This window comes from Diabrotica virgifera, chromosome 7 (genome assembly GCF_917563875.1).
Source record: "Diabrotica virgifera virgifera chromosome 7, PGI_DIABVI_V3a".
Taxonomy (NCBI): Eukaryota; Metazoa; Arthropoda; class Insecta; order Coleoptera; family Chrysomelidae; genus Diabrotica; species Diabrotica virgifera.
Window position 1 is genome coordinate 70195751 of NC_065449.1, and position 144179 is coordinate 70339929.

General features: G+C 33.7%; 1 protein-coding gene across 1 annotated transcript; it reads right to left on the minus strand.

The window, feature by feature from the left end:
• Window positions 1–7261: 7261 nt before the first annotated feature.
• On the minus strand, window positions 7262–103660 carry LOC114325591 (protein rtoA-like). Its single transcript, XM_028273689.2, has 3 exons — window positions 102272–103660; window positions 57888–57984; window positions 7262–7659 (listed from the first exon to the last, which is right to left on the minus strand). Exons 1-3 carry the CDS (start codon window positions 103588–103590, stop codon window positions 7621–7623), a joined length of 1455 nt encoding a protein of 484 aa, XP_028129490.2. The 5' UTR covers window positions 103591–103660; the 3' UTR covers window positions 7262–7620.
• Window positions 103661–144179: the final 40519 nt, after the last annotated feature.

The window sequence follows — 144179 nt, forward strand, 5'->3', positions numbered from 1 at the left end:
TAGCTTCTGTAATTTTTTATTTATAACGCTAAAGTCACCCTTCTCACACACATTGGCGCACTGTAAACTAGCGTTGGAAGAAGTGCACGGTTGAGTTTTTTTAGGTATTTCTTTAACCAATGGATCAAAAGAAATTTTACAAATTGGACATGAAAGAAGATAAAATAAGTTATCTTATGGTTGTAATAAAAAGAAATAAAATGTATGGACATAAGTACGGTGTGGGCGGAAAGTGAGCCTTACATGAATTTTGTTTAAAAATGATTTAAAACTGTTTAACTAATACAATTTTACTTAAAAAAACTCTCAAATTTGCACAACATACCTCTTAATCATCTTACTAAACGATGTTTCATTCAAAAAAATCTCAAAAATTTAATTCACATAATACGCTGTCTCAAAAAATGTAATTTTTGAAAACTTCGTAGTTTTACAGAATTCTCACAACTTTAAGATGGTATTACTCAAGTTTGAATAAATCTGATACAATTTTTTTGGTATTTTTTTAAAGCTTAGGATGTAATCTTTAAAAAATACTAAATTATTTTAGTTTAAAAATGAAATAAACAATTTCTTTTTGAGAAAACTAAGAAAGATAACAAAAATGTAATACAAAAACCGAAAATTACCAGCTGAAAAAATATATATACAGAGTAATCAAAACTTTTTTCTGTAAAACTTACCTAAGATACATTTAATAATAACCTTCAACAATAATAAATATTCAACAAAAATTTTTTTTAGCTCTTATACAGTATATCTGCGTAACTTGGAACCTATTGATAACTTTTTTAATATCAGTTTTATGAAAAAAGTTATTATTTATAAAATAGATGCAACCATCAAATATCAAATTTTGTTAAATTTGTACTAGGTATGTCAAAAAATATGTATTTCACTCAAGAGTAAAGTACCTTTATATTTCACAATATCGAAAATTTTTATAAAGAAGAGTTGTTTGTAATTAAAAACTATGTTCCAATATGTAATTATATCCTTCTAATCGAAAATTCGTTTTTTTTTAATATTGTTTCAAATTAATTATACCCAACATCATTAAATTTAATATTCACTTATTATTTATGATAACCATCGTTTTTAATTCTGAACAACTTTCCATAATAAGAATTTTCAGTATTATGAAAAATATAGGTATTTTACTCCTAACTGAAATTTTTATTTATTGACATATCTTGTACAAAATTGGTAAAAATTGATATTTTATGATTGCATTTAAAGTTTTAGAATATGCAGAGCTTTTTACTAAGAATAAATTTTTTATTTATGATCCCATTGCAACAATTTTTTGAATATTGAAGAGATAGATTTTGAATAATTTGTTCTTTCTTTCTAATACATTTTAATTTTTAATATTATTGTAAAAATTATTTGTTTGTCTTTTTTTTAAGAATGAAATTCCATATTTGTTTGATTGGATTCTACTTGTTTTTCTACATTTTACAATTTAAATTATCAAAACTTGATTCAGGTTCAGCAACCTCTCAAAAATATCCACATATATGTAAACAAACACGTTTTATAAAAAAAATTTGGATTTTAAAACTACTTTTTAAGGATTTTTAGGAAAAAATCCGCCATTTTGAATCCGCCATTTTGAATTTGCAAATTGTAATGTCAGATTCGGGTTCAGCATAATCAAAACTAAAATAAAAATATTTTTTATCAAAATAAAATGTTGAATTCACCCATATTCTTAACATTATTTATACAAAAAAAATTGTTATTGTTTAAACAATTAATAAACAAGTAGCGGCGAAATTTGTGAGTAGAACTTTTTACTTTAACATATTTATAAACTAACAAAAAAAGTTTTAGAAAAATATAACCTTGTTTGATTTTTTCCGAAACATTGTATCTTTTCGTTCTAATTGCACTCCCCTATTAAGCTATAAACAAATTCAGCTTGCCATCAATAAACTTTTTTTTGGTACGCGGGATCCAGGACTATAGGGGATTGGTTTAAAACTATAGAACTAATTTATTAAATAATGTCAAAACAGTTTGAAACGTTATCAATTCGTGTATCGTTTATCGAGACTTTGTTTCTATGAATACAAGCTATGAATACAATAATTATTTTCTTATCAACAATTACTTAAAAATACCCGTAATACTTAATATGCGCTCTTTACAAATGTAGCTATAATTTGTTATATTATAGTTTATTTAGAATTTCATTAAGGCCATGTATACATAATTCGCAAATATTTTACGGCTATCCCTACTTTTTCTGTCGTTACACGGCAAATTACGTGTAGTAAAATTCACACTGGTATGGATATGTAAACATTACTAGAATGTCATTCTACTTGAAAATGTCATCATTAACTTAAAGAGATGGCTTTTGAATGTTCATGGATAAATGTTATTTGTATAATTGCAAATTATTAATTCATTTAATAAATGTGATAATTTTTTCACTAACTATGTATTCAGTGATTGTAATAATTTATATTTATGTACAACATAAACTAATACTCAATCGAGAAAAGAGGAAAAGTGATTTTTTAATAATATATTGTTACTATGGAACGCTTACAATTTTGAACATCTTTAACAACAAAATACTTGGATCACAGAATATATTATCCTGATGTATTCTCTGCTTGGATCTTCCACAAATAATAGACAATAAATAACTTTTTATTAAGTTCACGTCTTAAATCAATTATTTATCAAATACACAATATATCAATATTATTTCTGTGGCTTGGTTCTAAAAGGGCCAATGTCAATATTTTACTTTTTTGTGCAGCTGTATTTAAAATTTAATATTGACCAAACAAAACGCAAAAAATTGACATTGGCCATTTTAACACCAAGCCACAGTATCTCATTTGGTGCTAAAATGGCCAATGTCAATTTTTTTCGTTTTATTTTGTCAATATTAAATTTTAAATAAAGCTGTACAAAAAAGTAAAATATTGACATTGGCCCTTTTAGAACCAAGCCACAGATTTAATCAACAACTCAAAATATTTCCGATGCCATGTCAAATATTGTGACTGACAATATGCTGACAATATTCTATTGGACTGAGTGCGTTGTAAGGCAAAGATAGATTTGGAAAATATTACCACGGACATGGTGTCCATTTTTTTCGAATCCTGAAAAAACTAATAAATACTTTTAAAAAATTTAAACGCAGAATGAAAGACTAAATTATTACCGACGGCCGAAAGTCCCTTAGAATAAATAAAAAGTTTATTTTGAATGAGATATTTGAAATTAATAAAAATCACACTAAATTTTCTCTTAGTTTTTCACTTCTGTAACTTATTAAAATAAACATTATAGAAGTTCTCAGGGACTTTTGACCCTCGATAATATTGCAATCTTTCATTCTGCATTTGAATTTTTCAAAAATACTTATTGGTTTTCTCAGGATTCGAAAAAAATGAATCCCCATTTAAATAGCATTGTAGCCGAAAATACGTACCCATCCTCTTAAGTTCAGTTAATTAAAGCAGGATATCCCCCTCCTGTGGCTCAAGGGATCTACCAACCAAAAGAGCCTACCTTTGGATCCAAGGGTTATGAGTTCGAATCTCAGCTGAATAGGATATTTTTCATTTATTAAGTACCAATTAATAAATGAAAATAAAAGTTTCTATTCTTGTGGGAAAGGTACTCACCGGAGGGACCGCATACGTTAGGATACAATTAGCGTCTCTTTGTAAAGACAATGAACTCAATCTTACTAAGTAACACGATATTTACTCAACATGCACACTACACATCCGATTGCGAAATCACTGTACGTTGTCAATGCCCATTAGTTTTTGAGGCATTACGCTAGATAGAAAAGCTGAATATAAAGCAAATATGTTTTTAATCGGTATGACACCCCTCTAAAAGAAAGTGCTTAATGTACTCTGTATAATTTTGAGGCACCTTTAAAGTGACACATTGATCTTTTGATACTATAGCGAAAATCGTCATTTACCCTACGGTTTTTATTTGCTTCTCTTTCCGAATAGATACCAGATAAATTGTCAACAGTTTGGATACGGTTTGGTTAATGAAAACGGAGTATGGTATGGAGATCCAAATACAACCATGAACTCTATAAAATTTTCAAAGAGACACCAATCTGAGAATTCGCCTAAACTTCATAGCCTTGATATTAATATGCAAGACCAAAAGTGACACAGAGAGACAGGGACACACACACAGAGAGACAGAGATAGAGAGAGAGAGAGAGAGAGAGAGAGAGAGAGAGAGAGAGGGGAGAGAGAGAGAGAGAGAGAGAGAGAGAGAGAGAGAGAGAGAGAGAGAGAGAGAGACAGAGAGAGAGACAGAGAGAGAGACAGAGAGAGAGACAGAGAGAGAGACAGAGAGAGAGAGAGAGAGAGAGAGAGAGAGACACAGAGAGAGAGAGAGAGACAGAGAGAGAGAGAGAGACAGAGAAAGAGAGACACAGAGAGAGAGACACAGAGAGAGAGAGAGACACAGAGAGAGAGAGAGACACAGAGAGAGACACAGAGAGAGACAGAGAGAGAGAGAGACACAGAGAGAGAGAGACACAGAGAGAGAGAGACACAGAGAGAGAGACACAGAGAGAGAGACACAGAGAGAGAGAAGAGAGAGAGGAGAGAGAGAGGAGGAGAGAGAGAGAGAGAGAGAGAGACAGAGATCGAGATGGAGGGAGAGAGAGAATCCCATACAATACTTTCAGAGTGATATAAATGAATTAACATATCCGTTAATTATCTTATTCACACGACCGCCATGTTTTTTCAACTTATTTAACTGTAACTAATCTTTCCAATTGACAAATCGTATAGAATAGCGTATAGACCGAGCGGTTACCGATAAAACGAAAACACTTTTCTTAACATTTCTTTACGACTTTTGTTGGCAAATTAAGGTAATTTTATAAACTTTTGTCACCAACATGCGTTGACAACACAACAGTTGGTAATTTTTTGTCGTAGATACTTAGCTTAACGTTAACAGAGATGAGAGAAAAGAACCTGCAGGCGGATTGATAAAACGACGGAAATTGGATCATCGGAGAACACTTTAAAGCAATATAATAATTATTATGATGACTAAATTATGTATTTATTCAAAACATAGTTTATGAAAACCGCGTATTCAAATGAAGGACTAACATCTCGCAAATTTATTTACAAAGTAGTTTAGTAATTCAATTTTGTTATAATTAGTACTAGTTGTCTGTAGACTGTATTTATCTTTGACGGGAACTGTTTGGGATCTCGAGAGGATATAATAATATTTGTACACATCGTAGCACCAATTATATAGCATGTTTGCTCTGAGGACTGGATAGCTTAAAGGTAGGTTGTTGAATTGAACGTATAGTTCATTGGTTATAAAAAATTTTATCGATTATTTAAAAAGCCCATAGTAGTAGAAGAATAAAATACTATAGCTTAATAAAACAGAAGTCGTGATCCAATTTTAATTCGTTCCACATTTGCAGTTTCGATGTACCTAAAGCCGGCCACTCACGATACTGCAGCGTTGTTCAATTTTGTCGAATTTGACTAATTAGCAAAAATTTTGATCTTGTGTGACCGTTCATCCAACAAAATTGTACAATTTTACCGCAGACGGACTGGCTTGTCTGCTGCAGTACTGCAGAATTGATATCATCGACGATTTTGTCGAACGACACCGCAGTACCGTGAGTGGCAGGCTTTAGGATGAAACAATCTTTTCATTCATTCGAATTTTTATCTACATCTAATTATCTAGCTCTAACCTAAATCATACTATGTAATTGTTATCTACTACGGCAGTTTGATCTTCTACGGCAGTTTTATCTTCTACGGCAGTACGGAAGTTTTTTCTTAGTATCGCCCTCCACTGGAAAAATTTTCAATATGGTAATCATTATTTTTATGTTCTATTAGGTGAGCCAGTAAAGCAGTAAAAAGCCCAAAACCTAGCAATTTTTTGGTAGTTAGATTGCTGAATTCGATTAGTAAGAGGGCTAGGAAATTGTGTAAACTGAAGTGTTGATGTCGAAATGAAAATTGCATTATTTAACAAGTAAAATGCATTTTCCAAAGTGCATTTCGAAGTGGTGAAAAATAACAAATTTGTTATTCGGAAATAATTGACAGAAATGAGTTCAGTATTAAAACTCCTGGGTTATTGGGGCCGCTAAATATGAATATGACGCTGACGATGGTTTCCGAGGCACCTGGTACCGAGTATGGGCCTTGTCTGGAGTTTTATGAAAATTCGATACAAAATCAGTAAAAACTCATTACCCCGACATTTTTGGGATCGCTGAACACGAATATCATGTCGGCGATGGTCACCAAGGCACCTGGTGTCCAGGAGGGGACTCGTATCTTGGAGTTTTACGGAAATTCATTACAAAATCAGTTCGTCCTGGGCACTAAGCACCTCGAAGACCATCGCTGACATGATATTCGTATTCAGCGATCCCAAAACCATCAAGTAATGAGTTTGCGCTGATTTTGTATCGCATTTCCATAAAACTGCATGTGAGGCACCTCGAGACCAGGTGCCTCGTAACTCGTAGAGTATCGCCGTCATGATATTCGTGTTAAGCGACCCCAAAAACCCCGGAGTTGTAATATATCGTCGTCAACTCATTTCCGTCAATTATTTTCCTATTACAAATTTATTATATTCCATCACTTCGAAATGCAATTTGGAAAATGTTCTTACTAATAGAATGCAATAAGGTTCATTGTGATCCATCCAACTGCAAAAAATTGATAGGTTTATTTCTTTATTGCCTCGTCTATATGCAAGTAAGTATCAAACTAAACACTTGAAAATGCCTACTTTTCAAACTACTGTCTCAAAAAGTAGTGATATTTTTTGATGATTTTTTATGGCGAGAATTTAGGTGTATCTACGCTTTCAAAAACTTGGTACAAAAGAAGTATTTCTAAGATGTTTGACATCATTGGTAGTAGGCTTATATAGAATTGGTAGCAGTTGGAAGAGTGTTGTGTAGGCTGTTCTCCGGTTTCGCAATTATGATGTTAGTGCGTATTTGCCTAGAATGGGTAAGTGGACACAATCTTAGCTTATTCTTATTTCTTATAAACGTTAATAATCTAACGTTTCTCGGAGCACATGCTCTAATACTTCGTCAGCATTTGAATTTGTTTTGTGTTGGGCTTTACAAAATTCTGTCACTGTGCATGGTTTCAGTGGTATGGATAATTAACAAAGGGTATCCAGAAATTTTGTGTACTTCTTCGTATTGTAACAATAAAACGAGCGGTTCGTATTTATATATGACTTTATTTATATAACTGTACAGACGAATTTATCTTATAGACTAACTACTCCTAAAAATTCACATCCTTATATATTGAATACAAAAATACCAGCCATGTTCTTGAACGTTCCAGAAAAACGGAACCCCCATCCCTAGTAACACGTAGCCTTGACCAGCGATCTTCCTCGAGAAATCCTTTCCTCGCTTGTTCGCTGAGTCATTCTTTCAGATGTCTCCGTACGTGACTGGCTGTCGAAACGGAACCTGTTATTTGCGGTCGGTAATTCGTCACGGTATATTCATCTACTGGCTTACAGTATCTAGGAATGTGTTGATAAGATTTAGTCTATGACCTTCCTGGACTAAAGCGACAGTGTTCGTGTATGCGTTCTACGTTTATTCTGGAAGAAATTATATTAAGTATAATGCACTAAAGTCAGTTTAACGAACAAGAGATTAATACAAACATGAATATGATAAGAAGGGAGAGACTAAAAAAATGAAAGATGAAGACAAATGGTAACTTAAGGATTTATCGGAAAGAGTTGAAATATCACAGGATACTAAAGAAAAGATAAAAGCATATAAAATAAAGGTATATCTCAAAAACCGAATATCAAGTAGTAATGTAATGAATACATCAAATAGACAACATCTTTAGCATGCTTTACTTGTACACTTGTACATTTGTCAGAACTGAGAACAAATTTTGAAATAACAAAGGAAATAGCTTCAGAACAACATTGAGAACAATATTTCTATGTTTAGTGTTTACTTTTCAAAGTTACTAAGAGACACGAATTGAATCAAAACGAAATCGTCTATTTTTATTGTTTTCTAAGTTCGTTGTACATACTGTTTAAACATGCAGTTATTATAGAAAGTTAATTGGCAATATTTCAAAAAATATAAAATGCCTGAAGATTTTTTGTATAAAATATTACTCAAAAGATGTTAAAAAATATTAAATTACAGTTTCCCGTACTGGCTGAATGGTTCGTAATCTTGTTTTTATTTGAATAATTAAGGCATGCAAATACAATGTCTTAAATTAAACTCATTTAACTAACTAACACTTCATTAAGAAAAATGGCAATTATCTTGGTAGACTGAAAAATGTTGAAAAATAAAAAGAAAGTGGGTGTTCTGTTTTATAGTACAGTTCTGATAAAATTTTGAGAGTCGACGTTTATACACGATAAAATAATAAGCAGATATCACTTTTAAAATTTTAGGTTTTAAGCTTTTGAGTTTCAAAATATAAAAATGCTTAAACATAAGTAAATCTATATAATATAAACTTGGGTGCATAGAAATCAGCCCACTGAAAAATTTGGTCATTTTTGATGTCTCGAATTTGTTAAACCTGTTGTCCGATTTAAGTGATTTATTTAAAATGTTATAGCCTTATTCTTTAACAATACATTTCAACAATACATTATAATTGATTATAACAATAATTTCTTTTCTCAAAGTTCACATCACTCTCTAGCATTTATAAAATACTGAAATTAAAACCCAACTATAGTTTCATGTTTTCTCAGCATTCTGTTTTTTGATTCATTCGCTTATGTTGGACCATAAAAAAGTTAGGTAATTTAACAACTAGCCATGTTTTTCATCAATACAGGGTGTTTTTAAATAAGTATGGCAAACTTTAAGGGGTAATTCTGCATAACAAAATAATGACAGTTTGCTCTATCGTATGACCGCAAATGTTTCGTTTCCGAGATAGGGGGTGTTGAAATTTCTCTTACAAACTGATGATTTGTTTATTGCTTTAAAACCGGTTGAGATATGCAAATTAAATTTGGTGGGTTTTAAGAGGTAGTTATTGCACATTTTTTTAAATAAAATTAAGGATTTTATGACCGATCATATTAATATACCAAATAATAGACCAGAATACACAAGTAGCTCCAATGAAGTAACAAAGAAATAAATAGAAGCCTCAATGTATCAGAAGAGGAAACAAGGACAGCGTGATTCAGAATGAAAATGGCCGATCACCTGGTCCTGGAAACATCCCTGTCGAACTTCTGAAGGCGGGAGGCCCCTGTCTGATAAACAGATTTACACAGATTATGAATTGCTGCTGCAACCAAATACAAAAAAATTTTGTTGCTGCTGTAAATACCATCTGAGTGGAAGAAGGCTCATTTAGTATAAATTTTTAAAAAGGGTAACTAATTGAAAACCCAACTGTTATCGAGGCTTAAGTGTAAACAGTAATATGTGCTGCCTGTTTAGCAAAATAATAAGCAATAAAATTAGACAGAACATAGGTCATGAATAGTGTTGCCAGGTCCGATTTGTTTTTAATCGGAACATAAGCAAAAACAAATCGGGATTTAGGGTTGTAGATCGGGACAAATAAACAACAATAGCCCAGTAAATGACCGTTTTGGAGTGTAATTTTTTCATAGTCAACTCCGAATTGCATGAAAATCTGGTTTTAGATTCTACTTACTGTCTACTTCAAAGTTGAACTTGTACCGTTGGTTGCTTTTACTTGGGGGGGTGACAGTTACAGTTACTCCTTCTCGGGGGTAAAAAACGCGCGTTTAAAGTAAGTCCCAAAATGGATCAACTGACTAGCTCTAAAAAACTTTTATTCGATATAATTTTTAAACTTAATCAATACTTTTCGAGTATTTTTATCGAAAAAAATATTCTTAGCAAAAAATCTTTTAAAAAAACAAAAAAATGTACCTATGTTCAGAAAGTCTATGAAACCAGTAAAATCAAAGTTGTAGCTCATCAAAAATACGTTCTTATTCGTCAAATTCCAAATCGAATTTTTCAACTTGAGGTAACCAAAAAATTAAGCAATTTTCGGGCAAAACGTATTAAAATTTTTTAAAGTGTTTAAAAAATCTTTAATTTTGTTTTATACAAAAGTCTCGAGCATTAAAACTAAGCGAGTTACGCTCAAAATAAAGTTTGGCCCTTTTTTGGTAAAAAAGATCGTGAAACTCTCCCCATATTTAGCACCGTAAATAAAATTAATCGTTACCGCTTGACCATTTACTTTATATGTGTATTGTTTATACGATCTGTAAGGTTTACATGTTGGAAGTGCCTAGTTTTGAAAAAAATTGGTTTTATAGTAAAAAACATTTTCCTAAAATATTGGAAACTGCCCTTTTTTCAAAATAACTTAACAAGTATTAGGGATACTAAAAATCTCAAGGAGTAAAAAGTAGGTAGGTTTTGATTTTATAAATATGATAGATTCATTTTGCTTTTCTCTAAGACAAAATTGGTTACAATATTGCTTTTTCATATTTTGTATACACTCGTGATTAGTGACTCGTTCAGGCCCTTTCAGTCATGTAAAAAAAAACATAAGTAAAGTAAATGGATTGTAAAGCGGTAACGATTAATTTCATTTGGGGTGCTAAGTAGGCGGAGATTTTCACGATTTTCCTACCAAAAAAAGGAGTCAACTTCATTTTGGGCATAACTAGCTTAGTTTTGACGCTAGAAACATTTTTAAAATATAAAATAAAGCTTTATTAAAAAAGTTTTAATTGGTTTTTCCCGAAAAGTGCTTCATTTCTTGGTTATTTCACGTTGAAATATTTGATTTGGAATTTGACGAATCATAACGTATTTTTCATGAGCTACAACTTTGCTTTTGCTGGGTCTATAGACTTTACGAGTTCACAATTTTTTTCATTTTTTTATATTATGCTACATTTTTGCTAAGAATATTTTTCTCGATCAAATACTTTTTGACTTATTTGTGAAAATCCCCTGAACACGTGTTTTTTTTTTGTCGAAAAATAAACATTTTCAATCGTAAATAACTCAAAAAGTATTAATCAAGTTAAAATTCTATAGAACTAAAATTGCTTAGAATTAGTCAATTTATTCATCTCCGAACTTATTTTAAACGCGCGGTTTTTCACCCCCCAACTAGGGGTGACTGTCACCGCCTGAGCAAAAGCAACCAACGGCACAAGCCGTCCAAACTTTCATGCAATTTGGAGTTGATCCTAAAAATTACACGGTATCGCCGTATTTTCCGTTCATTTATTGGACTACAAGGTGATTCTATAATTTGTATTTTAATCCTAAATAATAATAATAATCAGACGAAATTACAAAAAAAAAATCGTATATTAAGTAAATTATTTATTTTTTATTAAAATTATATTTTTCATTCGATTTTGCCGTTTTTAGGAGTGCCTTGTTTTTATAACATAGTTATAAAATCCACAGCAAGTCCACCTGAAATTGGTTTTCGTGGGTGAAAATCGGGACATTTAGTGTCCCGATCAGGTACAAATCGGTACGCGTCCCCAGACCCCTGATAATCGGGACGTCCCGCGCAAATCGGGACACCTGGTAACGCTAGTCATGAAATAGGAGAAGATCAGAGTGGATTCACACCAGACAGATCTTGTACATATAACCTTTTTGTTTTGCAACAACTAGCAGAAGAGTTTGTATCTGTAGGAAAAGAATTACACTTTTGTTAACTTAGAAAAGCATATGACACGGTTCCTAGAACAAAACTGTGGGAAGCCTTGAAAGACCTGAATATTGACAACCACCTTTTGCAGATTATCATAGAAATGTTCCGGAATAATACAGTACAGGTTAGAAAGGGAGAGATATTGTCGCACTCTATTAATGTCACAAAAGGCGTTAGACAGGGTAGTATGTCTCCTCTTTTGTTTAATTTGTATGTTGAGGCAGCCCTTAGAAGCTGGAAGAAGAGATGTGGCGGAATGGGTGTTCCAGTTAATGACAACACCCTTTTCTTTCTTTTCACTACAAATAAGCATGAGTTTTGCATCCAAAACTCTAAACTAGCCAAGACGGTGTCTAGCTACGCTTCTTTGCAATTCGATACTATGAAACTAATACGCTAAAGTACCGCATCCAAACTCTAAACTAACAAATGCGACGACTCGACTAGCCGGTTATTAAACTGATACTGATTACTTAAAATTATAATTATTGCAATGCCTAGCCAAGCCCAAGGGATTAGCGGGGGACACTTCGAAATTTCTATAAGTAAGTAGTAACCACACCTTCTGAATATTTGCTAACAGGGATTTTCTAGATACAAGTTTTCATTGGTTAAAAAACAACTTTTGAATGCTTTTTACCCGGGATTTCTTGGGAATTTGCTTGGGAAAGTTAATCGGTAGGTTTTATGTGTAGAGTATTGCAGGTAGAAAAATATATGCACTGTATAAACACTCCGTTTACATAAAAAGTATTTGTTTCTTTAAATAACCCTTTTTATTTTTATAATTTAGGCTTGATAAAAACAACTAATTTAAAATAAAAATGTATACCATTTTTATTCAGTTGCAATGCGAGGCCAAAAATGTCTTAATTTTCACTTAGATTGGAGAGCGCAACCAGCACTCTTATCGACGATTTCACGTGTTGGGTGTTGAAATTATCTGTCAATAATTGTTCGATATGGAAGTTACCGGTAAACAAAAATATTGTATATATTAGTTTTTATTGTTGTGAGGACAGAAATAAAATCAAATTTATAATTATAGTGACTTTTTAAATAGTTTTGACAAGCCGCAGGTACGTAATTCTAAATGTTTCAGTTGTATTCCAATAAAAAATTATCTTCATACCTATCTATTTGGAAAATGTAAAAAAATAATGTAGTTACCTATTAGTAGGCAATGCTTTAATTTACATAATCTGATTACGAACAAACTTTCTACAAATCTTCATCTAATATATCGTTTTCTTACTCTATATTTTGTTGTATTTTAATTCGACAAAAATCAAACTAATAATTTGATTCATATAAATAAACAAAATGTCAAAAACTTTATGGTGTAAACGTTTAGGTTGTGTATATTCCCACACGACGTATACGCGAATGTAGTGTAGTGGGAAATCGCTTCAACTCTCGTACGGCGCGGTAGACGTGAAGTGGGTTCAAGCCCCAAGCAAGTTGTTGTTTTTTTATTTTTTTTATAGATTTTATGATTTTAAGTATATTATTATATAATTTTTTTCAGAAAATACGTATTTAATTAAAGTTTTTGGCAACAATTATTGTTCAGAAATCATTTGTGGCATTTTTCAATGTGTTTGTGTGTGTTTTATTCTTTTATTTTTTTAATTTTTGGTATTGTTTTAATAAAAATTTTCGGAAAGTAGTAGAGAAACTGTTTAAAGTATATTGATTTCGTTGAAATCATATAATAGAAGTATAACTTCTTACGTGTGTACAAAGTACACACATTCTTTTTTTTTATAGTAGTATTACTCCGTGGAGTAACTAGGTGCATTTTCCGTTGGAACTTTACCAAGCTGCGACGGGGGTTGTGAATTGCATAGTGTAGAATTCCTTCCCTTTTGTCTTCACTGCAGCATCCATTTGGCTTGCAAATTGTAGAAGCCTTGGAGGTGTCACCAGGGAAATGTACCAAAGGGTTTTCAATTTAAAAATCTTTTAGTAATATTTTTAATATTTTTCAATATTATTAATGTTGCTATTAGGATTGAAAAACTTTATCTAACTATGTAATTTAATTTTGGCAAGACTTTTTGCATAAAAGTAAGCTTCTAATTTATTGTCCTTGTATACTACATTTTCATCGAGAGGATTTAGCACCCTTCGGTATTCGAGAGATGGTGCGTTAATAAAGTGAGATCCCAACATAGCAAAAACAATGGAGCAATCAAGCAGTGAGTATATTTTAAAACCGTCATTAGTCACAATTACTAGACAAAACATTTAAATGTCACGAACCTCTTTTCACAAACGAACCACTTGCCACTTGCCGAGGCGACAGAAATTAACAAATATTGAGAATGCGGCTGAAGGCCCAGGAAATATCAAATTTTGCTAATTTGTTTCTTCGCTTTTATACAGAAAAAACAGACTTATAGACGGAATTTTCATGTAATGAATGTATTTTTGATTAAAATGGGTTTTATAAAGAACGAATCGTAAGTTCTTGTACGCTAAAACTTACTATAGTGGGTTCGTTATAAATAATGGAAAACCTTTATCGGAATGAGATAAAGCAAGATTGGAAAGGAAACAAAGTAATTAAAATAACAGAGAGAACAACTAACAAACTATTTCAACTAAAATTATTAAAGTACAGCAATTGGAAGACCTGAGGAGAATGAATAATAATTAATTAATTAAATATAAGAAAGCAATTTTAGTAGTAGTCCAGGGCGCATCTGTTTTGAGATGGACGTTGAGAGGTGACTCAATTTTTTTTGCAGAAATTGATTGAAAATAAATCAAATAATAATATTTGAGTTATCCTCCCACACAAAAAGGTCCGGAACATTGTTTAAATAATCAAAATGTCAAAATATAAAGGAAAAATTCTATTTTTTTCTTCGTTTTTTGATTATAACTTTAAAGGTATTTATTTCCGAGAAAAGTTGTATTGGCATAAAAGTTGCATAATTAAACTTCCTACAATATAGAATTGGTTAACAATTTTAATAATAGTCACCCTTGTTGCAAAATAGCAATAATTGCAAAAAAAGCATAAAAAAAACAAGTATTTGCATTTACGTTTTTCAACCATTTATGCTACACTTAGGACCTTCATATTTTACCCAGAAAAATTTTATGATATAGTAAAACAATACTGTATTTCATTAAGATCGGTTCAATAGATTTTGCAAAATAAATTTTGCAATCCAGCTTTCGCAAAAAAAATTCATTTTTTCAAAATGTTGCAGAACTGAAAATAAAGCAGACAGTAAGTTGAAATTTTTTTTGCATATAAAAGAGTACTGTGCCTTTCATTTTCAATTTGCTAAATTAAAATCGATTTACTACCACGGCGTCAGGAATTTTTTTAAATAAACATTAATTTTTGGTGCTACGCGCAGGACAGCGGTGTTCGATTCACACAAGTTGATTTCCACCAAAATTTCTTTCAATCCTTATCTAATATATTATTTTCTTACTCTATATTTTGTTGTATTTTAATATTTTAATTCCACAAAAATCAAAGTAATTTTATTATTGTTTGTGAAATATTGTTTAAACAGTTGCATATGTTTAAAAATAATAAAGTTTTATTCTCTAAGTTAAAATATATGAACAAAGAAATTTCTTGCTAAAAAAAGTGTTATTTCAAAGGACAGAGTAGGTATGTGTTTTTATTTTGCAATAAACAAATTTATTCATTTATATCGAAATGTACTAAAAATTAAAATGTATCAATCATTATCAAAGGTCATTATAATGCCCAATCATAGCAAACTATCAGCTGTCCTGCGCGCAGCACCAATAATTAATGTTTATTTAAAAAAATTCCTGACACCGTGGTAGTTAACCGATTTTAATTTTGAAAATTGAAAATGAAAGGTACGGTATTCTTCTATATGCAAAAAGAAATCAACTTCCTGTCTGCTTTATTTTCAGACCTGTAACATTTGGAAAAAATGATTTTTGCGAACGCTGGATTGCAAAATTTATTTTGCAAAATCTATTGACCCGATCTTAATGAAATTCACAGCGTTATTTTACTATACCCAAAAGTTTTTCTGTGTAAAATATGAAGGTCCTAAGTGTAGCATAAATGGTTGAAAAACGTTAACTGCGAATACTTGGTTTTTATGGTTTTTTCGCAATTATTGCTATATTGCAACAAGGGTGACTATTTTTAAAAATTTTAACCAATTCTATATTGAAGGAAATTTAATTACACAACTTTTATGTCAGTACAACTTTCCTTGAAAATAAATACTTTTAAAGTTATAATCAAAAAACGAAGAGAAATATCGAATTTTTTTTCTTCATTTTTTGACATTTTGATTATTTAAACAATGTTCCGGACCCTTTTGAGTGGGAGGATAACGCAAATATTATTATATGAGTTATTTTCAAGCAATTTCTGCAAAAAAATTTGAGTCACCTCTCAACGTCCAAATGTACTAATATTTTTACAGATGCGCCCTGGTCTATAGATGTAGTGTAGATTATATGTATTAAACAACGAATGTGCTAATACGACTAAACACTCCAAATTAAGCTACAAATAACTAATAAGGATCTCTTTCACTCTTTCAGCAATTCTCAAGTAGTTCTAGACCACTAATTTTTTAGTCTGCGATATTAATTATAGTAGTCTACAAAAATACCTGTGCGGTGTTTGTATTACTGCGATATTTCCTGATTGAAATTAGTAAAGAACAAATACTTAAATCTAACGGCTTACCCTATGGCTTACTCTTATTTTATGTATCAACTAATGCACTACAACTAACATGCAATAACATCACATCACTATGTTCTGTTTTTTTGTACTAAACTGTTACACATTTACACTAACTCAAATGGTTTTGTCTTGATGAGACTTCTCGTTAGTTCAGTATTGTCAATGAGCTGGATTACCTCGACATTCACATGACTATGCAGCCTCTGCTTATAACTTGCTGCTGTTCTCTTGATTACTTCGGTCACAGTTTCAATATCCAGGTCCTGGTGGAGGATGGTGTAACGGATATACCAAGGAGTATCAACAATATTTCTCAGTAGAAACATACTTTGTTTTGAAATCCCTGGATACTATGTAGATTACTAGTTTTGGTAAGGTCCTAGAATCGGCATCCATATCCCCATACTGGTCTCAGTACTTATTTGTAAATGGATAATTTATTGTGAATAAATACTGTTGAATTTCTTCCAATCAGCCAATACAATTTCTTATATCTAATAATCTAATATCAAGTTCCCCTCTTTTCTTTTTGACATGGACTTTCCAGCGCAGCCTCGCGTCTAGGGTGATGCCCAAGTATTTAAGTATTTTACTGATGTTGCATAAGGAACTTGGGTATCATTTATTCTAAATGGGAAATTTTATTATATTTCTTATTTGTAAATACAAAATTATACAGTTTCAAATTCTGAAGATTCTCTTGTTGTAGTCAAGTGCCATGTTTTCGATATTTTCCTAAAAGATTATGAGTCTATTGGATGTTAAAACTCAAAAAGTTTTCTTCGTTTATTTTATCAGATTTTTTAAGTAGTGCCATAACAACTTTAAGCCGATGGCACATATGTGACCATATTAAAGGTTTGACTAGGTATCGTAACAGTATCTATTTTTTCCAGCACATATTTTGATTTGTTATGACATAGGTATATTAGAAAGCTTAGGAAGTATGGGATCTCAAACATCCCTGTGGGTATATTGAGATTCGAGGAAGAAGAAGTTTGATACGACATAAAATGGCATTGTAGGGTGTTGATGATATAATTATGACTAGAGGTTTTCTTGACTTAAATCATTAGACACAGAATATAAAAATACCAGAAATATGCACTGATTATTAATGCAAAGAGATCTTGTTGTTAAAACGTCTGGCCATATTTAAAAATCTATTAACATCTAAAAAGTGTCAAAGCTAATATTAAACCAAACTATGTTCCAAGACAGTTATGAATGGTAATAAGCGTTGTGTGATGAACAAGGAAAGCGATTATACATTCAATATTAAAAGAAATCAAAATGAATATTAAGCAAGCAACCAAATACACTTGAAAAGAGATATTTTTTGGGTATTAATTTTCAGTATAAAAGCCTTACTTGGTGCCGACTTATGCAAAATTATCTAAAATTGTTTGTAAACGGATTTAATGATTGATCACTAAAAAAAAAGAATGTGTGTGTACTTTGTACGCACGTAAGAAGTTATACTTCTATTATAATATAATCTAACTTCATATTATGATTTCAACGAAATCAATATACCTAACTACTTTAAACAGTTTTTTTGTATTGTATTTAAATATTAAACTTATTTTAGAAAGAACAAAAAGAATATAATAAATAAAAAAAAATATGACTGTCAGGATTCGAACAGGGGACCTCTCGATCCCTAGGCGAATGCTCCACCGATCAGCTACCACCGCTTTTGTATTCAGTCGATCATTTCTCGGACACAATTACAATCACGGTGACAGATACATTAATTGAAAATAAACATTTTCAATAATACTTATAAGGAGGAAGACAAATCCACAGACATAAAAATTATAATAAATATATTTACTAAAAACACTAATAATATATTCTTTTCACGCACACCTTATTTGGGCTACGCTACATAACTTAAAAATGTAGCGACTAATACCATACTGTCGGTATTACTGTGCGCATGCGCCAGGGAATGTAAAAATTCACCCTCGTGTCTAAAAAGAAGTATAACTTCAAAAACTGTTTTTGTAGATTTTCTATTACCTTCAGTTTAACTCATTAATTAGCAATACTAAATTGAATTTAACACCCTTTATAGTTTACTTATGCTTCCAACAATAAATCAATAGAATAACGATGATACCGCAAAAATTAACGTTTCCTGCGAATGTTCCTGCACGTAGCTAGGGTCACGATTTGGGGTTCCTGCGTTGCTAAGGACCTACCCCATCTTCTGATGCGTTGCGCTTTGCGATGATGCCGATTGCGATGAGAATGGAATTTTCCCGACATTATTGCAGTTGGTATTTTTCCTTTGGTAGGGTCTTGTATTGATTTATTTGTATTGAAAGGGGTCCCATAACATAGGGATTGAACTAACGTTCAGATACTTCCTTAACCTTCAGATTTCTTCTCTTAACATTAAAACGAATTGAAATCACTGAAAACATTTCAAATGACTGAAAACATAACAGATCTAAATACCTTTCTGTTGTTTTCTGTTCACTTTGCCCAGTTTTGAGAGATGATTATATTAACTGAGTGATAGTAGGTGATGACACTATCGAGTGATTACACTGAGTCACTGAGTTTAGTTTTCTGAAGCTGTAGGAGTATTTTTTTGAGTAGAGAGAGAGAGAGAGCAGAAAGTTGTAATAACTTAAAGTTGTAAACTAACTGTTTCTTTTCCAATTTTCGACATCACGTGGATTACTGCCATACCCATCATGAAAGATGGACTTGTCTATGACTGTTGACAAACGGACACAAACGGTCTGAACAAAGTTGACTTTCAGATGTAGACTTATCGATACTAGGGCAGTCCGATAGGTACTTAGCCTTCTAAAGAAAAACGAAAATTTTGGAAAAATGGTGATTTACTTGTGAGCGTAGTATCCTTTTAGCTCGATACAATTGATCCAGCTATGCTTCGCCTTCTTTAACCAGTCTGAAAATTACTTTTTTGCTCTTTTTGCCCTTTTCCAGGAAGTCAGTACATCAGTAGATCACACCTTATGAATTCCATAGTATGGTGGCCATCACCTTTCCGGAAGATTGGATAATCTTCGCCATCTTCGGAGCACTGTCGGGGTGTCGTCCACTGTATCGACTCTGTTCCTTACTGTCTTTTGTGTATCAATGGAGCCAATGTTTCGTCGACGGTTATGAAACAACGTCGTAGAAACTCCTTTAGATTACGCTTAAAGTCTCAATTGTCCAGAATACCTAGACTGCTTCCTGCATCGTAGTTTATATTTACCGCAGTTTTAGATGTAACCTCAGGAAAAAAGAATAGGAAAAAATAATTCTAGACAATGGCCTATGGCTCAATAAACTGTGTACGTTTACGAACACGGACAGCGTAAAAGCATGCACGTCTTGAACTTATTTTTATTAACGCTATCGGTAGAGAGATAGATTTTCCACTATTATAGTCGGTTATTTTGTTATTTAGTCCATGAAATTTTTCAATTAATACATATTACAAAATTACTATCAATTTATGTAAGGGTTATATATTTTAGGAAGGTTTTTTCTTACTGTTTTGGTTATCTTTTGTCTTTCAATTTGTTCTTTCTTTTGATTTTTATTATAGATTTGTAGCTCTTATATAGCTTTACCGATATTTTAGCAGTTTTCTAGTAAATAACTTTACAACTGCAAAACTTGGCATCAGCGCCCGAGTCTCCCTATCAAGATTATGCGTATTGCGTAGCATCTACATCCCCCCAATGCAATACTTTATCTCCGTGTTGTGTAATCACGAGCCGGGGATATAAAATAAGGGTAGGAATAACTGCAGTAAATTTTACTGGGAGAGGTTGTGAAAAAAACTGCTCAAATGCAGCTGAAGCTTTGGGGATAGGGTCGTGGAATATTCCACGCTAAAAAGTACAGTCAAGTCTCATTTAAATTTTTATTAGGGTATATAATATATTATTTCAAACAGCCCTAAAGACTATTTTATAGTATTTGTTCTGAAAGTTTATGTTTATAAAGAATTTATCGACGAGTTAATAGTTAATCCTTAAAATGTTTAATAGAAAAGAATTCGCCGTAAAAGGAAATCAAGAGACGTATTATATTTCAGTTTGTTCAAAAAGCGCCATAAACACCCTGACTAGTTTTACTTTCCCACAAATATCTTATAGGATTAAGCTCGGGTGAGCAAGCAGACCACACCAAACAAGGGATAGAATAGAATAGAATAGAAATATGCTTTATTATCACTGAAAATTCCACACCTGTAATTTTGAACCAATCAAAATACGTTATTTTGACAGATCACCATGGCAACGGAGGTATTTTATCGGAAATTTTTTGCTCGTGGGGTACCCAACAGCGAATTATAGTGGAAATTTTTTGACGTTTACAATAACAGAACATTTTTGACAGACTGGTTTTTATTTGTTTACATAATTTAGTTTTGATTCATTTTCTATCACTTGTAGTTACTCAAAACTTATGTACAATTGAAGAATATACTATTTTCTATCTTGAAATGGTATTCCCATGCAACTACAATGAGTAGAAATTACGAATTTGAAAGCCTAAATAATTGCTGACAAAGCTATGGCGCGCTATTAATCTGTTCATGCAGCTTTGGATTTTCAAATGCAAATTTGGTGTGGAATTTTCTTACCGAATACCACGCGAAGTCAAATTAATATCCGGAAATTTTTTTTTGATCATGAATATTTTTAGAAAATTTCCTTCGTCTGCGACTCGGGAAATTTTCAAAATATTCATGATCTCAAAAAAATTTCCGGAAATAATTTGACCTCTAGTGGTATTACTAGTGAAAATTTTTACAATTTTATGGACAAAGCTTACATACAGTCAAAAGAAAAATAATATTAACAACAAATAAGAAATAACAACTACAATTTACTAAAATTAGATAAATCGTCAACATACAGTAAATATGATATAAAACCAAAGACAAAAACAATTAATTGCAAAATTTATATAAATTGCAAATTGAACATACTTACAACAAATAAAATATAACATTAGGAATTGACAGTTTAAGCTACTGCGTATGAAACCCAATTTTCTTAGTTATGCATTAAGAAATTCTTCTATTAAATAATATGGTCTTTTAGATAGATAGGCTTTTGTCATTTTACGGAACTTTGGGAAAGATGTTGCAGATTTAAGTTGTAAAGGGAGATGGTTGTAAAGTTTTTTTGCGGAATATAATATAGATTTCTTTACTAACTCAGTGGATGGGATAGGTAAATAAATATCAAAGATTGAATTTCTGGTGGAGTAAATATGATTGGGCCTTGCCGGAAAGACATGAAGGTGTTTACGAATTAAACAATCCGTTTCTAGCATATATAAAGATGGAAGTGTTCAAATTCCGTGATTTCTGAAGTAACTTCTGCAATGTGTAGATCTTCTGAGGCCAAACAGATATCTTATTGCTCTTTTTTGCAATTTAAAAATAACATCAAATTGAGCAGCTGTACTAGAACCCCAAAAAGAAAGACCATATCGAAGATGAGACTCGAACAACGAAAAATATGTTATTTTAGAAGATGCTAAATTGAGTTCCCTTGAGACAGATCTTATTGCATAGCAAGCTGAGGCGAGTTTCTTACTTAACGAATCGATATGAAGGGACCATTTGAGGTTGCTGTCTAAAAAAATACCAAGAAATTTTACAGAATCAACGGTACTGATCTGGCTGTTATTAAGAGGCAAAGGTTGAAGAGCTCCTTTATAGGATAATGCTACTGTTTTATCTATATTAAAAGAAAGTAAATTAGAGTCAGACCAGGTCTTTATCGTCAGCAGATCCGAAGTTATAGTTGCATGAAGAGATGCAATAGTTGAGTTGCTCCAAGTGACACTGGTATCATCAGCAAAAAGAAAAATTAAAAAAAAAGATAAGGAACAGAAGAGGACCCAATACTGAACCTTGCGGTACACCACATACAATGTTTTTGAGACTAGAGTCAGTATTATTAATTTGCTCTAACTAGTTGTTTCCTATTATTCAAGTAGGATTGGAACCAATTCAAAGAAATACCTCTAATTCCACAGAAATTTAGTTTTTTATTTAATCAAGATGTCGTGATTTACACAATCAAAAGCTTTGGCATAGTCACAGAAAACAGTGGCAGTATAAAGATTATTGTTTAGTGCTTGATAAACTTCATGTAGTACAGAAAACATGGCATCCGTGGTACATTTATTAGTTAAAAAACCGAACTGATACGGATACCTTCTACTTCAATGATGTCTGTAGTCACTCTAATGGTATATGTAGAGGTCCATTATCATGCAATAAAATTAAAATAAAATTAAAGGAGTTTTTTTAAGGATCACAATTCCTCTCCAGAACATTACACTTCCCCTTGTATATTATTTGTGAACAGATCTGAGAGTTTTCGTTCTTGCTTGTCTTCCTCGACCTCTAAGTACACGATTTCATGGGCCATCTGATTTTACACAAATCCTGACTTTTTTTGAAAATAGCACATTTTGTCAATTCCCAATGTTCCAGTTTTGGTGGTGAAGAAACCAATTTAGGCGATCAATATTGTGCTGCCTAGATAACTCGGGAACCCATAACTACCTCCTGCTGTATACTTCTTGGTACGAACTCTTCTTCTTATCTTTTCAACTGAAACAGTTACTCCTGTAGCTTCCAAAAGCTGCCTTTGGAGCTGCAGGTGAGAAATGGCTGGGTGTCTTCCAGCTGATTGGACAATTAAACGAGCTTGGAGAGCCGTTATTACTTTTGGCGACTTTCCCTTGCTTTATTTTTGAGCTTTCCTAGTTCCTGTTACCTAGCATAGGTTTTGGTCAGAACGCCCTGTATTACGCCTAGCTCTACAGCTATGTCCCTCTGAGAACATTACTTTCTCCACAAGAGCAATAATCTTTCCTCGTTGTAAGTTCTATAACCCCACATCAGGCATAGTTTTATTAAAAAAGTTAGTTTATTTATTTTCATTCAATTTGCAACTCAAGCAAACAACCTATACCGTACCGAGCTGTACTATCCGATTTTCTTATATATTTGTTTATTTTCAATAAAAACCTTTATTCTTCGCAACAATAACAAGTTTTTTCAAAAGAAATAAATATTACTTTGAAATACATGGTGATTCCATATAAGTTTGAGTGTGTGTATATCTATTTCTGAACGAACTGAAATAAACCAAGCATCCTAGTAGCGAATCACAACAAAATAACTCGATATACAGGGTGTCCCGGAAAATAGTGCGTTCCTTGAAGGTATAGGTAGAAGGCACCATGTAGAACAAAAAACTCTTATAACATTTTTTTCTAAATGCAACCGTTTGACCAAAAAATTAAAATGTATTTTGGTATGTAAATTTAAATCTGACAACTATGTGCGGTACGCAAATTTAAGCATAGACAGTCCCATGTAAATAGATAGAAGATACTAAGATACATAGTAAACAGATAGTTTTAAAGAATCCTGTTTAGTGTTTAGTGTCAATGCGAAAATGTTTTCGAATAGTGAGTGTATTACCTATTATGTTATTACCTATGAATGGTGTTTGTGAAAGGTTACTTGAAACATCTATTCGGTATAATAATTATTTTCAAGTAAGTACAACTTAGTTATTTCAGTTCACAAGTAAACAAATTACTGAGACATTATCTGGTGTATTTAAGTTCCACTGTAAACTATTAAAACTATGTAATTCAGTTAAAGCCCTCAGCAGTACTCAGCATTCAACCCATTTAAACCTTACTAAATACATAATACTAGTTTAGTTAAAAGACGTGTTTTTATGTTAAAAGATGTGTAATTCGTTTAAAATTATGCAATAGGTATTTCAATACATTTCAAAAGAAAATAATTTTAGTAAACAAATCGTAAATACATAAGTATTACCTACTATTAGGTTGGATTATTTTAAATACTGTTAATCACAATCACAAACGAGTTTTTATTATGTTATTATTCCGTAGTGCGTTCGATGTTGCCAGTTTATTAAAATTTCCAAACATTAAAATACAGGTATATGGAAAACAATGTTAACTTTTTTTTGGAAACGGCTAACTTTAGAAAAAAATGGTATATGACTTTTTTGTTCCAAATTGTGTATTCTCTCCATACCTTAAAGGAACGCACTATTTTCCGGGACACCCTGTATAGGTGCCGTAGCGACATCTGCCTAAAACAATTCGAAGTTTTATTTCCGCAGAAATAAAACGTTTAATGAGACCAAGTTTCTGGTTACGCCTTCGTGGTTTCTATTACTTGCAAACCAAACGAATGCTGAATTGAAGAAGGCACGGGGAAGTCTATAATTTGCACCTAACTTCCTGGCTATTCATCGTGGCAAAATTCCAACGAAAAAATTCCAACGAAAACTTGTTGGATATACGTATGTCTACAAATTATGGAAATGAAAATTCTGACAGCGCATTTTCACAAAAAAGAAATAACGAGAGTCTGAATCTTGTCCAATGAAAGATAAGACAACTCTTAACCAAATTTTCTGTCATTAGGTATTAAATTATTAACCCTTAAACGCCCAAGGGTGGGTAAAAAATGTCCACCTAATGTGTATTCCCTTATAACATATTTATTACGTGTTTAAAAATTTTTAAAAAATTATTTATTGTTAAAAAGACAGCCCTTTATCGAATGTTAATTTGGTTCAACCGATATTCTTGAAAATAAAAGTAATATCTTGTGTTAAGTATGTGTTGGCATAAAAAGTACACCCTTGGTAATACTTGTTAATAAAGGTTTCTATATAACTTCTCGTTGGTAGGAACATAATCCATATAATAATCGACGTACAATTACATAATCGACATAGTTATCCGCCAATGAGGAGGTTGAAAGGAAGAACGTGGAGGAAATCGAAAAATCTGAATTACTGACTTTTACTGGTATGTTAATTTTGAAGTACATTGTAATTTTGTTGTAAGGTTTGTAAATTGTTTAAATTAATATTTTAGAAGATACTGTGTTTATTAAGCATAAGATTCTTAAGTTTAATCCATTTCCAACAACTCTCAATAAATATATTAGCTATTTTCGAGGTGGACATTTTTTACCCACCCTTGGGCGTACATGGAACCTAAAAAAGGTTGGGCGTTTAAGGGTTAATTAGTAACAGATGTTCTTATTAAAAAGTATTAAACAATCCTGAACTCATTTCTCAAGTCTAAAAGTTCGACGTAATTTAATAATAAAAAGAAACGCGGAGAATACTCGTATTCGCTAAACAAGACAAGGTTCATGAATTCATGAATATATTTGTAGTTGCATAATCTTATTAATGGTGTACGTATCCTTCTTGGCTGCATTAGCAATTTAATGCACTTTTTAACATAACGTCGTAATGATCTAAGTTAACTATACAAATTAGAGACTGTCGATGACAGTTATGAGTCTATGTTCTTATTGACTATTTAAATGTTACATTTATGATTAAAATAGTGTCATAATATGAAAGTCCTGCCGAGAATTTTGTGGATAAATATAAAATTCAATAGGTTAAAATAAATCCCTTTAATAATTGTTTATGCAATATTAACTAAAATGATCATAAAAAGACATAAAAAGTGCGCTGATATCTATACAGGGGGCATAAGGCAGCTGGCATATTTGCAAAAAAAAAACTTAAATAACATTTTTCGATCGAGATAATAATGCATCGCAGGATCTTCATTGATGATGTTATCCATTGTTTGATATCTTCGACGTTTTCGATCATATGCGCAAAAACTCCGTTCTTAAACATGCCCCAAATTGGGAAAACCATAGGAGTAATCTATGGAGATCTTGGATGCTATAGTTCGTTCCAACTCTACCGGTTCATCCAGGAACATTCTGGTTTAGCAAAGCGCAGACCAAAATGCGAAAGGGCGTCTTCCTGCTGCAAAATGATGTTTCTTCCTTCAAATCTGCCATCTTTATCCAAAGTTACAGGCAATTCTTGTAAAATCTCCTTCGAAGTCTGGTCTTCGTTCACAGTGTATACTTTGGTGTATATTTGGTCCCTACTTTGCTTAGTTCCCCAAAGGCGCTGCAGCTCACCTCGTGTGAGACCTCGTCTCACGCAGCATCCGTTTCCAAGCTTCCCTTTTTTTGGCTGCTCTCCTCCAGTAATCCAACCTCAATATATCTCTAGCGTTGGTTCACACTTCCTCTATGCACCTCTTCTAGGCCAACGACCCGTCATAGTTCTAAGCGTTCTACTAGTGTTCAGTACAAGTGTTCAGTTATTATCCATTGAAATGTACAATCCATAGTCTTCAAATATCAGTAGTTTACCATGAATGCACCACAGAGCAAATATTTTTATTATGATCGTAAAATCATTGACACCATTTTCAACTCGTGTACCTATTTTATTATATTTAAAGTATAAACGATAATGTATAACTATAAAATATATAGTATTTTAGTAGTAAAAATAATTGCTTTACGGTGATGTATGAATAAAATAGAATTATTTGTTATTCATGCGTTTTTATGGCTGACCTTACACCTAACGGTATTTACGATATTTGTTTGCAAAATAAAATAATTATTTATAAATAACAAAATGATATTTATAAATATATTTATTAAGTAAAAATAAACGCGAAAGTATTTATCATGTTAATGTAATTAAGAGCTAATAACAAATTTACAGTTACTCATTATATTTATAAGTCACTCATTATTTTTTTCCATCTTAAACGATGCATGAAGAAAAATTATATAAATACCTTAGATGAGAGTTTGTTTTTGTTTTAATCCTTTTTTTCAAGTCTCCAATGTTTGCTGTAATTTATTTTTAGTATTTCTTATTGTATACCACGTGGTATTATATTAGATGCCAAGAAATGCTTTATTGTAACTATAAAAAAATGTACGTCTATTATACGTCCCCATTATAGTACAATGCTAATGGGCATAGTTGTTAGGGTTAGTTGTTAGTTGGGATAATAGTAAATGATTAAAAAAAAGTAATTTTAACAAAGTAATTTTGAAACTTCTGATTGCATCACATTTTTTAGTTAAATTTAATAATATATTTTATCTCCAACCGTCAGTAAAGTCATTCATTATTGTACTCATTTGGCCTCATTTGCGACAGTTAAGTAACACTTTATTGTACTGAAAGAAGAATTTTACTTTACTTGCCGCGATTAATCAAATTAACCGAGATTGAATGTAAGTGGTCGATGGCAGTAATCGAATGGCGAGTAGTTGAGTGAACTTAAAATTTATTTACTTTAATTATTAAAAATATTGTGCACAATTGGCGATATTATGTGTGTCAAAAAGGAAAACTCTGTAGTATTTTGTAATTATATTCATATAAAATAAATTAAAACTTTACCGATTTAGTAATTATTCAATATTGATAACTATCGATTAAAAATCGAAAGCGGCCACCTTGCAAAAGTTATGTGTCATCACTGTCATGAAATTATTATGGCGTCTAAAATTTAAAAAGTTTTTCAATTGTTAATTGTAAGTAAGTGTTAAAACCAATATCAAATTGTTGGCGATAAAATTTTGTATGCACCATGTCAGTAAAGACTCTTTATCGAACTCGTCTGTTATTCGCCTCGCTCGCTACACTCGCTCTGCTCATAATATCAGAGTCGTTCGATAAAGAGTAACTTTACTGACTTGGTACATAAATACCTAACTATTATTTGAACGCTCTTTGTTTTGTTTGTGTTTTAATTGCAGTAATGTGCCCCATTTGTTATCATAAATGAAGCGCATGTATTTTATTTTATTATTGGTCTGTTTATTTAAACTTACGTTTTTAAGATTATCAATATGTTTCAATTATGTTTACAATTGCCCATAGATGCCAAAATACCTATACTAACACTAAAATATAGCTTTTTCAAATGCATTTATTTTTCCGGTTAACGAAGCTACTATTTTTCTTCCTCCAGATTTAGTTGTTGGCTTTGGAAGTATTGTTTCGATATTACATATAGTCCAGTCCGGTTAGACGAATAACAGGCCTAACCTTGCATTAGGAGCTGCCCCAAATTTTATTTTTCTAATCTTTACAGAGGGTCAATATTAGTATAAATTTAAAATCTCGACTGAATTCCACTATTGCGTTAGCCGCCATCTTGATTTTAAACGAGAACTGTTTTTGCTCAATATCTCCGCCATTTTCAATTATTTGACAAAAAGTGTAGAAACTGAAATTGTTGAAAATGCGATTTTATATAATCTTATTTATTATAATTTTTTCCGTACGGTCGATATTTTCCGAGTTATGAGGGGAAAATAGTGAGAGTTGGAGCATAATTATTGAATTATTGGATTATCTCGTTTATTATTAGTTTTACAACAAATATGTACCTATACAAAAATGAAGAGAATTAAATTCTACATAATTTTAGTCTCTTTTACTTTTTTTCTAAAATTAATATTTAAGGTAGTACGTATGCGGTAATGGCGCGAGCGTAAGACCGGATTGATTTTATAGCAATTGTTTTTGTTCAATATCTACGCCATTTTCAACTAAAATTGTTCAAAATATAATTTCCTACAATTTCTGTTTAACAATTTTTTTCATGCGGTTGATATTTTCCGAGTTACATGAGAAAATAGTAAAAAGTGGTTCAATTCAACAATTATTGAATTGAATTTTGTTTCCGAGCTGCCCCAAGTTTTATAATTCTATCTTTTAGGGGAGATCAATAGTAGTGTAAATTTAAAATCTCGACTGAATTCCGCGGTTGCATTAGCCGCCATATTGATTTTAAATGAGAACTGTTGTTGGGAACAATTTGATGTTAATTTGTCAACATTGCTTGCATACGACTAAAGACTGCAATTAATATTAAACATATTACGAAATCACCCCATAGTGTTTTTAATACCAACTTTGACCAAGAATACTATGTAATTTAATACAAGAAGAATACAAAAAACAATGTTATTTTTAACCGAAATTTTTGTTATCCGAAACTGCCTTCCCCCAATTATTTCGGTTAACGGAGGTTTTACTGTACATGGATTTTCTTCTTCCTCAGTTTTTCCCTTTTCAGGGGTTGCACGGTGCCTTACTCTTCTTCGCCACTTATTTCTGTCCATCATGTCTTCAATACTTAAAGCGTTCTCTCCCAAGTCCTCTTCTACACAGTCCTTCCATATACTCCTCTTTTCCTCTACCTCTCCTTTTATCTTCTAACAGCTCTACCCTTCGTCTCACATATTTTTCATTTTTACGTTTAACGTGACCAAACCATTGCAGCCTTTCTCCGTGAATCCTTTTTGAGACTGTAGTCTTTTTACCTAATCAAGTCGTTCGTGATCCTGTTCCATCTAGTCTTACCCAGAATCCACTGTAAAATTTTCTTCTCCGGGTATATGGAGCTAACTCCATCCTTTTTCCTGACTCTTTTTTATAGGTCACATTTCACCGCCGTCCACCAACGCGGATCTCACCGCACTCGTGTATATCTTTACTTTTTGGCCCTTCGCCGATGTTTAGATTACATCGCTGGTCTACCGCCAGTTAGACCAGCGAGTCTGTAACCCGTGGACTATTTCTCAACATAGTCTTCCATTTTCCGTAATGTGTGAGCCAAGGTGTTTAAATGCTCCTATTTATCCTAGTTTTTCTCCAAGCAGTTATGTGTCCATAACTATTTCTGTTCCTCCTAACCACATACACTCCGTTTTCGACCTGATAACCTTAAGTCTTCCGTCTTCAATAGCCCTTCTCCAACCCTTCAACATCTCCAAAATTTCTTTGCACTCTACAAATACTATATCTCAGCAAAGATCATTGACCACAAGTGGCCTCCTCCCTTATCTTATCTGTCAGTACGGGTCTCGGTGAATTCGTAACTATTTTAATCCCACATCCTAATTACAGGCCAACTGGCAACTCTGGCCCTCAGGTAATTTTTCGATAACCCATTAACTACCGGTGAATTTGTAACCTTCATTTTCTAAGTAGTTCTTAACGATGTTGATGATCTAATACCGGTATTCCAGATATGTTCCTGTATAAACTACCCTCTTTGAAGGTAGTGTTAAAAGGTGTTCATCATTTATGTATTGTCTCTTGGAAGTGTTATTAGAGAAAATCCAAATAAATTTTGGTAAAATGCCTGAAATTCTTGTAACAGATTTCGTAATGAGTGAACGCGGGTGTAAGTTATTGGTGATAAACAGTGGCGTACTGAGCAGGGGCCCGCTCTAACACGCTTTTTGCTTTTTTTATTTCTAATTTGATGGGAAAATTGTGAACTACACAAGTACACACTAGGAAATGTAACTGTTTAATAAATTTTAATTTTTGTGTAGGTACCTATAAATAAAAACGAAGAATGACTATTCATAAAAAAAATTGAAAACAATATAGACAATATGTAGTGGTAAGGATAATAAGGATAAATATAGACACTAATTTCCTTTTAAGCAAATCTCGTCGTTTGATAAAAGACCAACCCCACCGTTATCCAAGGTTTTTTTTTGATATTTTTTTATTTAACCATTTTATCTTTCTAGAGGTTTGTATGTAATTATTTAACTTATTTATAAATATAATATCATAATATGCAATCTGAGAATCTACTTTGCTGATATAAATTTCATTCCAGTGTTCAATTTTTAAAAGCTGTTTTAGTTTTCCGATATTAAGGTTTTTAATTATGACTGGAGATTTAGATGTAGAAAATTTTTGAGTTTCATTATTTATAAAAACGACTGGCGTAAATTGATCAGTCATGTCAGTATGAAAAACGATAGAATTAATATTAAGTTACTGTTTTGATATTCCATTGTTTTTTAAAAAAGTTTACAACATTAAAAGTAAGTAAGTTAGGATCAAAATAATTTTGGTGTCTTTTGTTTTTGGTTGGTAAAAAAATCGTGAAAATCACCCTCTAATTAGCATCCGAAATGAAATTAATCGTTACCGCTTCACAAATAACTACTTTACTTATGTATTGTTTATGTAAGATTCGTTGGTTCATGAATGGGCTTAAACGAATCACTAATCACGAGTGTATGCAAATTTTGAACAGCCATATCTTATATAAACAATTTTTGTCTTCAGGAAACCAAAAAGTCCAAAATATTCACAATAATAAAACCAATATTTTTTTACTAGTTGCGATTTTTGGTATCACCAATAATTTTTAAATTATTCTTGTAGAATAAGTAAATTGTTTAAGAAAAAAGTTTTTTCAAAATTTTAATTTAAACCTATTTTTTTTTCAAAAATGAGCACTTTGAACCGATAAAACTTACAGATCATGTAAACAATACATAAGTCAAGTAACTTGTGAAGCGGTAACGATTAATTTCATTTGGGATGCTAATTAGGGGTGATTTTTACGATTGTTTTACCAAAAAAGGGACCAACTTTATTTTGAGCGTTACACTTAATATTGATGCTAGAAACTAAAAAAAAAAAATACAAAAATAAAGGTTTTTTAAAAACTTTAAAAAAGCTGTGATGAGTTTTTCACTAATGCGCTTCATTTTTTGATTATTTCACGTTGAAATATTATTCGAATTGGAATTTGACGAATAACGACCTACTTTTCATTTCCTACCACTCTGCTTCTCCTGGGTCTACAGACTTCGCATATACACCATTTTTTTCACTTTTTTATAGGCTATATTGTTATTAAGAATATTGATTTTAAAACCCGTCTCAAAAGGTGTATTTTTTTGGTGAAAAATGAACATATTTACTCACAAATAACTCAAAAAGTATTGACTTAGTGAAAAAAACTTTATAGAACTAAAGTTGCTTAGAATTAGTCAGTTTGTCCAATTCCAAAAATCTTGAACGTATGTTTTTCACCTCCGAGAAGGGGTGAAACACCCCCAGGGCAAAAGCACACATCGGCACAATATGTATGATTTATTGTATATATGTACGATGAAAAATATGATTTATTTTATGATATATTATGATTTATATTTAATGTTTATTAAAAACTTTTGATATATAATGCGTATTTTTATTGGGGGCGGGTCCGCATCCCAACTAGAACTAGGGCCCGCTGATCTATCAGTACGCTACTGGTGGTAAATAATTTTAAATTTTACTTAAAGAAAATGCTAAAAAGTGAAAAACATTTATGGTACTGTTCTGCATCTGACTACCCGAGGTATAAGATGTACGCAATGGTTTCGAATTCACCTGTAGAAAGTTTTGAGTTGACAGGGTCAGGAAAATGTTTGTCATTAAAAGTTGCGAGTTTGCGCGTGTCCTTCAGTACATCCATAACTAGATTAAGCAGGAAGGGACCCAGTGAAGAACCTTAATACAAATTAACCGTCACTGGAAAATTTTCGGTCAATCTGACACAAATCCTTACTTTGGTGAATGCTCCCTCATACATCTGATAACTTTATGGAATATACTAACGAAAACGAGAGAATTATCACATGGATTTATACCTACAATAGTCCAGAGAAATAAAATTTTTCTCGTGACACATCCCCTTCCAGGCCGAAACCAAATTTTTTGAGTAGTATGGACATTGGACATCTATATTAATAACCTATACGCTGTGAGCTCGTACGTAGAGGGGATATTTAAAAATTCGCGAGCGCCATTAGTGACAAGTCTGTAAACTTTTACTGAAAATTTGACATAAATGTCAAACTGATTAATTTAAAATGAAAAACATTAATTATAAAAAATATTAGTTGGTCAAAGCTGTGGTATATATTTTTACCTTAAATATACTTACGTTTTAAATACTGAATTTAAGTTTTTTTAATGTTCCGTAATATGTAATTATAAATTAATCTATTAATCTTAGCGCCATCTACACGATAATTGTGAAAGTATCCGAAGTAAGAAATTAATATTTCATCAATAGAACGTCAAAATGGTTAGCAAAATCTTAAAAAAAATCGATTACAATTTAATTACTTTTTTGCCTTGTAAATATTAAGCGATAACAATTAAACAATAAATTTAAAAATTACCGGTGAAAGTTGCATTAGTAATCCGCTAGGAGCGACACCAGCGAAGCTCAGAGCGTATGTATGTTTCCTGCAGCCGATTTTAATGATATACATAGTTATAAACAAATGAAGATCAAAAAACGGCAATTTTTGGCTTTTTTCGTCTATTCCTAAAAAGTAAAGACATCTAAACAAAGTTGAGAATAAGAAACTCATCAATCATAGAAAAAGCTTCAATATGGCGTTCGCTGAATATGTCTATCCTTATTTGTTGCTTAGAAAATTGAAAAATAAGTCATAAATTTTGAGATTTTATAAATGTTCATAACTTATGTAAAAATTAAGTTAGAACCTTTTTATTACACGGAATACTGAGATTTCTTGTGCTTAAATTATATTTTAAATTTCAAAGCAATTGGTCAAATAGTTTAAAAGCTATTTAATTTGTTTATCCCAAATTAATTTTTTTTGTAACACTATAAGTCAGAAAATTATGAGGTTACAGTAACACTTCGGAAAGTTTATGAAAGAAGAATATTTATACTATTAACTTAATTAAAAAAAAAATGACAAAAAGTAATTTTAAACAGTGTAAAATTATTTTGCAAAAACATGTCGATTTTTTGCTTACTTATAAACAATTAGAATAACTTTTTAACCGTTACCCGTAGCATATATTTAGAAAGACCGAATTTTTATACAGATTTAGAAAGAAAAACAATTGTCCTAGGACAATTAGGGACGAAGTTAGCCACCCCCCCCCTTTTTAATTTAGATGTTCTTGCAAAAGAATTTTGCAATATTTAGAATTATTTTTTGTCATTTGTTTTAATTAAATTAATAGTGAAAATCTTCTTTTTTCATAAACTATCCAAAGTATTACTGTAACTTCCTCATTTTCTGACTTACAGTGTTAAAAAAAATTAATTTGGGATAAACTATTTGTTTAACTATTAAACTATTTGAACAATTGCTTTAAAATTTAGGGTATGATTTAATCAGCAGAAGTGTGAGCATTCCGTGTAATAAGAAGGTTCTAAGTTAATTTTTCACATAAGTTATGAATATTTATAAAAACTGAAAATTTATGAATTATTTTGCAATTTTCTAAGCAACCAATAAGGATAGACATATTCAGCGAACGCCATATGGAAGTTTTTTATACGATTTATGAGTTTCTTACTCTCAAATTTGTTTAAAATGCTTCTTGGTAATAGACGAATAAAGCGAAAATTTACCATTTTTTGATCTTGACAAAAAATCCCCGGACAAATAATCCCGGACAAAAAATCCCCACAAATTATCCCCGGACAAAAAATCCCCACAAATTATCCCCGGACAAAAATACCCGGACAAAAAATCCCCGGACAAAAAATCCCCGGACAAAAAATCCCGGACAAATAATCCCCACAAATTTTTTTGGACAAAATATCCCCACAAAAAATCCCGGACACAAAATCCCCAAAAAATATTTGCTGCCGAATAGTTCTCCAAAAATTTTCCCGAAATTTTACCAAATTTCGAATTCCAATTCCATGCTGAATACTTCAAATTTTGCATGACAAAGGAGTGTGAGTTTTTTTAAAAATCGTGGAAGATATTATGGGTAATGAACTAAGACCCCGTTTTTATGACAGGCGCTTAACGCGGGTTTTGATAACGCGCCAATACAACTACATGGGTGATTCGCCAAAATAGACGGCAATCTAGAGGTAGAGAAATTTAATGTAAAACATGGTTTAGAATTAGTTCATTTTCAAATATTTTTTATAAAATGAGCTATTCAACTTACCCATTATACCAGCAGAGATCATTTTTAAATATTTTTCAAAAACAGAAATGTGACTTCGGAGTTGACTAAGTGTCCACGGTGTTGACGTAATTCTCTGTTAATTGAAATTTATGATCGTAGCAATTAAATAAAAATTGGTATGTAATAAAACTATACAAAACACTTCCATTTTAATATGAACTACTAACTACTACAGAAAAACATGAAAAATAGGTGAAATATTAATTGCGTCGGAGTTGATTTAGACCGGCCTTCGTGTTGACAAAACTTTCCAATATGTAGCCGTGTCTTCTCCGTTAAACTTCAAAAATCTAATCTGCTTTTGAACACAGTCTTGGCATTTCTTTTTTATACATTCTTTTCTCTTTTCTGCCCAACATAATGATTTGTTATCCGCTTCCACACATGAGCTCCATGTTTTCACATAATGTGCCTACATAGACAGTTGTCTTTTTATCAACATTAGAGAAGACTACCCAAAATGGTATAATCTTACAGAAATAAGCATAGTTGCATAAAATATTACTTTCTTTCATAAAATCTTATTTTAACGATTTTGGGGTTTTTCGCCTTCATTTTTCCGTCGCACTCCAGTGTATACGAGCCATTTTTTATAAAAAGATGATAATATTACCAAACCGACCGAAACATCTTGAGAGCATACCCAGTAACCCTTTTCCTATACCAGACTAAATTTAAATTGTATTTTTTTAGTTTAAGAATGACCAGTCACACACTTTCAACAACTCCGAGGTACGTTCGTCAACTCCGAGGCACGACTGAGCTTCGGAGTTGATGGCTTCGGTGTTGATGATTTCATACATTTTTATTTCTACTTTCTACAAATATTAAAAATAATTCTGCTTTATTCATGTGGTGTCAAAAAAACTTTGTAGGGTATACTTAAAAGAAAAACATATTAAAAAAATTAGAAAAATTAAGTTTTTACGAAGGCTTCGGTGTTAACTGTATAAAAACATACGCTTAGCCTAAGACACCTTGAAAAATTTTCTATCGCTTAACGATATCATGTTCGTCCACTTTCTTCCACAATTTGGGTTCGACTGAAGCGTTCCTCTCTTGTCAAGCTACCTGCCACATACAGTATAGTGCAGTTTGGCCTAAATTTTCATATATTTTCATGAAGCCTCGGTGTTGATGCACAAAGTTGGTTACAGTTTTTAGTAGTAGATTTTTATGGTTTAATTTTAAAAATGAAAGTTATTAATTTGACAGTTTTAAATTACATTGGGTTTTTAATTAATTATTGATAAAATAATCGGCACTTTTGTAACTTTTCATTGTGTAATAATATAAAACAGATCAAAAAACAAGGTGAGTTACAGCCTCGGAGTTGATATTTTGACATTAAAATTGCATAAAATGCTTGTAAAAATACTTTTTTTTAATTAATGTTAAGTGGCGTACATTCATCTATTGTATAACTTAACTTTGGCAACATAATTTTAAACGCAGTATGTAAAGGACTTAAGAAAAAAGCGAGTTACACAATATGCCGCTTATTTTGGCGAACCACCCACATACATTTTACTTGAGACCGTTTACATACAAAGGCGCGTTTTAATGACCTAAAACGCGCGTTAGCATGTGAACGGTCTTAAGTAAAATGTATGTAGTTCTAATCGGGCGTTATCAAAATGCGCGTTATCAAGCGCCTGTCAAGAGAACGGTGCCTTAGCTCATTCCTCATATCTTCCACGATTTTTGAAAAGCTCACACTCTTTTGCCATGTAAATTTTGAAGTTTTAAGCATGGAATTGGAATCCAAAATTTGTAAAATTTCGGGAAAACTTTTAGAGAACTATTCGACAGCAAATATTTCTTGGGGATTTTTTGTCCGGGATTTTTTGTGGGGATATTTTGTCCAAAAATATTTGTGGGGATTATTTGTCCGGGATTTTTATGGGGATTTTTTGTCCGGGGATTATTTGTCCGGGAATTTTTTGTCCGGGGATTTTTTGTCCAGGGATAATTTGTGGGAATTTTTTGTCCGGGATTATTTGTCCGGGGATTATTTGTCCAGACCCCAACTATGTATATCATCAAAATCGGCTGCAGGAAACATATATGTTATTATATAGATGTCCATACTACTCAAAAAATTTGGTTTCGGCCTGGAGGGGGTTGTGTCACCAACAGGATTATTTTTCCCTTATTTCTCTGAACTACAATACCGTAAAGAAAAGGAAGATAATGTATAAAACTTCTGCATTAGGTACAATGTTCTATATCTAAACTAAATGAATGTATACGGCAGGCCGCACATCAAAGAAACATGAAACGTAAATTACGTTTCATGGAAATAAACCACTGCTAAACAAATATACGTCCGGCCATTTATGAGACTCTCCGAAAATAAAAATGTGTCATGAGCATGAATCACACTCGTTTCATTGATAGGCGGACTTTGAGATTTGTTTAGCAGTGTTTTCTTTTCATGAAACATGTTTTTCGTTTTATGTTTCATGTTTTTCGTTTCATGTTTCTTTGGTGTGCGGCTTGCGTAAGAATTGTTTTCCGTGCAAATGTAAACATGAATTATATAAAGAAAATATAATCAGAGAACCCCAGAGGTGAAAGTCTCGGCGTGAACGTCGGCAAAAAATCTAATTTTGCCGCATCTGGACATAAATTCATTTATTTTTCCCTACGTTGGCATTTCCAGTCGTACAGTTCATGTTTGGAATTAATAATAACGTGAAAATATTGCAAATTAATATTAACTAAACGTACTAATTCCGTAAATGAGATTTAAAAACTTGCCGCTGGCTCGTGTTGTCAGGCTAGTTTTTTTACTGTTGCAGGAGAGAGCAACTGTAATCTAAATATTTTGAGATATCAGGGTTCGACTAAATTTACATTTAGTTTGGAATCGATTAAAAAGTAAGATTTTTTTATAGCTTTATACACTAAGCATCAAAATTAACTCACCACCTTAAAAATGGGACATTTTTATTGTCTCGTATTTCCTAAACCTATTATTCGATTTGAGTGATTTGTTTAGTATATTATAGCTTTATTCTTCAGGAATATCGACGTAATAATATTACTGCTAAACAGGTAAGTGTCACTGTATACCGGGTGTAACAATGATAGTGTGTTTTTTCCTCAAAGTTTGGAACACCCTGTGGAATATTCTAGCCTAGCGTATATAAAATATTGAAATTAAAACTAAACTGTAGCCTTAGGCTTTCTTAAAATTTTGCTTTGGGGCCGTTCAAGTATTACGTAACGCAGGTTGGGGGGAGAGGGTCAAAAATCTTCAAAAATTGCGTTACGCAATAGTTAAACGCCCATTAGAGTGCGTTACGTAGGGGGGGAGGGGGTCAAAAATCTTCAAAAATCGCGTTGCGTAATACTTGAACGCTCCCTTTTTGATTCATTTGCTTATGTGTGATAATAAAAAAGTTAGGTACTTTAACAACTAGCCATGTTATTCATCAATACAGGGTGTTTCTAAATAAGTGCGACAAACTTTAAAGGGTAATGAAAAAATAATGACCGTTTGCTTTATAAACATATGTCCACAAATATTTCGTTTCCGAAATACGGGATGTTGAATTTTTTCTTACAAACTGACGATTTATTTATTGCTCTAAAACCGGTTGAGATATGTAAATGAAATTTGATAGACTTTAAGAGGTAGTTATTGCGCCTTTTTTGACATAGAAGTAAGAATTTTGTATTCACCATTGGCGTGCATACGGGTATAAACATTTTAGATACATCCCGTATGCACGCCAATGGTGAATATAAAATTCTTAATTGTATGTCAAAAAATGCGCAATAACTACCACTTAAAATCTACCCAATTTCTTTCGCATATCTCAGACGGTTTTAGAGCAATAAATAAATCGTCAGTTTGTAAGAAAAAATTCAACATCCCGTATCTCGGAAACGCAGCCTTTGTGGGCATATGTTTATAAAGCAAACGTTCATTATTTTTTCATGCAGAATTACCCGTGAAAGTTTGTCGCACTTATTTATAAACAGCCTGTATTTGTGAATAACACGGCTAGTTGTTAAAGTACCTAACTTTTTTATTATCCTACATAAGCGAATGAATCAAAAAGCAAAATGTTAAGAAAGCCTAAGGCTACAGTTGAGTTTTAATTTCAATATTTTATATCGTCGGCTTACTGCCAAAACCAACCAACTCCATTTTAAAAGTTTTGGGAAATCTACCTTTTAAACTTTAATTTGAAATTGAAAATCGACTGAATTTTAAAAAATTATTTAATAACTGAAAAATATTTTTGTCATACTTTTCAATTATTAAATCATTATTTAAATTCAGACGATTGTTCATTTCAAATTAAAGTTTAAAGGTAGGTTTCTCAAAAATTTTAAAAATGGAGTTGGTTGGTTTTGGCAGTAAGCCGACGATATACGCTAGAATATTCTACAGGGTGTTCCAAACTTTGAGGAAAAGACACACTATCATTGTTACACCCGGTATACAATGACACTTACCTGTTTAAGGGCCAATTTCTCATATCGAGTTCAACTCCAGTTTAACCTGAACTTCTAGTAAACGTCAGTTTAAAGTCAAAATCGTCTTTCTCAATTCCCGTTCAACCGATGGCAGTTTAAACTTGAACGATGCTTGAACGGTGGAATTCGGCCGTTCAAAGATTTCAGAACTCAGTTCAGATGATTTCATGGACTACGCATGCGTTGTATTAACACGAAACGCTGTCATAATATAAATATATCCTATTTTATTATATTAAGCCTAACGATAAACGATAACATTATTTGTGTTTTTATAATATTTATTTATAATTATTAAAATGACTATTTGACTATAAATACTTAAATTTAACTTTATTCAAAAACAGCATAAAAAAGGTAGTTCAAAATGGCGACAGTTTTTTACCTTTTGCCATCTATTGGCATTTCTCGAAAGCTGTAGAACGAGCACTGACATGAACGCGCAATGAGAAATGCATTCCAAACAGAACCGGAGATCACCCGTGAACCCGGTTCAACTGAACCATAGATTAACGCAGGTATGAGAAATCGACCCTAATAGCAATAATATTATTACATCAATATTCTTGAAGAATAAAGCTATAATACACTAAAAAAATCACTAAAATCGGACAACAGGTTTAGGAAATACGAGAGATAAAAAATGTCCCATTTTTAAGATGGTGCGTTAATTTTGATGCTTAATGTATTTTATTTTAATTTTTGTTTCATACTACAAGATTTCTTCTTCGTCTTTGTTGTTCATCATGATCTTTATAATTAGATAAAAAATAGAATGGGACATGAAAGATAATATGTGTAAGACAACTCCATAGTGTAATCTGGAAAAAAAACATCAAAGAAAAAAGGTACAGAAAGAGACACCCTGCAGTATATAGAAGAGAGAAGACTAAAATGGTAAGGCTACCTACACAGAGCAAGAAGTACATGGATTTCCAAGGTTACAAAATGGAGCCCAAGAGGAACAAAAAGGAGAGGAGGACCGAGAAGACCATGGAAAAATAAGGTCGACGAAAACACGTCATAGAAAGAATTGGAAGACGGAGACTGGGAAGATCGTAAAAAATGAAAGTCTTGGCTGACGGAAGGAAAACGGCACTAGATCTATTGGCACAAGGCTTTTACCGAAGAAATACATGCACACAACTTTTATTACAGCACAAAATATTGAAAACCGACTTGATTAGAGTTGCGTTTTCAGTTACTAGCAATCAGAGTATACATATTGATCTTTTGTACCTAGTCGCCTGAGGTGTGAAGTTTTAAGACACATTCGTTGAACCGTTTACTTATGAATTTGTACCTAATCCGAATACTGAGGAGCTAGGGATAGTGAAGCATAGAATATATCTTATACCTAGAACTTCACTATATACAAAGCTTCAAGACTGGTTTCAGACCCTGGATCTCCGGAGCTATATGTAACTTTGGTGACCTTGTACCTATTTACCCCTTAAGAAATAGGTTTTTCCATTGAATCAAAAATATGAGTAAGACTAGCCACTAAGTACCAAATTTCAAGACTAGGGCTATTGGTTAATGAATATTGCACTAATTGTACAATTTATATTCTTTGTAGCTCTACAGCCCGTCGTGAGCGTTGGTTTCATTGAAAGACCTTCCAGCAGAGTTTCCTATTTTAAGCCAGTCTTCACCATGTTTTTGTTCATAGAACCTGTAGATCTGCCTCCAACTTGTCTAGGAAGCGATTTGTTAGTCGACCGCGGTATCTACTCACAAGTTTATCAATAGTCGATTCGAGGATTATGCCCTTAACATGAAAAAAGGCAATGGCGAAGACTATAAAGAAAGTCAATGTGGAATACTACAGCAAAACTGGCACAAGAAAAATATTTTACGGAGTACAGCATAAAAATCGACCCTTTCACAGATATATCTTTCAAAGATTGGCCAGAGATACCAAGCGGAGCCAGCTTCAAAGTGTTCAAGAAAAAAAAACTCAGTTCAAAAGCATTGTCCACCGAAGAACTATTAAAAATCATCCAAAGCTACGACGAGGAAACCCCGATGAAGCACAAAAAAAGTTTTTTCACCTTTTCTCATTTGAACTTGTTTGGAGAGGCAATGATGTCATAAACTGCAAGATTCACTTTTTCCAGAAGGAATTTGATGTTATGGGAGAATTTACGGGTCAAATTGAACACAACAGCATTTTTTCCAAAACAAATCAGGGCGGTTCGAAAAGTTTGGCAAGCAGCAAATGGCTGGTAAGAAATTCATCAACCAAAAATGTATGCCCAGTTAGATTATTTTTGAAATTAATGGAAAAAAGGGGACCAAAGATGTTATCAGACAGACTCTTTACTTACCGTTCACCCCAACTGGAAGGATGGATCTTGGTTTAAAAACTGTCCGCTTGGAATCAACACCGTATCTAAGTGGACAAAAATGCCAGCTGAAAAAATTGGAATAGGCGCAAAAAAAACATAAAATAACAAGCCATTCTCAACGATCTCCAGCTGTGTCAGCCTTGTTCAAGCAAAGTGTTTCTGAACAGGAGTTAATTAAATTAACGGGTCACACAAATGCAAGCTTTCTAAAACCATATCTTCAGCTGGATTCCAGTAACCAACAGAAGTTGATCGAAAATCTCAGAACAACAAATGAAGCTAGACCTTCTAGTTCCCAAATGCTACAGGTCAATAATACACAAAATCATACTTTGGTAGAAAAGAATGGGCAAACTACTATAGCTTATAATAATTGTACATTTAATATTGTTAACAAAAGATTATATTTCGTTGATATGGTGCATTAATTGTCTCGTGAAATAGTCTTGACGAATATCATTTACCGGCAAAATTTTGTTCTGGCTTTATTCAAATTTTTTGCCTTTTGGCAATTTTCACTTATGAAATTTTGACAAAATCACTCTCAGACTGACGTCTCGTGATTTAACTGTCAAAATTTAATTCTAAACTTTCATACCAGTCGAAAATATTGCCGGCAAAATTTTCTCTCTTGATAATATACGAAAAAATATCCTACAACTTTTTGACCTAAGAATTTCTCGTCATTCTCTCGTAATTCCACGCAGTTCATTGCGTATTCCAGTGATGTTGCTCTCGTGATCTCAAATCCAGTTGTAGCAGTCGTAACTGTTCTCATGTTTGTGAAGTCGTAACTTGTCCAGTCTCGTTATGTCTATTTTCGTTTCTTATAAGGCGGGACCGTGCCCAACACTACGACTCTGAAGAAATTACAGCTGGCAGGAAAACTTACAGTTAAACGGCACTCGCCGTTAATAATTTGTACAGTTTCATGCTTGCTGCCTTTTTTTAATTGTTTTGCGAGAAATAGTCAATGGATTAAAAGAAACTTTTCTCGCTACATAATCGTCTGCTACACGCGGCTATGTAATCTTACTTATCCGAGACAATTATTTGCTTCAATTTACCTCTTATACAATAGTGTATAATTGTACTTCGTATATTATGTCGTCTTATTTCTTTTGAATTTTTTCCCCATTTGGAATTTTAATAATTTACTATCTTTTATAAGAATTACTTAAGGGCGTTGGCGTAAAATTTCGCGCCAATGTGCTTTAAATGCATTCATTTTTTTCAAATCCTGAGAAAATTAATAAGTATTTTAAAAAAATTTAAACGCAGTATGAAAGATTACGTTATTATCGAGGGCCGAAAGTCCCTTAGAATAATCAAAAAAAGTTTCTTTTGAATGATATATTTTAAATTAAAAATTCCACTAAATTATCTTTTTTTTCACCCCTGTAACTTATTAAAATAAACATTATAGAAGTTTTCAGGGACTTTCTGTCCTCGGTATGCAATCTTTCATTATGCGTTTAAAAGGGTTTTAAGTAAAAAAGTTTATACTTGGGAATAAAACTGTCAAGCTACGGAAAAGTGGAAGAAGAAGTACAAAAACAAGTGAACATGGCGAACAGAGTAGCAGGATGTCTCAACAACACAATCTGGAGAAACAAATACATACCTCACAATCACAATGGAAACGAAAACCAGGATATATAAATCGACAATAAGACCGACAATGACGTACACACCGGAAACAAGAGCAGATACGACGAAAACATAAAGACTGCTGGAAACAGCAGAAATAAAGGTCTTACGAAAAATAACAAACCAAACTCTAAGAGACAGGGTAAGAAGTGAGGAAATACGAGCGAGATGTGGTATAGAAGAAATAAACATGTGGACCAAAAGAAGAAAAATAGAATGGAATCAACACACAGAAGGAATGACAGAAAATAGAATAGTACGAATAGCAAGAGATAAATCGCCAAATGGAAGAAGATCATTGGGACGAACGAGGAAAAGATGGTCAAACAATGTCAATTGAGGCTAAAAACCAAAGTAAAACAGGCATTGAGCCTAGTTATAAAGAAGGAAGAAGAAGAAGAAGAAGAAGAAGAAGAAGAAGAAGAAGAAGAAGAAGAAGAAGAAGAAGAAGAAGAAGAAGAAGAAGAAGCAGAAGAAGAAGAAGGAAAACAAAATTTATACTGTATTCATATAGTGGTATTAGTCAATTTTATCCGCTAGTTAATACAAGAGTTATTAAAATGTATACCAATAAAAAGAATTTCGAAAAATTTTTATTGGATGTTAGTTGTACAAAATTAGTAAGTAAAGAAAACATTGCTACAGCTACTTCATTTAACGAACACCTAGTTATCTAGTTATTTTAATTAGTCATTGGTACTATACATATAGTCTGAGCCACATTTATAAATTACAGGGAAATTCCCAGTGAATGGTTGTACTGTATACGTGTATACCATAGTTAAAAACTTACAAAGAAGTAAAAACTTGGGTTTGTATATTGGTATTATACCATTAACCAAGTTTTTTACTTCTATACTACGTAAGTTCTGTATTTACATTTATATTTTGGACATATACAGATTTCCCTTGCTTTTCTTGACGTCAGTCCACAAAAAACACAACATTTTCTTTCTTTAACTATCAGAAAAATGACATTATCGATATCTCACGACACAAAAATCTGAACAAATATTAAGGAGCAACATCTCTAACAATGCAGTCTTCTGAGACATAACATCCCCGAACACTTTATTGATTTAACAAGGGTCTAAGGGCACAAATTCGTAGTTATATCCCTAGGATAAGGTACAAAGGGGACTTTCGTAACTGAATTCTGAATGTACCGCACAGTAGAGCAAGTGGATACTCAAAGCAAAAAAGTCTTGCAGGGTGATTTGTTACCTCGAATGAATCATTTAATTATTTCATCACCAATGTTTATATTAGTTAGGATTAAATTATTAATTATTTTGGTAATAAAAATGGAATAGAGAAAGTAAATTGTTATAATTCGATAGCTTTGATGATTACATAAATATCCACAACGATCAGTTTTCATGAACTTTATTATAATCTAGAATCTTTTGATGTACATATTCGGTATTCATTATCTGTTTAATTGAAGTAAAAAATGAAGCAATGAAGCAATTGTAAAAAGAAGCAATTGTGAACAGGAAAAAAGTCAGAAATATCGTCATGAAGCTAAGCAAGAACTGAAAACTGCCCTTCGGGCAAGAATGGGCGGCGTAGCAAGGAGTAGGTTTAAGCAACTATCGAAATAAGGCTTCGTCTCCAAAGACGCTAGACAGTAGGCGCTAAAGCTTATGAGAAATCCACAAATATAGATATGATATAATATAGGGTATTTGGGATACACAGTTCGGTTTTAGATGCGGTTTTGGAACTCGAGAGCCCCTATTTGCAATACAAGTCTTGATTCCAAAATGCCTGGATCAACAGAAAGATGTTTACGCCTGTTTTATCGACTATGAGAAAGCATTTGATACTATCAAACATGACAAACTCATAGAACTATTACATCTTTCAGGACTTGACACTAAGGACATCCAGATTATAAAAAATCTATATTGGAATCAAACAGCCCACATAAAGAATGGACATATGGTGAGTGAAAACATAACCATTTCTAGAGGGGTTAGACAGGGCTGTATTCTTTCGCCACTGCTTTTCAACGTGTACACGGAACAAATATTTCTAGAGGCACTAGAAGAGTACAATGAGGGCATCAAGATTAATGGCGTACCAATAAGTAATTTTCGATATGCAGATGATACTGTTATACTAGCCGATAACATCGAAGATTTACAGATGATGCTAAATAGAGTAAATACAACTGGCAACCAATTTGGACTGAAGATCAATAGAAAGAAAAGTAAATTTATGGTGATCAGTAAAAAGAACATTCAACATATCGACCTGAATATTGAAGCCGAACGTATTGAAAGAGTACACCGATTTAAATATCTGGGATATACAGTAAATGATAAGTGGGACCCAGACGTAGAGATTAGGATCCGAATTGAAATAGCAAGATCCAAATTCATAAAAATGAGAAAGCTCTTAAGCAACCGCAACCTAAGCGTTAACCTCCGATGGCGCGCCACAAAATGCTATGTACTCTCTACGCTACTTTACGGAGTAGAAGGGTGGACGTTAAAAGCAGCAACTATAAAGAAGTTAGCGGCTCTAGAAATGTGGCTGTATCGACGCATACTGAGAATTCCTTGGACAGACAGAGTGACCAACACAGAGGTATTGAGACGAATGGGTAAAGAGTTGGAATTGTTAACAACTGTTAAAAGGAGGAAAGCGTCATACCTGGGCCATGTGTTCCGTAATGATAAGTACAGTCTGCTACAGCTTATCGTCGAAGGCAAGATTGAAGGTAGAAGAGGTTTGGGCAGGAAGAAGAAATCCTGGCTGAGAAACTTGAGAGAATGGTTTCAAATACCAGAAGCTGCGAACATAATACATGCGGCACAAAACAGAGAAACCTATCGTTTGATGGTCGCCAACCTTCGGTAGAAGACGGCACATAAAGAAGAAGAATATGGGATACACAAAAGATCTTTCGCAGGTCACTGTCTACAATCACCGGGGTTCGTTTATGATATTTTGAGGATGCGTACGTATAGTGCTATAAAAGCTTCGATGTTCTTGTAGATAGCAACGGTAACTCAAAAATTCTTGAGAGGTCCTTGATATTAGTCTAGCTATTGATACAATGTTGGTCTTTCCTTATGTGAATGATCTCCAATATAGACATTTTGTTGTAATAGTTATGTTCTCTTTCTGAAACCTGTACATTTTCAAAGTCAAAAGCATGGTTATTTTCTATAGAATGTTTGGCTAAGGCTGTAGTGTTTAATTTATTGTTATGTACCTATATATTTGTGTGTAACAACCCTTCCACGTAAATATTGGTGTGTTTGCCCAATATATGTTGAATTGCAGGCAGTTTTTACAATTTACTTTATAAACAATATCCCACTGCTGATCATTAGTAACATTGGGTTTAAATTTTGAAAAATATTTTCCGGATGTTTTAGATTTCGACGATTTCTGTCCAACATTAATGTCATATTTTGTCAATCTTTTTGACATTTGTTTGGAGAATCCATTAATGCATGGTAGGGATATGTAGTGTTTGTCTGAGTTGGTGACATTACTATTATTATTATTGTTAGGTATAGTTTGGGTTTGTTTGAGATTGGTAATGGTAGAGGATCCCAAGCAGGGATTTTTGCAGTTAATCGAGCGCGTCAGAAAATCACATGGCCAGAAACCTTGCACCCTGTAAATGTACCCCTACCATATATGGACTCTTAATACACGAGAACTCGTTAAGGGGGGTCCAAAAAAATATATATCCTTCTTCTTCTTCTTCTTAAGGTGCCGAGACCGCTTGTCGATCGTTGGCTCTCATGTTGCCCAGCATATTAACAATCACTGTCTTATTTACAGCCGCACGAAATAGTTCAGTGCTAGTTTTCCGAAACCATTGGCGTAGGTTTTTAAGCCAAGAAGTTGTACGGCGGCCCACACTTCTTTTTCCCATTATTTTACCTTGCATGACAAGGTGAAGTGTGTCATATTTTTCTGGGTGACGCATTATATGACCAAAGTATTCCAATTTACGCCTTTTAACCGTGTTCACTACTTCGCAACTTTTATTCAAACGTTGCAAAACACTTTCGTTTGTGACTCTTTCTACCCAACTGATCTTCAGAATACGGCGGTAGACCCACATCTCAAATGCTTATAGGTCTTTTAAAAGCGATTCTGTCAGGGTCCATGCTTCAACCCCGTAAAGTAGTACTGGGAATATATAACACCGAACCATTCTTATGCGAAGTTCCAAATTTAGATCATGGCTGCACAGTAATATATCCTTAAAAAACTCGAATTCGTCAGACTAAGGCAAAGTAACTTAAGTAATGGGCGTCACAAAGTTTTACAAAAAAAAAGCGAATATTTCGCGAAATGAACATCCGACCGAAAAACTGAAAAATACGTGTTCAATATTTTTCAAAAAACTATCGAATGCTAGCAAACACGACCTCCCACGGAGAGGGGTGGGGGGTAACTTTAATAATTTAAATAGGAACCTTGCGATATTTCGCGAAATGAACATCAGATCGAAAAACTGAAAAATACGTGTTCAATATTTTTCAAAAATCTAAATAAAAAAAATGACACCAAACACGGGGGCGCCCCAAGGAGGTGGGGTGGGGGTGACTTTAAAATCTTAGATAGTGGCCCCCATTTTTTATTTCATATTTGGATTCCTTACGTTAAAATAACTAACTTTTATTCGAGACATTTTTTCGAATTATGGATAGATTTTTTATTGCATATTTCGATTCCTTACGCAAAAATAAATAACTTTTATTCGAGACATTTTTTCGAATTATGGATAGATGGCGCTATAATCGGAAAAAGCAAGTTTTTGAAAAAGAAAATTGAATCAAACAATGGAAAGTCCCCACCTAAATGGGAAACTTAACAAGTTTTTTTGGTTTTAGGACCTAATCTCGAGTAACTGCAAATTTAGCATCCTTGCCTCCCCTACTATAATATCAGTCCATATTGTTTGAGATGGTCTTGTCTGTCTCTACTTCTTTTGCTTGCCCTTGGTGGTGACTTAAAATATACTGCCTCGGATTCTCCTGCATACTCATACGCACAACGGCTGTTTTTGACATATGTTGGCTCTTATATCATTTGAGTGTGTTGTTATATTACATACTATATACATCCAGGATGATATGGCAAAAGAGACTGAATAATAGGGCCGCTACTAACTGCCAATGTTAGTTTATCGTTCATGTATTAGGACATTAGGGTTATATTCTTTTCATGGTGGTCCTACTGATCATCGTCCCTTCTTCTTCTTCGTGTGTCGTCTTCTAAGGAAGGTTAGCGATCACTTTTTTAAACGCTTCTATGTCTTTTGCAACGTGAAATATCTGTTTAACACTGAGGTTAGTCCAATCTCTGATATTCCTCAGCCATGATTTCTTCTTTCTTCCCAAGCCTTTTTTCCCTCTGTTTGCATGATGACATGTCGAGAGTATTTATCGTTACGAAGTATGTGGCCCAGGTACGATGTTTTTCTTATTTTAATTGTGTTCATGAAGTTGTGAGACGTTTGAAACAAATGTTGGGCTGCGACAGGGAGATGCGCTGGCGTGTCTCCTCTTCAACATAGCTCTGGAAAAGGCGGTCAGAGATGCACGAATAGACAACAGAGGAAATATTTTTAATCATCCCAAATTTTGGCATATGCAGAGGACGTGGACCTAGTTGCCCGCACAACACGCAAACTAGAAGAAATGTATACCACCTTCTCAAATTTCTCAAAAAATATGAGCCTGAAAGTAAACGAGGAGAAAACTAAGATGTTGGCATCAACACCCTACAATCGAGCCAGAAACATCGGTCACCAATTCACTGTTGATAACTCTACCTTTGAAGTGGTGGACAAATTCACATACTTAGGCTCCCTGATCACCAAGGAGAACGACATGACGGAAGAAATCAAGCGAAGGATAATCCTAGCGAACAAATGCTATTTTGGACTGAGTAGACATATGAGAAGCAGAAACTTAGGCCAAAAAACAAAAATAACCATATACAAAACCCTTATAATACAACCAGTGTTGACATATGGATCGGAGACATGGACCATCTCCAAGGCAGATGAAAACCTTCTGCTTATATTTAAACGAAGGATCCTGAGAGGAATATTCGGTGGCATCTGTGAAAATGGTATTTGGAGGAGGAGGTACAACTACGAGGTATACCACAGATATAAACATATATTTGGTGGTAAAGACGTAGTATCTTTTATAAGAATAGGAAGACTAAGATGGGCAGGACATCTAGCAAGATCACAGCATAACAACTCTCCTAGAAGAATACTTATGTCACAACCTGTGGGAAATAGAAATAGGGGTAGGCCAAAACTTAGATGGAAGGATGGTGTAGATGAGGATGGGAGAAAAATAGGCGCAGCAAACTGGCAACGGTTGGCAATGGATAGGACTGACTGGCGTAATAGACTTGGGAAGGTCGAGGCTCTTTCATAGGGATGTAGCACCATTGATGATGATGTTGATGCATTGTGTTCATACTCATCATCGTCCCACTTGCAAACATTTTTCGCCATTCTTGTCTTCTCTTTTTAATAATGTTTTAGTTTTCATATTTTTTCTATTTTTATTTGTTGAGGCTAAGAATAATCACAACTGATCAACTTTCGCAAATGTACCTACTCAACATTTTATTATTTCAGCTGAGAAAATATCGCCGTGTTGCTACAAAAGTGTTGTATAATAAACCAATCCGAGCAGTTAATAACGCACTTTTGCTGCTCTTGTATCTGACAACTTAAGTTGTTCGACATCATTGAGAACAATGAGCCATTTAAAACAATTTCGATCCTTATGTATCATTCAGTTTTGTAATACCGCCATTCGCCGTCTTTCTTAAGCTGCGACAAATAAAAAAGAAATATCATGACCGTGACCTAACTAAGTTTGGCTCGACCGGTTTTTTTTTGTACAGTAAAAGGGTGTGGTTCCAACTATCGATGCATTTATAGCAAGGGCGGATCCAGGGAGGGGGCCATGGGCCCTCCCGAGACTTTAAAAAAATTTAAATTTAAATATTTGCAGTTTAAATGTTCTTAGTTTCAAACACATATTTATGTATAAAACAGGGGATAAATGTGTTTTCTGGACTAGAATTGAACAAAAGCAGTAACGGAAGCTTCCAGAATGGCATAGGACATTTTATAAACCAAATGTTGATAATTTTACAAAGTGCCAATTGTTGAAACGACCTTGGCAGTATCAAAATAGTATCAATTTCCATATTCTGTACACAAAAAGAATAAAAAAGAAATGAAGCGTTACTTGGATCACCAGCACTTAGAACAAAGGAGTTTGTGGATACTTTCGCGCAGTCAAAAGGGATTGTTTTACAAGTATTGCGTTTTATTTCTGTAATGAAAAATATGGTCACAATAAAGGGATCACAGCCTTGTCCCGAAACCTTTAACATCTTTCGAGAAACTCATGGGCAAAGACGGAGCCATAAAAACCCATGAAAAAACATCATACCATAAGGAGTGCGTTCAGGTTGGCCTGGATTTTCTACAAAGTTATCGCAACCCGCAAAAGTCAGTCATTAACCAGATAGACTCTCAGAGGTCTAAACAGATACGAGTACAAGAAAATAGAGAAAGACTACGACCAAGAGTAGAGTCTACAGTGTTCTTAAATCGACAAAATATTCCTCTAAGAGGTCATCGTGATGATGGGCTTCTGCTTCTGGACGAAGATGCTGGACCTAGCAATGAAGGGAAGTGTTAAGGTTTAAAATCGCATCAGGAGAAAAGACTCTTAAGCAACACCTATCCACAGCATCTTCTCGAGCAAGATACATTAGTAGCACCAGTCAAATCAATTGATAACATGTTGTGGTGAAGAAATAATTAAACAAATAATGAATCAGGTTCAAAGTGTAAATTATTATTGTCATATTTGACGAAACGACCGACGCCGACGTATCCCACCTGAAACAGCTTTCTCTAAATTTGAGATACATACAGAATAATAACATTCGTGAAGACTTTGTGAAGTTCATTGACGCTTATGAGAACATAGAAATAATTAGTGAAAATTAAGAAAGAAGGGAAGAACAAGGTCTTACAGGAGAAGCATTGGGGAAAATAGTAATTAACTTGTTGGTAGAACTGCACTTGGATCCGAAGAAATGTGTAGGAATCGGTACTGACTTTAATAATACTTTAATAACGATAAGTTTTGAATGTATTTATGGCACTAAATAGTGTGTGAAAAGTGCCTTAAAACTCACCATTGTAACCCTAATTTTTAAAAATTGACCCCAGACCCCCGGTACCAAAGCTGGTATTTTACACGAATTTTTAAAAATGTAGTTTAACTGGTGACTAGTCGTGATAAGTGAAGGGGCAGCTGGGAGCCGACAAATGCACGAGTTCAAAAACTAAAAAAAGCAACTTAAAACTACTATCATTTTCTATATCTCCGGATGCACTGAATATATTTTGATCGCTCTTTTTTTAATTCATATGTAATTTTTCTGTACATTACAAATGTGTAATTTGTCTAGACAATTATTAATTAATAAACAGTCTAATTTGTTTAAACAATTTTTGAAAAAATAATTTTTCCCAAAAATCCATGATTTTAATCATACTATCCCTATTAGTCATAGAAATTTAAGGTATACTTTAATAAATAAATTATCTTCATTAAATAAGTATCTAATAAAAATAATTTATTTATTAAAGTGAACTTTAACTTTTTCTGTGATCATTAATGATACTATGATTAAAAAAATAGATTTTTGTAAAAAAATATTTTTTCAAGAATTGTTTAAACAAATTAGTAATTAATAAATTCATAAACACATTGCATATTTGTAATGTGCGTAAAAATTACATACCAATTAAAAAAAGAAAGATCAAAATCCATTGAGTTGATCCGGATATACAGCAAATTATATTCGTTTGAAATTGCTTTTTCGGTATTTTAACTAGCTGGATTTTTGTAGGTTCCCCCTAGTAATCGTTTGCACTACATTTTTGAAAAATCGTAGAGGGTGCTGTGAAGGTATAATGTTTGTGAAAATTTGTTAAGAAAAAATACAAATCCCCTTCTTTAAAATGGCATTAATGAGATTATTTAATTATTATAAAAAAATTAGCAGTGAATTAAAAAAACATATGGCTAACTTTGTCCCAAATTAGCCCAGGCTAAATTTTTTAATTTGAAAATTCGTGTTAAAATACTATCTTTTCGAATATACAAAAAGATTGTTTCTACGGACAACATTTTTAAGGTTATTCTAAATGTTTATAAACTACAAAATTTTAAAAATTTGGCATTAGGATTTTTGACTATGTTAATCATTTTTTTTGTCTTTTTTTAATACATATTAATACTATCACTCTTCTACTTTCATTTGGCATACTCAGAATTGCTCTATCTTCATTATTTTCTGTCTTATCTTATTGCAAAATAAAGGTCTCTGGGATAAACAAATAGAATAACTCTTAAACTAATTAATGGATCAGTCTTAAATTTCGAGAGTTTGTTAAGTACCCCAATATACAACTTTGGGTGAAACACTAAAGTTCTAAGGTAGTTTTAGTAAAAGTTATTAACAAATAACGATTTTCACTTATTTTGCAGTTTGCGTAGCAACAAATTAACTTTTTAACTTTAAAAAATCGGCATTTTGAAGGTTTTTCAATGTTCTAAAAAACTGAATTTTGTAATTTTATGTCACCTATTTAGTTTTTGAATGGAGTGCAAAAAATCGAAAAAATCTCGATTTTTGCACTAAATTGTTAATAATTAAAAAACGGACGCGAACTCTAGGCAGGAAACAGGTAGGTTTTCTTCCTATAGGTCTACAATAACTAAAAAAGTAGTCAGCTACCTGGATATTTGAGTGTCCTGAGAAAATCCTTATTACCCTGGACTATTATTGCTGTACATTATTTTGCAATTTGGTATGAAACAAATCAATTGTGTTTATAGCATTTTTTATAAAAAGCTATGTTCTTTAATTTGTAGAGTCTTATAAATTGTACAGATTATAATCGTAGTATTATATATTATACAGTGATGAGCGTGCTAATAACCGGCAAAATAGCACAAAAGATGGAAAACGTATTAAGTTGTGAGATAAAATGAAATGAAACTAATCGAGCTTGGAAATTTAGCGTCTGTAACCTTTTTATTTACATTACATTGATTGTTTCCCAGCTTTACACGTATCAGAGGAATATGTCAACGAAAACTGTCACTGTGACAGTGGTATTTGCTAAACTTGTCAGATACGTCTAAAGGTGGGAAACAATCAATATAATGTAAATTAATACGTTAATATCGCTAAATTTCCCAGCTCAACTAGTTCTATTTCTTTTTATCTCAAAACTTAATACGTTTTCCATCTTTTATGCTATTTTGCCGGTTATAAGCGCGCTCATCACTGTATATTATATTAATATATTTTATATGCTTATTTTCATGAGCGTTTTTCAGTGCGTCACATATGATAGAAGAAAAGGTAAGTCCGTGATAATACACATTTATAACATTTATTCTAACATGACATTTTAGTTAAATCTGACAGTTGTCACATTTTATTTGCAATTTGGCATAAAAACAAATCAATTGAGTTTATTGCATTTATAAAATCGTATTTTCTTTGATTTGTAGATATCGTAGATATTCGATTAGATATATTATATAATTAGTAAATAATGTTTTTTTCGATTATAGCGCCATCTATTGACAACTAGAATAAATGTTATAAATGTCACCGACGAAATATAATCAGCGACGTGCGTTTTTTTCTGTCACATGCAATTTAATGCGTTAGAAAGAAATCGAAAACTGTGACGCACTGAAAGATCCTCATGAGAAAAAGCATATATTATATTAATACAGAGCAGTATTAAGAAAGAAATATGTTTTTTTGATATTTTACAAAAGTTGTAACAATTGTGTTTTTAGTTTATTGTAATTATTATTATTCACGCATTTATCAAAACGTTAATTATTATATTTCTCAATAACTTCTCTCAGACTATTGATTTACTATAGGTTATATTGGCTGTAATAACTTTTATTAATTATTAACGTGTCATCAGTATATCGTAATCCCATTTAGATTGTAAAAACAACTATTCATTTTCGATTCAAACGTTGGCAAAAAAAGTAACACCATAGTCCATAATATTTGCTATTTTAAATATCGTTCGTATACGCTCTGAGCTTCGCTGGTGTCGCTCCTAGCGGACTACTAATTCAACTTTCACCGGTAATTTTTAAATTGTAATCGATTTTTTTAAGATTTTGCTAATCATTTTGACGTTTTATTGATAAAATATGAATTTCTTACTTCGGATACTTTCACAATAATCGTGTAGATGGCGCTAAGATTAATAGATTAATTTATAATTACATATTACGGAACATTAAAAAAAACTTAAATTCAGTATTTAAAACGTAAGTATATTTAAGGTAAAAATATATACCACAGCTTTGACCAACTAATTTTTTTAATAATTTATATTTTTAATTTTAATTTTAAATTAATCACTTTGACATTTATGTCAAATTTCCGGTAAAGGTTACAGACTTGTCACTACTGGCGCTCGCGAATTTATAAATATCCCCTCTACGTACGAGCTCACAGCGTATAACTACATGGGTATTTATTTCTACTAATTATATGTACTAATTAGTTAATTAATTATAATATGTAATAACAATGAACTTGATAGTTATTTTTTATTTCGTGAAAAACGATTATATTACAAAACTATCAATTTGCTTATTATACCAAATAACCTCAAACGCAATTAACTACATTTCACAAACCCATAACGTATACGAGTATAAATAATATATTCACAGGAATAATTATTAGTTTTAAGGTTGTTAATTAATTCACTATTTGATTATAATAGTTTTATTGTTACAGTGATTTATTTGTTTTGCTCCTATTACGTTATTTTTATTAGTACGGAATAGTGATAAACGACATGATAAAAGGAGGCTGTTCATTTGTAGTCGGTTGCACAACTCTGAATTTATTAATTCGTTTCTATATGTTAATATGTTAATTAAGTTGACTTTAAATCATTTAAAACAGTAAATCTATATGTACATAAACTATTCTGTTTGTAATTTATTGAAATAAAAGGCAAATATCAAGCACCTCTTTTATTAACTCTTGCCCAAGTAGGTATACTTTCGCTCCTAGAGCATCATCAGGGGCGTTCCTCCGTTCCTTCATATCTGAGATCCAAATGTAGTACTCGCATTAAATGCGAATAAATTTTATTTGTTTAATCTGTTTTGACCTTTGTCCAGTGTGTGTTAAATGTTATTTGCTAAATTTGCCATTACTTCCACCAATCAAATGTTACATTCTAATAGGATATCTTCCTGATTTAATTAATGAAACGCCCCTGATGATACTCTAAGAGCGAAACTATACTTGGGTAATATTTAATAAACTAGGTGCTCGATATCTCCTTTTATTTCAATAAATTTCATATATATTCAAGCATTCAACCTTCTTCTATCATATATTCTGTATGAGCTAGAGATTTAAAAATTAAATTAAACACACCACATCAGTGGATAAGCCTCAAAAGGCATCTTGAATAATAAATGATCTTGAGAATCCACTAGGAAGAATTTCCTGTAGCTGGCTGTATACCATTAATTACAAGTAAAATTTAATAAAAAATTTTGGTCTTGGTAAAAGGTATATTATTTTAAAAAGCCCTATAGGGCTACAAACATCGAACAGAACGTTTTCGCTCTAAAAAGAGCATCATCAGTGTTGCCTAAAATAAGTATAACCATATTAATTATCAAAATGTTGAACTTAAAGTGATGACCAAGGTAGAATCAAAGTTTGGTTATACTTACAAGAACATGGTGAGCCAACCAAAAAATACGAAGGTCAAAGCCTTTCAAAAATGGACTAAAAGTCACATCAAAATGCTAACATAGCAAATTCCAAAGGATGGATATAATCCCTAAGGATATGGCCCTAGGATAACATATGACTCCCACACGTTGTAAGTGGGTCAAAGGTAACAAATGACTATAATGACCTAATTTGTTACCTTTGACCCACTTACAACGTGTGGGAGTCATATGTTATCCTAGGGCCATATCCTTAGGGATTATATCCATCCTTTGGAATTTGCTATGTTAGCATTTTGATGTGACTTTTAGTCCATTTTTGAAAGGCTTTGACCTTCGTATTTTTTGGTTGGCTCACCATGTTCTTGTAAGTATAACCAAACTTTGATTCTACCTTGGTCATCACTTTAAGTTCAACATTTTGATAATTAATATGGTTATACTTATTTTAGGCAACACTGATGATGCTCTTTTTAGAGCGAAAACGTTCTGTTCGATGTTTGTAGCCCTATAGGGCTTTTTAAAATAATATACCTTTTACCAAGACCAAAATTTTTTATTAGATCTTGAGAAAGTACCAAACTTAAAACTGTCAAAATTTACTTTAGTAGGAGAGTAAGTTACAAGGGATCATTTTATGTATGGACAAAGCATTGACGTCTGACAGTCTCATGCAGAAAAATACTTTTCTAGTTCAGAAGTTCAGATATGTAATATAAAATGACGAAGTTTTGTTTTTATTGTTAAAATTTTGGTTTGTATTTCTTATAGTATATTTCGACTTTCTTTCATGTTTCTTCATTTCAAACATGAAGCAGTTTGATATACTCCAAAATAAAGACGAAGCAGCAATTAAAATAGACAAAAGCCATAAAGCTGCTGCCATACTCGTGAGCAGCTTGGTTTTCTCAGTTTTACTTTATATTGCAGAATGCTGTTGTTTAACAGATGGTTACTTAGAAAGGCTGGTGGTTTGAAGAATGAATGTCAATACGAAGGCAAGTAACGGAACAAATAATATACTATTTAAGGCACCTTTTTCGAAGATATGTTTTGGAAAAGCTTCAGAAGGGTCAAACAGGAAAAGGGTCAGAAGTAAAATATGTACAGGTAGAACCTGACAAGATATACGGACCACATTGTCTTAGAATGCGACAGACAGGATGGAGAGAAATGAGGGAACATCGGAAATACTAACTCAACAAGTCATTATATCACTTTCAATGGTCAGGAATCTTTGCGAGTCGCATCTGATGAAGACAAAAGCACGAAATACGTATATGAGGATGGCAAGTTGTATGGGATATTAACGTTTCACTTCGTGTAAAACAAATATTATGGAAAACTCGTAATATTATGTAGAAATAACTTACCTTTATTTGATAGGAGTTCAGCTTATTCTTTGGAAGAGCGTTAAATGAACTGAAATCAAGTCTTCTTGTAAAAATACCATTGGCGCCTCCTCCAACACTGCAACAAAAATAATAAGTATTAAATAAGTTTTTTAATAGGTATATATGATTAATTAGTAAGAAGTAGTAATATCAAATACATATTATAGGAGTACCGAAAAAGTTAATGAGCTGTAAACACGTAGTGTCTCGGCGCTTGATATTTTGTCTATTACCAGTGAAACTACCAGTTTTTAATTATTGTTAAAGTGATCAAACTAACTTTAAACTGTAAGTTTTATACTACATACATTATTTAATCGTATATTTGCGTATTTAAACCAGTTTTGTTAGTTTATATTCCTGTATACTACACCAGTTATTGTAAACAGACACAGGTTTATGGATTATAAACAATTTACCAGTTTTGTTTTTTGCGGGAAACGAAAGTAATTAGTTTCGGTAGTACCGTAAATAAATTATCAATATGTCATCAGATGTTACTGTACAGGATGTCCCAGCGAATAAATCTTATTCTACCGCAGCTTCACAGCAAAATTTCTTCCCAGGAAAAGAAAACGCAATACTTTTTAGCGCTATTAATAATACACCACTGCAAGATTATCTTATTTCTTTAGGTAATTTAATAAATCCCAAAAATATCTTATTCTCGTCTCGCCTATCTAATAATCGAATATGCATGTATTTAAGTAGCAAGCAAGCTGTTGAGGATTTTATGACAAACTATGGTTCTATACAGGTAAATGGAGAAACAGTCAGGGCCAGAAGGCTCATAACGCCTGCAGAAAGAATAGTGCTATCAAATGTTTGTCCAAGTATCCCACACGAAGTAATCATCCAAGAATTAAAACATCTCGGCCTAAACTTAGTTTCTCCAAAGTAATCATCCAAGAATTAAAACATCTCGGCCTAAACTTAGTTTCTCCAATCACTTTCCTAAAGATCAGTGCCTCTCTTCCAGAATATAGCCATATAAAAAGTTTTAGAAGGCAAGTGTTTATTAGTCCGCATAACATGACGATCCCAGATTCAATTCTTCTGAATTATGATAATACTAATTATAGAATATTCATTTCGCAGGATAGTATGACATGCTATATATGTAAACAAATAAATCACATTGCTAGTAACTGTCCAAGCAATAAAAATTCTTCTTCTCAGCCTTCAGGACCCTTAACTCCCCCTACTGTTCAATCTTCTGACTCTCCTACCAATGCTGGTAATCAAGTAGACCAAACTTCTAATAATGATCAAAATAAAAATACCGAAATATTTCCACAAGTATCCATACCAAACACCTCTAACTCTACATCAGTGGAAATTATACAGCCCGTTTCTGAAGCAACCCAAGATTTAAAGACTAACGAAAATACTCCACTGGAATCTTCTGCTACAGCCGAAAATATAGAGATAATTTCACAGACTTCACTAGCGATCACGAAAGAATCACCCTGTCCCTCCACCAAACGAACCATAGAGGAAACATTATCTCCACCTGTTGAAAATGTCGTTGATAATCAAACATTTCTTCTTCCTGCTCAGCCTCATAAAACAAAAACTCAAAAGAATAAAAAACCTAAACGCTCATTACCTATCCCCGAATCACTTGAATCATATCTAAGTAAACAATCAACACCGTCCATTTTAAGCTATGACCAATTAATGATGCTTATTGAAAATATTCAAGGCAGCCAATCTCCTATTGAAATTGTTAAAGAATTCACATCTGATTTCCTTGGTCTCGTAAATTTGCTTACCGTCTCTTATCAATATATTCCAGACAGAGCCACAAAATATCGTTTTACAAGGCTAAAAACCCTACTGCTACGTTTTCTCGGTGAAGAAGCTACTACTGAGAGTGAACTCTCTTCAACTGAAACATAACATTCAACTCAATTTTACAGTGGAATGTTGATGGGCTTTTCCATCGCTTACCAATGCTCAATATCATTCAATCAGAACACTGTCCCGAAATTATATGTCTACAGGAAACTAATCCTGTATCTTCTAACCCATATTCGCAAATACATTTTACATGCTTTCGTAAAGACCGAACTAACACAGCTCGCGCAAGTGAGGGAGTTGCAATTTTAGTACCACTTATTTCGACTTTCCCGCAGTCGTTGGAGTTTCACTTATCTCAACAAAATGGTAGAATAGTCAACTTCATTTGGACTCCTTGGAAATGAAGATGCAGACTCAAGTGCGCGTAGTGCAGCGACTGGTGCGGATTCAGAAACGGTATTACAATATGCCCCTAAAGACTTGAAAGTGTTGTTAAAACAATATGTGTTAAATGACTGGCTCGATGAATGGCAAAACTCAAATTTAACACTTAGACCAATTAAAGACACAGTAAAAAGAGTCAAAACAGTTTATAAAAGTTGTTATGGGCAAGCAGTTTTCAACCGCCTACGACTAAGCCATACCAGGCTTACTTACTCATATTTGTTCTCAAGATCTGAACCACCTATTTGTGAATCGTGTAACGTGTAACACACAAGTAACTGTCAAACATTGAATGCCAAAAATATACACAAGAACGTATTGATTTTAATATCGTATCAAATATGTCTGTTCTGGGTGCCAATAATAAAGAACCAAAAATTTAATTGACTTTTTAAAAACAGTTGGTGTATTCAATAAAATATAACAAGTTTTTGTAGATAATGCATGTAACCTTACCATTGTACTATACTTATATTGTACCACATTTTTGTTTAACCTATGTATTGTTCCGTCGCTAATAACCATTAGGTGGATGCGACTTTTTCTTAATAAAAAAAAAAAATACATATTATACGGCTAGTAGTCATCGTCATCAATATTGCTTCAAAGATATTCAAATATTTAGATAATATCACTAAAATGAGATTTTTTAATCAAATATTTAAAATCAATGTAAAAAATTATGTAGAAATCTCTTCCGCTGATGTACTTGTTATTTTTCCCTTCTATTGGAGGATAAAATAAATTTTGAGAAAACTAAACTTATAAAAATCTCGTAATGAGCGGAAATATAACTATTGAAAATTTTTGGTATTGAGCAGAGTCTTTAGCACTGACGCAAAAATCCGCGAATAAACTCAGAGTTACACAACAAGCCATAGAACGTGCCATGCTGAACGTGAGCCTTCCAGACCACATAACAAACCAACAAATCAGGCAAAGATCAGGGGCTCAAACGTTAACGAAAAAATCACGACGCTTAAGTGGAACTGGGCAGGCCACTTAGCTAGAAGACATGATGGAGGCACATAAATTATATGGAGGCACATAACAATTGAGGCACATAAACTATAAAAGAAGCCGAGGACGGCCACCAACTAGATGGACCGACGACATAAAAAGAGTAGCGGAAAACTTACTACATGCAGTTCAGTGTAGAGAAAACTGGAAAGAACTTAGGGAGGCCTATGACCAGCAGTGGAGACGATTGGCTGATTGTTGATGATGATGATGATGATGATCGGAGGATAGGACAGATCACCGTCTGTCTGGACCCTAAGTAAAAAATTTAAAAAAAACCGTTTTTTTTGTTAAAAAAAAGTCAACAAAAAAGTAAAATTATCTACAAATATATAAAAATATGTAACATTATATAAAAATTGGGTATCTAGTAACAATATTATTTTTCCATCTTAATAACCTTGTTTTTCCTAATGGTAAGGGAGCCCAAGCGGGGTTTTTTGCAGTTACTCGAGCGCATCAGATTATCACATGGGGAGAAGCCTTGTGCCCTGTAGATGGAAATGAACATCTATCTTATTTTGGATGTTAATACACGGGATTTCGTTAAAGGGGGTCCGAAAAAAAATTTATCCTTATAAAACTAGAAATCGTCAGATTAAGATAAGGTAAGTCAAATATATGGAAAAGAGTGTTTATTTAAAAAATCTGACGATTTGAGCGGGGCGTAAGGAAATGGCTGAGTCACAAATTTTCACATAAAAAAGCGAATATTTCGCGAAATGCACATCAGATCGAAACACTAAAAAATACGTGTTGCAATATTTTTCAAGAATCTATCGAATGATGCCAAACACGACCCCCCATGGAGAGGGATGGGGGTAAATTTAAAATTTTAAATACGAACCCTGCGATATTTCGCGACATGAACATGAGATCGAAAAACTGCAAAATACACGTATTCAATATTTTTCAAAAATCTATCGAATGGCCCCAAACACAACCCCCACGGAGGTGGAGTGGAGGGTTACTTTAAAATTTTAAATAAGAGACCCCAATTTTTATTGTAGATTTGGATCCTTTACGTAAAAATAAGCAACTTTTATTCGAGACATTTTTTCGAATTATGGATAGATGGCGCTATAACCGGAAAAAACAATGGTTGGAAATGGAAAATTAAATTAAAAAATGGAAAGTCTCCACTAAAATGAAAAATTTAACTTTTTTTTATTTTAGGACCTAGTTTTCACAACCCAATAGGTCCCCATAACGCTCGAGTAACTGCAAATTTAGCATACTTTTCTCCCCTACTATAACACTTTCCAGTGATCCATCCATAAAGGTGTTGAACCAGTAGAAATAAAACCAATATAAATACATATGTTAGTTTTTCTTTATTTTTTTTTTTGTAATTTGTTATTAATTGTTTTACACCAAGTACCCATTGATAAAATTCTTCGCTAATATGTATAAAAAGATCAACGATTCCAATCTTTAATATCGGGTCCCAAACTGGTTCAGGAAATGTTGTCAGTATTTAACACTGTTTAATGATCTGGCTTATCAATAAGTACATCGAGATGACATTCAAGAAAAAAACTGGTCCTTATAAATAATAAAAAAAATTCAATTCTAAATATTCCTGAAGTGTAATTGCATACCTGAACCGGTTTTCAAAACGATCATTTAAGAAATTAACAAAACTTCCATATAAACATGTGCATGGACGTTGTAAGTTATAAGTTAGAACCAGTGGCGCCCATAATAAATCTTTTCTAATAAGCTTTTGAATAAAAGTATCGCGGTTAGTTTAAAAAAAAAACTATTAGCGCAGTGAAAACGTTAAACCACAAATTTTAGTTTCCTCTCTTCTCCTTGAATTGAATTGGTCAGGGGTATGCATTTATTTGACGCAGTGAGAGGGTTAACCTCAAATTTTAAAATTTTCTCTCTTCGCCTTTGCAGTCAATGGCTAATAGGGAATGTCATATTGGTATGTAAAACCATAAAATAGGGGCGAATAAGGTATAACCACATAGATATCTGCGGATAAACTGAGAACATGGCATAGGGCGACCTAGGGCTACAACATCTACACCATACGCAATCAGCAAATCACCAGATATCCACACATGTCCCTCTTGGGGATCGGCGTTCTCCAATCCCAAGATGTAATACAATCGTGTCTATGGAATGCGTGACACAGAAGGAAAGGTTTTGCTTACGCCCCAGAGAACTCCCGAATTCTGGAGGATTATAGGATTGGCACTATATGGACACACTGACGTACTTGACAACATTTCGTCCTTGTTCGTGTACACAAAAAAAATGTGACGAGAACGAGCAGAGAGACGACCATACTCACGGAGCTCTCTCTGTCATAAATTACTGTTGATATGGGAGGATTCGATATCGCCTTGATACAACAGTTCTAGGTGTAGAATCGCCAGATTTGTATACGTGGAGTATATCTTCGATAGTTTTAGTATTGCATAAACAGAAAAGAGTCTTGTAGATTCTTGTCTTATGAAGATCATTATCATAGAATCTACACTCCTAGCGGAGTGATTGCCGGAATTAGTCCGCATTAACACCCATCTTCTTAAGGCCCGCAATTATATGGATCTCCCATATTGTTTTCGGTCTTTCTCGTGGTATTCCTAAAACTGTTCTCCATTTGGTGCAGAAGATACTCTAGGAAAAGACTGTGGTTGAATTTTATTCGGATTATGAAGGAGAGATGCACTTTGTTCTAATTAAAGTTGATATGATTTATGGTTTTTAGTAAGAATGGATTCTATAATCAATTTTAGTAGGAATGGATTTTAGTAAGAAAAGTAATGATTTTTTTATATCTTCGGAATCCCTTTATTATACTTTGATGTCTATTTTTCCCTCCCTTCTAATATATCTGAGAACAGAAAATAAAGCTGCAAATTTGTGTAACTTTTAACATGCTGCGTGTCTTTTTGACCATTTAATTGACCATTTCGCTTCCACTTACTATCAGTAGTATTTAACCCACAGTAAAGTACATAACTATTATCCTAATGTCTTTTAGATAATTTTGCAATATTAAAAATAATTAAATTTGATAAATGATCCAGTGGATAGTTACCAATAGTTTGTAATATCACTGTCTGAAGAGTCTGATACCATTACAATGTTATCACATGATTTATCTCACACAAACTTAGTGCTTTATATATGTACAGAAAAATCGGCGATTCGATTTTGCTCAGCATATTTGTTGCTTGAAACAAAGAATGTATGTAAAACTAACACTGGTTCAAAAGTTCCATTAAAACAAATATATTATGTCTTATAAGAAGAATTTCTATAATACTACCACTTTATCTCTGGTTTGTAATTTATATGTACATTTTACAGGTTGTTTAAATTTAAATGTACGAAATTTGCCGCATTGGAATGATCAACTCTCTTACATCAATAAATACCAACATTCAATAAATCTAGCCATATAATCCTCATTGACCATATATGGTCGGATATGGTAATTGTTTTAAAGTGATTCTCTTGTAAACTGTAAATCCTGATGTTTCTACCGCAACTTTTCTTAAGTATTTATGCAATTGCAATTAATCTTTAAAATATTTATCTTAAAAGCAACATTTACAGCCAACTAAAATACTGTAGTTGAGAAAGATGGAAACCTATTATAAAATTACAGTGCAGTACGTTAAAAATACTCATCATGTATTAGAGATTCTTTAATCTTAGCCAATCAGAAATGAAAAGTATATACGAGTTCAAAATGTAATGTATGCAATGTTGTTCCCAATGTTGTTGAGTAAAACAGTAAATATATTTTTTTGGAATTAAAATTACAAAATGTTCTTTAGAAGTTATTTACAATCATAAAGTCAGATCCAGCGCCCACGCACGGTTAAACTGGTTTAAAACTACGGTCTGAAACCGATTGCACTCGCACTATTTTGTTATCTAGGTAGCGGAAAAGCACGGTTGCATCAGCACCAGCAGTTGGAACAGCACAAGCTGAAACTGGTTTCTAACTAGTTTTTTGTTGCTCAAAATAACTAGAGTGCGTAGAATTTGTCAAGTATGCCAGCTAAGTGAATTTGAGAGAGAGACCAACAGATCCGTACGCAGTATACTACATAACGAACGAGCATAGACACAGGAAGACCAAGGATACCGAGCGGGAGGTTCTGTGCATCACAGAGGGTCTAGGGAGCTACAAGATAACCCATTAAGACTTATAGATAAGAGACAGTACTACTCGAGCCATACCGTGTAAGTTTTATGGTATGAATTGCTATTGGTTATGGTAGCAGATCACCACTAATTTTCATCAGAGGTAATATAACGACAGCCTGACGCTATATTCAAGAACTAATGAAGCCTAATCTTATTCCATGTCTAAAACATGATTTTTCAGCATGTCAATGCCAGTCCGCATGTTGCCTGAAAATGTTGGTTATACTTCAGGGATCAACATCCCATCAACCATTTATCTTGACCGCCACGATCGCCTGATCTGTCTCCAATTGATTATGGCTGGGGCATGACAGGTCGCAGACTCTTGAATTTGTAACATCCTCCACAAACTTAAGCAGCTCTTATCAAAACGATACACAGACGTATCAATGAGTGTATAAGAAATCATCATCATCATCATCAGGTAGCGCTACAACCCTGGGTGGGTCCTGGCTGACTGTACAAATTTTTTCCAATTTGTTCGGTCTTCCATCAACCTAGGGTCAAATGGAATCTTTATTTTCCGAAGATCTGCTTGGATGTTATCCCTCCATCGCATTCTGGGACGTCCGAGTGGTCTTTTGCCTGTAGGAATCTCCTCCCGTACCAGTCTTACAAGTCTCTCGTTACGAAGTCTGTGCACGTGGCCTGCCCATCTTAGTCGCTGTGATTTAATTGTTTGGACAATATCGGCGTCATTGTAGAGTGCTTTTAATTCGATATTAGTTCTGATCCTATACTGGTTTGTGTTGATGTCGTGGTGAGGTCCGAAAAATGTTTTTAACTATTTTTCGTTCAAAATGTCTGAGCTTTTCTTCGTTTGCTTTGGTCATGGTCCACGTTTCGCATCCGTATGTTAGTACAGGTCTGACGATGGATTTATAGATTGGAACTTCTTGTAAGGTTTTTTGATTGTATACGCTTATCCAGTGCGAATAGACAGCGATTTGCCGATTGGATGCTGTCTTTTATTTCTTCAGTAACATCGTTGTCAGCTGTGATTACGGCCCCCAGATACTTAAAACGTTGTACTCTTTCGAAATTGAAGGTGTTGACCGTCACATTTTGTCCTATCCTGTCTCTTCGCGTCGTTCTTTTTATACACATAAATTTCGTCCTCTCTTCATTAATCTTCAGCTTTACTTTACTTGTTGCTCCTTCCACCTTGTTGAAAATGTTTTTTATGGATAGGATGGAGACTCCAACGAGATCAATGTCGTCTGCGTACACTAGTAATAGCTTGGGACCTTGAATCGATAGCAATTCTGTTTTTATTTCGATAAGAAATCGTCGATCCTTAACACATTATTTAACCAGCTTCTGCAGTAAGTTGAAGAATAAAACTGATTATTTCATTCACAGGAGATTCTGACCAATAGAAAGCTACAGAAATGCAAATTAAGGTGATAATTTTTGATAATATCCCGTCGTTAAGTATATTACGTCAGATGCCCTTCGTTGCTACGAAAAAATACATTTAGTGACATTAATGACAATTAATGTTTTAAAAATTATAAACGTGATGACTTTCAATCGTCAAATATTTATAAAAACTGTGTGTTTAATGGTACTAATTTGTACTTACATAAATAATTTACAATAAAATTTTGGTTTTGAACAGTTTTATTCATGAAATAATCGCAACAAATTGCACTCGAGCTCTGAAATTAATATAGACTTTTTGCTCTCGTGACACTTTGACATAATTTCACTCGCCTTCGGCTCGTGAAATTAAAACTGTTAAAGTGTCACTCGGGAAAAATTCAATAATTTCAGAGCTCTTGTGCAATTACTACTGATTATTTCATTCATAGGAGATTCTGACCAATAGAAAGCTACAGAAATCTGAATTAAATCGATAATTTTTGATAATCTCCCGTCGTTAAGTATATTACGTCAGATGCCCTTCGTTGCTACGAAAAAATACATTCTGTGACATTAATGACAATTAATGTTTTAAAAATTATAAAAGTGATGACTTTCAATCGTCAAATATTTATAAAAACTGTGTGTTTAATGGTACTTACATAAATAAATTACAATAAAATTTTGGTTTTGAACAGTTTTATTCATGAAATAATCGCAACAAATTGCACTCGACCTCTGAAATTAATATAGAATTTTTGCTCTCGTGACGTTTGAAAACTGTCAAAGTGTCACTCGGGAAAAATTCAATAATTTCAGAGCTCTTGTGCAAGTACTACTGAAAATTTAATCATTTTACTAGAGACACCGAACACGTATACCAAAAATTATTAAAATCTTCATGTAACCATATCTTTTCAGAACGTTGATTACCGTCATAGCTATCTTAATTTTATTGACCGCCACCCTAAATAACATGCTTGTATCAACACCATACCAATCTCGCAAGTTCTTCAACCATGAAGTTCTTCTTCGTCCTGGACTGCGTTTTCCTGCTATTTTCACTTGCATAATATTTTGTGGCAACCTATATTTGGCACCTCTCATTACATGTCCGAAATATTCCAGATTTCTCTTCGTGATGCCTTTTTATTAAAATCGGATAAATATAAATATGTAAATGTTTACGATTTCCAGGGTTGTCTAGAATTTACTTTTTAAAGAATAATATTTTTTTACTATATCTATAAATATCATAGGTGTAATGAATTGACAGAGAATGTACAAAAGATTAATGTGATGCCCTCTAATTACAAATTGAAAATGTGTAGTCCAATAATAAATGTGTTATTGCAAAGTGTATATCTATTTTGCAGATTCTCTGTAATTATAAAGGACGTTAAATATGAATCAGTTCCGGAAAACTCTTTCGAGACAGCACGTAACCCAAACTGATAATTAATGCACAAATGAATAAAAAAAGTCCACCCCAAAATCAATAATTATGCATCAGACAAACAATGGTCGATAGGCCGCAACGCATTTTGTGCAGGCGTCTGTGTTATTGAATTTATAATGACCTTTGTGACCTTGGAAAAGGGCACGAGAGGCTCTGTGTTCAGCCTATACCATAGTAGGTCCAACATTGGCTGCATTGCGTAGGGCCACCGAGCGGTTTACGGCTCTTCTCCCTTTTCCCTTTTTTAGGCAAGTCATTGGTCGAAGAGCTAAATATAAATATGACATTTTCATTTACAATAGACATTATTAAATAATTTTAGTTTTATTATACTCAATAATATATATCTAATATCAGTTAGAATAAGGTTTGGTTACTTGTAAAGAAAGACGAAACGGGCGAATAAAATAAATATAAAATAAAAATACAAATAAAATACAATAAAATAAAAAACAAGTTGTCTATTTGCAAAAAGTTCCATCTTTGAATTCCTAGTCCTCCTACCTACACATGTTAATATACTATGCAAATAAAATAAGTATTATAATTTATTACCTGTTATTTTTTATGTAAATAAATTACGTAAATATAAGATATAATAGCAATTCACCAGAGTAAGACTTGAAGCTTCAAGATTAAAAGACTTGAAGATTGAATGTCACACCCACGAAAAATAACAATGAAAAAGGGTTCACAATAAAAAAAGAGTATCAATATAAGTCTATAAGTCAAAAGCAAAAGTCAAATCAAGAGCTCTTTAGTACACCATAAAAAAATAGAATATTTCGACCATGATATAAAAAATATTCTATCAATAGCGAAATTAAAAAAAAGTGGAGAAGCAAAAAATCTCGGCTAATGAATGTTAGTAAAGGATATGGATCGTTACTCAGGATAGAAGTAGGTACATAATAAAAAGATATAAAAAAAAAATTTAAGAAACGCTTTTCTTTAGTTACGAGTGACTAAAATTAGAAATATAAAAAATCAACCAAAAAGCAAAAAAAAAAAAAATTAAAAAAATCTAACACGTTCGTCAAAGAAAAGCGTCGCGCGTCTTCATCGAATAAACGGTTTTCGCCCCACGCTTTTCTTTAACGAATGTGTTAGATTTTTTAAATTTTTTTTTTGTTTTTTGCTTTTTGGTTGATTTTTTTATAATATTTCTAATTTTAGTCACTCGTAACTAAAGAAAAGCGTTTCTTAAAAAAATTGTTTTCTTATATTTTTTTTATTTTTTACCTTTTATTCTTACACTTTTCAAACATTAAAATATATCGTCATGTTTATTAACATATGTATAAAACATGATGTAGGTACTAAGATGAAAAGTAGTCGGAATCGGCAAAAATTTTTAAACTTTATTGTTTATTTATGAAGCATAACGTAAACAATTAACGTAAAAAGTGAAATTATGTATAGTTCATATAATTAGCTACAATCTGTAAAAGTTTCAAATTTCTTCATTGTAAAAAACAAGAGAATTTAAGCATTTTCCGTTAAAATCTTTTTTTTTTATTTAAACAATTATTAATAATCATAAAAAAATTATTGACTATTCGTGTATTGTTTCCGTGAATGCATAATATGTCTGCAAATTTTCAGTCATTTGCATTGAAGAAAAGGCAGTCAAATTAACGTCTAAAGATTTGACACAAACGATTGAGCTAAAGAAAAGCGTTTAATTAATACGCCAAAGCGAATTCTAATGTTAATTGTAGCACAAAACATCTCTACCGGTGGTTTTCCTAAGACTACGATAAAAACACGAATTTTTTGATTTCGTGTTTTGGTTGAAGTTTTATTTCGTATCGTATTGAAATTTGCCACGAATAAGCGCCGATTTTTATATAAACAAATATATGAGCGTTCAAAATTTGAAACTTTATAGTTTATTATTTATGAAGAATATCGTAAACAAATAACGTAAAAAGTGAAATTATGTATAGTTCATATCATTAGCTACAAACCGTAAAAGTTTCAAGTTTTTACATCGTAAAAAACAAGAGAAATTAAGCATTTTCCATTAAAATCGTTTTTTTTTTATTTAACCAATTAATAAACATAGAAAAAAAATATTGACTTTTCGTGGATTGTTCCCGGGCATGCATTTGTCTGCAAATTTTCATTCATTTGCATTGAAGAAAAGGCAGTCAAATTAACGTCTAAAGATTTGACGCAAACTATTGAACTAAAGAAAAGCATTTAAAATTAAAAAAAAAATAAAAAGAAGATAATGTAATTGTCAATTTTCTAGGAGGACATGTCAATTGAAGAGGAAGGACAATATGATTATGTCAAGACAAGCAATAAAGCTCCAAATTCAGAAATCTCAGAAAGAAGTACCAATGAATACTGTCTACGCTCTAAAATTTCAATACGTCTTTGAATGAAATTGTGGTAAGGGTCATTAAAGCAATGACAAAAAATAATAAAAAAACAACTTATTTAATAGTTTTCAACTCAAAAGAAAATACTAAAGAGAACCGTTTCTGACTTCAACTACAAAATTTAAGAGAGAACAGAAAACGTTCTCTCTATCCGACAGCGACTGCAGACGGCACACGACAAATGCAGGCGGCAGTTAGAGTTGTCACCATGACGACGTCATTACTTTACACTATTAATTTGTATATTTATTAGTAACTGACGTTCTGCCGGACAGCAGTTGCTAATAATTATACAAACTAATAGTGCAAAGTAATGACGTCGTCGACAACTCTAACTGCCGCCTGCAGTCTATGTCGGAATCGTACCTTTACCTTTTTCCGCAAGTTTACCAGTATCAACTCCCTTCAATACGCTGATGAAACAGTTTTAATCACAAACACAGTAGGAAAATACAAAAACTAATAGACATTTGGCAAAAAGAGATACAGCATTAAAAATGTAAATGAATCTCAATAAAACAAAACTTATAACAAATGAATATGAGAATAAAAATATATGAAAAAAAATTTTTTTAAGAAACGCTTTTCTTTAGTTACGATTGACTAAAATAAAAAATATAAAAAATCAACCAAAAAGCAAAAAATAAAAAAAAATTGAAAAAATCCAACACATCCGTCAAAGAAAAGCGTGGCGCGTGTTCATCGAATAAACGGTTTTCGCCCCACGCTTTTCTTTAACGAATGTGTTTTTTTTTATTTTTTGCTTGATTTTTTATAATATTTTTAATTTTAGTCACTCGTAACTAAAGAAAAGAGTTTCTTAAATAATTTTTTTTCATATAATATTTTTATTTTTTACTTTTTAGTCTTACACTTTTCAAACATTAATTTTTATTGACTATTCGTGTATTGTTCCCGCGAATGCATATGTCTGCAAATTTTCATTCATTTGCATTGAAGAAAAGGCAGTCAAATTAACGTCTAAAGATTTGACGCAAACTATTGAACTAAATAAAAGCGTTTAAAAAAGAAACAAATACAAATATAATAGTAAAGGAACAAGTAATAGAACAAGTATTGCATTTTGAATATTTGCAAATAATATAATAACAGATTATGGGAAAAGGGACATGGCAATACGTAATAAACTGAAGAAGGCTACTAACGTGTATTACTCTTTAAATATGTAATTCAATGTTTAGGAAATTAGAAATAGACAACAAAACTAAACTCAGAGTACATAATAACGGCATAGTAAATTCGATAATGACATATGGGACGGAAACATGGATTGTGCAAAAGAATCATGAATCAATGATAAACGAGATCGAGATGAAATACATGAGAAGAATAGCTGGAGTTACAAAGTTTGAAAGATTTAGAAATTAAGATGTAAGGAGAGAGCTGGAACAAGAACGGGTAATGAGAAAGATCTAAATTAAACAATTGAAATGGTTTGGCCACATAGAGCGAATGGAACAAATGAGACTAACAAAGAAGGCACATGAAGACAAAATGGAAAACAGAAAAAAAGGGAAGGAAGGCCGAGGAAGACATGGATGGACCAAATCCATGATATAGGTGAAAAGAGAGACATGAATATAGGAGAAAAAATGTATGAAGAACCTGCTACCAATAGACGTGCATGGAAGAAATGGATAAGAGGAACCCCACAGCCGACGCCCTGAAGGGTACTAAGGATTATGAGAAAGAAGAATAAGAACAAGTTTACCGGAATAGAGTAGCCTGCAGGCCGACACAACTATTTTTGTGTTTCTTCTTCTTCTTAAAGTTTCCTCTCCTATCGGAGGTTGGATATAATAATGGCTATGGTCACTTTGTTAGCTGCTGCTCTAAACAGTTGTAAGGAACTACAGTTAAACCATTCTCTAAGGTTCCTCAGCCAGGACATGCGTCTTCTTCCTATGCTTTTTCTTCTTTGGATCCTTCCTTGCATAATAATTCTCAGCAACTCATATTTTTCTCCTCTGGTAATGTGGCCCAAATATTCCAGTTTTCTAGTTTTTATACTGTTCGTAATTTCTAACTCCTTATTAAACGTCGTAGCACTACAGCATTGCTAATCCTTTGAACCCACTGAATTTTTAATATTCTTCTGTAACACCACATTTCGAACGCTTCTATTTTTCTTATGAGTTGTCTCTTCAATATCCAAGCTTCCATTCTGTATAGTAATATAGAAAATATGTAGCATCTTAGAGCCCTCAATCTGAGAGGCAAGTGAAGGTCTTTGTAAGCAGTGTCTTCATTTTTATTTTATTTATTTTGTCTTTGCTTGACACAAAATGTTATCAAAACACCTCCTCAAAGAGTAGATGATGCTTAAACGGGGTATTCCTAAAATCAAACACCAAATTTTGAGAAACATCCAAGACAAGGGTCATTCTTCGTGCAAGGTGGCAATTAGAATAAGCATTAAAACAACAACTGTTAGAATAACCGTATGGCACTATTCCTATACATACTTAATATATTTTTTACACAATTTAAAACTAGATAAAAAGATTCTTTGTGTCAAAAACACGTTTTTGTTTCATAATGTTGATAAATAAAAACAAACAAAACCTTAATTGCTAATCAAACACTTATCCAGCAAATTAGGCACAAGCTAAAGTATCGTTTTGCGAAAGGATCGGAACCAGTAATCAAACAACATGCAACCCTAATTAAAACAGAAAATATCAAGAACAAAGAAAAGTGAGGAGTATATTAATAGTTCTGAGTGACAGCTATCAAGGACAGACGTTAATTAACACAAAAAATCAAATATTGAAATTATGTAAATTTAAGAGAGATGACACAAGATTATTGGGATAATTCTAAATACATACATAGCGACACGCTTCATTTATTATTTTTTAATTGCTAATTTTAAATATTAACTTTTCTCAAAACGAAAGACTACGTCTCATGTTAATTCACATGTGTTTTCATTACTTAAATACAAAACCAAATTGTATCACATTAATGTTTTTTCAGGGAAACAGAAATTGCCAGATTGGCCACGCTCTTTATGTCAACTTCTCAAAAACTAGAGAAAGGTTCTTAGCTTTTAAAACGCCAGATTTAGTAACTTATCGCCTTTTCTGGCCACATGGTAGAACCGCATACATAATGACATAATAGTGCTGTGGCACAGTATAAAGAGGGACACTAAAACCACTTCTCTGTCGGCACTTTGATCACAAAAAGTAATACCGGCAGTACGCAATTATTGATAATTCACCAGTGGTGGATGCGGGTTTTCCCTGTTAAAACCCGTACGTTTCTATGCGACTAGCAATGCGAGAGTGGAGCAAAAGCAACTAAGAACATTGCTCGGTCGCCATGCGCGACTACAGATTTTACTTCCAATTTTTCGGAGAGTGGTTCTACTGTCCCTCTTTATACTGTGGTTGTGGTCTCTGCCAGTATCGACACAGAGGGCACGCAGCGCAGTCACACCCTCGCTAAAATGACAAACCCTTACGAGATAGAAACGAAGCACGCTTGTTTACCCAAAATAAATAAATATATTACTGTTCGTTGTTTTACACTTACTTTAATTTCATAATTGATTCCGTCAACACACCACCCACAGAACACATACTTTTAACAGGAAACCTATTCTCTGGTGTAAATAGTTTGCTTAAGTTAATCATTCAATCTTCACTTGTCCACTACTGGACACAGCTCCCCTCATACTTTTACATCTGTTTCGATCTTGTACCCCTTGCATCCAATTTATATGGCAAAATTTTAGATCGTCAGTCCAATGCGTTGGTGGATGACCTCTGCTTCGGTGTGGATGATCTCTTGGTATCCATTCCAGTATCCACTTTGTCGCATACGTTATCTGTCATTCGAGCCACGTGACCTCCCCTGTGGAACTTCAGTGTTTCTATTCTCTCTATAGCATCAGCTATTCCTGATCTTCGTCATAGCTGGCGGATTGGGATCTTAACGCCAACATGGCACGCCCCATCTCCCTTTAAGCCACACGGATCTTTTGCACTGTTCTTCTTGTCATGGTAAACGTTTTCACTCCGTATGTCAACACTGACAAAACACACTGATTAAAGGTGTTTCATTTACCACATGCTGGTATGTCAAACGATTTGAAAATATGATTTAACTTCTTAAGTCAGTCCTATACGACGGAGAAGCTCAACGGTTTGGTTATCTCTTTCTATGCGAACTTCGTGACCTAGGTATTTACAGGCTATTATCTATGGATCTTGTTCCTAAGCCTATATCTCCTTTGACTACAAGATTTTTCGTAATCTGAGTTTTAGATATATGTATTTTCAATCCCCCTTCTGGCGAGGAAACTTAGAGCTAATTTAAAAGTTCTTTTGCCTCATCTATCCTATCAGCTATTAACACAATATCATCTGCTAACCACAGGTTGCTAAGCTTTTCTCAGTTTATGTTTATGCCTTTGTCGGTCAGTTTTGCCCTAATAGTCGAGCAAATGAAGCATTTTGGCTCGCAATTTTTTCCTCCAGCATAGATTTACTTGAAATTTTCAAAGAAAGTAGGGAATAGTCCAAGGATCATTTTCTATATCATGCGGCTGTACGCTAAAACCTTAGGGGTGGTTGCCACCCCATTTCGGGGGTGGGAATTTTTTATTAAATTTTAACCATGTAAATCGATGTAAAATGTAATTCTAAGAAAAAATGTATTTTATATTAAAATACATTTTTTTCGTAAAACTAATATTTTTCGAGTTATTCGCGGTTGAAAGTAACAGTTTTTCGACGAAAAAATCCACTTTTTTAGAGAGTTTTTGAGAATAACTCGAAAAATGTGCATTTAATCAAAAAAACTGTACCTATCGAAATTGTGTCTTTTAGTAACGCAAACCAAACTCTTTTTCTATAATATTTTTCCGACCAATACAAACCGAGATACGGCATGTTAAAAGTTAGCTTTTTTCGTCAAATGTATAATTTGAAATATTCAAAGCCAAATAACGAGAAAACTTTGCATGTTTCGAGAAAATCTTAAATAATCTTTTTTCAAGGCTACAATTAGACCTTTCAAAAGAAAAAAACAAAAAGTTTCTAGCAAAAAAAGTGAGTGACTTATGAACAAAAAAAGGTCGGTACCTGCTTTTCTTTATGAAAAAATCAGTCAAAACAACCCCCTAACTACCTTCCTAATTAAAAATTGGACTTCACCTTTCCGTAATTCCTTTTATATTTGTATTATCAGTACACCCAAGAAGTTTGACCCATTTATACGGTCTAATTTTAGAAAAATTGGACTTTAAAGAAAAATAGATTTTTTGCAATTTCGTATTTTTCACCATTTTCTTCAAAATATCTCCGAAAATACTAGAGATACGAAAAAAATGATGGACTACTAAATTGTAACTTTTTTCATAACCAAAATTGCCGTGTACATCGATTTTCATTACAGTGAACAGTTAGCGAGATATAGCTGTTTAAAACCTCTATTTACAAGCAAACACCCCATTATCAAGCCCTTTAAACCCACCCCAATTAAAAACTAAGGGATCTTACGGAATTTAATTTACATAGTCTTATAGCTCTTCAAAGATCCTACAAAATCATTTTTGAAAGAACTTTCTATCGCCAAAAATAAAGGAGCTATGTTTATAAAACCAATTTTTTTTTCGAAAAATTCGAATAGTCCGCTTATAGAGCATTTTTAATGTATATAATACCACAGAACTAGTTCGTATACTGGAAGATGACAAAAAACTATTTGTATTTGTACATATTTGTAAATTCATGTAAATAATTGTTTTTGTAATTCTTTAATTATTCTACTTTTTTTCCGTATTAAATTATCTACTTATAAAAATTGCAATGTTATTAAGGGTGGTTTTTAAGGGTTGAAATATGATATTATATCTTTTAGCATAAAACAATCCTTATTTAACCAATCAAAACCAAATTTTGCCCATATTAAAGTTTACAATGTATGTATATAATTTATGACAATAAGGGGTAGTTTACACCCCTAAAAATAATCAACGCCCTTGAATATGATATAGAATATGAAGTACAGGGTGAGATGATCTTAATCTCAAATTGTTATGTAAATCGATGCAAGCCGAAATTATTCTTTTAGGATAAGTCAATTTTGTATATATAGCTCCAACAAGGGTGGTTGTAAGGGTTGAAATATTATGTTATTATATCTTAAAGTATAAAACAATTATTATGTAACTAATAAGAATGAAATGTTGATAATATTTAAGTTTATTAAGTTACATTTTTTTACAATTAGGGGTAGTTTTCACCCTTAAAAAACCAAAAGCGTACAACGGCTCAGTATAGAAAATGAACTAGACGGTGAAATGAGCCTAATCCCAAATTTTTGTTCAAATCGATGCTGGACGAAAAATTGCGAGGTTTTTTTTTCAGTTTCATTTCCTCGACTATAATTTATTTCAAAAGTAAAGTTAACAGTGAAGTTATATTTTACGTACCTAACTAATAAAAATAGAAGCATATAACATGCAATATTTACAACATAAAGATACTGTTGTGTTGTATGTGCAAATGTGCATGTACAAAATACATATCGTATACACATATTATTACATATGCTATAATATTATTTATTATTATATGTATGTAGTAACCTATGAAAATATTCACAGTTTAATTCTCTTTGTGATTTCTTGACTGGCCTAACTGCCCTTGCCATTGTCATTGATTTCTGCAAAATTTACATGAATCAGTCGAGTAATGGACAGGGAGAGCTGTCGGTATGGATTTTATTGGCAGTATCTAATGGCATGTGATCGAAGTCCAGTCTAATAAGTGTCATACTGTCTGGTTATAATTTAATTTTAAGACACTTTCGATACGACCGTCTTTTACCGCAAAGTTAAATTACTCCCCCTTCGGTATTCCGATAAAACTTTAACGAAGTCCGTATTTTTTTAAGGAGGTTCATTGGATACATTCGATTATGACTACTTTTACTGTTTTTCTGTGGCAACGATAAAATAAACAATTTGTTGGTAACTACATATTACGAGCTTCGCAAAAAGGTACCTAGAATAAATTTTTTTATTTATCCTTCTCTACCTTTTCTCCTTCGTAGGAATGTAGTGGCGTGATGTAATTGGTTTGAGTATTTCTGTCCAATTAGCACTATCCCTCTCCTGTATTCGTCAGGTGCCAAGTAAAACTCACTAAGTGCTATTTTGAAATAACAGAGATATTCATGTTTTAATGCATATTCTAATGTAAAAAATCCATTTTTGAGTCAATATTATAATAGAAGGGAATTATTTTCAGAAACAAGTTAAGGCTACATTATGTTAAACGATTTTTATTAAAATACTGTGTATATTTAAAGTTTTTGATAAAAATGAAGTTAGTGAATTTTACCTGTCGTAAAACTGACTAAAAACTCATATAAATAATAAAAACTTATTATAATGTAACAAATCCATTTTTGAGCCAATTTTTTAACAGAAGGTAATTATTTTGAGAAACAAATTTAGGCAATATTATGTTTTAGGATTTTTATTAAAATATTGTGTATTTTTGAAGTTTTTGGGAAAAATGTAGTTAGTGAATTTTACCTGCAGTAAAGTTGTATAAAAACTCATATAAATAATAAAAATATATCCTAATGTAACAAATCCATTTTTGAACCAATGTTTTAACAGACTGTTTTTATTTTAAGCAACAAGTCTAGGCTATATTATGTTATAGGATTTTTATTAAAATATTGTGTATTTTTGAAGTTTTTGAGAAAATTGTGGTTACTGAATTTTACCTGCCGTAACATTGTCTAAAATCTCATATAAATAATAAAAGTTTATTCTAATGTAAAGAATCCATTTTTGAACCAATGTTATCACAGAAGGAAATTATTTTAAGAAACAAATTTACGCTATATTATGTTATAGAATTTTTATTAAAATATTGTGTATTTTTGAAGATTTTAAGAAAAAAATGTAGTTAGTGAATCTTACCTGCCGTAAGATTGTCTAAAACCCATATAAATAAAAAAAATTGTAGTATTTTATTCAACACAAACATTTATATTTAATTATTTAATCCAAAATAAATAAAAAACTAATCATAAAATAAATAAAAACTAATCATCGAATTAATCATTCATCTTCATCATAATTTGGCTCACTATCTTTCGTGTCTTTCGTCTTTTCGACATGGCATGTCTTTCTTTCGTCCGACCATAGTGTTGGAGACCTTCCTCTGGTTCTTTTGCCCTCTACGTTGCCTTCAACTATCATTCGTTCCATGCCTTCTCTTCTTCTAATTATATGTCCAAACTATCTCAGTACATATATTCTAGTTAATAGTTTGGTGAGTCTAGTTTTTATGTAGTATTCTTCTAATAGTATTCTTCTGGTATTGAATTATTTGTGTGTTGTGTATGGTATGTGCAACATTCTACAGTATACCCGCATTTCAAATGCCATTATATGCTTCGAATAGGCGTTTTTGATGGTAAATGTTTGAGAAGCGTATGTGTCGATAGAAAATATTAAAGCTCGAACAAGGCGTAGTTTTGTGTGTTTTGTAATGTCAGTGTTCTTCCATATTTTATAAGTTTGCAGCTTCGACTGTTAGTGATGACGGAGCTTAAGTAATTAAATTGTCTGGCCATTTCGTAACCTGTCATGTTTCTTATTTCTGTTTGCACCGTGCCCAGCTTATTCATAATTTGTTCCCGTTCTTCTGGTTAAGACGTCAATATAACCGTGTCATCAGCATGTCGTAGGTTTTTGATTTTTTTCTTCCTACACAGTTGCTCAACCTTTCCATTTCTCAAAAACTTAAGGCATAATGTGTCCCTATAATATATTGAACAGAATATGGGATATTATAACTACATCTATGCCGAACTTCAGATTTCAATTTAACGTTTTTGAAAACCGCACTATTAACTCTTACATTAGCGGTATTATAATATATAGTCAGTGGCGGATACAGGGGAGGGCTCTCAAACCAAGTTATATATAAAGAATATAAAAACATTAATTTATTCATTTATTTTTCATACAAATTTAGCCAATCGGCCCCCCCTCTTGACGATGGTGGATCCTGCTGGATCCGCCCCTTTATATAGTTCTTATAAAAAATAGATAATTAGTAGGCAAAAAAGCACAAAATATGTTTTTATATCGAGATGTTTCTATAATTTGACTAATATTAAGAATGTGTTCGTTTGTTCCCCTACCAGAGACGAATCTGGTGCTAAATATTTCAAAAATAAATTTAAAGTAGTAAACACAGTAAACCGGTATCAGTGGCGGATCCAGATTTTTTTGGGGGGGGGGACGTCATGGATTTTGAGGGTGATTTAATTATTACTTTGCTCTGATGCAAGGTCACTTAAGTCTTACGTCTTACCACCCCTAGGATAAGTGGAGTTTCAATTATTTTTTGGATGGGCCTAAAAATTTTTTTTTGTTTGACGGCTCTCGGTTTTTCTTATTTTTAGGAGATTTATTTTCAAGACCGGGTGTCATGACCCCCGTGACACCCCCCTTGGATCCGCCACTGACAGGTATGGGTTTTATGTTAATCTAAACTATTTTTGAAGATCTGTGAAGATTTTAGGATAACGCACATATACTATTTTATAACATAATCGTTTTATTAGCATGAAAAAACAAAGTAGACACTTAGTTGGTAATTTAGATAATACTGATGACCGGTACTGCGTTTGAAAGAAACCCATTTGATTAATATCTGTTTAATGGCCCACAGATGTTGATCTTATTGTTGTGGATTTGATGGTGCAATCTCAAGGCTACAAAAATAGATTTTACGTTTATGTAAATTAAATTCAAGCTGCAAGTTAGAAGTATGTAAGAAACGTACCAAATTGTAGTATTTAAAACAAAAATTTGTTTATCCATTGACAAAATGACATCTATGTATTTGATATTTATAAGGGGTTCTGTCAAACTATCAAACTATGTTTGGGTGATAACTTTTGGTGAAATCAATAGATTTCCCCTATACCATTTGTAGTCGAGAGTGTTAACTTTGATAAATGAAAGAAACACTCAGCGGAATTGATAAGCCTCTTTTAGTTCCGAATCTCTTTGGTCTACCGAAGATTATGTTTATGTTCAGTTCTTCGCTTAGCTACACTTTATATAAACTTAATTGCTATAAAGTAAAAGGAACAATGCTCAAATATCTTTACTACAAACAGATCGCTTGTATTAAGTTAGATCAAGAAGTTTCAGCTAGTTTGTATTAAACGTGGTGTCAGACAAGGATGTGTTATGTTACCGACGTTGTGTAAATGCCTACACCGAACCAATTTTTGAGAAAGCGTTAAATAATCGTCGAGAAGGTGTCAAAATAGGTGGTAAATTATTAATAACATCAGATACGTAGACGACACCCCCGTAATAGCAGAGAATCTAGAAGACCTTCAAATCCCGTTGAACGCTGTAAACAACGAATGTAATGCAGAGGTCTTAACAATCAACGAAAAGAAAACAAAATGGATGGTGGTCGAAAAATATAATATCGGTGACTCTGTACTAAAATTAGATAACAAAATCCTGGAAAGGATGGAACGCTTTGGTTATCTGGATAGCTGGATTGACTGCAGGGTTGAACGTGATGAGAAAATTTCGACCAGAATAGAACTTGCACGAAAAAGCTTTATTAGCTGGCGTTCTGTATTGTGCAGTCTGTCATTGACCACACGTCTAAGAGTATTGAAGTGCTACGTCTGGTTCGTTTTATTCTACGGATGTGAAACCTGGACAATAAAAATAAAAAATCAAGGATAAAAACTTCGGTCATATAATGAGAAAACCTATAAATATCGCTTACTACGGTAGATCATTCATAACTTCTTAGAACAACAAAATTTATATGCCATGAACACATATTTCAAAAAACAAGCAAACCGAAAATGGACGTGAATATCTCCCGATAAAAAGACGAAAAACGAGATCGATTACTTCTTATATGGGAACAAAGACATTTTTGAAGACATAACTGCTCTCAATCAATTCACAACTGGCAGCGATCATCGTCTTTTAAGAGCAAGGATTGTTTTTAAACAGACCAAAACCCGTAGAAAGAGGCCACATAATTATAATCAGATAGATCAAACTAAAATCCGACAGAAGGGAGATGAGTACAGAGAAGTCTTAAGAGAAGAATTTGTAAGATATTATCAACGGTTGTCAAAACGGTTGATGAAAAAGAGACGCCTATTTCTAAGCGAAGGAAAGCGAAACACCGACGGTTTCCAAGAATTGAATAAACAAATAAAGAAGGGAGTAAAGGAAGACTTAAGGATCTACAATGAAAACAAGGTAGAAAAAATTATAGAAAAGAATCGAGGCCTAAAATGCTTAAGACCAAACATAGGAAAGCCTTTAACAATCTCATTAAAAGATAAAGATGGAAAAGAAACAAGAGAAAAGAACAAAATCCTAAAAGTTACACAAACATTTTACCGTGATTTACATTCCTCAAACAAAGACCCAGATAACACTGCAAAGGAAAATCTTAAGAAAAAGATAAGAAATGTCAACTCAGAAGTACTCCCTAATATAGAATCCTTCGAAATAAAACAAGCTATGGCACAACTAAAGAACAATAAGGCTCCGGGCCCAGATGGAATACTTGCCGAAATGCTAAAGGAGGGGAGTGAAGTTATTCTCGAAGAGTTAAAAAATCTTTTCAACGAATGCCTTCACAAAGGAGAAGTCCCAGATGATTGGAAAGAAAGCTTGACAATAATTCTCTTCAAAAAAGGAGACAGGGGAGATCTGAAGAACTATAGGTCAATTTCCGTGTTATCCCAAATGTACAAACTGTTTATGAGAGTAATAACTAATAGGCTATCGTCGAAGCTTGATAGCTATCAACCGGTAGAGCAGGCAGGATTCCGAAAGGGTTACAGTACAGCGGATCATCTGCTTACAGTCAGAACGCTAATAGAGAAAGCCAATGAATATCACTTGAACTTATACATTGGCTTCGTTGATTATGAAAAGGCATTCGACTCCATAGAACTTTGGGCAATAGAGAGAGCTATGAACAACTGCAGGATAGATTCTCGATACAGAATGCTCATACATAATATTTATAAGAAAGCTACAATGAAAATACAAATAGATGAGAAAACCAAAGCTATACCAATCAACAGAGGAGTTCGCTAGGGAGACGTTATTTCACCAAAGCTGTTCACACTGGGACTTGAAGACGTGTTCAAAGACATTAACTGGGTGCATAAAGGAATAAATGTTAATGGAAGAAAACTGAGTAATTTGAGATATGCTGACGACATTGTAATATTCGCTACAAGTTTCGAAGAATTACAGACCATGATGACGCAACTATTTCAAGCTTCGGAAAAAGTAGGTCTTAAGATGAACTTGGAAAAAACAAAAGTAATGACGAATACACCGAACATTACAAAAATAACGTTGAATGACATAGATTTAGAAACAGTAAGCGAATGCATCTACCTGGGACAGATAATGAAAGTTAACAAAGAAAATCAAACTGCCGAAATTACTAGAAGAATAAGGTTAGCGTGGGCAGGATTTGAAAAACTGAGTTGGATCTTGAAAAACACTAAAATAGAACAATATTGGAGAAACAGAGTTTACGATCAGTGTATCCTCCCTATACTTACGATGGTTCACAGACGTGGACACTCACCAAGGCCAATATGGGTAAAATAGTAAAGGCACAGAGAGCGATGGAAAGATCAGTGCTCGGGGTGAGGCTCATAGACAAAAAACAAATACGACTGAAGGATAAAAGATGGAATCACGAAATACAACAATGGAGACCGTGGTTAGGAAGAAGAAGTAGAGGAAGGCCACAAATGAGATGGGCCGATGACGTAAAGAAGTTTGGAGGACACAACTGGAAACAGGTGGCGCAAAATAGACAACACTGGATTGAATTGGGGGAGGCCTATGTCCAAAGTTGGATTACTGAAGGCTGAAGAAGAAGAAGAAGACGGTAGATCATTCACGACAAAATCGAAGGAAAACGCTGGGTTGGAAGAAAACAATTGTGGCGCTCAGAGCAACAGTGACGTAAGCCACAAAGTGAACATTTTGGATTAACAAGGGTCTACACAACCTACCTCTATATTTGGCTAAATGGCGCTACATAATTTGTAGCGCCATCCCATAAGCATAATAGAAATACAAATGCAAATATTGCATTTATCTCAAAACTTTGTTTTTGGGTTAGGCCACTGTTGCTCTGAGCGCCTCAACTATACATTAGACAATGGACGACAGGTCGAACGGTCGAAGAATTGTTTCATATAGATCATAGATGCCGATCGAGAAACATTTCATTAGTTTGTTATTACGAAGATAGCCAACGCTTGAAAGCAAACACGGCACACAAAGAAGAAGAAGAAAAGGAACAATACCTATATTTCACTCACTTAATTTGTTAGACTGATTATGAATCATTTTAAATTTCCATTCGAATCAAAATTTTCTGAAATTTTAGTGCATTTTCTGTTTTTCTATGCTATATAAAATTTGAATCCCAAACGACTTCAGTAATATAACGTACACAATTTCAAAATTCAATTTTCAAACGCAAACGATTCGTACAAATATGGATTCAACCCTGACATTTGACAAAAATCAATGCAAATTCAATCGCGGTCGACCTAGACACAAGAATGGTGTATTCGGAATAGGATTGTTGAAAAGAGAAATATAAACCCTAAATCCCGTAATGCCGTGGGTTAGTATATCTGCACTGTAAAAATCGGATCTGTCATTTTCCGCAGTCTGGGAAAACGTCTTATGCGTATTTTATACCCACAGGCGTGCATACATGTATTTCATCCACATCATAAAGTAGACTAACGTTTTTGTATGTTTTTTGTGTCGTGTTTCGAATTACTTGTTACGAAATCTTAGCGAATTACTAAAAAAGTACTTCTTATTATTTAATTGAATTTTTTTCCCATTTCAATTCTGTTATTAGATCCAAAATGTAATTAATCCTGTTGATTTTTTGTTTCTTAACACTTACATAGTTATTGTTTATTGATTACCAACTTTCTGTGGTAGTTCGAATGTTACAAACTATTTTCTTTTAGCACAAAGTCAGGCGCTCGGACATCTCGATTTTAAATATTTTATATTTTTACTTGTTTCCACAACAAAATCCAGTTGCCAATTAAAGAAGACTTTATGCTATTATTTTATTCGTATATCCAATGAATCATCAATATTTAAGCTTAGAAAATATTAGGTATATTCTAGAAGAATCTAGCAAACAACGAAAAAAGCAACAGAAAAAAGATAGTATTATAATAAAGTTTAATATATCGTTATTACGGAACTACAAAATTCTAATACATATTTAAGTAGGTAATGTAAAGGGTTGTTCAAATTAAAAGTTACTACAGACTATAATTCTACGAAAAATTTAAAAGAAAACACAACACAGGCGGAAGAAGGAGATTACTGACAGATTACTCTCAATTTAAAAAACAACCTCAAAACACTATAAAAAAGTAAGGACGTAGTAACATAATTTTCTGAACAAAATTAAATATATAATAGAAAAATCGTAAGAAATAGATATGTATATGTATACCATAGATCTTACCTGAGTGGCTTTTTATATGTTTATAATACTTTTTATTTCTCCCCCAAAACTTCTTAGGATATATTATTGTAAGGAGAAAAATAAAGTCCATTTTTCCTTGAAAATTTGTTTTAAATTCATTTTTCAAAATAATATTCGATTAATGTTCTATATTATAACTTCACAACACTATTTTTATTTCTTTCGTCGTAGCCTGTTCAATCAATTAAATCCATTCGTAAACGTATCTATACTATACACATCTGTACACATAATATTATTATGAGTCTGTAACTTTTGGTGGAATGAAAGTTTTTCTCTCAATCATTTAGTACTTTTCTTCGTATTCTACTCTCTAATTTATTTATCAAGTACATATTTGAAATATTCAGAGCGGAAGAGGCATGTGGAAAAATAGTAATAAATAAACATAGGAAAAGAAAACAGCATAGAAAAAATATCATCAAACAAAAATACAATCTGACAGAGAAAACTATACCTATAGAAAAGAGAATATAGCCAAAGCAGCGGTGAAAGAAGTGAAAAAAGAAAGTTGGAGAAAATTTGGAGAAGATAATATAAACGAAAAATACGTAGTAAACAATAAATCGTTTTTGACTAGGACAAGAAAATTAAGAACAAGTAAGAAAAAAGAAATCAGAGCAATAAAAGATAAAGGAAGGAGGGAACACTATGAAGAAAAATTTGGAAGTAGGTACAACGCACGAAAGGCTGGGAGAAACAAATGACATGGGGGAACAATTAAGAGAGATTTTAAGAGAAGAACTGGTAGAATCGATACGAAAATTGAAGATAGGTAAAGCTCCAGGGGAGGATAAAATTGCACCAGAAATGATCAATTACTTAGGAGAAAAAGGGAAAGACTGGCTGTGGACAATATGCAAAGATCCCAAAAGATTGAGAAAACAATTTAATAATACCAATATATAAGAAGGGCGAGGAAACTCTTTATGACAACTATAGAGCAATCTGCCTAGCTCAAGTAACTTATAAAATATACACCAAAATATTGGAAAAAGACTTAGAGAATATGTAGAACTAAACCTGCAAGAAGAACAAGGAGCATTCAGACCTGGATGATCGACTAATGACAACATATTCAATTTAACAAGACTGATAGAGGGAGAAATAGAAGAAGGAGAAGAGTTGTTCCTAACATTCATTGACTTGAAAGCTGCTTTCGATTTAATAGATAGAGAGAAGATCTAGAAATGCTTAAAGGACTTGAAAGTACCCACAGAATTAATCAAGAATATCAATAGTACATACGACGTAGTGAAAGCTAAAGTGCAAATTGGAGGTCAGCGGTCAGAAGAGTTTCTAATGAACCGAATAATAAAAAATATCAGAGCAAGGGCACACGAAGTTAACACCATGATCGGCTACAGAAATTTGGAACCAGTAAAAATAAATAGTCCACCATACGCAGATGATATAGTGCTTATAGCCAATAATAAAAACAAAATGCAGAAAAACCTTAATAGGTATATGGACTGAAGAAATTGAAATGATGGGAATGAAAATAAACATAGACAAAACCAAAACAATGATAATAAATAATAAGGAGGGCCTAAACAATAAAGAGATAAAGTGCAATCAGATAACATTAGAAAAAGTATTAACCTATAAACAACATTGAAGAGATTTGTAAATGTTGTTGATTCAACATGTAAACAAGTCAAATCCACATCTCAGATGTTACCTGGGGCAGATTAGCTTAATATTTTAAACATCCATACTTTATGTAGCTTTTTAAACCAATGCTTCCTTGACGGACTTCTTTTACTGTTGTTTTTAAGTTGGCTGATTATATTCATTACCTCTTGTTTTGTTGGCGTCTCCACTATTGGATCGTTTTCTTCATGTTCTGTATTATGTCCATCTCGTCTTCTTCAACGTTATTTAATAGCTCTTCGAAATAATGTTTTCATCTTTCTAGCACCTGCGTTGGTTCACTTATAAGTAGACCTTCTTCATTCTTAATATATGTACATGCTTCGGCTCTGATATCCTTTGTCCATTCTTTTAACCTCCTGGTAAAATGACCTTATTTCTTTAGTTTGAAATTTTTCTTCGATTTCCTTTAGCTTATCTTCTTTGGATATTCTCTTTTTTCTCCTACATTGTCTTTATATTATACCACATCCAAAATAAACAACTAGAATGGTATAGACAGGTGATAAGAATGAAACCAGAAAGGATGCCCAGGAAAATTTTGGAAATGGGAAACACGACAAAAAATAGAGGACATAGGAAATCCACGAGGGAAAATGAAAGAAGAAATGAAACGCCCAGCCAAAAACAGAAAAGAGTGGAATAAAATGGGTAAAAGAAACAGCGGACCATAATCTGACGCCGTAATAGGCATAAATGAAAAAAGACAATAAGAAGAAATATTTAGCTAAACAGACACAACATTAATTTGTTCACTAACAATTTTACAAATCTCTTCAATATTAACATTAATAAGCGGAATTTAAAAATATATTTGAAGGTAACTCCCCAGCAGTACGTCTTTAAGTTGATTTCAGTTATACAATCATGGTGGTCTATCTTTATTCATACAACTGCGAATCTTACACTTGGATGTGCGACTTTTCCTGCATTACTTTGGAAAATTTCACTCACAGCTATAAAATGGAAAATGAGTGATATTACCTTTTCAATATCCCTTTTTCCTTTATAGATGTTCGCTTTATTCCAAGTGCTGTGACAGACTTGATTGATGGGCCATATTATAAGAATTTATGGAAGTTTTATATGCGCCTTGATTTTTATTTACTCGGCATCGATTAATAATAACATAGTCAAACGAAAGAAGATAAGTATCACATAGAGAGCAACACACATTGTGTAGTCGCTATTGGACCACCAAAGGATTAATATGATAATTATACAAAAATCATAAATTATACAATCTGTTGCTCTAAACCTAAAACATAATTCAAACAATTAAGCCAAAGGATAATCAAAACTAAAAATTTGCGCAAAGATTAAGTTTATTGAAAAAGCTAAACAAAGTTGTTGAAGATGTAAAGGAAGCATTAAGGAAATTTAATCGAAAAAGTTAAGCCCAGGATATTTGTCAATTCCAATGAAGAATAAAAAAATGACAGTTTTAAACATTGTGATATATACAGGTTTTGAACCACCAACACCAGAAGTGACGAAAAACGAAGAAATAAACATTGAGGAGGAAGAAGTAAAGAATACCACACGAATGGAGATCAAGCATCCTAATACCCTCTTTAATTTAATATAACAGCCAGAAAATTTGACACGTTAATTTTCCCAAAAAAGACAAAATGCATTGTTATAACAGCAAATTTACCAAGATGTACATTGGAGCTAGATAGTCAGAATAGAACAAGTGAAGGAGTTTAAATATCTAGGCACCACACTAGGTATGGAAAGCTCGCAACAGAAGTAGATCACGTGAATAGATCAAAATGAACCGCAGGTTTCCCTAATGAAACAATATGGAAAAATATCAGGAAAGAAATGACATACGTAGCAGCAACACCACCTGACACAAGGAAATAAAGATACAGAGGGTCCCAGACAGCTTCTTCTTCTTCATGTGCCGTACCCGATTATCAAATTGGCTATAGTAATCTTGTTGACGGCAGCTTGGGAAAGGGATGCAGCGGATCCTGTTAAACCATTCTCTTAAGTTCTTCTTCGACCTGGCCCGCTTCTTCCGTCTAGTTTGCCTTGTATTATTAAATGGAGCATATATCTCTCTGAGTGTCGCATAACATGACCAAAGTATAAACAAGTAAAAGTGCATAATGTCAAAATAAGTCAAAAATGAATAACCATTTTCAATTTCGTTGCAAAACGAAAATACAGCCGAACCATATTCTAGTCCAATCAGAGAGTGCAGCAAGCACCTCTACCGGTTTCGAAACTTATTAGTCTCTCATCAGGAAGCACATATGCTGCTCTCCCCGATCCAACCAAAACAATCCCCAGCGTGCAGTCCCGGATTGCAACGAACGAAATGGCATAGATGCCCTAGCGGCAACTGCTACAACAAGACTAAGTTTTCACTCTAATGGCATATAAAACAACACAATGCTATTCTACACCCCACCAGAATGAAAACAATGAGAACCTTCTCTGGTTACAGCTCCGAGGCTTCTACAATGGGCAAGCCATACGGATGCTGAGACTAAGGAAAATGAGGGAATTCTACAATTTACAATTCACGTCCCATCTGCTCAGCGCGGTAAAGTTCCAACGAGAATGGTTCCCTTCGTACTCCAATCAGAGTAAATGTAAATAACAAATGAATATCCATTTTCAATTTCGTTGCAAAACGAAAATACAGCCGAACCATTGTATTCATTCTGGTGTGGTGTAGAATAGCATTGTGTTGTTTTATATGCCATTAGAGTGAAAACTTAGTCTTGTTGTAGCAGTTGCCGCTAGGGCATCTATGCCATTTCGTTCGTTGCAATCCGGGACTGCACGCTGGGGTTCGTTTTGGTTGGATCGGGGAGAGCCGCATATGTGCCTCCTGATGAGAGACTAATAAGTTTAGAAACCGGTAGAGGTGCTTGCTGCACTCTCTGATTAGACTAGAATATGGTTCGGCTGTATTTTCGTTTTGCAACGATATTGAAAATGGTTATTCATTTTTGATTTACATTTACTCTGATTGGAGTACGAAGGGAACCATTCTCGTTGGAACTTCACCGCGCTGAGCAGATGGGTCGTGAATTGTAAATTGTAAAATTCCCTCATCTTCCTTAGTCCCAGCATCCGTATGGCTTGCTTATTGTAGAAGCCTCGGAGGTGTAACCAGAGAAGGTTCCCATTGTTTTCATTCTGGTGGGGTGTAGAATAGCATTGTGTTGTTTTATATGCCATTAGAGTGAAAACTTAGTCTTGCCTCAAAATAAGTGTATTAAGAGCCAGTTTTTGTTACTTGTGGTTTTTTGCAGTCGCTGAAGAGAAATACGCCATCAGAACTGACCACCGGAACACCTGGTGACCAGGTTCATTGCTAAGGCATTGCATCTGAAGAGTCGAGCGTTTTCGGCACTAAATTAATACAAACATATTACTCGGGAGTTTCTGGTGTACATGAACAGGAATATTCTCTCAGAACCTATCTCAGGTTAACCTAGTGCCCAAAAACACTCCAAACTTCCCAATATATAATGCCTTAGCAGTGATTTTGGGCAGCAGGTGGTCCGGGTGTCGGTTCTAATGGCGTATTCGTATTCAGCGTTCCCAAAAACCGCCTAGTATTTGAATGCATTTCAGGCCGAAAACCTTCGAAACTGCAGAATATGACGGATCTTAACAATAACCGTGGGTATCAGGTGCTCCGGAAGTCAGTTCTGATAGCGTATTCATGTTCAGTAACAAAAAGTTAGCAAAAAGTTAGCAAAACCCCTCGTGTAATCTTTTTGCATCAATTTAATGCAGAGATCTCTCAAAACTCAAGAAAATGAAGGGCCGTAGCAGTGACACTGAGCACCAGGTGCTCCGGGTGTCGGTTCTCATGGCGTATTCGTGTTCAGCGACTCCAAAAATCTCCAAGTAATCTGTTTGCATCAATTTAGTGCCGATAATCCTCTAAGATCCAGATGACGTGCCTTAGCAGTAACCCTGGGCAATAGGTGCCCCGAAGGTTGGTTCTGATAGAGTAGTCGTGTTAAGCGACCACAGAAACCCCCCCAAATAACAAAATCTTGCGCTTAATATGCTAATTTTGACATGTTTTATGTACTTTTGGATGCATTTTATGCACTTTAAAAAACTTAATTATGCATTTCCACCTATTTTCCATAGTAGACTTTTTTCCTGACACTATTCTGAACACAAGAACACAAAAGAAGAATAGTGCTCGCCAATAAATGTTACTATGGCTGAAGAAGACAGATGACCTCAAAAATGCCTAGAAAAATTAAACTGACTGTATACAAAACACTAATAAGACCAGTGCTAACATATGGTTCAGAAACTTGGTCACTTACACAGATTGACCAAGAACTGCTCAAATGTTTTGAGCGAAAAATACTAAGACGAATATATGGAGGCATAAAAGAACAAGGTTTGTGGCGCAAGCGTTACAACTTTGAGTTGTATAGAAGTTTTGGAGAACCTGACGTTGTAAAATTCATTAAGGTAGCACGCCTTAGATGGATAGGTCATGTAATCAGACGAGAGGAAGATGCCATAGTCAGAAAAGTTTTTGAACCAGAAGAGGGCCGATAGGACAACGAACAAGAGGAAGACCGAGACTTAAGTACCAAGACAACCTAGAAAATGATTTGAAATCTATTGGAATTAGAGCATGGAGAAGATTTGCCCAAGGCAGAGGCGAATGGAGGATTGTTCTGAAGAAGGCTTTGGCTCATAAAGAGCTGTAACGCCACAGATGATGATGATGATTCTGAACACAACGCAAACAAAAATTTGCTAGTCTCTAGGTGCTGTACTTAAAAATAGATTTATTCGGGTGTTTTTAGTGGCAAAGAACATAAGGGTAACCAGGGGGGTTTGGGGGTTATAACCCCCCATTTGGATTTACTTTGTGCTCTATACGCTTAACACCATTACTTTTGCATACTCCCCAGAAACCATCAAGTAGTTGTAACCTCCCCCCCCCCCCCCGCCCCTTTTAGGATCATCCTGGTTACACCTCTACTAAAGAATGCCCTGGGCCTAGATTCCGTGCACTTTCTATCGATATTTGAATATCAAAATATATGAATTTTTAGCTTTAATTGAATTATTTTCTAGTTTTGCTCTAGTTTATCAATGAGAGTATAACCTAGCAAAACTAGAAAATAATTCAATTAAAGCTAAAAATTCAAATATCGATAGAAAGCGACATGTAGATATCTACAGTGCACGGAATCTAGGCCCTGGTCTACAGGATTGTGTTCATGTTCCAATTAATTTGTTTTTATTATATTTTTGTCCGAAAAACAGATTGCTTCTCACATTTTGATTTTATGTGTATGAATAATACAAAATATCAGAGAACGAATCCTACATTATGTACCTACCTACATGTACGTATGTATCGGTTTTAGAACGTCTTTCGACGTTGTCCGATGCCTAACTTCCACGTCCTTCTATCATCCCATTGGCCATCTCTAAGATCCCTTGTACTCATTGCTTTGGTTACCCCTTCTTTCCATGTCTTTTTGGGTCTTCCTCGTTTTTTGCGGTTTGGTGGTACCCACTCCAAGATCTTTTTGGGCAATCTTGTGTCTTCCATTCTTTGAACATGACCATACCAAATCAACTGTTTCCTCTCAATGTCTGTTGTTAAGTAACCATCTATTCCAATTCGTCGTCTTACTTCCTCATTTCGAATTCTTTCCCTACGGGATATACCTAACGATCTTCTAAACACATCCATTTCTACAGCTTCTAATTTTTTCCTGTTGTTCTCGGTTATTCTCCAAGTTTCTGCTCCGTACAGTAGGCTGCTTTTAATAAGTGTTTCATAGATGTTGTATTTTCGCTGTATTAATATTTCGGAGCTCCAAAGTATTCCATTTAGGCATCCAATTGTTCTTCTAGCTTGTGTTACCCTTTTCTTTATTTCCTCATCGTCTTTTCCCGTTCTATCGAAGATTACTCCCAGGTACGTGTATTCACTACAGGATGTGATTTGTTCATTATCCTCTAGTTCGATATTGGATAACTCAGCTCCTATGGGTAGGTATTTAGTTTTTTCCACATTAATTTCCAAGCCCCACTGTTCATATTTCTCCTTCAGTTTTCTTGCCATATACTGTAGGTCGTCTTTATCATTAGCTATGATGACTTGGTCATCAGCAAATTGTAAGGTATACAAACAAACCTCTCCGAGGTCTATACCCATACCGTGGCATTTACGTTTCCACTGGTTTAGTGCTTTTGCAACATATATCTTGAACAAAGTTGGTGAAATACAGCAGCCCTGGCGCAGACCCTTGTTAACTATGAACTTTTTAGATAGTGTGTTGTCAATTTTTACTTGTGATGTAGAATTTTCATATAGATTTTTTAAGGCTTTGACTAGAGTGTAGCTGATGTTAGTTTCTTGTAGTGATTTCCACAATTTAGTCACAGGAACGCTGTCGTATGCTTTACGGAGGTCAACAAACATGAGATGAGTCTCTTGATTGGTTGCTACCTACATCATTTAAACAAATCATAAAAATATTCAGAAAAAACAACAGGAGAAACTCCTTTATAATTGTGACACATCCCAGAGCAATAAACAACTTTAGTTTATTGTAGACAAAAAATTGTTTATTATACATAATATTCTTGATTGCTGCAAAAAATAATTTACTCATGGGCAGACTCTGTCTCTGTCGTATTATTCACGATTACGTAACAACCGCTAGAAGCAAAGTCGAGTTAAAAAACTATGCCATCTTTTTTTACACGTTTTCAAACAAATTCTCATTCTATTTGACCTTGGCAATGAATTAGATTCAAAATAAAAGGCAGTGGAGCATTCGCACAACGAAGAACTTGCCGGCCTTGGATGTGCCAAACAAAGTAGAATCGCTTCAGTGGTTGTTGCGGTCTGCAAATTCAAAGCAAAACTTTGTTAGCGAAAGAACAATGAATGGTGTAAAATTTCAGCGGCCAATGGTTCCGCGCTGCGTGTAGGCAGATCAAAACAATTTCGCTTTTATTTGAAGATGAAATAAATATATTAATCAATATTTCCCAGCCAAACTTTTTTCGCAACTTTTGGTTTTGTGTGTCCTATATTCATTTTGACTTCATAATTTATGCGTTGAATATGAAAATTATTGAGAAAATTGGCTCGGCGTTTTGTTAGCGACACTTTTATTGAAAAATATTTGTGTAATTCACGTTTTGAAAAATTTTGAAAAATATTCCGAGCCGAATTTATATAGATAGGTATTTTAGAACTCTGTAAGAATATTATTTGATTAGGATCCCCGAACTACAGGAAGGCGTATTAGTCAATGGAGTGCGCCTGAACAACATTAGATATGCCGACGACGCTGTAGTTTTTGCAGACAGTCTAGATTCTAGATGGTTTGCAAAGAATAATGTCGCGCATATCAGATATAAGTACAGAATACGGACTTATCTCAATACGACAAAAACAAAGTACATGGTAGTCAGTAAGCGCAAAATATTAAATACACAGCTTTTGGTTAACCAACAACTAACTGACAGGGTTGACAGCTACACATACCTTGGTACCAACATAAACAGCCAGTGGGACCACTAAAGTGAAATAAAACAACGCATAGGAAAAGCGAGATCAGCGTTCATAATGATGAAGTCTCTTTTCAGAAGCCACGATTTACCTCTTGCTACCAAAATCTCTATCATCAGATGCTATGTATTTTCTACGTTATTATACGGAGTAGAGGCCTGGACACTTTCCGAGGCTTCTTTGAGAAAACTCGAGGCATTCGAGATGTGGTGTTACAGGCGCATTTTGAGAATTTCGTGGGTGGATCGTGTGACTAATGTTGAGGTTCTACGTAGAATAGGCAAGGAATGCGAGATTATTAACACAATCAAAAAGCGCAAACTAGAATATCTTGGCCATGTTATGAGGAATGAACAGAGATATGGCTTGTTGCAACTCCTTCTTCAAGGCAAGGTATTTGGAAAGAGAGGACCTGGGAGAAGAAGAATATCTTGGCTTCAAAACCTGAGAAAGTGGTTTAATACATCGACAACCGGACTATTCAGAATAGCAGCAAGCAAGTTAGGATAGCCATGCTGATCGCCAACATCCGGAACGGATAGGCACCTTAAGAAGAAGAAGAAGGATCCCCGATCCCCGAAGAATAATTGAAGCGTTTATTTGAAAAACAGCACATGTCCATTTTTCGCAAATTCGACTTTATGTATTCTTCTCATAGAATAGTAGTTTCTCTATTCATCTGACACATTCAATTGTGTAAAAATCTCAGATGTCCGGAGTAATCTACATAGAACATTTGAATAGTATTAGTAAAACAACAGATGTCTGGGAAGTTTTTCTTGATCCGCCAAAATTTTAATTTTTGGACAAGTGTTGTTTTTCATATAAACGCTTCAATTTCTCAAGTTAACAAGTTGACTGCCAGGCGGTCGTATACGACCGCCAGTTCAATAAGTACTACATGCCACGGCGGTCGTATACAACCGATTTGATATGGTCTGTGATATAATTCCTGTTTTGCCAGAGGGTGTGTAGAGAAGCTGAATTATTGCAGTATTCGACCGCTATGGCATACAGCCGTCACATATACATATCGGTTTTTATTTTGGCAGAATAGGGGAGACTGAAATGATATCGAAATTTTGACATGTCTTTATTTTGAGTAAAAAATATAAAAATGTAAAAACTATTCATTCTAAACTAAATAACATACAAAAGGTAAATAAGAACATGAAAGAAATTAAAAATTATCACTTATTTGGAATGTTTGTTGAAACCAAAACCAACCATCATTTTACCGCGACTTCCCATTTTATTTCAAGAAATAATAATTGTGTTTACTATTATACAGTGAGCACGTAAAGGTTGGAATAAATTAATTTTCTCGAGAATGAACGATTTTGGAAAAAAATCCCAAAACAGGTCAATTTTTATTTTAAAGTTACGACTTATTGGCATATATATCATACTAGTGACGTCACCCATATGGGCGTGATGACGTCATCGATGATTTTTTTAAATAAGAATAGGGGTCGTGTGGTAGCTCATTTGAAAGGTAATTCAATTATCTATTCAGTAATATAAACATTAACATAATTATTTATACCGGGTGCCCAAAAAATTTTTTTTTGAATTAGATTTATTGACATAAAAAGAAGAATGTGTGTAATTTATTTAATTCAAAACACATACTGCTATCAAAAAACAGGAAAAAATGTTTATTTGGAAAATAAATATTGTTTTTTGCTTAAATTCAAATTAAAGCCGCCACCCACCAGCCTCATGACAGTTTGAACATTTAATTTAAGCGAAAAGCAATGATTATTTTTCAAATAAACATTTTTTTCAGTTTTATGAGGGCAGTAAAATGTATTTTGAACTAAATAAATTTAATACATTCTTCTTTTTATGTCACTAAATTTAATCCAAAAAATTTTTTTTGGACACCCTGTATAAATAATTATATTAATGTTTATATTACTGAATAGATAATTTAATTACCTTTCAAATGAGCTATCACACGACCCCTATTCTCATTTAAAAAAATTATCGATGACGTCATCACGCCCAGATGGGTGACGTCACTAGTATGATATATATGCCAAAAAGTCGTAATTTAAAAATAAAAATTTACCTGTTTCGGGATTTTTTTCCAAAGTCATCCATTCTCGAGAAAATGAATTTATTCCAACCTTTACGTACTCACTGTATAACTATGCACTAATTATAACCGTGTATCCCAAAATAACACGAGCACTTTGTCTTACTAACAATGAAACCTTACTGATAAAATATTAGTCAAATCCAAATCAACCACTCAGCGGAATAATGCACAACAAGTCTCATCATGAACATAACGACCGCCCGACCGACCGCTTCGCACAACGGGAATAAGTATGCCGCCCTCGCGGCCTCGCCCCGGCGGTCGTATTCGACCGCTGACATATTTTTCCAAAAATCTGGACTAATAAACAAAATTGGTAAAACATTAGTAATGCAAGTATTTCAGTTGGTTGCCAGATGAACTTTTTTCAACTTGGCACCAGGGATTTTCTTAAACATTTTTTTGTGGCAGTCAACCTGTTAAAAACTACACTCTCTTATAGACTAAAAGCCGGTATAGGTACGGTGACCATATGTACTTATTTAAGTAGGACAGTACTTATTTTTAAATATTGTCCTAATGTACTTTAAAACCTTTCTAAGGACACGCAAATGTACTTATTTTTTCTAAAAAATTAATATTTTTTATCTTTTACTACTTTTCAACAAATTTCTTTGTATACTGCTCCAGGTATTGCAGCTTTTGTGTCTTGATGGTTTCCAATATTTCCATTCTTTTGTTGACTCTTCTCATGACTTCGTTGTTTGTTATAGGCTCGGTCCCTGCTATCTTCAGGTACCTTCACCCACAGTTCAAATGCTTCCAAATTTTTAGTAGTCGACGCGTTAATTGGCCATGCTTCTATCCCGTAAAGCAGAGTCGAGAAAATATAACACCTTGCCAGCCTAACTCTCAAGTCTTAATTATTTCAGTTCTCTTGCACAAACTACCTTTCTCATTTTATTGAAGTTTGTTGTTGTCTTCTCTATTCGAACTTTGATTTCTTTGGAGTAATCGTTTGTGGGATTAATTATTGTGCCAAGATAGTTGTAGTTTTGTTCTAAAGTTTTACCTTTAATTGTCAGGCTTTTATCATTACTTTGGGTTTTTGATATCCTCATAAATTTAGTTTTCTTGATGTTTACTGATAATCCATATTCTTCCCATACTCAACTATCTTGTTCATTAGCTTTTGGAGGTCTTGGAGGTTGTCCGCTATTATGATAGTATCGTCCGCATATCTAATGTTGTTAGTTGGCGTTCCATTTACCTTTATTCCTGCTGTTCCTCCCTCTAGAGCTTTTTTCATAATTTCTTCAGAGCATGCACTGAATAGTAGTAGTGACCATACACACCCCTGTCGTACTCCTCTTTTAATTTCGAACTCTTCTGATGTATGTTCGTTAATGCGTATGTGTGCCTGCTGTTTATACTTAATATAGATTTGTTATAATTCAAAGGTCATTGTATTGTAATTGTTTTGCTTTGAGGACGTCCATTAGCTCTTTGTGGCGGACTTTATCGAAAGCCTTGTTGTAATCTATGAAACAGACGTACATATCCTGGTTCACATCCAAGCATCTCTGGATTAGTAGGTTGAATGCAAACAGAGCTTCACGGGTACCTACGCCTCTACGGAATCCAAAGTGGGATTCTTCAATATCCATATCAAGTGTTTGGTAAATGCGTTTATGAATGATCTTTAAAAACATTTTAAGTGTGTGAGACATCAGGCTTATGGTGCGGTGGTCGTGCACAAAACTTCACTGCACAAGTTAAATATTTTTACACAAAATGTGTAACCTACCTAGAAAACTGGAGTACAAATGTTTATGAATTTAAACTATTCAGAAGGATAGATCTAAGAAGTGAAATAACATGGAACGATGTTTGTTATTATCTCGAAGCTTTTAAATTGTACCTATATCAAGGCAACCATGTTAAATGAAGATCAACTCTTTGACGAACTGGGAATTTTGAAAGACGTGGCTACAAGTGAAAAAATTGCTGAGTGGAACAGAGAAGAAAAAAATAGTTAGGATCGATGGCTTGAAGTTTTTCAGTGTGTAGATCATGGACGTATAAATAAAGATCTTTATAATTAAAAATCTTTATTTATACGTCCATGGTGTAGATAAATTCAAACTGAAAAACTTACAAATATTATGCGAATTTATTTTTTGTCTTCCGGGTACTGGTGCGGCTATCGTGCGTTTATTTTCTGTAATAAATAATTATTGGACTTCGGAAAAGTCACAAATGTTCATATCCACTTTCAAGGCAGCGATGCTGGTGTACGCAAATTTTGATGAGACTTGTATGAAATGTTTCATTTACTTTAGTCGAAGCCGAACCTTCTTAAATTAATTTTAAGTTCAGAAAAATATGAATGATGCAGAAAACCGGAAGAAGATGAGGCTATTCCAGGTCCCTCATCTAAAAACTCTTAATTACAGGCTTGTAACTTTTTCAAAGTTAATATAATGTCTTATGTTTAGTTTAATTGATTGAATTTTTTATGGTTAGCTAAATAGTTTATTTATTTTTAATGCCAACAAGATACATTTTGCGTTTTTAATACATTTTTGTTTTTTGTACTTATTTTTCTTTAAAAAGATATGGTCACCGTAGGTATAGGTGAAATTTGCTAATCATTTTAGGCACTATAAGAGTCTATGTCTGTAATAACATAAATAGTAGAACCTAAAATAAAACGTATGAACACTGTGCTGTCACTTTTTAGTGGCACATGCGTCGATAGTGTCGCATCAAACTTGCCAAGCGTAATTTTAACCCACCACTCCCTTCCCCTTCCCTCTTAACCCACCATCAAAAACTTAATTTTACTTTTTATTTGTTTTAGGTGGAATACAATCAATTTTACAATTTTAAAAATGTATAGGCATAGTGGAGGCTTTTACAAAACATGTCTATTTTTTATAGACCCCCGGGTTAGACATAACCTATAAATTATTTTGTTTTATTTTCTTTTTGGAAAAAAGCGTATAACTTTTTTTTGAGGATGCTACAGGTCTAGTTTTTAATCGTGTGTATTTTATCAAACAGTACAATATTTCTAATTTTTTCAGATTTTTCCGTAACGTTCGCCACCTTAAAAAATCCGAAAAACTGTTTTTAGGGGGTTTTGGGGATTTTCCCTATTTTATAGACTTCAAAATAGATCAAATCAATGTTTTTATAGGTTATATGTAAATTGAAGTAACTGGGTCCTTTAGAACATTTAAAAACGGGAGAAACACGTTCATACCCCCAAAACCCCCTAAAAACAGTTTTTTGGATTTGTGAAGGTGGCGAGCCTTACAGAAAAATCTAAAAAAAAATAGAAATATAGAGTTTGATAAAACACACAAGAATAAACAAAAATACCTGCAGCCATTCCCAAAAAAAGTTATACGCTTTGAGTTTTGAGTTTATGTACACTCAACCTAAGGGTCTATAAAAAAATATATATGTTTTATAAAAGCCTCAACTATGTATATGAATTTTTTAAAATTTTAAAATTGATTGCATCCCACCTAAAAACAAAATAAAAACGAAGAATGAAGTTTTTGATGGTCGCGAGAAGGGGGTGGTGGATTAAAATTACGCAGAGTCTTATTTTTTAATCACATAGAACTTAAAAAAATGAAAAAATTGAACTCTTGAAGTGAGGGAGGGTAACCTTTTAATTTATTATTTATCTCGTCCATAAGTTAGCCAAAGTTTGATGCGCCACTGTCGACGCATGTGCCCCTAAAAAGTGACGGCACAGTGTTCATACGTTTTCTTTTAGGTTCCACTATGTAAGTTATAGGCTCGTGCCTAAAATGATTAGAAAATTTCCCCTATACCGGCTCATAGTAATAGAAACTCATAGTAATAGACTACCTATTACATACTATGAAACACCATTTTGTAGAACGTCCATGATTTATGAAAATTCCTTCAGTAAAGAAATTACGAAATCTTCAAATGTTAGTAGGATTAGGTATATCATAAAATACTACCTACTCTTTTGAAAACGAACCATTCCGAACAATTAATGGCAACAAAGCTTAACAATAAAAACATACTCAGTAGTACTACCAATAACAAAAAAATATTTAAAAAATTTGAAGATTTTCGACCGTAAAATCATGCATCACGATTAATAGAAGTTTTTTCGTTTACTCTTGATTGTATAGTAATAGCGTTGATTGATAAATATAGGGGGGTATATTTATCAATCAACGGTAATAGTATATTTCCAGCTACTTCTAGTGTCAAAATGTAACTGACTTGGCAAAAAAATAATTACTAAATTGACTAGGACTAGACAGTTCGGTCTGAGATTAGTGAGCCGACTATACAGTGTGTCAATTTAAAAACTTACAGTAGCTATATCTCACGAACAAAAGCTGATATCAAAAAATGCTTGAAACCGTTTCTAGGATACTAAGGGGGAACTAAAATGACATGAAAGAGAACTCACCCCCATCAACCCCCTAGGCCCCACCCATCACAACCAAAAAAGTTTAAATTGCAAACCCCTACTTGTGATGCATCATTGAAAAGGCTATAAAAAATGCTATCCAATGGTATAAATAATAATTATACAGGGTGAAGCAATAATGGTGAAACTTTTGCTTAAATGAAAAATTTACTAAGGTTTTGTTGAATTACAAATTGATTAAAAATGTCAATTAAGTAAATATTTAATGTGAATTCCGTTGTTTGGTAAACAATAATACAGCCTATTTTCAAATTCTGCACGAAATTTGGCAAATGTTCTAGTAATAGGGCGACATGCTTGAGTAATTCTTTCTCGCAATTCCCCAAGTGATGCAAGTTGAGTTTTATAAACAACTGATTTAAGGTAACCCCATAGAAAAAAGTAATATACTATCCTACTATAAAAAGTACCATCCAATGGTATAAATAATAATTATACAGGGTGTTAATATCAGCTGGCTTACTATGACTTTTCAGCGGACTATTATTTTAAATGGTAAATGTCCGCTCGAACTTTTTTTTGTTGAATTAAAACTTAATTTGCTATTTTTGCCTTAAATCAGTTGTTTATAAAACTTAACTTTTGTCACTTGGGAAATTGCGAGAAATAATTACTCAAGCATGTCGCCCTATTACTAGAAAAACATTTGCCAAATTTCGTGCAGAATTTGAAAATAGACTGTATTATTGTTTACAAAACAACGGAACCCACTTTGCACATTTACTTAATTGACATTTTTATCAAATTTGCAATTCAACAAAACCTCATTAAATTTTTCATTTAAGCCAAAGTTTCACAATTATTGCTTCACCCTGTATAATTATTGTTTATACCATTGGATAGCATTTTTTATAGCCTTTTCAATGATGTATCACAAGTAGGGGTTTGCAATTTAAACTTTTTTGGTTGTGGTGGGTGGGGCCTAGGGGGTTGATGGGGGTGCGTTCTCTTTCATGTCATTTTAGTTCCCCCTTACTATCCTAGAAACGGTTCCAAGCATTTTTCGTTTTCAGCTTTTGTTCGTGAGATATAGCCATTGTAAGTTTTAAAATTGACACACTGTATAAAAGTACTATATAGTAAGTAACACATCATACTATGTATCAAATTTTGTTTAACTACAAACAATATGACGAATCAAATATATTTATGTTTTAATTTAATAATTATCAAGGAAATAATTTTGAGATAGGCAACATCGCGCCATCATGTTATCTGTTATTATGAATTATTGTTAAAAATATAAGATCCACACATTTACCGCAAATTGCTACAAAAAGATAAATTATATTTACAATAAAATTAAAAACAAACTATTCTTGAAAATCTACTTACGAAAAACTGCAACCAGCGGCTGTTTCCAAATTTCTAGAACCAGAGGCTCTTTCCAAAAATCTAGGACCACAGGCACTTTCCACATTTCTAGAACCAGAGGCTCTTCCCACATTTCTAGGACCAGAGGCTATTTCCACATTTCTAATGTCAGAGGCTCCTTCCACATTTCTAGAACCAGAGGCTTCTTCCACATTTCTTGAACCAAAGGCTCTTCCCACATTTCTTGGACCAGAGGCTCTTTCTACATTTCTAATATAAGAGGCTCCTTCCACATTTCTAGAACCAGAGGCTTCTTCCACATTTCTAGAACCAGAGGCTCTTCCCAAAGATCTAGGACCACAGGCACTTTCCACATTTCTAGAACCAGAGGATCTTTCCACATTTCTAGGACCAGAGGCTCTTTCCACATTTCTAGAACCAGAGGCTTCTTCCGCATTTCTTGAACCAAAGGCACTTCCCACATTTTTTGGACCAGAGGCTCTTTCTACATTTCTAATATCAGAGGCTTCTTCCACATTTCTAGAACCAGAGGCTTCTTCCACATTTCTTGAACCAAAGGCTCTTCCCACATTTCTTGGACCAGAGGCGCTTTCCACATTTTTAGAATCGGAGGCCCTTTCCACATTTCTAGAACCAGAGGCTCTTTCCAAATTTCTAGAACCAGAGGCTCTTCCCAAAAATCTAGGACCACAGGCACTTTCCACATTTCTAGAACCAGAGGTTCTTTCCACATTTCTAGGACCAGAGGCTCTTTCCACATTTCTAGAACCAGAGGCTTCTTCCACATTTCTTGAACCAAAGGCTCTTCCCACATTTCTTGGACCAGAGGTTCTTTCTAAATTTCTAATATCAGAGGCTCCTCCCACATTTCTAGAACCAGAGGCTTCTTTCACATTTCTAGAACCAGAGGCTCTTTCCACATTTTTAGAATCAGAGGCTCTTTCCACATTTCTAGAACCAGAGGCTCTTTCCAAATTTCTAGATCTGGAGGCTCCTTCCACATTTCTAGAACCAGAGGCTTCTTGCACATTTCTAGAACCAGAGGCTCTTTCCATATTTCTAGAATCAGATGCTCTTTTCACATTTCTAGAACCAGACGCTCTTTCCACATTTCTAGAATCAGAGACTCTTTCCACATTTCTAGAACCATAGGCTCTTTCCACATTTCTAGAGGCTTCTTCCACATTTCTAGAATCAGAGGCTCTTTCCACATTTCTAGAATCAGTTGCTATTTCCAAATTTCCAGAACCAGAGTCTCTTTCCACATTTCTAGAACCAGATGATCTTTTTAAATTTCCAGAACCAGAGGCGGTATCCATATTTTAACACAAAATCATTCACACACCAACACAAACAACACAAAATTAAATACTAAAGTATTTAGACGTACACTCACGGTCCCTTCGACGAACTAACTAAGGCATGTTTAAGAAACATTTAACAAGTATTTCGACGACAATGGGCTTAGTATCAAAAAACTGATCGCCACAATCAATAGATTAGAATAAAAAAAGGATGAAATACTTTTTTGCAAACTAATTAAACAATTACATATTATAAAAAGAATATGACAATTAAAAATTGCCATTTCGTTTGGAACCAGATTTTCAAAGAAGTCTTCAAAGAAGAAAAATTAGTCTATTCGGCGGTTTTATACAGAACTAATACACTGCTTAGAATAAAATTAGGTTCACCCCTTAATTTGAATTTATTTAGAACTTATTATTCTTTTTTAACTATTTTCCTTTGTAACATAGTTTACTAGTGGATAGCTTAAAAAATTGTTGTTGGTGTTTCAATAAGCGTTTGAGATAAAAGAGCACCTTACTCTTATTAAGGGAACAGGGGAACAACACGCTAAGTCAAATTTTATGATTTTAAGATAAAGCATTTTGAAAGTTTAAACGCTACAAACACTTAAGTTTTTTGAATCAGAATTTGATTTTTACCAATATGATTTTAAAATATCTGAGATCCAAGGTTAAAAACTTACAGCATTAAAATTTTTTTGATAGAAAAATCAAGAAGGTATTTGTATAGTTTTGCTTAACCCGTTTTTGTATTTTTTTTAGTAGGTATATTTATTTCACAAACAGGTATACGTCTACAGAAATAGTGAAACAAAAACAAAACTGAACTGAAAAAATTCTTCAGGATTCTGACATGCAGTCGATTACTTAAAATAAAGAACGTGACACGAATAGAAGCGAGGAACCCGTTTTTGCTCGCTACTGCACGGACTTATCACGTTATTCCCCTGTACAGGATATTTTTCCTATTAAATATTTCCTAATGTACCGTGTTTTTGTCCTGAGACGTATGTTAACAACAAAATCTACCGTATGTTCTATAGTCTATAGTCTATAGGATAACGTCAATATCTTAAATTCGCCAAATCTTGACTTAACCCGTTTTTGCCCTGTACCCTTCTATCCATTATAAGCATAGTTTTTTGTTTCTGTGGTTTTAATATCAATTGCAAATTGTTTGTGTAGTGTTGCCACTGTCAATGTATTACTATGAGAATAAGTTAGAAGGGAGCAAAACTTATTCATGCCCCTATCGTGTACTGGTTGATTCGCTGCTTGTATACAGAAAGCTACTCATTCATCTAGTTTACTGATGTTATGGTATGTGTGGCCATCTATCCGTGTAACGTGCTAGTTATATTCCTTTCGTCTACATCCTACAATATTCTGGAAGTTACAAAGACTCTATTTTGTTATTAAGAGACACAATACCAAAGAATAAGTGTAATACAACTCTTACTTTTCCAGTTATTGATTTGAACTTGTCCATTTATAATCTAATACAATATAAGCTACTCTATATATTTGTTTCCTCTCTCTGTAAGGTATCTGTAGCTGAATATTCCTACCCTCAGGTACGAACCTCGATTATGTCACCGTAAATTATATTTTGCATTGTTTGGGCTTTGCCCTGCATTTTTAGTGACCAAATTTGTCCAATACTAAATTGAAAAGTGTTTAAGCTATCTCCTACCCTGTCGGATTTCTGAGTTGACATCTACTTCCAAGCCTTAGAAAATACTTGGTGAACAAAAAATGTTATAAACGACGTTTTGAATTGACATTGGCAAAGACTCAAACGAACGGACGTAATATTAAAATCAAAGATATAATAAAGTGAAAGAATACAGGTTTCATGTTCCATTTCAATACATGGAACATATTCTGATAAGAAAATTAAAGGAAGACTGTGAACTATGGGGACCCAAATTAAATATGTTGTTGTACTACTTATGTATTAGATTCGGGGTTGCAGATTTGAATTTAAGTTTTAGTGACTATTAAGAGTTGTAAAACTGTTAAGTATTTATGGTCAATAATAAGCCGGAATGGCACTTGTATGAAAGATATAGAAATGAAAAGAGCACGGGGGGAAACATGCCACGAAAGTGGCATTCCATGGAGTGATATGGAACAACATTCTAACCAAAGAAAACAAAAAAGAATCTTTCAGCGATTATTGCTTAATAGTGTCTACCCTATATGGGGCGGAAGTATGGCCAATGACAACAACAGTACAATTCTGCCGTGTTAACTCAAAAGGGCGTAACTACAATTTTTATTAAAAACGAGTTTCATATCCCACGCGTTATTTAGTAATCTTTTCTACAAGTCTACCTGAGTTTCATAGCCATATCTGCAATAAAACCGGATATATACTGCTTAAATTAATAGCCGTATCTGAATTTTTTACTAAAATGTTAGCTTTAAAAGCCGCAACTGTAAATGTTAACACAAAAAGCCGTAACTAAAAAGTTTTCGGCAGATACGGCCTATTCACTTAACATTTCAAGATATTAATATGTTGGCGCGAAAAGTAGTAAACTGTCAATTTACTTTATAAAGTTATTAACTGTAAAACTAATGTATGAATCATTTAAAGCAAAGTACAGTATTCAATGTTCGTATTATTTATATCGTCAATTCGTTAGTGAGCTTAATATTTCATTTGCAAAGCTTGGAAACGAAGAGTGCTTTACTTGTGAAAAATACGAAATTCATAAAAAAGAAAGCTCACACGTGTTAGATGACGGTCTAGTTTGTCCTGAATGCGAAACATATCACAAAATCATCAAGAAAAATTTATAAAGGCCCGAGAGATGTACAACGCTGATTTCAGATTGTTGGGCGATTCTAGAGTTTATACAGCTGATCTGCAGAAGGTATGAATTTTATTTTGAATAATATCTGTTATATTTGACCTTACACAATCTTTTTGTAGGTAATTATGCTCCCAAGATGCGATACTTTCAAAGAAATTATATTTACTCCTAGACTGATAGCCTTTAATGAGAGCTTTGTTCCAGTTGGTACTTCTAAAACTTCTACAGCTGTTCTATGGCATGAAGCTATTTCTGGACGAAAAAATGCTGATATTGTTAGCACATTTTATGCATTTTTAAACAAAATTAGGGATTCCGAAGAAGTTGTTATTTGGCTGGATAATTGTTCCGGTCAGAACAAAAATTGGTGCTTGTACACATTTTTTGTGTATGCTGTAAACTCATTAGAATTGAACATTAGGAAAATAACTCGTAAGATATTTTGAGTCAGGTCATACATTTATGGCAGCTGACTCATTTCACCATAGATTCGAGCAATCACTAAATCGACAAGGTAAAGTTTATGACTTCTTTGATTTTGTAAATGCGGTTAAAACGTCAACACGTAATGTCGAAGTTATCGATATGGCTTTTAAGGATCTTTACAACTGGAAATACGAATCATCTCAATATAAAATAACAAGGTTGGTCCCTCGTCCGTACCTTTAACAAATGGTGGAAGTTCAGTTCATGAGAGGTTTCCATACATTAGGTTATAAAACTAGTTTTGAAGGAGAAATCATAAGTGCCAATTTTTTAAAGGCTAATATAAAAAAAATGGCATTGCAAAACCACTCTCTATCTCTCAACCACGAGGTATTACCATGGAAAGAAAACAGAATATAATCACTAAAATTGATCAAATAATGCCCCCAAGTCGCATTACATTTTGGAAAAATATTTTTGTCAGCGAAAATGTGGACACAATATTGATGATTAATATAATATAATAACTAGTTCGAAGTAGAAAATTTAGTATTAATTATTTATATTTGTTTGACTGAGTATGATATTTTAGTTAGTCTGTATTGTTGTTTACTTTTTTAACTTTTCCTAATTATTAAGAATAACTTACGAAATTAATACATTAATATTGTAACGTTCATTTGTTTAATGCAATAAATATTTTCAAAAAATCATGTAGTTACGTTCTTAATTATATACCTCATGTTAAGTGAAAAAGGCGTATCTGTCAAAAGTGATATTTTCCCAAGTTGATACTCTACCAAAATTTGTCACATGATAGTATAAACCTATTTCTTAACTTCTATATGGTGCAAGTCACAACTTTTTAAAAAATCACGATTGCCTAATCAAAACCAGTAAAACTGATTTTTCTCGCAAACTAGTTTAAAGCAGATACGCCCTTTTGAGTTAACACGGCAGAATTGTATGGCCAATGACAAAGTATCAAGTTACAAATACTTGGGAACTTTAATAAAGACCAAAACAATGAAATAAAAAGACGTACCGAAATTACCAGGGCCACCTTCATAAAGATGAGAAAATTCTTCTGCAACAGAAATCCAAGCATTCCTCTACGATTAAGAATGCTAAGAGGCTACGTATTTAATACGCTGTTATACGGTGTAGAGGCTTTTACTCTCAAACAGAACAACATAAAAATATTGAAAGTTTCGAGATGCGGTGCTACCGTCGAATGCTGAAGAGTCACAAACTTTGAAGTAATACGAAGAATAGGAAAAGACCCAGAAATGTTGTTAACGATAAAACGAAGAAAACTCGATTATTTGGTCACCTGATAAGAAAACATACATACGCATTACTTCAAAATATAATTCAGGCCGTAGAAGAATGTCATGATTACGGAATTTGAGAGAATGGTTTGGCTGCACCACTAATGAACTCTTTAGGTCAGCTGTAAACAAGGTCAGGATAGCATTGATGCTTTCTTTGATGCTTGAGTGGCACAAGGAAGAACAATAATACGAAATAAAATACGAAGAGTTGAATTGGACTGTATGATAAAACGTCTACAAATCTCCAGAGAGGATATAATAAGAACAGAGGGAAGATGGAACAGAATGGAAGTAGAATGCTCAATTACAAAAAAGTTGGAAGACAGAGCACTGCAATGGTACGGGCATGTACAAAGAATGCCAGAACACAGGTGGCCGAAAAGAAATACTAGACTGGGACCCGTCGAGAAGAAGATGGAGAGGAAGACCTGCTATGGAAGAAGACGGAGAGGAAAACTTACATAATATAGGAAATGCTAAGATAGATAAAGACCTCAGAGATGGAGAATAGAGTGGTGTCGAGGACGAAAACTGCGAACTCATAATGGGAGAAGCCGAAGAAATAAAATAACATAGGTTCAGAAAGCGAGATAACTTGAGAGGTCTTAGCAGTTGGGAGAAAAGTTGGGAAAATTCAGCCGAAAACTAAAGAACTTATTTATAATAACTGATGAAGTATGGATGACTAACTGTTGAAAATGGAATATTATTAAAAAAAAATCAATGGGAAAATCCCAATAGTTGGCTGTATACCATAGTTTAAAAAACTCATAAAGAAGTAAAAACTTCAAATTGAATTCTGGTATAAATTCGTGTATTAAAAACTATCTAAAAAGTCATCCAAATGGATTGCAAAACGTTTTCGTTCTAATTCAGAATATCTTAAGTGCATTCTGCAGAGTAGTTTGAAATTAGCACACTATTTACAGTGGTAACCCCATAATATATGGTTTACTTACATAATATTATGTATTAATAGAATATGTTGACTACAAGTCGATGTTGTTAGTAGTTTGAAACTAGCACACTATTTAAAGTGGTAGCCGCATAATATATGGTTTACATATTACTAGAATACGTTGACTACAAGTCGATGTTGTTAGATATAATAGAATACATGCCTAAAGGGCAACATGCTTCCTTGCTCGAAAATGCTAGGTACTTGCCAGTGACCAACTTCAGTTCGTCTGTGCCCATTGAACTGGCAAGTACCTAGCATTTTCGAGCAGGGAAGCATGTTGCCCTTTAGGCATGTATTCTATTATATCTAACAACATCGACGTGTAGTCAACATATTCTATCAATATATAATGGGGTTACCATATATTATGGGGTTACTACTTTAAATAATGTGCTAGTTTCAAACTACATACTCTGCAGAATTCACTGAAGATGTTCTGAATTAGAACGAAAACGTTTTGCAATCCATTTGGATGACTTTTTAGATAGTTTTTAATAAACGATTTTATACCAGAATACAATTTGAAGTTTTTACTTCTGTATGAATATTATTTCTTTAAAATATTCTATACATATTTGATTTATATTATTGATGCCACTTCATTCTTTAAAATGTAGCAATTTTGTAAAAATTTAGAAAATATGTATTTCAATAACCCGAACACTACGCCGCTGAAAAAGATGTAAACAAATTTAACCTTGAGAAAGAACACAAATTCCTCGCTTTTGTAAATCCGACATTATACCATACCTGCCTTATTTTTATGTGAAGGTTACTATTAGAAACTGCGACGTGTGTAAAAACAGCTGAATTATAACAACAAAAGGGTTTCGTCGGTTTCTAAAAATAGTCACTGTTTTCGATAATAACTTCCTGTTTATCACTTACTTCCTCTTACATTTACATTATGGTGTTCGGTAAAAACGAGGGGCGTGGTGGAAAATGTTCATTACTTAATAATGACATTTACCACATTGTTGGTTTTCATTATCAGATAATTAATTGAAAAACAATGCACGGAAAATATTTAATTAACATAAATTACTTAGCATAAACGTCAATGGCTAAATAATAACAAATTGGTGATTCGACGATGAAATAGTGCTAATAATAGAGCGTATCGCCAAGAAAATGCTGGGAGAGACTAGATACTGTAATAATAGATGAATTCTCTAGACAAGCAGGCCCAAAAAACATTTCCCAAAACACAGTTATGTCAAACTTGTTTCCCAGTGAAAGTATCGACATTGATGGAATTTATAGGTCTGGATCCCGCGTACCAAAAAAAAGTTTATTAATAGCAAGTTGAAAATTTGTTAATAGTTTAACGGTGTCTAGTCGGACAAACTTTGATGTATGGGAACCCTTGAACAAGGGAAGTTTTAATAATTGTGGAACGTGACTTTAATTGTAGAACGTGCCATTCTGACAAGTTTATGATTGTGAAAACTAGCAGGTTGTTTTTTTACATAAAACTTTATATAATATATGAAAAAACGTTTGTCTTCGAAAAAATCTTCGCAAAAATTACAGAAGAATTAAGAACAGCGGTGAAGAAAATGGCTGAAGAAGCACAGAAATCCGGATTGGAGCTAAATGACGACAAAACCAAATATACGATCATGGCAGGGACAGAACTCCGCCTGTGGTGACAAATGGGTGGATCGAGTAGCTCAGGAGTCACCACTGCCGGTCCTAAGCCCGGATAAAGGAGGAAGGTTGGGCAGTGGGCTGACAACCCACTGCCGGAAAAAACACACTGTTACGAAGCCTGATGTGAGAACACGACGAGGAGCATGCTGTGGATCAGACTATCTTTTAATACAAACCAAATTTAGATGCAGAGTTAACAGGGAAAGAAACGAAAGGCAACAAAGAACAAACAAACTGGACCTGGAAAAACTGAAGCTCCGGGAATGTAAAGAGAAGTTCGAACAAGAAGTCGTAAATGAGTTAAGGATGGTAGAACTGGCTCCATAGAGGGCAAATGGAGTAATATCAAAACAGCAGTACTGACAGTAGCAGCGTCCACCCTGGGAAACAGGAAAAAGGAGAGAAGAGGAGCATGGTTTGATGACGAGTGCAGACAAGCAATAGAGGAAAGAAATGAAGCGCACAAAATGTACATAACAAGAACACGGGAAAGACGAACATTATTTGAAGTGGCAAGACGGAAAGCAGACAAGATATGTAGAAAGAAAAAGAGAATCTAAGAAAATAGACAAATAGAAAAAATGGAAGAAAATTTCAAAAACAACGAAATTAAAGGGGCATACGAATACCTAAAAAAGATAAGAAGTGGGTATAAACCACAAACAAGTCTATGTAAAGATGAAAGCGAGCAAATAATCAGTGACCAACAGAAAGTCACAGAAACCTGGAAGCATTATTTTCAGACCCTACTTGGAACACAAGTAGACATGGAAGATGAAATGGGTATGAACTACGTAGAAGAGAATGAAGTAGATAATGGAGTAGAAGCTCCAACTATAGAGGAAGTTCTCGAAGCTATTAAGGCCCAGAAAAACAATAAAGCTCCGGGAGTTGACGAAATACTAGCAGAACTGTATAAGCTAGGTGGCGACCACCTAGCAAGTCACATCCACGCGCTCATCAAAGACAATTGGCAAGCAGAGAAAATAACCGACGACTGGAAGAAAAGTTGAGCATGCCCGATCTATAAAAAAGGAGACAAATCCAATGCAAAAACTACCGTGGAATCTCTCTACTATGTACAGCTTAAGTCCTCACGTATATTATGAACCAGCGGCTCCAACCACTAGCAGAAAATATTATTGGAGAGTATCAGACGGGCTTCCAACGGGGAAGATCGACACTGGATCAAATATTTACAGTCAAACAGATCTTGAGCAAATCATGGAAACACGATAATGATGTTAACAACGTGTTTATAGACTTCAAACAGGCATACGACCCAGTCAAAAGGAACAAACTATACTATATATTGGCTGAATTGGCAATACCACACAAGCTAATAAGACTCATTAAAAGCCTAAAGACTAAAGCAGGGAGATGGGCTGGCCCCAACATTGTTTAACCTGGCACTGGAGTATGCGGTTAGGCAAATGCAAACTGGACGAGGAAACCGCTTATGCCGATGATATTAATATTATGAGTAGACCATCAACAGGAGCACAGGAAACATACGCAGAGTTAAAAACACAAACAAAAATGCTATGTCTGAAAATTAACACAGAAAAAACAAAAATAATGACTCAGACGAGAAGAAATATAGTCCCACAAAACATTATACATGAAGATGACATTGAAACCGTTGGAAAGTTTACATACCTGGGAGTAGAAATATATGCAGACGAATCAGAGGATGGAGAAATACGGAAGAGAATAACGCAGGCAAACAGAGCTTATTTTGCCCTGTCCCATATATTTCGGTCTAAAAGTGTCCACCGAAATACAAAGATGAGAATCTATAAAACTTTAATTCGACCAATAACATGCCTTCTATGGCAGTGAAACCTGAGTCCTGAAAGAAACATCCAAAAACAAACTCGACACATTCGAAACGAAAGTACTGAGGAGAATACTAGAACCTGTCAGGGAAAACGGAATCTTCAGACGTAGATACAACAACGAACTTTATCAACTGTATAAGGAGAACCCCTGTCAGACTTAATCAGAATACAAAGATTGCAATGGGCCGGACATGTGATAGAAGGAGAGAGGACAGGCTACCAAAAAGAGCACTGAATGCTAGAATGCAGGGAAAGAGACCGGTTGGAAAGCCAAGAAAGCGCTGGGAAGACACAGTAAACAGCGACGCACAAGCCCTTTTAGGAGTCCGTGTATGGAAAAGAGCAGCCACAGACAAGCGAGAGTAGAGGCAAAAAATAAAGGAGGCCAAGGCTCAATTTAGGCTGTAGTACCGTAGAAGAAGAAGAAGGGACAGAAGGAAACAATACAGGGTGCACAATTTTAAATACCTGGGTGTAGTATTAATGTAGAATTCGATGCAAATGGAAAAAAACGGGAGCTCGATGCCAGAATAGCAAAATGGAATAAACTGTTAGGCACTTTAAAAGCCCTAATGAATTCAAAATACGTTTCTAGAAAAGGCAAACTCAGAATAAATAAAGCAGTAATTAGACCCAGAGTAACATATGCCCAAGAGGCATGAACATAAAGTAATAAGGAAGAGAATACTCTGGAAAGATGGGAAAGGACAATGTTGAGACAAATATTTGAGGAAGGTAGACAGTCTAACTGTGTTTTTATAAAATTGTCAATTTTGACTGTTTCTCTACATTTCTTCCATTCTGTTCTGTGCTTCTTGGTCAACTTCTTCATTTTGAAAGGAAAGTAAATTTCTTCCGTCAATGAAAGGAAAGTGAATTATTAATAATTACTTTGATAAAAACTTTTTACCCCACCCTTAACCTATTAAGTATGGCTTAAAATTAAAGATAAAAAATATTGTCTACTAGGTACCACTTTCTAAACATTCCAAACCATTTAAAATAAATTGTGCAAGTACTTGTGATGTACTTTAGATTTTATGCCCCGATTTCGATTAAATGTAGCATTCATTAGTTCAAAATTAGCACTATCTAGGGAAAGAAATTACAATTTAAACTGCTATCTAGATAATGATAGATTTTAGCAGTAATTTCAAGCTATTGAAGATCTATAGCTGCTACAATAATTTACATATATGCCGCGTAATTGTATAATTTGTTCTTCGTATTAAAGGAGGCCACTGGATACCAGTATGCTTATAACTTCTACTTTAGATGGTTATCTCAGATTTATGTGTATGGTACTACTACAAACAGGTCCGTATTCTTGGAGATTTATTAGGTTTGTATCATTTCCAAAATGGTTATGCTACTGCTACTGCAATAACTTATTAACAAAATATGGTAGAGGTTTACTAAATTACACAATATCTGATAGTTCTCTACTGATTACTTTAAATTAAAAAAACAAAACACGGTGTGGTGTATTTTATGGTTGTTGTTGAACATTCAGGTTCTGCTTTGTATAAAGTAGGCTTGTTAGAATCTCTTACAAGTTAGTCATTTATAATTCAAAGTATTTATTATTTAAACATTGGTTTCACCCGGTTTAATTCAGCCGGATATTTCTCATTCCTATAATCAAAGAAGTACGCTGACCATTCCCTTGTTATCTATATTATTATGTTTTCTTTTCCTGAATGTTCTTTACAGACCACGCTCCACCGACATAGATAAACACAAGCCTCACCATACGCGTGTACGTCTATCCTTTCAGTCCTTCTACGATCACACAGTACTATATCTGCTCTGGCTGCTCTCCTTCAATTATCCACCCACAATATCTCTTTAGCATCGGTTCTCACTTCGTCTATCCACCTCTTTCTTGGTCTTCCTATTGGCCGACGTCCCACCATAGTTCCGCTAGGTGTTCAACTAGGTATTCTGTCATTATACATTCTTAAGGAGGCCGCGCACTGAATCGGCTCGGCTAAGAGCAATCGGCAGATTTTGCTATACATACATGGAAATAATTGAGCCACCGCGCACCGCTTAAGAACGTTTGACTCGGAACGGCCAGAATACCCCAACCAACTGCCGATGCCGAGGACGCCGAGGCAGAGTTGCCAGATGCGATTTTCTAAATCCCCCACTTTTAAACTGAAATTCCCCCAAATTGAAGCTCAAATACCCCAAATTTAAATTTTTGCCGCCACGACTGGATTCTGACTGATGCGCATGCGCAGTTCGTAGAATTCAAAATTCAAATGTCAATATGATGTCAATTGTCAATGTCATTTCAGGCCTCAGGGAAGGGATTGTTTGTTGTTTTTGTTTTGATTTAAATATATTTTTATAACTTGATTAATAACAATAATATTGTTAACATTATATTGATATCAAACTAGCTGATTACCATTATATTATATGGTCAATGCTTCACACCATAGCAGCTTGATACATTACATAAAGCTCAAAAACAGAAATTGAATGGTTAATTACAAAAAACATACATTTTTCAGTTAATATATTTAAATATGAACCCTCGGAAATAATTTAAATAGTAAGTGTTTTACATGCATGGCATGGCTAATAAGTCGGTTCGGTAAACTCAGACACAACTGGCAAAAACAACAAAATGACCTACTAAAATCACTAGCCAGTTCTGTATGAGTTTAGCGAACAGACTTTAACTGTTCTATGATTTCTGGGCAGGGTGCTTATTTCTAAAAAAGAAAATTTCTATTTTCATTTATATGTACATTTTACACCATCATTTCATTTTATATCTTATTAGCCATGCAATGCATGTAAAACGTAGAGGTAGACCAATCCATGATAGTCTAAGAGCTAGTGAACCCTCCGACTAACGGTCGTCCTGTAAGGCTAGAAATTTTTCTAGTGATAATTCATAGCACACCAAGGCTAAAAACCATGATCTGGCAGGCCTCAGCGGTGCACGTGTATCTACCAGGTGAATCGAAAAGTGCAAATTTAGGGGGTAAAATAAACTTTCTCCTGTAAGGTTTAAATTTAAGTATGTGTTTGAGTAAGTCATTTAGAAGAAATGTGTACAATGACAGGCGATTCTAAAGAGCATAAGACCTTGCCAGGCGAGGGGAAAGATTAGGGGTGTTTCCTAAAATTATTCTTTTTGCATCGAACAATTTTTTTTTAGGTTTTTTGATACATTCCAAACAGAAAACGTCTTTAGTGATTTTTCTCTTAAGTTAATAGTTTTTGTTATATAAGCGATTGAAAATTTTGAAAATTGAGAAATCGGCCATTTTTAACCCTAAATCGGACATTTATCTAAAAATTTCAATGCTGCCAAGGTACGTAGATATTCTTTAAACATTGATTGATGAAATCCCGAAGAGTTATTTGCAATAAAATATCGAAAACCCCTTTGTTTTTTTAATTGCTAATCATGCGGGCGCGTCACTGTAGTATAAGTGAGGAAGTTTGAGTTTGCATAAATTCATTATCTCGAGAATGGGCAAATTTCAAGAGAAATCCTTAGACAGGTCGATTTTTATTTTTAAATTAGGACTTTTTGGCATATATGTAATACTAGTGACGTCATCCATCTAAGCGTGATGACGTAATCGATGATTTTTTTAAATGAGAGTAGGGGTTGTGTGATAGCTCATTTGAAAGGTTATTTAATTCTCTATTCAGTGATGTCAACATTAACATAATTATTTATACAGGGTGTACAAAAATTTTTTTTCTTCTATTTGTCAAATTTAATCAAAGTTAATTTAATAAAAAAAATTTTTTTTGTACACCCTGTATAAATAATTATGGTAGTGTTTACATTACTGATTAGAGAATTAAATAACCTTTCAAATGAGGTATCACACAACCCCTACTCTCATTTAAAAAAATCATCGATTACGTCATCACGCTCAGATGGATGACGTCACTAGTATTAGATATATGCCAAGAAGTCCTAATTTAAAAATAAAAATCGACCTGTCTAAGGATTTCTCTTGAAATTTGCCCATTCTCGAGATAATGAATTTATGCCAACTCAAACGTCCTCACTTATACCACAGTGTCGCGCCCGCTTGATTAGCAATTAAAAAACAAAGGCGTTTCCGATATTGTATTAAAAAAAACTCTTTGGGATTTCATCAATCAATGTTTAAAGAATATCTACCTGCCTTGGAAACTTTGAAATATTTAGATAAATGTCCGATTTAGGGTTAAAAATGGCCGATTTCGCAATTTTCAAAATTTTCAATCGCTTATATAACAAAAACTATTAACTTAAGAGAAAAATCACTAAAGACCTTTTCTGTTTGGAATTATTCAAAAAAACTAAAAAAAATATGTTCGATGCAAAAAGAATCATTTTAGGAAAAACCCCTAATCTTTCCCCTCGCCTGGCAAGGTCTTATGCTCTTCAGAATCGCCTGTCATTGTACACATTTCTTCTAAATGACTTACTCAAACACATACTTAAATTTAAACCTTACAGGAGAAAGTTTATTTTACCCCCTAAATTTGCACTTTTCGATTCACCTGGTAGATACACGTGCACCGCTGAGGCCTGCCAGGTCATGGTTTTTAGCCTTGATGTGCTATGAATTATCACTAGAAAAATTTCTAGCCTTACAGGACGACCGTTAGTCGGAGGGTTCACTAGCTCTTAGACTATGATTTTTGAATTTTAGTAGTCAAATGTATAGAGAACAGTAAACCAAAATTATACTATTTATCAACAGAGGGCGCTAAAATAATTCATAGGTTCCATAATCTTCGATTATATGATAGTACAATAATATGCAGTTCTATTCTAATGTTCTATGTATATTCACAAATTTAATTGACCATGACCCCCTAAAATCCCCCACAATTTTTTTTTACCCCAAAAAATCCCCCAGCCATTACAGCTTAAAAAAATTCCCCCAGACGCTTTCAAATTACCCCAAAAATGGGGGGAAATACCCCAATCTGGCAACTCTGCGCCGAGGTGACCGAGTCAGTGCGCGGGTACACTTTTTGCCGATCGTACCGTTCCGAGTCGACCGATCCGGGCCGACCGCCGACCGGGACCCATTGTCGCAAATGGGTCCCAATATTTTCCTTAACTCGTTCGTTGCCAGAGTGTTTTTATGGTTTTTTACATTCAGACCAAGTGGTATATTGCAGATGGGAAAAAATTTTCATTCTTTGGATCAAGCTGCGCAGAAGTAGATTTCCATGGATAATGAAGTCTTATAAAAGAAATTTACGTCACGTCATATTAAGAAATTCGTGTAAATGTGTCTCTGGCATGAAAATGGAAAAAAATTTCTCGGTCATATTGATCGAGCTGGCCTGTGGAAAAGCTACTTGCTCGGTCATATTGACCGAGACGGCAGGGAACGAGTTAATATATTTCTTTCAAAAGTATTAAGGTTTATTGTCTTTTCTGTCATTATCCATGGATCGACCTAGAAAGTGATAAAAGGCCAATATTCCAATAGAATATTAGAAAGAGGGAATAATAAAAAACAGACAATATACCTGGATGAAAGTAGAAAAGGTAGAAATACCTATATTACATAAGGTACGGGAATATATTAAGTTATGTATATTTTTAAAGAATTAGTCTAGTTCGACTCTGTGGTCCAACATAATAAGAAAAACGAGGACAGTTATCTAGAGGTCTTGATATCAGTTATTATGGCGGATTAAGCCGCATCTGCAACGAAGATAGTCTTTAAATAGTTTAAGGTGAAGTTTGAAAATCATTGTGCCATAATTCTAGAACGCCCCCTGTGGTAGTTTTCTCCATGTCGATAACACAGAAATAATTTTGCTTTATACTACCGCCTTTATTATTTACCTAATAATATTATATCATATAGCGTTTAAATTTTCTTATTTTATTATCAATACATTGTTGGTATAAGAAAGTATTATTAAATTATGTAACAGAACAGAGCAGTTTTAGAAGAATGTTTCTCGTTTAAGAGGGTAAGGAACATGAGAAACACTGCTTTGTTAGATTGAAGGCAAAATACACGAACCTTTATCTGGGCAAAATCTCAGTACGAAAACAAACGTTTTCTGACAAATGTACTGTGAATAGTAATCTCTCTGGCACTACCTACCCAAGGATAAATATCGCTCTCTTATGTGTCAGCTTTCGTGGTGACACGTCTATATCAGTTGGACTGTTCTCTGGGTCCAACTATTAACTCAACCTTTCTCTGGGTTGCCGTTATCGCTGAACAAACGCTTTTTCTCTGCGCAAATAGAATATCATACTAATTATATATATAAACAATTAAAACTCGTCACGAACCAGTTAATCCGCGTGTGAAACCGGCATATGTGTTGGATAAAATCGTGAACAGCGAACAGGACTTTGCGTAAGATTTTTTATAAAGTTATAACATTGTCTGTGTATCATAATCCTTTTCTAAATTTCTACTTGAACCAGCAACCTAAAACATACAGTCCATACAAATGAAATTATATTAATAATTTTAGAATATGTACAGGTCGTCATACAACTATCTACAAGGTGATTCAGTGAAACGATACGATTTGACAACGCTGCTGACGATAAAATAGAGGAGCAGAGGAGGAGGAGGATAAAAATGGTGAAATTTGTGTGCGTGTACAACGAGCATTTCGTTTACACTACCATTTGCCGCCCCGCACGCAGTTCCGTCCAACATGTCTATTAAAACTTAGGTTAGGAACTTTGAAAGTAGTGGTTCAACATCACAGAAAAGAGGTGGCAGTGTCAGAACTGCTCGTACACCACAGAATATTGAAGCGGTGCCAAATTCATTACATGCGAGTCGTCGCAGGGGTCTTCAAGCACTGGCGTGTAATGAATTTGGCACCGCTTTAATATTCTGTATTGTGCGAGCAGTTCTGACACTGCCAGCTCTTTTTTGTGCTGTTGAACCAATACTTTCAAAGTTCCTAGCCCAAGTCTTGTAACTTGGTTTTGTGAATGAGGCGGCAAATGGTAGTGTAAACGAAACGTTCGTTGTACACGCACTAAACTTTCACCGTTTTTGTAAAAAAGCTTTCACATCAAATGCGCGTTGTTCACGAGACCACGCCTCCATGATAACTAAACTTCCCACTCTCTAGATTCACAACGTTTACGTCGTAAGTCCGCGGCTCCTCTATTTTATCGTCAGCAGCCTTGTCAAATCGTACCGTTTTACTGAATCACCCTTTAGACTTTAGATGAATTAACGGGTTTGGGAATTGCATTCAACAAAGGTTGAATCCAAATCATGGTCGTCGAAAAGGCATCTTCAAAGAGATTATTTAGAATATTTTATGGTAAACGGATTTTTTTATTTATGTAAAAATTTACAAAGGGTCCATAAAAATAATATCGGAAGAAAGGTCTGTATAGAAACGATATAATTATAGTTAGAAATAATAAAATTAGAAATAAAAGAGAAACTGCATAAACTGACACAAACGTGGAAGCGATTTGACAATGTTTGACTTATTTCAATTTTTTTTTTAAAAAATGTAAGGAGCCAGAAGGAAACTATCTTTTAGTTTTGTATTTACCATAACAAAAGCAATTGCATTTTTGTTGACTTTGTCAGTCCTTGATTCTTTTATACGACAAAGTATAAATAATCATATCCACTTATTACTGACCTATTTCATTCGAGATTTGCAGACGCTATAGAATAAACAAACTGATGACGATGCCACCTTGACCTCGAATGTAATTGGGTGATTGATGAAGTGCAGTTGCCATTACTTTACCATTTATTACTGCTGTTTGTCTATACAATTAGATAAACTCTATGCCATGTCCATGAGGGAGTGTTGAACTCATTAAAATGCTTCATAGGATTATTAAAAGGATTCTTTAAAATCTGTTTATTTGCAATTTGTTGCTAAATTTGAAGCTCATACTTTTAAAACTTTAGCATCTCTTAATTCTCTTTAGACTAGCCTGCAGTATCATATATAATTTTTTATACAGAAGCACTGAGTGTATTCAGTATTCGTACCGTCTGTTTACTTTTAAATTAGATATAGGAGTATACCCAATACATGGCAACACTGCTTCCCCGCTTCCCACACACGAGTCGCGCGGATAGTCATTCGCCAATTTTACATCGGCAATGTAGCTCGTTCCCATAAGCAATTTTGCCGATTTTAGTGTTTCCTTCAGTCGCGTATCTGTATCCAAAAACTAAACGTATAGTATCACTTGACTCCTTTGGAGCGAGGATATACTTATCGGATGGTCTTTTGAGAGAACTTTAGGAAGCCTTGACATCTGTGCAGTATGTTATCTCCTCACACAGCCTTCTTCGTGATTCTCTTTTTGCCCTTCTCAGTTCCTTATTATATTTAGTCAGAGCTTTGCGATAATCACCAGACTCGCCTGATCTTTCGACTTCTGTCCTTTGATTTGCAAGGTTATCGTTGCACCAGGGTACTTTCCGATTGGAGCCATCGTGGCCTTTGATTGTGTTACAGGGTACCTTTCCAAGTCTAGAATATGTCTAGAAAATGTAAGCAACCCTGTATAACTATATTTAAGTTTTCTCTCACCCACAGGTCTTCAATAGTAACCACTTCAGTAACCGATTTTTTATATACTTAGCTCAGTTCATCCCCAGGGTTCCTTTTCTAAACAATTTTTAAACGATATAACCTGGTCTGCTCGTTAGAGCTCTTCCAAGGTCTCTTTTTACCCTCGGGTGTTGCCGATAATGTCGCGTTGGTTTTATGGGGATTTGCTGTGATCCATAATCCATGCCCCAGCAGCCATTTTCCCTCTCTCCTCATCCTCAGTTGTTGAAGTCTAGATAGGTGTTTTTTCATACTTCGCGCACAGTCTGTATTTGAGATAAATACAGAATCGGCGCTGCTTGATAACATCAAATATAGAAAGATGGCCTATTTTGAACACGTAGTAAGGGGAGACCGATATAATATTCTTCCACGTATTATAGTGGAAAAAATCGAAGGACGCAGAGGAATTGGTAGAAAATAGGCCTCTTGGTTGAAGAATATCAGGGAGGGGACAGGAAGAACGAAAGCAGAACAACTATTTAAAATAGCTCGAGACAAAGACAGTTTTTCCATGTTAAACGTCAAGGGGACTTGATAGGGCACGTCAAGAAGAAGATAGAATCTCCTAACCAATTGAAGTCTCCTTTCTGACCGTTTCCACTGTCTGTATTGTCTTTTTTGTCTCGGTGTCCATATATGATCCAAAAGTTTGGGATGGCATGGCAGTGCACCAAAACCCTGCTAAGGTTATAACCAGCCAACTTTTTGGGACATCGCTGAAGCAACACTTTCTCCCCTGTGCCATGCACCCCTGGATACGATACGCCTCGGATAAGGGAGCGCTGTATTTGCAAAACAATAAATCTGACCGTAAAACTAATTAGTTATGATGCAGATGCAGTATGCGTTTGTGGATATACATGTTCAATTGACAAATCTACAGCACTGCCATAGCTGCAGCTGCATGCCATGTTTGCAATTGATCCACGGGTGTTTATTTGTCTTGGCCCTATTCACACCTGTTCTATTTTTACATTAGACGTCCCCTACCAGCCGTGTCGGGGCCGTTTAGTTTTCGATTGGATATAGGCGACTTAAGGAAGCGCTAAAATCGGCAACATTGCTTAATCCACCATCGTTGTTTAATCGCCGAATGACGGCGGAGGGCGGAGCGACGGAGTTAGAATCGGCGAGAATCATGTTAATTAGCGTGGGAAGTGGGGACAGTCTGGTACTCGACGGTGCGCAGTATTGCCATTTATAGGTCGTATATCTAATTTAAAACTAAACATGCTGTATATACACATACATATTATATTATGTACACACATATACATGTACGTGGTGCATTTGTATTTGATGTTGACCATATATTCATAGATTTTTCCAATAATGTTTTTTTTTGACGGATTAAATCTTCAAGGTTTTCTAAGCATTTCTAAATATTACAAAGGATTAAACATTGGTTGTTTCACAAGAGAGTAAGTAAGTAAACACTTGTTAAGTAAAAAAATACTGATAAACACGATACACGATTAAGTAACTGTCCGTCAAATATAAAGGATCAATAACTTCAAAATCTCAACGAATTTTCCAGACCATATGTTTAATATACATTTTGGCAGGAGAATCTATTTTCTTCGAAAGTTTGTATACACATCGAACTATTTTGGTAACGTTAAAAGTATTTTTATTAATTGATCACGAATGATCTCGTGTAAATTCCGAGGAAAAAATTGTTTTTAACAGAAAAATACGCAATGATACAATTCAAGGTTGTTTTTACAATTATTATATAAATAAATATTTTGGTTGGAGTGATTATGATTTTTGAAAACAAGTTAAAATGTAGCAGATATTGAAAACAACAGCTGACTGAAATATACACGAATTATGCAATAACTAAATAGACAAAACACAAAAACGATATTTATCATAAATTGCAAGAAAGCACGAAAAAGAAAAAACAAAATTTGTACTCACTAAAGTAAAAACTACTTTACATTTTTTGTACCACAAACATATTTTGACGTCATAATCATCATCATTAATGGTGTTACAACTCTTCGTGAGTCTTTGACGCGTTTACCACTACCACTACCTTCCATGTTTGTCGGTCCTGTCTTATTATTTCTCATTGTTTCACTCCCATTTTCTCCAGATCTTCTCTGACTGCATCTTTTATTCACCTTTTTCTAGGCCGTCCTACAGACCTTCTTCCATCTGGGCCTTTCCCAGAACACAATGTTTATAAGGCGATTGTCGTTACTACGTATCACATGCCCTGCCTATCTGAGTCTATTGGCCTTTATATATTGATCAAAACGGCAACAGGTGTATGTTTTCAAAAAACTGATATTGTGTAAAATATTTATTAAAAATCAGCTAAGTACTTTCATCATATCAAATCTTCATCAAAGTCGTCTTATAGTTATAAAAACCTCAATAGAAGAGTAATTGTTGACCAACACATTACATTTAAAATTGATTCAGGGCTAAGCCTCTGATCATGGATAAAAACCCTTAAAAATATATATAATATCACATCGATGTGAGTAAATCACAATATGGCTACCACATATTACATTGAACAGCAGTTACTGACAGTTTGAATTAATTCAATTCGATATTATAATATTAAATTCGATAATAACAAAATCGATGTGATATTATATATATTAAGGGTTTTTACCCATGATCAGAGGCTTAGCCCTGAATAAATTTTAAATGTGATATGTTGGTCAAAAATTGCTCTTCTGTTGAGATGTTTATACCTGTAAGAGGAGGTTCTGATGATAGCATTTTGATATGCTGAAAGTACTTAGCTGATTTTTAATAAATGTTTTACACACTATTAGTTTTTTGAAAACATACACCTGTTGCCGTTTTGACTTATATAAGTATGTACAAGTCATACAGTCTTTTTCTATTCTTTATAATATATCGGACCACATTTTCCTTTCTGAAGAGAGACTCTTAACTCGTTATTGTATCTGCGCCTCCATTCGTTTGTTAAGTACACTGTCTCTGCAAGGGCCATATATCATTCGAAAGATTTTACGAGTACGTTCCCACATCACCAATTTCTTTATTTCTCTTTTTGTTAACGTTAATGTTTCGCTTCCACAGCGACTGCTGGTCTTATTATGGTCTTATATATCTGGATTTCTTACCTCGTGAGAGAAGTTTTGACTTCATTAGATGTTGCATTTCAAAGAGATCTGTTTCCTGCCATTATTTGCGTTTAAACTTCTCGATCTATTATGACGTCATTAGACGTCCTGTAAATCTGAAACATCGTTATACTGTGTTATAGAAACAATATTAGAAATTTAGAGAGACAATTGATATGTATAGAAGCAACGAACTCGTTACACATATTGGTGCATATGCATTGCCAACGCGTAGGAGACAGGACTACTTAGGACAGATCAGGGCATTCGCCGTCATGGCATGAGTTGTTTACCTCTGAAACCGGTTCTTTCTACGCGCAAACAATTGACTTATTGTACCTTCCATTGTCTATTATACAGGTCTTCGGAACTTCCTCAGACCTGCTATACTCAAGGTTCTTAGGCGGCGTTGAACCCTCCTGTAGTACTAGTAAGTTCTGTGAAAGCTGTTCTGCTATGTTGAAGGGTCGCCTGCAGAACACTGATTAGAATAGTTGGGACCAATTAGGAACAGATACAATAGAGTCCCCAATAGTGATTGCCTCTATGCTCGTTCCCTCTGAATTTTTTTATAGATTGAGAAAAATTACTGGCTGAGTCACCAATTATTTTTGGTTCTTGTCCATTTTATTCCCACGAGAGCCAAGGCTATAATCCCTGTTCTTCAGCTCTCTGGGGCATCGTTTAGGCAACACTTTTCCATTTATGCTAAGCATCCTTTGGGCACGATGGTGATACCCATCGGAATTGGAGTATGTATATGACAAATATCACCATATGATGAGTCACTTGTAGTGCAGTTCTCTGGTGATTTGCCGAATGAGCGTGGTGTAGATGTGCACGTGAAATTAGGTATATATTTTGTGTGTATATGTGTGCGTTATTGTATGTGTGAGTGTGTATCCTGTTCAATTAACAAATCTACAGTGAAATGTGTTTATTTAGTTATACTTACACCTGTCCTTAGTGATGAGCAAAACAAGAACAAGACCAAGACCAGGCTAGTCTTGGTCTTGGCCTTGTTCTTGCAAGCTTGGTCTTGGTCTTGCAGCTAAAAGGCAGTCTTGGTCTTGGTCTTGCACTAGCCGGTCTTGTTCTTGGTCTTGGTCTTGCTTTTTTAGTAGTAATAATTTGAACCAAACAATTTCGAATAAAATGTACATTGAAATAAATAAAGATGTGAAGAATTTCTATATTTTTTGCTTTAAAATTTTAACAGAATGTAGAATGTAGTTTCAAACGGATAGCAATTTTAACATTATACATTCACCTAATGACCTAATAGGTCTGGATCCCGCGTATGAAAAAAAAGTTGATTAATAGCAAGCTGAAAATTTGTTAATAGCTTAAGGGTGTCTAGTCGGACAAACTTTGATATATGGGAACACTGGAACAGGGGAAGTTTTAATTGTGGAACAGGTTAAAAATTTGGAACGGTCAGACCACGAAAACGGCACATTTATTTTATCCGACAGAACAGACTTAAACTCTTCGAACAGAGATTAAACTCTCATGCAAAAATCAGACTGCTATTTATCACCAAATGGGCGTTTTAATGAGTGGAACATGTAGATAATGTCAAATGACAGGAATTATGACAGGTGATAAATAGCAGTCTGATTTTTGCATGAGAGTTTAATCTCTGTTCGGAGAGTTTAAGTCTGTTCTGTCGGACAAAATAAATGTGCCGTTTTCGTGGTGTGACCGTTCCAAATTTTTAACCTGTTCCACAATTAAAACTGCCCCTGTTCCAGTGTTCCCATATATCAAAGTTTATCCGACTAGACACCCTTAAGCTATTAACAAATTTTCAGCTTGCTATTAATCAACTTTTTTTTCATACGCGGGATCCAGACCTATAATTATTTCTCTCTATATAAACTGCCGTGCTAAGCCCAAAGGCGGTAACTGATGTTTTATCGAAAATGACATTTTTGTATTTCTAGGTAGGTTTCATTATATTATAATGCTTCTACAACTCCAAAGACTTTGTAAATATATTCTAGATAGTCATTATAATAGTTCTACAACTCTATGGACTTGGTAAAAATATTGTAAATACCTATAATCTACTTAGAAATACAACAATCTCATTTTCGATAAAAAATCAGTTACCGCCTTTGGGCTTAGCACGGCAGTAAAGAGATTAGAGTATATTTTTATAATGGTAATGTTTATCAGTAGGAAAAACCTGCATTTACAACCCTTGTTGCAATTGCCGGCCTTCGGTTGTGTCACGTTGTGTTTTGCATGCTGTCGATACCTGCCGCCTGCCTTCAGACCACGTCTTGAGTCTGGATTATTGTTTATTGCCCCTGTATTTTAATAAAATATTAAAGAAAAAGAGCTTCTTAAAGGTGCCACAAATGGTCGGGGACCTTCAATTCACGGATTTTACGAAAAGGGATAAACGGTTGATAGTTGTTAACAGATAATGATCTGCTTCTTTCACTCGAACACTGTAGTATTTATCCTACGAGGGTCAAATTTAAAAACATAAATTAAATTTTTTAAGAGAACACAAAAATCAAATATTTTTTACTCTATTGAATCATTATTTAATATAATTAACTTTTTTTATAAACTAACTAAAACATACTTTTTAGTAAATACGTACATATTTACCATACCTATTTATAGACCTAATACTATAACATAATAACTAAACCTAATGGGGAGTTATAAACGCTAAATTCTGTAATTTGTTATCTTGCAGTTCTTTAATTTTATTTAAACTACATTGCTCTCGTAACACGAGTTATTCGCACTTTTTATTTTCACATATTTTTGGATTGAATACCCATTATGACATTTAAAAAGTTGAAAATATTCGGATGTGGGTAGTAAAAACTAGAATTTAAAACACACTGAAATGATGAGCATGCATTTCAAGTGCGGCACATACTATTTGTACTACTGGTTCTTTCTGGGAAAAACCCAGATTCTTCCAAATAGTTTTCAATTATGAAATCAGTAAAATTCTTTACACGTTTGTCATCCGGGATTTTCACAAATAATTCAACTTCCAACTTTCGTTGATTGTAAAAAATTAATCCAAAAAATAATTTTAAAAATTTCGCAGTATCGGAATTTTTGTCATTATATTCAGAAACTGAACCTAAGCTTTGGAGTTTGCGATACCAAGCTTGACACATTACAATCGACAACCAGTTATTTTTTATTCAGGCCACAATGCTTTCACAGCATTGTGAATCCCTTTTCAAAATCTATTATGATATTCTTTGTATTCATTTTAAATTTAACGACCTATATTTTTCCTCGATTATGCGAAAAGAATTGAAATAAGTGTCAGTATTTTTATTAGACAAAAAAGCGAAAACTACTGGTATATAAAAACCGTTTTTAATTGCATTTTTTTAAATGGATTACCCTATCTATAATTACATTTTTTTGTCTTACAAGTAATTTCAATTGTCCTGGAATTGTCGCCGTTTGAAAACTTGCCTTCTGGACACTCTGAAGGTTAAAAAAATGCAAACCGTTTGACTTAATCAAAACGACTTAAAAATATAACCAAAATATTATGTATTTTAAAAATTCGATATTGTTTAAGGTTTCTTACAATGTCAGTATATATTATTGAACTAAAAAAATAAAGTTAAATAATAAAAACCAATTTTTCTCAAAAAAGAGCAAGAGTCTTGCAGGTTGGTCTTGGTCTTGCGTGGTCTTGCAAGGTTCGGTCTTGGTCTTGTTCTTGCAAGCTTGGTCTTGGTCTTGCAACCAAAAGGCGGTCTTGGTCTTGGTCTTGCTGCAAGACCAAGACCAAGACCGCAAGACCAAGACCAGTCTCGCTCATCACTACCTGTCCTATATAGTCATAAGAGGTTATGACAATCCCATAAACACGATACTAAATTTAACTTAAACATGCCACAAGAAAAGAGTTTCAGAACCTTATTAGAAACAATAGACTCCGTATATGCTTTTTATCCCTGTTTAATTCCTGTTTTCAACTTCCTTCTTTATGCAAGTTTTTTACTAGGTTCATCTTGTATATATTTTAACAAACTACTAGTTATGCTAATTGAACAAGAAATCCAATGATAATTTAACAAGAAATTCAATTTTGCGTGTAACCCAAGCCTCTTTATTCTCTCCGTTGAAGAGAAACGAACAAGACTTCTAAATTAGGTGCAGTAACGATTCGGTTGTAAAATGGTAATTTTATATGTCATTCGACATATATGTACTTCTTGTATTGATACGTCGGAAATGACGATTTAGTTTCGTGAAAGTGTCTGGAAATGTTAAGAGGTTACTTTTAGTTAATATAACTACATATGTATAATATAAATACTATATGTAATTAGATTACCGCGAAAATCTTGTTTCAAATAGCACCAATGCCCATATTAGTTATTTTGCAATTTCTTTGGGCCACTTTTTCTTCCAGTTTATCCGTTTCGGATCTTGCATACAGTTTAATTTTGTTTTGTTCGAATCGGTATCTCAAATTATGCACGTGTTATTCTAGAAACGACTCTTTAAAATCAATTCAACATAAGTGCTTCAGACCAGGGTCATGGGTCATATCTCAGGAAATATCTAAAGGATCTACCTACGTATGAGCAATTACGGGAAATTCTCGCTATGGAATCATCCTTATCTTCGACCAATCCTCTGTGGATCTTCGCCTGCTCGAAGAAAAGTCGCCACTCCTATCGGTTTCTATTAACTTTCCACCATCTTCTGACCCTTAGAATCTTAAGGGCTTCTTCCACATCAATAATCCATCTTCTTCACGGTTCTCCCCTAGTTATTCTCTTCTCTGTGTTTGAGAAGGTCAGTCTCTTCGTGTACTCATCTGATATCCTAGCAGATGTGTCCATCCCACCTTAGTCTCTGCCTCTTACTAAATTTCACAATATCTGGATCTCTGTGTAATCGATACAATTAAAAATTATATCTTCAACGCCATAGACCATTTTCATTTACGGCCTCAAATGTTGGTTTTTTCCCTAGTAGCAGTATTTTATACACCAGTCGTACTGCAGCCAATCACTTATAGATGTTCTATTCCCATGGTACCCATTCCAGAATTCTGGAACCTTGTACCAGCCTATACAGGGCAAGTGGATGGGCACCATATATGTATGTTTGGAGTCATTTGGTAATCTCAAAAAGTGTTTGTTACCTGCGATATAGTGCATTGCAAGATACGATTGACTGTTTTATTTTCTCTGCTACAGAGTCTGCACCTTAAGTCCCCATGAAACAATCCTATTGTATACAGGTGTCCTTTGACTGACGCCCAAATGTTGGTTACTAAGGGAAAATTACCTGGTCAACCAGGCCAGCATTGGTATCCCCCGCCGGAATTAAACATTTCGGATATAGTTTTGACCATTATAAGACACAAAAAAACATCATATATATGGAGAGTTAATTTAGTGGCATTGATAGAAGGCTTTTACCTATTCAATACATTGTCGTGAAAAAGCACCACTTCCGTTTTAGAAGTGAAACTGACATGACATAACTCAAAAATCAGAGTCGCCAACTAGAACTAACAAAAATTTTATATGAGTAGATGTAAGTTTAATCTAAGAGATTTGTATTCGGCAAATATACTATGTTCATTCGCTTTCAAGATGACAAGATTTCAAGTTTCAGACGCCTGATTTGTGGGTTTTTTGTGTCGTTGCAGCTTGTCATTGGTTAGAAATTAATTTGTAATATAGAATATATTAATTTATAATATAATATAATAAACATAATAAATAGGGCGGTCCGATAAGTAGTTAGCCTTCAAAAGAAAAACGAAAATTTTGGTAAAGTGGCGATTTATTTTTGAACGTAGTCTCCTTTTAGCTCGATACACTTGACCCAACGATTAACCACCTTCTTTGACCCGTCTGAAATCTGAAAAATAATTTTTCTCGAGATCTGCAAAGTAGTCTGCCGTGGCGGTGATGACCTTTTTATTCGACTTAAATTTCTGCCCGGCACGTGACTTTTTCAAGTTTAGAAACAAAAAGAAGTCGTACAGACCCAAATCTGGAGAATGAGTTGGATGAAACAGCAGTTTGTAGTCCAATTCGACCAATTTGGCCATGGCGATGGCGGAGGTCTGGCCCGGATCGTTGGCATGGTGGAGGAGTATTTTTTTCTTGGGGCTGTTTTTTCTAAAGTTAGGCGTAGAATCGGGCCAATAATGCGGCATAGTAAAGGCCTGTGATCGTTTTGCCCTTTTCCAGAAAGGCCTGTGATCACACCTTGTAAATCTCAAAAAATGGTGGCTATTACTTTTCCGGCCGATTGGACAGTCTTCGCCCTTCTCGGGCAGGGGCGGCCCGTCGGGGTAGGCAAGGTAGGCGCCGCTTACCCTCTTCAAATGTAGTACAATAATATAAATTATTAATATAAATTACTTATTTCAAAATTGTAATTTATAAATTTTGACACAATATCTACAATAAAATAGCAAAAATTATCCAAATTATTTTTAAAAATATCCAAAAAATTTTCTCCGTAGTTTTAATTATTGTACGCTCCTTGTAGTATCAGTAGTACTGTATAGATTCTATATTCTCCTTGGTCAGGCACTCGGGAACGTAGCCTGAAATAGAACGACGCCAACATCGAATTGACGTGCGATCTCTCTCTGTTTACGCGAGCAGGCCTGCTGCAGGTCTGCTCGTAGCGACCCGTATTCTACGATTTTGAACGGGCGGATAGGCACAGAGTCTTATAGCCGGACCTACAAAATTTTATCAGTTGCTTCTCTTGTGTCTTGTGAAACTGTTTTAAAATAATTGTTTTTTGATTTTGGCTGTTATTAGTAGGTTAAGTATTGAATAAAACTAGGTAGGACAATTTAAATTTGTTTACGAAAACTGAATAATGTGTTATTAGATTATACAGATAATTAAAAATTTAAAGCGAGGTCAATTGTTAACTTATCAATTTATTCGAATAGTAAATTATTATTTGACACATAAATAAAATAAGTAATATTTGACGTTGTTGAAACGTAGGTGTGTTAGTTTATTGGTGGAAAAACTTTAGTCATCGAATATGAATATTTTAAACGATGTAATATGCAGTTTGATCGAGACGCCTTTTTCAAGGCGCCAAAATCAAGAAAGATTAGTAATTATTTCAATGGGCCGGCCTTTACAAAATTTAACAATTTTATCCACAGATAAGACAAAAGACAATCAACCATTTTCGAGATCGTTTTAAACAATATGGTATGAAAATCATAAATGGCTAAGCGGAAGTTATTTTAAAAATTCACTTTTCTGTTGGCCTTGTCTGTTGCTCTCAAATTTGAAGCAAAATGTTTGGGTGAGTCAGGGATATTCAGATTTGAAAAATTTATCAGCTAGTGTAAAAAAACATGAATCTTCGAAATAACATTTAAACAATTGCTTAGATTTAAAACGGTTAGAAAAAAATAAACAAACTACTGACAGTGCTTTCGCTGGACATATTTCTCTATCTAATAAGATATATCTGTACATAGGAAGCATACTATCCTAAGTCACATTTTCATAATTTTACAGGAGGAGCACTTAAACATTATATTTGATGTTTGTTCAAAAAATGATAAGTAATTAATAATTGTAGCGGAAACTATTGTCGGTATTTAAAAATAGTATTATATATAGTTTGCTGTGGTATTTTGAAAGTAAAGTAAGGGTTTAAAGATAATAAAATAATGGACTTAGGATATATTACCTCTAAGTTATAAGACTCCTTATATTTATAATACACATATACTAAGTCCTCATAAATTGGTTATCTGTGTAAAAAAACTCGTCAATATTTCTTTATTTATTTTATTTAGTTATAATTAACATACAGTTTTCAAATTACATATTATCATTATCGTTAGGGTACTCGGATTCTTCGTTTGAATGTGGCAGATTTTTATAGAAATCATGGCAATAGGATGGCAAGTATAAGAGTAAGTCCATAAGATCACTATATTTTTTTGTTGATATAGGAATCAATTGCATATTCATTTGTGGTAAAGTTTCTGTCAAAATGATATCATCTCTTTTATTTCGTCTTAAGTCAACCATTTGAAAAGTGTCACTGTTGAATGATGTTTTATATTGAAGCATTCCAAAATTTTCTTTGGTAACACGTAAGATCACTGATTTTGAAATTTGAAATGCCCCTCTATCAGTATTTATTTTCCGATTAATAAATGGACCTGTTGAAGAATATAAGCATTCAAAATTTTTAAAATCATTGAGTTTCATGTTGACAGCTTCGTATTTATTTGAGCACTGACGAATAAATTGCTGCCAGTCCCAGGGTGTTAATATAGTTAGAGTTGGTAGTTTTTTCAGTTTCCTTTCTATATTAGCGTGTACTGAATCGGATTCCATATGCTTGTGCCCCTTTAGAAGAAATTTAAAATCTATTACTTGTAGTTTGGGATATCTTTGAATGAGGTAAAATGCACACATAACTACACATAGGTTTTTGGTCTGGCCCCAACAGTTACCTGCCCATATGGTTACACATTCGACGTCAGATGAAGGAATATTTAGATCAGCCCACTTTAAAATTCCCGAAGCAATTTCATTTCTTCCTCTGTTTGCTTTGGTTTCATCCCACATTACACAATACGCAGCACTATTATATCCATCGTATAAAGTGTAATTCAAAGTCCATAATTTTCGCTTATAAAAATTTACACAATTGGTCAAATATGGCGTTGGAAGGCACTTTTGTAGATCACCAGTCAGTACTTTGTGCTTTATATTTAGTTTTGCTTCGGTCATATCAATAGATTTAAATTTATATCTGTTTTCTGCTTCTTTTAAGTGCGTATCTTTCTCGTTTTCAATCAGTTGTTTCTCAGAATCATTATCAATTGCTCGTATTTTAGCTGCAAACATATCGCAGTCGTCACAAGTGTCTATCTCTGGGGGTTTAAATGTTAAATTAAATTGCTTATTAAATATATCGCGATATAGCCACGGCTTTGCTATGTCTTCAATAGCATCCTTATTCTCTGTTTTTTTCCTATTCGTATAATTTATACATTTTTTCAGTATTTAAATCAGGCCCTAAATAATTCTTTTTGGGCCTCTCCCGATTGTAGTGACACTCGTATTTTGGAAAAGATGAAATATGTGATACCACAGAATGAATAATTGTTTTTGTTGTCTTATTACTTGGCTCATGAGTGCCCCTAAGATCCCGTTAAACCATGCCGCCATCCTGTCGCTTTGATAAAGCAGTCTTCACTACTTGTTGTGAAATACTTAACGTGTTTAAGAGCATGGTTCTACAAACTACAGTTCTATTACCGTTAATTACAAAAGAGTAAACTAAAGTATTTGATCTTAGTTTAGATTCATCTCCTGAGCGCAACCTACTTCGTTCTGTTGGACACAAGATAATATAAATTGCCTTTTGATGCTATAATCTGCTGTATCATTCCAATATTTTTTGAAAATATCTTCCCTTTGAGCTTCAGATAATTTTGAATCACATTTCATGCGGCAAGATATTCCGCATGACACTTTTAAGTTTTTGCAAGGAACATTCTTACCCTTCTTACTAACGTAGGCCCTTCCACCAGCATAGTTTCTTTTTCTCTCATTCGCTTTCCAGTTAAGAACATGTCGTGTTCGTTTCTTTCCTGTTTGCTTTATTTTTGTTTTATTGACGACTTTCCTTTTGGCCACTAGACGATTGGGATTTCTAGTATCTCCTACTGTAGTAATTAAAGAGTCAGGTATAGCATTAGATGTACTTGGCACACCTTCTGGAAATGCCGATAAAGGTACAGAAAACCTACTTCCACTTTCATCTGAATCAGTGTCCGAATCTGGTTGATAATCTTTATCCTTTATTGAGTCATCGCTGTCATTTAAATAAAGGTTGGCACTTACCACCGAACTTTCTTTGCAATTTCTAAAGCTTAGCTTCGAAAGTTAGCCTTAACTAGTAGTTCAAAGCTTTCATTATGATTTTGAGTAGCCAAACGTTCTCGCAAGAGTGTGGACAATATTTTTGGACTCAAGTTGACTACGAAAGTAAGTTTGTGTTTAACCATTATAAACACTTTATAAAAATATATATTAAAGTATAATATTTATTTTTAAGAAATTTTAAATGCCAAAGTCCTAGTAATCCTACATTGTCCAATTTTCTGGCTTTACTCGGTATAATAAACATGCTTTTAAGTTTTTGTCTTGAATTTTTAAATTTTTTTCAGTTTCCGTTGGTTCGGATTTGCCGAAAGTTCGGATTCGCGGGGTTCGGATTTACGGGGTTCTACTGTATCATCAATGTCCAGTTTCTATGGACAATAACGTTAATGTCCGGCCATTGTCGACAATGACCAATTCAAACGGCGATTGTCGTTATTGGCCGGCCAATAACGTTAATGGCCGGATTTACGTCATTGTCCGTAACATATACATTGAAAATGCTCTATAAGCGGACTATTCGAATTTTTCGAAAAAAAAGAGTGCTTTTCTTCTGCAACACTAGCCGATTTGATGGCTGCATCTTGGCCGCATATATCGCTAAGTTCGTGATGTGGTAGGGTTTCTTTATCTTCACCTGCAATAGAAAGTTTCGTTACAACGGAAGCGGAGTTTAAATAAAATAATTATTATTAAAGATATTTTTATTAACATTTAGAAAAGTAACTGACTGAAAAAAATAGTAATTTAGTGATAAAAACTTACCTTTTTGTAATTTGGGGTCTGTATTTAAAGACTTAGGTATGTCGGAGAGTGACAAATCTAATATCCTTAAACTTCTTTTGCGAAAAGCCATTGTTAAAGCAATAAAAGACTCACTAAATACCTTCTCTAAAATAACACGCTTTCGACTTTAAATCGGTTTTCGGTTTGCTATGCTGGTACGTTAAAAACTAAATATTATATTATCTTCAGAATGCGCCTGCCTGTCATTAATGACGATTTTTCGTTAAAATACTGCTTAGTACAACGTAATAAATTAAGTAATAATTAAATCCAATCTCCAAAAGACATAAACACAATAAATTAGGGCGACCTGTAAACCATAAAATTACTAAACCAATATTATAAACAATCACCACTTGATGTGCACTTAATATACTACGCATTTAACTTGAGTTTGTTTTAAAAATATTAAGTTCCACGAAAATGCACACGTGTGTGTATATTTTATTATATACTTCATATATTTTCCTTGAGAGGCATATAATCCTATAGTGGACTTAGGATCCGGTTCATAATATTTCATTTGGAGGAATATAAGTTTAAGTCCAGATAAGATTATATACCTCTAAAGCAAACTGGACATAGTATACATATTTTCTCGTCTAATTTCGTTTCTAAAAGAGTTTGGACTTAGTATAGTATTCCCCTGAATAATATAGGGTATTCCGATCCCAGTTATGCAATAATGTATTTTTCTGAAAAAATGGACTTAGGATAGTATGCCTCCCATATACAGATATAATGAAGAAGTTGAAAAAGATTGAAGAAGTTGAAGAAATTGATGTTACAATTCTTTTAGCAAAACAAGAACTTACATTTCGCGGTCGTGATGAGAGCCATAATTCTTCAAACATGGGTAATTTTAAAGAAATTTTTAATTTAGTAGTTAAACGCGATCAGGAAATCCAGGATCATGTTAAAAAATAGAAGGGGTGTTCACGGGTTTGTCAAAAACAATACAAAATGATTTAATAGATTGTCTTGCCGATTACGTAAAAAATGAAATTTCAACAGAAATTAATGAAAGTCAATTTTTTTCTATACTAGCTGACGATACTACTGATATAACCGAAAAATCACAGTGTACTTTAACAATCCGTTTTGTTAACAAAGTTGGTCAGGTAACAGAAAGATTTTTAGAGTTTTTTGATGTTAGCGATAATAGATCTGCAGACGCTCTATATAGTTTAATTTCAAACGTGCTTGAGCCATATGATTACAAAAATAAATTAATTGCTCAATTTTACGATGGTGCAAGTATAATGGCTGGCTCTTTAAACGGATTACAATCAAAAATTAAAGTAGATGCTCCAAAGTATTGCAAGACGGCTCAAAATGTATTACAAACTGTAGGATATTTTTTGTCGCCTACCCGAAGTATATGTGTAGCCTACCCGCATACTGAGGTCACGAGCCGCCACTGTTCTCGGGGCACGTTCGCGGGGTGACGTCCACTGTATCGAGTGTTCCTTGGTCTCTGCTTTATACCAGTGGAACCATGTTTTGTCGACGGTTATGAAACAACGTAGAAATTTATTTGGATTACGTTTAAACATCATCAGATACTACTCTGAAGTGGTCTCATGGTTGCGTTTATTGTTTGGAGCTAAATGTCATGCAGGATATGACCCATGAGATCTTTTGAGATGTGTACTGTTTCAGCTATCTCACGCACCTTCAATGAGCGGTCTACGAATACGAGATCGTGGATTTCTGTTATTTTGTCCTTAGTGGTAGCCGTTTTCAGGGCACCTGGGAGTGACTTATCAAAAACCGACGTGCCACCACTTTAAAACCTATTATACCAATTTTTGACGGGGTTCATGAAGGATAAGAGTATAAGAGTCACCGTTTACAGAGTTCAAGCGCTTTTTGATTTCACTGGGGGATTTCGCTTCTAAAAACAAGAGTCGAATCACCGACTGATATTGCTTTTTTTTTTAATTTTCCTAAATCCCCAAACACGCCCGCTTACACACGCGGTCAAAACAAAACTACGACTACTACGAGTCCAATTTTGCTGATATTTTGAAATAGGCTGTCTACAAGAATGTATTACACGATGGTAGATTTCTCTTGCAACAATGGCGCCATCGGGCGGAGAGGCTAAGTACTTATCGGACTACCGTACAAAGAATAAATGAGAATAGAATTGAAATAAGTGAAAACTTAAATTGAAGAGTTAAGATTAAACAAAACATTTAGTTGATAGAAGAGAAAAAAAAGTAAAAAATCAATAAAATCAAAAGAAATTGGAATAAAATACTTATTTAAAGAAAAATAACAAACATGTGCCGTGTATAACTCACAGGGTATTCAGTAAAACTGAAAGTAAATCATATTTTTAACCCTTAAGGCCTTAAGTACTAACACCCCGTCTCTCAGACGGCATCGCTTGTCGAAAGTGGGATATTTCCCTTCCTAGGAAATTTTGAAGGCCACCCGTTTATGACTTTTCAAGTTAGGTTGTTCTTTAGTAGTATTGAATTCGGGAATTTGCGGCAGGTTGTTCTTCGAAAGATATTTAGGTTCAAAGTGTAATTTCCGTCTTATAAACGAGGTGTTCGAGTGTTTGTGCCCAGTTCGTCATTACACATAATGTGCCCCAGTTCGTCAAAAAACATCAAATAAGGGAATAAAGACCCTGAGGAAACTCTTTTGAAATGGTTTGATGAGGTAGAAGACGACATAGGCGAAGTGGAATCAATTTGTGATGAAAATGTTGCCACTGACTACCATTGCTACACTGTAGAGTTGGTGCAAGACCTCGTGAACCTTGAAAATGCGTATGTATTACCAAAATAAAATTAAGCCTAAAAACATACGACTATTTTATTTGCTGCGAATTGCGCGACAGGGTCCCATCTGCACCCTGATATTTTCAGTAATGTCGGATTCAATCGTTTCGTTCGTATATTGACGTCACTAAATGAATGAATTAGGTTCACGAGATTTTGTAACAGCTATACTAACTATACTACCTGTCAGTTTTTTTTTTGTTTTTTAAAAAACCTTTTTAATTTCATTTTTCTTACTCTTTGTTTAACTCGATTATAAATTTTTATTAAGATTCTTTAGTTTGTTTAATTTTTATCACATTTTTCCAGGAGTAAAAAGGTACACAAACAATCCTTCCATTCTTGTTAAAATGTTTTTTATTTTAATAAATACAGAAAAACTAGATTAATTACTGTGTTTTTTAGATAATCAATACTTTCAGTAAGTCATCGAGATATTTTTTTGCATTAAAATATTTAGCAAAAACAAAAATTACCACTAAAATGTTAAACCCGTCTGTCAGACGGTTAGTTACTGTTTACGTCATTGATTTAAGATGTTAGTACTTAAGGGTTAAAGTATGTATTTCGTAATTTAGGTATTACCTATTAAAATAAAATAAATTATTCGTTACTTACGTTCTTAAAACTTCAACAAATTGAAAACCTTTCAGACGACTTTTTATGTTTACATTTTTATAAGAACAGAAAAAAGCTAACAGCTTTTCCTATAAAACATTCCATTTTAGAATTCATCGACCTTTCCGTTAGCTAGTTTACTAATTATACCATAAACTTGTTTTAGAATTTTATGATTTATACTTTTAATTAATTTGTCCCGAAAGTTTTACTTTCAGCGAAGAAGTTTCAGGCAATTTTTTTTTGTAAAAACTGGGAGATAATTAAAAATTTTAGTAGTTACTAAAATGTTTCGGCTTGCATAAAGAACGAAACTGCAAGTGGCGTTTTATACATCAACATAACATTCTTAACTACAATTTCCTTTGGTAAAAGAAAATTATTTTTAGTTGTCAGCGTGATTATATGCGAGGTAAAGATCGTATTTATCTTGTTTATTTTATTTAATAAGTTCAGAAATATTTTCAATTTTAAACTCATTATTTTTGAAGTTATGCTTCTTTAGGCATGAGGGTGAATTTTTACATTCCCTGGCGCATGCGCACACCGACAGTATATTAGTCAATTATCGTTATATATGACAGTATATTTAGTCGATCAAACGTTATACGGGATCGTATTGGGTGTTAAAATCATCTGTCAATAATTGTTGGAGATTATGGATCAACAAATGTTGTGTATATTAGTTTGTATTGTTGTGATGGCAGAAAAAAAAGCGAGTTTATAATTGACGTCACTTTTTAAATAGTTTTTAAAAGCGATAGGTACGTAATAATTGTAAATGTTTCAGTATCCTAATAAAAATTACATAGGTACCTACCTACATATTTGGAAAATTGAAAATGAACCTTTGATCAAAATAGCATGTAATACTTTGATTTACATCATTTGATTACCATCAAAATTGATGTCAATATTCACCTAATATATTGTTTTGTTACTCTGTTTTGTTTTATTTTAATATTTTAATATTTCAATATTTCAATATTCTACAAAAATCAAAATAATTTGGATAAATTCAGAACTGACAAAAGTTTAAACCGTTTAGTTCGTCGATCTTCCCACATGATGCAGGTGTCTCCGTGGGTAGAAGTGTAAGAAGAATGAATTCCAATACTAACTGCGCAAACATAAGCGGGTTCGAACCCCAATAGAAACTTTTATTTAAAAAAAACAGTAAAATCCTGTATAAAAGGTATATTTAAAAACCCTCAAAAGGGCCACATCAAATTCACATAACTAGTTTTCGACTGGTTTACCAGTCATCATCAGTGATTACGTGCAATGTACATGCTAACCACCAAGATAGTATTATATAAAAATGTGTGGGTCAAAGCCCAGTAAAAGTAGTCCGTCAAGGAAACATTCTAGATATGACTTGTTCACATGTTGGAAGTGAGACGGCAAGTTATCTCACGGCAAGCCGTCTCACTTCCAACATGTGAACAAGTCATATCTAGATCTCAGATGTTACCTAGGGCAAATTAGATAATATTTTAAACATCCAGGCCTAAGGTAGCATTTTATACCTAGGTTTCCTTGACGGACTACTTTTACTGGGACTGGGCTTTGACCCACATATTTTTGTATAATACTATCTTGGTGGTTAGCATGTACATTGCACGTAAGCACTGATGACGACTGGTAAACCAGTCGAAAACTAGTTATGTGAATTTGATGTGGCCCTTTTGAGGGTTTTTAAATATACCTTTTATACAGGATTTTACTGTTTTCTTGTATTACATGGTATACAGCCAACTACAGCAAAACTTTTTCCTTGTGAATTTTTTTTTATTTTTTTGTTTTTTTTTTATACATTTTATGATTGTAAGTATGTTTATTATATAATTTTTTTTTCAGAAAATACGTATTTAGTTAAAATTTTTTCCGACAATTATTGTTCAGAAATCATTTGTGGCATTTTTCATCTGTGTGTGTTTTATTCTTTTATTTTTTTAATTTTTGGTACTGTTTTAATAAAAATTTTTGAAAAGCAGTAAGTATAAAAATTAGTTTAAATAAAATATAAATAAACTATTTAAAGTATATTAATTTCGTTGAAATCATATAATAGAAGTATAACTTCTTACGTGCGTACAAAGTACACACACACTCTTTTTTTTTATTTGACTTTAATATCATTCTAGACAGGTACCCTCCCATTTTGTAATAAAAAAAAATTCCCTAAATTTTACAAAATAAAAATATTTTCTAAATTTGAAGCCAAAAATGAACTCCCTTATCCTTCCATGTTCCAATTTTATATTAAGTAAATACAGTCTATTATGTGGAATTGTATGTAAGAAACATTCCAATATTGAAAAAAATTGTTTGTTAAACCTGTGGAGACGTAAATTAGTGTATATTTTAAAATGTCTAGTTCTAAGTTCAGAATGATGATTCCTGTTTTTGTTCAGTTGTAATTAAAAATGTTTTACTAATGTTTATTTATCATTTATTAGTACAATAATTAGTACAGTTAAAATTACGAATACATTATTTTATTTTTTAAAACAACTTAATTTTTTTGTCAATTGACATTTTTCACTGGGGGTCATTTTGACCCCCGTTGGTCGTCCGTGTAACAAAAAAAGGTTGGTCATCAGAAGGTTAATCAAATCAAAATCTCCCTGTCATGTTTGCAAATTATTAAGATATAATTTGCAAAAGAAGCAACAGCATTTGCAAAAGACGCATCTATTAAAAGCAAAAACAAATCCAAAGAACCGGAGAACGAGCTTTCTACAACTTACAAAGAAAACGGACGATAAATGGATAGACATGGGGAATCTACAATACGCATTCCACGACACGTCACTTTATCTAGGTGAAAGTCCAACCAATTTGATTCGTAGTACTCAATTTGTGAGTAAACCAAATCTCCTTCTCATGTTGGATTCAGAGCACACCAAGGGCTGTTCTAAAGAGTTCAAGAGAACGAAATTTGCATAAACATTGTGGCTCATCCCTAGGTTAAAGTTGTCTCTTTAGAGCCTTTTTAACAAGTCTATTATGGCCTTAGTTGACACTTCCACGTAGTCGTAGGGCTCGAGTTGATATTGAGTCTTATCCTATCCAACCCTGGGTAGTGGCATAGAACGTGTTCCACCATCTTATCATTAGCATGCCATAATCAGAAGAATTCCGTACTTCCTGTCAGTCCGAATTTATTCATGTGTCCCTTGAGTGCAAAAATATTTAGACCGGATAAGAACTTAAAAACCTTAAAAGTTTTCGTTAATTAGAATGAGGATAATTTTATAACATTTTTAGTACTAGTTTTCAGTGGCGGATCTAGACATTTGCCTTGGGAGGGGAAATTTTCCTTAGGGGAGCTTCCAATGAAACACTAACCAAATGACATAAAAAATATAAACACAAACTAGATAAACAATAACTTATATGCATTAAACTAGCGTGTTTATTGGGTTGAATTTGTGAGTATGTGGTTTAACTTTCATGCCAGCTAATATATTTTTATGTTTCAACAATTGTTTTCTTTAATTTTGGACCTTTAGGGGGTAAATTTCCCTTCTTCCTTCCCTGTATATCCGCCACTGCTAGTTTAGATATAAAATCTACTGATTTTTCAGACGAAAAACAAAAATGAATCACTATTGAACTGAACAAATAATGGAAATAAAATACTTTGGAATTACACTGTCGAGCTGTGGGGATCTGGACTAGAGAATTAACATATCAGAAAAAAACGGGAAAAATTGGGAAAAAACAGGTTTTTTCCGTTTTTTTTCCAGACCATTGGAAAAATTGGAAAAAAGGGAAATATTTGAAAATATATTTAATTGAGACTTAAGTGTACTTAAACTAAGAGACTTTAATTGTAAGTGTCAAAACCGAAACTTCAAAGGTAGAAAGCACATTATTTAACCAACTTGCTCAGTGGTATATTTTTATTTGAGTCTGAATCTGAATCTTTAGACCAAGCATCTGATTCAGACTCGATCTTCGCTTCACCATCCTGAACGGATAACACAACATGATTTTTGCCAGTCTCTTTTAAAAGTGGATCTGGTCTAGTATCGTAAATAAATATCTGTTTTTCGTTTATACCCAAATTTAAATGAATAGCAACAACTTACAAATTTTATCCTGTGATAACATATTTTTTTGCTTGTATATATGCGGCCGTGTAAAGACCAGTTTCTTTCTGAAGAGGCGGAAGATGGAGGTCCATTTAAAATTCGGGAGGCAATTGGCATAAGTGGCTGCGATGTACATAAACCTTGTACCATTAACGGGATTAGTACTACATATTTGCACTATCCCATAAAGAATTTCGACTAAAAAATCCAGTTTTTGTTCTAAATTGGGCTAGATTTGCCACCACCTTCCCTACATCTAGGTTTAGACTCAGTCTTTTCACCTCCGAATAAATAGATATCGGGAAGTTTATCCGGCAGATTACATGTAAATCTGCCAAATAAACTTCCCGATAACTAGTTATTCGGAGGTGAAAAGACCGGACCTTAGTGAACAAGCCATTTCAGAAATCAAGTCTATGGCTTGAATTAGTTGGTCTTCATTCAATTATTATTCTTTAAAGCGAGCATCTAGAGGCTGCAAAGTGAATCAGCTTACAACAAAATTTGTAGCGTTTTTCAACATACATATTTTAGCAAGCTTTCGATAAGAGAACTAGTCTGGTTAACTTGGGGAATATTTTTAATATTATGTCTTTTATATACCTACTTAAAGCCAAAATTCACTTCTAATAATATAGATCTATCGAATTCTATTAAATGTATCGATTTTGATACGGGATGCAGAATTTGTTTAGTATATTGTAACAAATGTCAATTTTTCCGTATTTTTCCATTTTTTCCTGTTTTTTTCCGGAAAAAACAGGTTTTTTTTCTGCACCCAATTTTTCCGGAAATTTTAACTCTCTAATCTGGACAAAGAAGAGAGAGAGATCAGGTACAAAAATCAAAGACTGGCAGGATACCTTTTAACACTATATGGCGAAACCAACATATTAACACTGAAATGCAGTCAAGAATTTATAAGACTGACAATGACATCACAAACAAGATCCGGTACCCACAACACAAAGACTACTGCAAACAGCAGAGATAAGAGTACTGTGAAGTACTGAGAAGTGAAGACATTAGAAAACAATGTAACGTACAGTGGACTGGACACCAAACGAATGGACACCAAATAGAAAAAAATAATGGAATAACCACATAAAAGCAGAATGGGGGAAGCATGTGTGGTCAAAATTGCAAGAGATAAATCACCAGTAGGTAGAAGAAGTACCTACCTATCGAACAACCGCGCAAAAAATGGAGTGACAATCTTCCAAGAGGAATCAATCTACCAATGAAAGGCAGAGTCCAATTTCTATAATCTGATCGATCCATCTCTTCTTTGGCCTCCCTTTCCTTCTTTTACTAAATCTTTTTGATTCCATCACCTGCTTTGGTAGACTTCCTTGGTCCAATCTGTTAATGTGTCCATACCATTTTAATTTTCTTTTTTGGATCTTGGTTATTATCGATTCCTGTTTCAGTCTTTGTCTAATATCTTCATTTCTTATTCTGTCCAATTTCGTTTTTCCTGCCATTTTTCTCAGCTGCTTCATCTCCGCTGCGTTTATTGTACTGTCTATTTTTGCATTGTTTACCCATGTCTCACTTGCATATATTAAAGTTGGTACAGATATTGCATTGTATACCTTCAGTTTTATTTCTTTATCTATTTCTTCCTTTCCAAATATTGTTTTATT

Excerpts from the sequence above, each read along its gene's own strand:
- LOC114325591 (XM_028273689.2), bottom strand. The coding sequence starts at position 103,590 with ATGGATACCGCCTCTGGTTCTGGAAATTTAAAAAGATCATCTGGTTCT. Across the intron at positions 57,985-102,271 it reads GCCGCTGGTTGCAGTTTTTC|TGTTGGAGGAGGCGCCAATG; the intron begins GTAAGTAGATTT and ends TTTTTGTTGCAG. Across the intron at positions 7,660-57,887 it reads TGAACTCCTATCAAATAAAG|AATAAACGTAGAACGCATAC; the intron begins GTAAGTTATTTC and ends AATTTCTTCCAG.